The sequence below is a fragment of the Bubalus kerabau genome, chromosome 1 (genome assembly GCF_029407905.1).
Source record: "Bubalus kerabau isolate K-KA32 ecotype Philippines breed swamp buffalo chromosome 1, PCC_UOA_SB_1v2, whole genome shotgun sequence".
Lineage (NCBI taxonomy): Eukaryota > Metazoa > Chordata > Mammalia > Artiodactyla > Bovidae > Bubalus > Bubalus kerabau.
In genome coordinates, this window is record NC_073624.1 from 136,979,267 (window position 1) to 137,123,445 (window position 144,179).

At 44.4% G+C, this 144,179-nt stretch overlaps 2 protein-coding genes, 2 long non-coding RNA genes and 1 pseudogene across 13 annotated transcripts; 2 read left to right on the forward strand and 3 right to left on the reverse strand.

The window, feature by feature from the left end:
* Window positions 1-15,185: 15,185 nt before the first annotated feature.
* On the reverse strand, window positions 15,186-21,238 carry LOC129641814 (uncharacterized). The gene is made up of 3 exons (XR_008709462.1): window positions 21,189-21,238; window positions 17,300-17,449; window positions 15,186-15,560 (listed from the first exon to the last, which is right to left on the reverse strand). It is a non-coding gene; the product is annotated as an uncharacterized LOC129641814 (long non-coding RNA).
* A 20,671-nt stretch (window positions 21,239-41,909) lies between these two features.
* On the forward strand, window positions 41,910-47,437 carry FXYD4 (FXYD domain containing ion transport regulator 4). The gene is made up of 8 exons (XM_055589471.1): window positions 41,910-42,001; window positions 44,944-45,010; window positions 45,696-45,728; window positions 45,843-45,866; window positions 46,551-46,625; window positions 46,730-46,766; window positions 47,025-47,062; window positions 47,244-47,437. Exons 2-8 carry the CDS (start codon window positions 44,971-44,973, stop codon window positions 47,261-47,263), a joined length of 267 nt encoding a protein of 88 aa, XP_055445446.1. The 5' UTR covers window positions 41,910-42,001; window positions 44,944-44,970; the 3' UTR covers window positions 47,264-47,437.
* An 8,484-nt stretch (window positions 47,438-55,921) lies between these two features.
* HNRNPF (heterogeneous nuclear ribonucleoprotein F) lies at window positions 55,922-74,491 on the reverse strand. 10 transcript variants are annotated; one of them, XM_055589474.1, is made up of 5 exons: window positions 74,407-74,460; window positions 74,016-74,083; window positions 72,302-72,358; window positions 60,693-60,752; window positions 55,922-57,839 (listed from the first exon to the last, which is right to left on the reverse strand). In XM_055589474.1, the coding sequence occupies exon 5, from the start codon at window positions 57,786-57,788 to the stop codon at window positions 56,544-56,546; it is 1,245 nt and encodes a 414-aa protein (XP_055445449.1). In that variant the 5' UTR covers window positions 57,789-57,839; window positions 60,693-60,752; window positions 72,302-72,358; window positions 74,016-74,083; window positions 74,407-74,460; the 3' UTR covers window positions 55,922-56,543. The 10 variants fall into 10 exon arrangements, with proteins under 10 accessions (XP_055445449.1, XP_055445479.1, XP_055445456.1 ...); XM_055589504.1 differs by having other exon boundaries at window positions 55,922-57,857; XM_055589481.1 differs by lacking the exon at window positions 74,016-74,083 and having other exon boundaries at window positions 74,407-74,491.
* Window positions 74,492-96,395: 21,904 nt separating this feature from the next.
* Window positions 96,396-96,960, reverse strand: LOC129655128 (myelin protein zero-like protein 2; annotated as a pseudogene).
* Window positions 96,961-102,970: 6,010 nt separating this feature from the next.
* On the forward strand, window positions 102,971-127,293 carry LOC129658629 (uncharacterized). The gene is made up of 3 exons (XR_008717466.1): window positions 102,971-103,118; window positions 110,103-110,273; window positions 124,877-127,293. It is a non-coding gene; the product is annotated as an uncharacterized LOC129658629 (long non-coding RNA).
* Window positions 127,294-144,179: the final 16,886 nt, after the last annotated feature.

Below are 144,179 nucleotides of genomic sequence, written 5' to 3' on the forward strand. Positions count from 1 at the left end.
GTCTCCCTCCATAAGAAGGAACGAAAACGGGGACTTTTTTCAATGCTACATGCACAGTGCTTAGAATGGTAACTGACACATAGTAGGGCTTCAGAAATGTTAGTTGAATAGAAGCATGAATTGACAAAAATAAATAGAGTACAAATACTTGATCTGGGACTTCTGAAAATCATTTTGGTTCAAGTTCTGCAGAGACTGTTTTGAGGGACTCTGGACAGACCCTTCCTTCCTAGGAGCTAGAATTTACCTTCATCGATTACAACACTCCTCTACCAGAATGCTTTACCAGCTTGCTGTTCTTAAATCATTTAAAACAAGTTCATCTATGGTTACCCTGTAGTCATCTTCTATAGGATAATGATTTTTCCAGTTTTATTTTTGGCCTGATCAGAACTGCCATTCTGGGACTTCCCTGGTGGTCTAGTGGTTGGGAGTCCACTTTCTAATGCAGGGGACACAGGTTCAATCCCTGGTCAGGGATGATCCCACATGCCATAGAGCAACTGAGCCCATGCGCTCTGGAGCCCGTGTGCCACAACTAAGACCCAAAGCAGCCAAAAATAAATAGTAATTAAAAAAAAAAAAAAAAGAACTGCCTTCTTTTAGCTGCTCTGATACAGCAAGAAAAGCTCCAAGATATTTTGGTAATTCACTCACTTTCTGACATGATTCTGAACTGATTGTCATTCAGATCCAGGCCTGCAGGTTTACCTTCCCCTAATTAAAAATTCATTAATTGAATTAGGTTGGGATCAGGATAGGGAATAACAAATCTGACTCCGTATTAGATCTGTTTCTTTTACTTTAACCTTTGTTTTCTATTGCTTTTGCTACAAATTAATCACTAAAGGGATGTTGTCTATTTTAAAATTTACATGATAGCCCATCTCTGAGACGCCCCCCATGCCTGAAGGTTAAACTAAAATACCTTTGTTCAGCTCAAAGGAAACATCCTGATCTAGCCCACCTGTGAATGGCCGCAAGAAAGAAGAAATTAACACACCTCCTCCCCAGTCAGGCCAAAATTGGGACATCTTTGCAACAACTTTTAGGGGTCTTCTTACTTTATCTCTGCACCTCCCCCTCCATCCAGACCCCAGCAAGACGGTTCTCTAGGACCCTAGCCTGCCATCTTAGAGGACTTTTATTTACTAATAAGCAGTTCTCTGGGTTTCCCAGGTGTCTCAGCAGGTAAAGAATCCACCTGCAATGCAGGTGACACAGGTTCGATCCCTGGGTCGAGAAGATCCCTCGCAGGAGGACATGACAACCCACTCCAGTATTCTTGCCTGGAGAACCCCATGGACAGAGGAGCCTGGTGGTCTACAGTCCAGAGGGTCGCAAAGAGTTGGACACGACTGAAGTGACTGAGCACACACACTCAGAGAGGGTCCACTGAGCACTGGATGAGTTAGGATGTGTTTGGCTTCAAGTAACAGTAAATCCAAATGAAAGGTTTAAACAATACGAATAATGCAGGACCTCATGTCATATGAAACTCAAGAGGTGGGGAAATTCCCAAGTGCGTTGACAGAGAGACTCACTGATCCCATATTTTAAGTGCAAGAGAAAGCTACTGGAGGATTTTCAAAACATTTTCTAAAGTGTTTGCAATTTTGAAAGTTCTTTCTGGCTGCTGTGCAGACATTGTATGCAGTGGTGGTGTGGGGAGGGTGGCAACAGAGGAAACAATGGTGAGGTTTTTGCCATAATTCAGGGGCAAAGATGGCAGCTCAAGTTTGAGATGCTTATCGAAAATCTCCATGGATATGTGAAGTAGGTAATTGGATATGAGTGTTCAGAGCTCAGTGGGGAAGACAGGCTGGAGACACAGAGTTGGTTCTGATCAGTACATAGACTGTATCTAATGCTAGGTAACTGGGTGAGAGCACCTGCAAAGAGGTGGATAGATGGCAAAGGGTACAGGATAGATATCTGGGGCATTCAGACACTTCCAGCTGAAGCAGAGGAAGAGGCCAGCCACAGGGATGGAATAGGACAATGGTACAGACAGATGAAGACAGAAGAGTCATGGAGCCCCGGCAGAGAACACGTCATAATGAAGGTCTCGTCAGGACTTCCCTGGCCATTCAGTGATTAAGACTCTGTGCTCCCAATGCAGGGACACGGGTTCAAGTACTGGTCAGGGAACTAAATCCCACATGCTGCACAGCCAAAAATAAAAAATGAAGGTCTGATCAACTGGGCCAATAGCAATTAAGAAGTAAGATAAAAAAGGACAGAACAATGATCACCAGACTTGACAATGCATAACCATTGGTGGCCTTGAGAAAAGAAACCCTGGGAGAGAAGTGGGGAGAAAGTATAAGTAGAGTGGGTTGAGAGCAGAAAAGGATATGAAATGAGTCACAGCAGACCTGTGCTTTCCAATATGGTAGCACTAGCCACATGTGGCTAATTAACTTAAAAATTCACTCCTTGGGGACACTAGCCACATTTCAAATGCTTGACAGCCACATGAGACTAGTAGCCACCAAATTAGACAATGCAGAGACAGGGTATTCCCATCATCTCAGACAGTTCTGTTGGACAGCACTGCTCTGACAATAATGTTATGACGGATGTGGACGCACCTGTAGGGTAAATTCCACAGCACTGGCAGTGGGGTTGGGCAAAGACTCACAGGTCTTTGTCTTGAGCAAATGAGTGGAGAGAGTGCATTTCTTGCAATAGAGAAGCTGGGATAACAGGTTGTGGGGAAATCACATGTTCTATCTGGGATGTATTAAGTTTGAGATGGACTTCCCTGAGGGCTTAGCTGGTAAAGAATCCTCCTGCAATACAGGAGCCACAGGAGACTTGTGTCCTAGCAAATACAACCAGTGAAACCCATGGTGGACTTCGGACCTCTATAACTGTAAGATAATACTTCTTTTTTTTGGCTGCCCCGTGCCATATGTGGGATCTAAAATACCAATCTGATATATAACTCCCTTGCTTAAAATGGTGTTTTCCAATTCCTATAAGACAGCAAATAATTCCCTAACTTGGCCTACAAGGCATCCGTATTTGGGCCTGGCGTCCCACTCAAGCCTCTCCTTTAGGATTCCACACCCTCTGCCTCCTTTAGGCCTTTGCATATTCTATTTCCCTATCTGGAACATTCTTCTCACCTGCCACCCTTTGTCTTCCCTGGCTGACTCTTACTCCTCCTTCAGGCCCCATTTGGGATGCTATTTCCTCTGGTAAATTTCCCAGACCCCTAGACCAGTTAGACGCTTCTGCATAGAGGGGCTCCAGATACCCCCTCCTGTGGCACCATCTAATCGCCATCTCCACTTCCAGGCACCAAGGGCTCTAGAACACAACTCGCCTAGCACAGCACCTGACATGCAGGAATGTTTGAAAGACCTGGGTTAAAAATGAAATAGACACCATTCGAAATGGCTTAAGTGGTTCAATTAGGATATATGGGAGACTGGAGAGATCCTTAAGAAACTCTCCCAAGTCAGTTTTATTTTATCTTTTTATATTTATTTGGCAGCGTCAGCTTAGTCACAGCACGCGGGATCTTTGTTGTGTCATTGTGGGATCTTTCGTCGTGATGCAGGGAGTCTCTCGTTATGGTGCCAGAGCTACAGAGCCAGAGGGATTCAGTAGCTCCATGGCATGTGGGATCTTAGTTCCCTGACCAGGGATCAAACCCGAGTCCCTTGCATTGCAAAGTGGATTCTTAACCACTAAAGCACCAGGGAAGTTCCCCAAGTCAGTTTTAGTCCCTGGGAACATACTCATTCTCCCTGACACGCAGGCAGAGGGCAGGACCAGGTTGCAGTTCCATGCTCAGTTTTGCTGAGTTATTTGAAATAGACCGCCATCTAGTCTTGAACTGTTGTATTTCTATAAGCATCTGTCTTATTTTTCAGAGGTGATCACTTCAGTAAGGGCTTCCCTGGTGGCTCAGACTGTAAAGAATCTGCCTGCAATGCGGGAGATCCCAGTTTGATCCTTGGATTGGGAAGATCCCCTGGGGATGGGAATGGCTACCCATTCTAATTTTCTTGCCTGGAGAATTCCATGGACAGAGGAACCTGGGGAGCTATAGTCATGGGGTCGCAAAGAGTCGGACCCGACCAAGCAATTTTTACACACACATACACACACACATACCTCAGTAAATGTTCATGGGAAGTGCTGGGCTTCCTTTCTGTTCGTCTTGTAGCAGTGTTTTTCTGCGAGTTCTTGGTCAACTGTTTTTTCCTCTTCCTTCCCTTTCCCTTGTAATCTCTTTGTATAGATCTTTTTCTGGTTCATTTTTGATAACTCATCTCCCTTGAGGTGTTTTCTGAACCAGCACTTTGCAGAAGGTTCACGTGGAGGAGGGCCCAGGGCTAGTCAAGGCTTTAATGTGTAGTTATTTCTTTTGCATTTTGAAAAATTAAATTGAGAAAATATATGAAATATAAAATGTATATGTAAGATTAAAGAAAGAAAATAGAACAAAGATCAGTGTATCTGGAACTCAGGTAACAAAATCAGGTGCTATCTCCATCTCTGGGACCCTTGCAGGGTGCCCACCCTAAAGCAACATAATGCTAAATGTGTGCTTACTAATCCCTGTTATTCTTCATAGATTTTCAGTGTCCTGTTTTATGTCTACACATTATATTAAATAGTATCATATATACTTGGACTTTCAAAGACACAGTTTTATGCTTTATATCATCTTCTGTGATTTGTTTTTTTTTTTTTTTAATAACGTGTCTTTTTTTGAATGATGCCTTCTAACCATTGGAAGGGATAGATCCCATGCCCCCTGAAGGGCAGAATCTTAACCACTGGACCACCAGGCAAGTCCCTGATATGCTTTTCTTAGTCAACATCATACTTGAGAGATGGCTCCACATTGGAGGCAGTGGTGAGACTTGTTACACTCTCATCAGAATGGCATTCCACTCTACGGACTGTACAGAACTGATTTCTCCATTCCTCTGTTGAAGGACCTTTGTGTTGTCCCAGGCTCTGCCATGTTATCCATCTAGACTGCCTAGAACAAAATCATCTGGTCCCTGGGACTCCTTTCCAAGAGTCCCACAGGGCTGTGCTTCTTGGAGAGGAACTGCTGGGACTTGGGACAGGCCCCAAGTCTGCCCCACCCTGCACACCGGTTTCTGAAGTGACTGTGCAGACAATGGTCCAGCCCTCAGAGACGGCTCACTGTTCTACGTCCTTCGCATCTTTCATATTTTTGTCATTGTCACCAACAGGGAGTGGACAGTGGGAGACATGGGGGAAACTCTCCACACTCCTTTTCTCCACCAAACTATCTTCTATGTGACTTGAGCGTGTGGTTCCTTATTCGTACCCACTCATTTTTTTCCCTGCAGAGAAGGTGGCTGCATTTCATTCCTGATCTCACAAGTGAGGTGTCTGCATTTTGCACTGCAGGATGTCCACTCCTTCTGCAGCCCATTCCGTTCCCTCTCCTAGCCCTGTGGATGGCTCTTCTACTTGATTGGTTCAGCACTTCAGTTCTCCCTAGTTTAGTTGAAGACCATATTTGTTCTTATCTGGTTTTGGAAAGAAAAGGAAATGCCAACTTAGAGTCACTATTATTAAATGGAAAGACTCCAAGACACTGTTTTTTGGGTTTTTGCTTTTGTTTTGACTGTGCTGTGTCTTTGTTGCTGCGCACAGGCTTTCTCTAGTTGCAGTGAGTGAGGGCTACTCTTCACTGCAGTGCACGGGCTTCTCATCACGGTGGCTTCTCTTGTTATGGAGCCACAGGTTTCAGTAGTTGTGGCATGTGGAATCTTCCCAGACCAGGGATCTAACCTGTGTCCCCTGCATTGGCAGGTGGATTCGTAACCACTGCACCACCAGAGAAGTCCCTCCAAGACTCTTAAAAGCACCAGTTTCTCAGACCAGTCCTAGGTCCCCTGCACTAGGTATTTCCAGATGAAACCCTGAGTATCTGTATGTTTAAAACTCTCCAGGTGAGATTCCTTGGCAGTCTAGTGGTTACAACTCTGTGCTTTCTTTGCTGAGGGCATAGGTTCAATCCCTGATTGGGGAACTAAGATCCCACAAGCTGTGTGGCCAAATAATAATAATAAAGGATGCAAAAAAAAATCCCTCCAGGTGATTTAAGTAGAAAGTCATGTTCAACAGATTTGACACAGAAAAGATTTTCTACCTAAGTCTTATTCTTCCTATAATTTTTTACTTGAGAACCAATCTTTTACAAGAACTAATCTGTTATGACATTCCCAAATTTCTTTTTTCCTTTTATATGAAACTTGTCTCTTATTTAATAATTCTTCAACAATTGTGCTCCTTGATCTGTATTTGGCCTGAGAGATAAACATTCAATTTTATTTACTCAAATGATTAGGCTTCCATTATAAATTAGCTTGTTAATGACTTGGCTTCTTTGTCACATTCGTTTCCTGGCAACGGGGGAGTCTTCCACATGTTGGTTTGCTTACCCGGAGGATGGAATGAAAATTTTTTAAAATTTTATTTATTTATTTTTGGCTGTGCTGGATCTTTGCTGCCGCACGGGATTTTTTTCTAGTTGTGGTGATCTGGGGCTACTTTCTTGTGGTCCATGGGCTTCTCTTGTTGTGGAATCCAGGCTCTAGGGCACACGAGGGCTTCGGTAGTTGCAGCTCACGGGTTCTAGAGCGCAGGCAGGCTCAACAGTTGTGGCACACGGGCTTAAGTTGCTCTGAGACATGTGGGATCCTCCTGGATCAGGGATTGAACCCGTGTCCCCTGCGTTGGCAGGCCGATTCTTTATCACTGAGCCACCAGGAAAGCCTCTGAAATGAAATATTAAAGCCCAGTGGCTGCCTGGCACCATCTTGGTTTCCCATCCTTGTGTACTGGAGAGGCTGGTCCTGTGAACCCATGGCTGAACTATCTGAGTTTGTGAGAACTGAAATCTCAGCCTGTGTCAGGCATGACTAAGTGCTTAACTTTTGGTGTCCCATCAGTTTATCTCTAATTCCTCCTAGAAAGGCAAGAAGTGCCTATCAAAGGAAATACATTCCTAAAGATGTAAACATTTCTTTAAGTATCAATGCCTTCCCTTTCTCTGGGCTCAGTTCCTGGAAACAATCACCAGGATCTTTGAATTTCCAGTTACAACTAAACAAATCCTGAAAGTGACTCCAGAGGAGGTAAATTGGAGTTTCCTTTGACTGTTGTTGGCTTTTGGCTTTGTTTCTTATGAAAAACAGTAGTCTCCTGATATCCTCGATGGATCTATCCCCACAAATAACAAAACGTGTGGCGGCTCGAGTTCCTTTTATAAAATGGTGCAGTAAGCCAGCCAGTTGCATCCGAGAGCTCTGCCTCTGAGGATTCACCCAATTGATTACTACTGGTTGAATCTACTAATTCAGGACCCAAGGATATGGAGGGTCAACCATATATACACTTGATTTTTTCTTCTCTGGGATGGACACTCAACTATACACTTACCTATCTTTGCTTCGTGTATATATATATATATATTCTACTTTTAAATTAATTTTATTCCTCTGTTCATTCATTTTTGGCCGTGCTGGGTCTTGGTTGTGGTAAGCCAGCGCTACTGTTCATTGCGTGCATGAGTTTCTCGTTGTGGTGGCTTCTCTTGTTGCGGAACATGGCTTCAGTAACTGTGGTACATGGGCTTAGCTGCTCAGCGGCATACAGAACCTTCCTGGGTCAGGGATTGAACCTGTGTCACCTACACTGGAAGGTGGATTCTTAACCACTGGACCACCAGGAAAGTCCTACCTTTCTTTCTGATGTCAACCTAAGAGACAGTCAATGGCCCACAACATGCAATGTCACTTAGTAAATACTTTTCTGATTCCAGTTTACACTACTTTGGTCAAGGTGGGATGTATGTGTGTGTGGAGAGAGAGAGAGTGAGCACATATAATATTTTTGAACTGGTAGAAAGGGTATTGCTTGCGTGTTAAGTTGCTTCAGTCATGTCTGACTCTTTGCCACCCCATGGACTGTGACCCTACAGGTTCCTCTGGCCATGGAATTCTGCAGGGAAGAATACTGGAGTAGGTTGCCATGCCCTCCTCCAGGGGGTCTTCCCGACCCTGGGATCTCTTAAGTCTCCTGCATTGGCAAGTGGATTCTTTACCACTAGCAATGGTAAAAATAGTAAAATTTACTTTTGCAGCTAGGGTAAATCCCAAGTCTTTTCTCCTCTCATGCTACCCCTAGGATGCCAGAGGCAGAAACTGGCACTCCTACTGTGGGAACTACCATTGCCTGGCATTTTCTGCCTCCTTCCCTAAAGTCATGTCCACAGGGAGAAGACACCCAGATTAAGGAAGAGCCTCATGATGCTTGGGACAAAACATAGAAATAGTTGTTTGATTTGGTGGGTATTCTTAATAGATGGCCACATTGCCTGTGAATTATGTCAGTGTTATTACCTCTCTTTTTATTTTCTTTTTGTCTGCGCCTTGAAGCATGCAGTTTCTTAGTTCCTCAACAAGGGATCAACCCAACATTCACTGTGATGGGAATGTGGAGTCTTAACCACTGGACCACCAGGGAAGTTCCAATCTCTCTTTTTATTCTTTTCTCTCATTTCTATCTGTCTATCAGCTATCTCCCTCTCTCACTCTCTCTCTCATTTTTTTTTAAATACTTATTTGGCTGCACCAACTCTTAGTTGCAGCATGTGGGATCTAGTTCCCTGACCAGGGATCAAACCCAGGCCCCCAGCATTGGGAAAGCAGAGTCTTAGCCACTGGACCACCCTGGAAGTACCTCTCTCTTTTGTATTCTAGAGTTTTTAATCTGTTTCTGTGAGAACTGAAAAAGGGTAACAGAATTTTGGTTTTCACTTAATAACTCAAGAAGTTGACCTTGAAGGCTAAAAGTACATTTCTGGTTCTGTGAATTATCTGCCCTTGACCATTTTTGTTTCTATTTTCCTTTTTTAATCTCTATTATGTAATACTGTTGATTGTAGAAAATCAGTTAAAATGAAAAAGTTAAGCAGTAGAAAAAAGTGGAAGTTGCCTAAAATCACCCAATGCTGAAACTTTCTCCTCCTCCTCTGCCTCCTCCTCCTTCATCTCTGCCTTCTTTTTTTTTTCCTGCATCTTTTTAGTAATATTAATATTAAGGATACCAGACAGGTGCACAGGAATGTAAGCACTGCCTTTTCCTCCCAAACATCACATGGTCCCCTCGAGAGATCACTGGTATAGCTAAGGCCACTCTGTTTTGAACCATCCCCTGTCCAATTTTATGCAGAACTAGAGTAAGGTGAATGTGACAAACCAATGCAAAAAAAAAAAAAACCATGATGAGAAAAATATCAACCTTTTAAATAAAAAGAAAATCAGCATTACTGATTTTTTCTTTAGCTTCCTATTTGGCTTAGCATGGGACTGATCCTTCTTTATTTCAAACGTTGATGTTTTTATTCATTGTGAAATTTTTGCATTAATTTTTATTTTTAAAAAGGCTATATTAAAATATTATCTGGATTACAGGCATCTGGGGGCACTCCTTTAAATGTTATGTCCACACCTGCCTCACCCTCGTTCGCACCCAATTCAGAAACCTCTATAATGAGGTCTACAGCATTGGAGCGCTTGGTCTGAGTTGCCTGCTGGTCTCTGAGTCCCCCATTTTCTGGGACTGTTGTAAAGCATGAAATGAAGAAGACTGAGGAAAGAAGAAAGCAATCCAGAATTCCTCTTGGGTGTTTGGGGTTCCTGCTTGTAACTCGAGGCCCAGTTTTTTTCCCTACTTGAGTTATCTAATCTTTTTTCCTAGAGGAGAAACTGATGGACCAAAATGGGCACGAGCAAGGTCAGGAATAATCCTGGAAGCAAGCCACGTGTTCCCAACCAATTTGTGGGGATGAACAAGAGGGCTTTCGTGGGACTCCCCTGGTGGTCCAGTGGTTGAGACTCAGTACTTGCACTACCAAGTGCCCAGATCCAATCCTTGGTCAGGGAATTAAGATCTCACAAGACTTGAGGCACAGCAAAAAAAAAAAAAGGCTTCTGTGCCACAATCCAGTACCAGTCACTGGGAACCAATTGATGGTCCAGTCATTGGTAACCACTTGATGGTCTGCTTTTTTAACCAAAACATTCCTATGGAATAGTCAAATAGCACTGTAACATTTTGGCACCATTTGTCAAGAAAATAGGTGTCAAGCAAAGACGTTTACAGCATATAGGTCATTAGCGAGGTATAAAGCAAAAGAAGTGTGTTATGAGATTTGTGAAAGTGAGACAGTCTCCAAATAAGCACCATCTGCTCCCTGGCCCACTACCTGCCAGGTTCCTGCTCAGTGGAAGGCCAGCCACAAAGATTTTTCAGTTCAGTTCAGTTTAGTCACTCAATCATGTCCGACTCTTTGCAACCCCATGAACCACAGCACGCCAGGCCTCCCTGTCCATCACCAACTCCCAGAGTTTACCCAAACTCATGTCCATTGAGTCAGTGATGCCATCTAACCATCTCATCCTCTGTCATCCCCTTCTCCTCCTGCCTTCAATCTTTCCCAACATCAGGGTCTTTTCAAATGAGTCAGCTTTTCGCATCAGGTGGCCAAAGTATTGCAGTTTCAGCTTCAACATCAGTCCTTCCAATGAACACCCAGGACTGATTTCCTTTAGGATGGACTGGTTGGATCTCCTTGCAGTCCAAGGGACTCTCAAGAGTCTTCTCCAATACCACAGTTCAAAAGCATCAATTCTTTGGCGCTCAGCTTTCTTTATAGTCCAACTCTCACATCCATACATGACTACTGGAAAAACCATAGCCTTGACTAGACAGACCTGTGTCAGCAAAGTAATGTCTCTGCTTTTGAATATGCTATCTAGGTTGGTCATAACTTTCCTTCCAAGGAGTAAGTGTCTTTTAATTTCATGGCTGAAGTCACCATCTGCAGTGATTTTGGAGCCCCCAAAAAATAAAGTCAGCCACTGTTTCCACTGTTTCCCCATCTATTTGCCATGAAGTGATGGGACCAGATGCCATGATCTTAGTTTTCTGAAATGTTGAGCTTTAAGCTAAATTTTTCACTTTCCTCTTTCACGTTCATCAAGGGGCTCTTTTAGCTCCCCTGAGCTAAAGGGCCCCTTTGAGCACCCAAGAGTTCTCTGTGCGGCCACTAGGGAGAGGGAATGAGGTATTCTGGGGCTTTAGGATACCAAAGATGCCTGCCTGCATTCCAGATGGATCCATGGTTTTCTGTCATTTTTCCTGCAGTTCTTGACTCCTCTCCTTGTGTGATGTTGTTGTTTTTAAAGATTTTTTCGTTGTGGACCATTTGCAAAGTCTTTATTGAATTTGTTACAATATTGCTTCTGTTTCATGTTTTGGTTTTTTCCCCTGAGAGGCATATAAGATCTTAGCTCCCCATAGGGATCAAACCTGTACTGCCTGCATCGAAAAGTGAAGTCTTAACCACTGGACTGCCAGGGAAGTCCCTCCTTGTATGCTTTTATTTGCTCTGATGGGTTTTGCTTGTTCCTCTATCTGCATTTTCTTGTGTCTTGCATTTCTCTCTTCCTTTCTGCATATCTCAGGTCTTGGCGGCTGCACATCCCAGCATTGTGCTTCCTGGTGCCCCTACCCCAGGTGCCTCTGCAGGCTGTCAGCCCCTCCAGAGACCCAGTGAGTGCAGCCCTCTGCTTTCTTTATGTTCAGTTCAGTTCAGTTGCTCAGTTGTGTCGGACTCTTTGCAACTACATGGACTGCAGCATGCTAGGCTTCCCTGTCCATCACCAACTCCCAGAGCTTGCTCAAACTCAAGTCCACTGAGTCAGTGATGCCATCCAAACATCTCATCCTCTGTCATCCCCTTATCTTCCTGCTTTCAATCTTTGCCAGCGTTAGGGTATTTTCCAATGATTCAGTTCTTCACATCAAGTGCCCAAAGTATTGAAGTTTCAGCATCAGTCCCTCCAATAAATATTCAGGACAGATGTTCTTTAGGATGGACTGGTTTGATATCCTTCCAGTCCAAGGGACTCTCAAGAGTCTTCTCCAATACCACAGTTGAAAAGCATCAATTCTTCGGCACTCAGCTTTATTTATGGTCCAGTTCTCACATCCATACATGACTACTGGAAAAACCATAGCTTTGATTAGACAGACCTTTGTCAGCAAAGTAATGTCTCTGCTTTTTAATATGCTGTCTAGGTTTGTCATAGCTTTTCTTCCAAGGAGCGAGCATCTTTTAATTTCATGGCTGAAGTCACCATCTGCAGTGATTTTGGAGCCCAAAAAACAAAGTCTCTCACTGTTTCCACTGTTTCCCCATCTATTTGCCATGAAGTGATGGGACCAGATGCCATGATTTTCGTGTTCTGAATGTTGCGTTTTAAGCCAGCTTTTTTACTCTCTTTCATTTTCATCAAGAGGCTCTTTAGTTCTTCTCTGCTTTCTGCCATAAGGGTGGTGTCATCTACATATCTGAGGTTATTGATGTTTCTGCTAGCAATCTTGATTCCAGCTTGTGCTTCATCCAGCCTGGCATTTCACATGATGTACTCTGCATAGAAGTTAAATAAGCAGTGTGACAAGATACAGCCTTGATGTACTCCTTTCCCAATTTGGAACCAGTCTGTTGTTCCATGTCTGGTTCTAAATGTTGCTTCTTGACCTGCATACAGATTTCTAATGAGGCAAGTCAGGTGGTCTGGTATTCCCATCTCTTTCAGAATTTTCCACAGTTTATTGGGATCCATACAGTCAAAGGCTTTGGCATAGTCAATAAAGCAGAAATAGATGTTTTTCTGGAACTCTCTTGCTTTTTCGATGATCCAGCGTATGTTGGCAATTTGATCTCTGGTTCCTCTGCCTTTTCTAAATCCAGCTTGAACATCTGGAAGTTCACAGTTCACATACTGTTGAAGCCTGGCTTGGAGAATTTTGAGCATTACTTTGCTAACATGTCAGGTAAGTGCAATTGTGCGGTAGTTTGAACATCTTTGGCATTGCCTTTCTTTGGGACTGTAATGAAAACTGACCTTTTCCAGTCCTGTGGCCATTGCTGAGTTTTCCAAATTTACTGGAATATTGAGTGCAGCACTTTCACAGCATCACTTTTTAGGATTTGAAATAGCTCAGCTGGAATTCCATCACCTCCACTATCTTTGTTTGTAGTGATTCTTCCTAAGGCCCACTTGACTGTGGACTCCAGGATGTCTGGCTCTAGGTGAGTGATCACACCATTGTGGTTATCTGGGTCATTGAAGATCTTTTTTGTATAGTTTTTCTGTGTATTCTTTCCACCTCTTCTTAATATCTTCTGCTTCTGTTAGGTCCATATCATTTCTGTCCTTTATTGTGTCCATCTTTGCATTAAATGTTCCCTTGGTATCTCTAATTTTCTGGAAGAGATCTCTAGTCTTTCTCATTCTATTGTTTTCCTCTACTTCTTTGCATTGATCACTTAGGATGGCTTTCCTATCTCTCCTTGCTATTCTTTGGAACTCTGCATTCAGACGGGTATATCTTTCCTTTCCTCCTTTGCCTTTAGCGTCTCTTTTCTCAGCTATTTGTAAGGCCTCCTCAAACAACCATTTTGCCTTTTTGCATTTCTTTTTCTCGGGGATGGTCTTGATCACTGCCTCCTGTACAATGTCATGAACCTCTATCCATAGTTTTTCAGGCACTCTCTCAGTTCTGTGTGTGGCCTCCTGTATGTGACTTGACTGTTTGAGGACTTGTGGATGACTCCCTAGTTAAGGCTGAGGCTCATTCTCAGACACATTTAGAAACTAGAGAACCAGTTTGGGACCTCACCCAGTGGTTTGTGAAAGACTTCTCCAGTTTCAGGACACTGGCCAAAAGAGCCTTCTTGACTCAGATGTGACTTTTCTGGAAAGATTTTTATGAACATATCTTCTGGGAGTTGGCTCTTGGAGGCCAGCCACATGGTATTTTCAAGAGCACTCTCTTGCTCTGGCCCTCTGTTCACAATCTGGCCATTTTCCAAGCACTTGCTACATTTCTAGGCAGACATTTCTAAATTCTGGCTCAATTCATGCTGATTCACTCACTGTCTTAAAGAGAGCAGAGCGCCAAGAATAAAATGGTATTAGGCACTGGCTGCCAGTGCACAACAAGAAACTGGCCCGGGCCATGGATCCTCGAGCAGAACAGCATTTAAGTCACTCAGTCCTTCTTAATGTGTTATTTTATTAAAAGCCCTGCCCTCACTATAGCTTAAGGACTAAGCCAGAGTCAGAGGTGTTGAGTTCTTGGGTCATGGGAGTCTTCCAGTACGCCCAGCCCTCTTTTTGCATTTCTGCTCCAAGACTGGCTTCTCTACTCTCTGGTCTGCTGAGTAGTGACAGCCCTCACCCCACTTACTCACATCTGTAATCCCGAGGGTTTTCTGATGATCTCCTTTAGCTGGTGTTTGTGCTTCTTTGTCAGCTGTAGGTGTCCTGTGATGGGCTCCTTATCTGATACTTGTTCTGCGTCCCTCACACATTGAGACTGCAGAGGGCAGCCACTCAACCCAAGAGCTCCCCAGTTGCTCACTGAGGCCCAGGAATCTGATGCTTCCCAGGGACCCAACACTTTGGCAAGATTAGGAGCGAGTGAAGCTCAGTAAGAGAAACACTGTGGACTGGAGGAGACTGGTGCCTCTTCTGGTCTGTTTCTGGTCCCACCTCTCTGAAGCTGCACCCAGATCACAGAAGCAGGTGTTTCCATGGTGATGACATACAACCCTAAATTCTTGTTTCTGCGTCATGTCCAGGTCCTCACACCCCCATCCCTAATTCAGTGCTCAGATGTCTATGTGCAATGAGGCAGAATACAAATAAGTGGGGCTACAGAGGTCCTGGGGAAGGAGTGGCCAGGGTGCTTTTGCCAGGAGGCAGAGGGCCTCTGGGGTCAGGAACTATGAGCCTATGGTCCAAGGCTGTGTAGCATCTGAGAGGTCAAGGATTGGGGGTTTAAGGAGACTTGGGAACATGAGTGGGAGGCCCATGAGAGGGAGTCCAGAGGTTCATGGAGCCATAAAAAGCAGAGATCTAGGACCAGCTAGTGGGGAGGCAAGGTTGGGGAGAGAAAAGCTCATCCTAAGGAAGGCCTTCTCCATTGTAGAGCAGTCCTAGAACAGGCCTCCAGGCCCTGGAGATGTGTGGGCAGACTCCTGATCATTCCTGCAAGCAATCTGTCCAGAAGGCTCAGACACTGAGTCGGGTGAGGAAAGAGGTTCTTTTTAAATGTTTTAAATCTTAGTTACATATCACATAGTTGGAAAAGTCAAATATTTCTCTAAGGCTGTATCACAAAAGATAGTGACTCCCTCCTCCTTTTCCCACTGCCTGCTCTCAGAGGAAATCACTCCCGAGCTGGGCTTTTCCATCCCTGAGCTCTTCCAGGTCACGGTTCATCTCTGAGGTCCTGCCATCTCCCCCTCAGCTCTGTGTCTCCATATTTGTCTCCTGTTTGCAGAGGGGATCCTATCGGCCACTGTCACTCAACACAAGATGTGCCTCATGGCAGCGGTCCCTCCTCATCCATTTGTGTTGCCCGGACTTCTTTTTGGGGCTTCCTGGGTGACTCGGTGGTAAAGGATCCGCCTGCCAATGCAGGAGATGCAAGAGATATGAATTTGATCCGAGTCAGGAAGATTCCCTGAAGAAGGAAATGGCAACCCACTCCAGCATTCTTGCTTGGGGAACTCTCCTGTAGTGACCTCCAAAGTGATCCTCTGCTGGTTTCTTTTCCTTATCTCATCTTGGAATTGAGTTTCTCCTGGATCAGATCTGCACGGGACATTTGTGTCAGGGGGAATCAGGGCTGTGAGTGTCAGTGCTGTGTTCTAGGCTTGCACAGATTGTGTGGTGATTCAAGTTTTTATACGTAATCGTCTTTCTCATCTTGAAAGAATAAAGGTCACACTATGTAGATGAGAGGTTATAAAGGTAGGGCCTTAAGAGCACTAGGGGGGCTTCCCTGGTTGTCCAGGGTTAAAGACTTTGCCTTCCAATGAGGGAGATGTGGGTTCGATTGCTGGTAGGGGAGGTCAGATCCCACATGCCTCTAGCCAAAAAAAAAACCCAGAATATAAACAACAGAAGCAGCATTGTAACAAATTCAATAAAGACTTAAAAAAAAAAAGAATACTAGGAAGCAGGGCCAGTGTATTACTAAGGAAGTCTCAGTGGGCGAAGTAGACACACCATCATCTCAGGGGTCCTGAGCCTGAGCTGCAATTCAAGGAGGCAGACCATTGGCTCCAGATGTGGCCATATCCCTGAGACCCACACAGGGGTTCACTTTGATCCTCAATTTTAACAATTTCCTTGCTTTTCTTCATAGTCTTGCTCCCTTTGTGCCATATCCCGAAAGGGCTGGCTTCACATGCCCTGACAGTCTCTGTCCATGACCTTCTGCCTGTGTCTTCCTCCCAGAAAATTTAGGATTCTGCCTCAACCAAGAGGTCAGTCTGTCCAAACAAGCCTGTTTGGCGTTGACTTTCTTATGATCAGACACTAAACTCCGGGGGAAAAAAAACACCAGTGCTCTCAATGTGGTTTTACCCCCAATCTATCTTGATGCCTCCTGAATAAACAAAAGCCCCAGAAACTTCTGCTCCTTCACTTGCCACCTGTCACAGCAGTCACATGTAAGAGGCCCAGGATATAAGAGGCATAGCGTTATCCTTTACATTTAATTAGCTCCACATTTTTTATTAAAGCAACATTAAAGAACTGACCTGCTGACCCATTTATCCAGCCTGCAGGGTAGGAAAAGCTCTAAAATCTAAAAATGAAGTTCAACCTTTTGGAGGTTAATTTTGTATATGCAGAATGTACAGAGTATAAATAAAATGTTTTATTAAAAAAAAAAAAACTTTTAGCATCTGTATGCTTTACAGGGTGACTCAGAAGGTCTGGCTATGTCATGGTGCTGAGGCCTCTGGGAAAGGTCATGTGTGAAGTAGTTCTGTATCAAACCCCTCGAAAGGTTACTTTTCTTCATTCTGATATTGCTGGTTACTGTAATAATTTAACCAGGTCAAGCAGTCATGTCTTCAGCAGATGGCCTCTGCTTTCCTGCCAGGCTTGCCTGAAGACCCATTTTAAGCTAAGAGCCAGAAACTGCATGTCCAACAAAGGATCCTCTCAAAGCCAGGATGGGAAGGACTGGATTGTATACTCAGCAAAGGATACTACAAGAAAGACCCATGGGTACATGATTCTTAGCATCAGCTAACATCACCTGTAAAACTGTCCCAGGGAACCGAGTGAGAGCTTCTAGGACTCTGAGTTCAGAACAGAAGCAAGTGAATCGACTGTGTGGCTGGGGCACTGACCTGTCTGTGTTCCGGAATCCACGGAGATGGACACATCGTTGGGTCATGTGTTGGCACTGCCTTGTCTTCAGGGTGCAGGGGCACAGAACCACATCTTCTGGCAAGGGCCCTCACTCTGCCTGATGAACTCCATGAGTAGACATGCCAGTGCTATGGAGGGGAAGGAAACAAAGACAGGGATAGCCCAGAGTGCCCACCCCAGCCCCCACCCCACAAGATGACGGATGCCTGGCTCATGCCTGGGAGAGGTCGGCAGCCACCACTCCTCCAGGATCCTCCTCCGCTTCATTCCTGCCTAAAAGTGGGCCTTGGCATCAAGAAGAAACCATATAGAGACTTCCCTGGTGGTCCAGCAGCCAAGACTAAGCTAAGTTCTTCCAATATAGGGGATACAGGTTCAATCCCTGGTTGGAGACTTAAGGTCCTACGTGCTGGGTGTAGCCCCCCCCCCAAAATCTCTATCTCTGTGGTGATAGTTACACAACTCTATAAATATATCAGTCACAGAATTGTGCAAGTAAAACAAGAGAATTATAACTCAATTAAAAAAAAATATTAAAAAAGAAAAAGAGGAAACCATACATTTTGGCCCTAGTGTGGCCAGCCAGGACAATTCACTTACTTCCAGCCCTCAGCCTGCCCTTTGCCCAGGGCCAGGCAGCAAGGCAGAGAAGACATTTGAGAGTCGGGCTGAAAACCAGTGAGGCGGACCCAGGAGCCAGTTGGGATCTAGGCCAGAGGGGCCAAGTGTGTGGAACCCGAGTGACGACTCCTGAGTTCATGACCCAGCTCTGCCACAAGCTGGCTGTGGCCTTGCTGCCTTTCTATAGAATAATGGTGAGACAGCCTCTTTCCCTTGCCTTGTTATGACCCTTCAATGAATTAATATCTTCAAAAAACTTAGAATAGCCTCATGAGTGCCCATGGTGTTAGCTGTCATTTTCATCCAGAGACCTCAGGGAAGATTGTTCCTTGAGCTCTGGTGACCACTGTCCATCTCAGCCTCAACCTGAAGACCAAATGAGATTACGGGAAAGTGCTTCACCCAGGGCCACTTGACCATACAGGAGGGACTTGTGAAGTCACTATGGCACATTTCTGCAGCTTCCCTAAAACAATGGTGTGCCCTTCCTCTTGCAGTCCTGTGCTCCTGCCTCCTGCTGGAGCCCTCTGTGGGCCCCTCCCTGCTGAAGAACCTGACATTCCTATTTCAGTTTTTGTCTCCAGTTCTTTAGGGCAGGAGCAGGGTGGGCAAGCAAATGGCTGTGGGCAAGCTTCACTCCATATTGTTAGGCCTGAGAGTGAGGTCTGGGCCATAGGATGAAAGTGGGTCCCAGTCCTCACACAGAGAGCTATTAATATTTGCCTGGCATATTGATAAACATTCCCTATAACTGAGGCCTATGTCAGAAGTGCTCCAGTGCTTATCATTGGAGGGTTATAAAACAACAATTTCCCCTACTAACATTTACCTTTACTACCCTTTGACATGGGCTTCCCTGGTGGCTCAGACAGTAAGCCACCTGCAGTGCAAGAGACCCAGGTTCAATCCCTGGGTTGGGAAGATCTCCTGGGGAAGGGAATCCCCACTCCAGTATTCTTGCATGGAGAATTCCATGGACAGAGGAGCCTGGTGGGCTACAGTTCATGGGATTGCAAAGGGTTGGATAAGACTGAGCGACTAACACTTTCACTTATGGGCTTTCCAGGTAGCGCTGGTGGTAAAGAACCTGCCTCCTAATGAGAAGACATAAAAGATGGCAACCCACTGCAGTATTCTTGCCTGGGAAATTCCATGGACAGAGGAGCCTGTCAGGCTGTCAGGGGAATATTTATCAACCCTGTCCATAGGTCGCAAAGAGTTGTACACAACTGAAGTGATTAGTACACATGCACCATTTGAAATAACATTTTAGTGAATATCCTTGTCAATAATAATAATAATAATTCTCTGTGCATGTCCCCCCTTTTCTTGGCTGTACTGGGTCTTGGTTGTTGTGTGTGTGTTTGCTCTAGTTGCAGTGTGTGTGCTTCTCATTGCAGCAGCTTCTCTTGTTGCAGAGCACAGGCTCTATGGCACTTGGGCTTCAGTTGTGGCACACACAGTCTGTAGTTACAGCATGCAGGCCCTAGAGCGCAGGCTCAGCAGTCATGGTGCATGGGCTTAGTTGCCTTGAGGCATGTAGAATTTTCCCAGACCAGGGATTGAACCTAGGATTGAACCTATATCTCCTACATTAGCAGACTCTTAACCACTGGACTACCAGGAAGGCCCTTAAGTGTTTCTTAAAATAAGTTTTTACTAATAGAAGTAATGGGTTAGTGTAATAATTTTAACACATACGGCCACAAATTGGCATTCCTGTTTCCTGAGCCCTTACCAAAAACACATTTCATAATTTTGGGGTTTTTTTAATTTTATTTTTTGGCCACACCAAGAGGCATGTGGGATCTTAGTTCCCCAACCAGGGATTGAACGCACACCCCCTGAATTGGAAGCGCATGGAGTCTTAACCACTGGACTGCAAGGGAAGTCCCCAAACACATTACATAGTCTGTATCTCTATATATCACTGCCAGTTTCATAGATGAAAAATTCTCTCTGAAGTATAAAAGTTCCTGTAAAAGTATATTGGTTGGTTATTGCCAGAATACTGTGTACAAACAGCCACAAAGTTTCCATGGCATAAAAAACTTTGTTCCACATTTATGCACCCATGGGGTGGCTGGACTTCAGCCAACATGGTATGCTCAGGTCTGCTCCCTGGGTCTCTAATTCTCCTGGGACCAATGACAACCCACATACATTCTTCTGCTGCAGAAACAGCATACATTCTGTGTGCTGCAGAAACACAGGAGAAGAAGTCTCTGCTCATATCATAGCCACAAGAGTTTAAAACAAGTCCCTGTCAAGCCCAGTGTCAAGGGACAGGAAGTCCATGCCACTCACCATGATGTCATGGTGGCTGATGGTCCCTACTGCAGGAAAGTGAAACATCCAGACTAGTAATTCCACCAGAACTGTGAAGCTGAACACTACCTTACATGCTTATTACTGGTATTCCTTACTTTGTAGTATTACCTATTTGGGAGTGCCTTGGACCAGGGGGCAGGTTTAGATATAACGATCAGCGAAGGTGAGTCATGCAGAAGGAACAGTTTTCAAAGCCAGGAAAACTGCAAGGGGCCAGTGTGAGGAGGTCAGGGAAGTTCAGGAGCAGGGATGGGGTGGGGGGAAAGTTCAAGGTGACATGCTCCAATATGTGGGAAGAGTAGATCCAGAGCAGCAAAGGGGATCCCTTCTTAGGCTCCTGCAGTAAACCCTCAACTTTAAGGTTGTGAATAACTTTTTAGTGGACAAGGGCTTCAAAGAAGAGCGAAGGTAAGGTAAACTGGAAGAAAGCTTGGAGATGTGAGTGAGAAGCTGAAATGGGTATTACCGGTGCTGGGCTTCATTAGTTCAGCCTCTTACCCACCGTAACTAAGTCCACTTCCCCAAGAAGCTCTTCCTGCCCTTCTTGGTCACAGGCAGCACCACACTTCCATACACCATTTACCCAGAACAAAACTCGCCCAAACCACACACCCGCCCCGCCCTCCCCGCCTCCTGTCCCAAATCTCCGGATATGGTCAACACTGAGGCAGGCTGCCCCGTCCCTGACACAAGGACGGGTCTTCAGGAGGCTCCGCGCACTTTGCTCAGAGCACCCCACGAATGTTACTACAGCTTTGGTTTCGGAGACAAGAAGAGGCCAGAGTACCCGTGAGAAGATGAGGGAACCAGAAGACACGCTAGATGAATCCAAAATTTTCACTAACCAACAAGGAGGGCTGCGGGGGAGGTGAGGGGCCTTTTAAGAAACTTTTCCCCGCGGTCTCAGCCGCTCACCTGCTCCTAAGGTACCTGTGCGTGTCTCCCTGCCTGAGGTTGCTTGCTCTAAGGAAGTGAGCTTCTCTGTACACTCTGGCGGCCTACTGTCACCATGGGAACACCATGGGCGGGGCTGCGAAGCCGTCATTGTGACGCTCCCGGATAGGAGCCTCGGATTGGTCGGTAGGGTGCGGGGCGGGGCCGGCTGGGGATGGGCTGAGAGCCTGGAGGCGCCAGGTGGGTAGTGGCAGGGACGGGCCGTGGATTTAATAGGTAGAAACCTCATTTCTGGAGAAGGCAATGGCACCCCACTCCAGTACTCTTGCCTGGAAAAATCACATGGACGGAGGAGCCTGGTAGGCTGCAGTCCATGGGGTCGCTAAGAGTCGGACACGACTGAGCGACTTCACTTTCACTTTCACTTTCCTGCATTGGAGAAGGAAATGGCAACCCACTCCAGTGTTCTTGCCTGGAGAATCCCAGGGACGGGGGAGCCTGGTGGGCTGCTGTCTATGGGGTCACACAGAGTCGAACACGACTGAAGTGACTTAGCAGCAGCAGCAGCAGCAACCTCATTTCTGGGGCCTGGCAAAGTCATAGAGGGAGATGTTTGCCCCTTATCACTTTAAGGGACCTCCATAGGAACAAAAATATCCTCCTGCTGGCCGCTCCTGATGCCCCATCCCCGCAACTTTTTTCTGTAGGACACGTGAAACTCAGAAGCAGAGAGCCAAAAACAACCACGGATATTGTTAATCTTTCTCTCAGCCTTCCCCCAAAAGACTAAAAGCTGTTTGCCGGCGTCATTAAGGTGCAATGGGTAAAGATAATCATACTTTTCAGAAATTACTGCACATTGGTTCTGAAGTAATTTCTGAAGATCACCATTCAGACAGTAGGGGCTTATGAAGTTTTAGCTTAGGTCCATCTCACAGTGGATCCCTGAGACCACCCTATGGTTATTTGCCCAGTTGCAGAATTGGAATAGACAGACTTGGTAACTGACAGAATTCTCACATTGGTTCCCTGATCTATGGAACGAGGGTTGTTATTGTAGGAAAGGCCAGGTGGAAGCCACTAGAACAGCCTCTACCAGGAGAACAGTTAAAAAAAAAAAAAGAAAAGAAACACTATGCTCCTGGAGGGACTGCAGAGATTAGTGTCACCTTCAAGGATCTGAAGGATACTGGAGTGGCAGTGATTCCCACCCACAAACCCATTCAACTCACTCTTTTGGCATGTGTGAAAGACAGGTAGATCTTGGAGAATGACAGTGAACCTGTGTTTAGGGATATAACAAGGAACACAATTGCAATATTGGTGACTGAAGTTTGGGGAAGAAGTACGTGGATCTGCTTCTCTGAATAGGCAAAACAAAAACCAAACCATTTGTGTCTTGGGTGAATGCTCACCCAAGTGTGATTGCAGCAGAGGAGAATTTTAATAATCAAGGGGATAGGATGATCCCTTCTGTGGTTACTATTCAGCCTCTTTCCTCAGCCACCCGTCATCACCCAATGGGATCATGAACAAAGTGGCCACAGTGCCAAGTTGATTCTGCTGGACAGCTTACATCATGGAAGAAAAATCACTTTGATCTTACTGGAACAGACACTTAGTCTGAGTATGGACTCTCCTTTCTAAGACGGTTCTTGCTGTGCCATGATGGCAGTTCAAAGATGGCCATGAATTTTTTGGATCTTCTCCCTACTGAAGTGAGGTCTACGTCCTCTCACATTAAATCTGGCAGGCTCTTCAGCTGGTTTGACCAACAGAATATAGAAGAAGTGATGCTAGGCCAATTTGGGGCTCAGGATTTTAGAAGCTTCCACTTTATGTCTCTCAGAACACTCAGCCTTGGGGTTCTTAGCTGCAAGGTAAGAATTTCTGCTACCTTTCTAAAGATACCATATTGAGAGCCCATGAAACTGCATAGAGAGAGAACTTGCTGAGCCTAGCTTCCGGTCATAACAAAAGTACCAGGCACATGAATGAAGCCATCATGGGCCCCAGATCACCCCAGTCACTAGCTGAAAACTGAGTAACCCCAGTGCGCACACTCATGAAGCAAGAAAAGTGTCCACCTTTTCTTGGAATTCCCTGGTAGTCCAGTGGTTAGAACTCAGCATTTTTCACTGCCCAAACGTGAAAGTCACTCAGTCATGTTCAACTCTTTGTGACCCCATGGACTATACAGTCCATGAAATTCTCCAGGCCAGAAAACTTGAGTGGGTAGCCTTTCCCTTCTCCAGGGGATCTTCCCAACCCAGGGATCGAACCCAGATCTCCCACATTGCAGGCGGATTCTTTACCAGCTGAGCCACAAGGGAAGCCCAAGAATACTGGAGTAGGTAGCCTACCCCTTCTCCAGCAGGTCTTCCTGACCCAGGAATTGAACCAGGGTCTCCTGCATTGCAGGCAGATTCTTTACCAACTGAGCTATCAGAGAAGCCCAAGTACTTGGTGTTATTACCAGGTTAGAAGTAGGGGGATCCTGAGAGGGAGGGAAGGCACTTCTGCAGGTGCAGAGGGTTCCTGGAAATCTGACAGTACAACTGTCTGCTCAGATGTCCCCATGCTAAGCCTCAGGGAACTTCTGTCCCAACGCAGGAAGGGAAACTTGCTAAGGCTGAGAGTTCCTCATTTGCTCCAGGTCTAATTAAGCCCTGGGCCCAATTCTCAGCGTTTTCAGTGCTCTAGCAGCAGGAAAAAAGTGTCTCTTTAAACACAGCGTGGAAAGCCTCTGACTCTGACATTTCACTACCTGTTGGTGATGAGTCATACTTAGTTTCTCACTGTCTTTTCCTAGTCAGTGGTCTCAATAGCAGCCATCAAGTTCCAGACCTTATAATTAGTCCTGCCCTGTTACCTCTCAGAAGCCTGAGATACTGTGTTCCCAGTGCATTTTTTTTTTTCCCATTCCAATTTACCAGCAGCAAAAGTATTAACAATTTCACCTATTCTCAGCATGCCATGGGCATCAACACATACCCACCATCAGTGATCGGGGCAGGAGGTTTTCACTAGGCAACCACTCAGCAATGAAACTCCATAATCCCATTTAGGGTCCCACCTACCTTGACCCACCCTGGAACCTACTGCCTTAGGTCACGATCCCTGGCCAGAAGACTGAACTGGCCAGAAGACTGATCTGGCCATGTGCATGAAGGAAGTTTATTGGCAAGTGTCCTTGGGAACAATACCCATGAGACATGGCTTAAAGCAGGATGGGCAGAGGAGGAGTGACCCAGGACACCAGAGGCCTCATTCAAGCCCACAGAGACGCTCTGGAGCCTGGCTGGCTGGTCAGGGATGTCCTGCCTTGAGGCAGGGGAGCTTTTTTGCCTGTGCATTGCCTTGCCATGTCACTGGAGGTGGACTGCCCCCAGGGAGGGGATGTGACCTTGGGCCAAAGGCAGTTCCTGGAGCAGGACTCAGCTGGGAGTCAACAGCAGCCACTACTTGAATGGTAGCTAGCAGTGAGCAGCAACTTGAAGAGAGACCTTAGTTCCCTGACTAAGGATCAAATCCTGGTTGCAGGACTTCCCAGGCGGTGCAGTGGTTAGGAATCTACCTGCCAATGCAGGGGACAGTTTTGACTGCTAGTAGGGGAAGATCCCACATGCCCCAGAGCAACTAAGCGCATGTACCACCACTACTGAGTGTGTATTCTAGAGCTCGGGAGCCAGAGCTACTGAGTCCTGCACACTAGAGCCTATGCTCCACAACAAGGGAAGCCACCTCAATGAGAAACACACGCACCACAATGAGAGAGTAGCCCCTGCTCACTGCAACAGGAGAAAGGCCACGCACAGCAATGAAGATCCAGCATAGCCAAAAATAAATAGTTTAAAAAAAAAAAACCCTAGTTGTGGTGGTGAGAGTGTCAAATTCTAACCACTAGACCATGAGAGCCAGTTGCTAGAGTTTGGGTCCTGGTTCTTGTCTGCCTTGAAAAGAAAAAATTCTGACAAGGAGACGGAAGATAGAGAGGAAAGCGTGCCGCAGTGTGCAAGTTAAGTGTTTAGTAGAAAAGCAGAGTACATGCAGACGCACTGGTGAGTCAGCGTGAGAGTTGAGACGTTGGGAGGTTTAAATAAAAGGGGGCGATTTTCCAAATCTTTGCTTTCCTTCTGACCAGTTGTCTTGCTTTGACCCCATGGCTGATTTGCCTCAGGACCCTCTCCTATGTGAATGCACACCTTTCAGCCAAGATGGATTTTAGCCCAAGGGCTTGGGGAAGGAGGAGGTTGACATGACTCATTATGGTCTGTCGCCCTCTGCCTTTTGACACACCCCTGCAGGAGACTTTTCCGCACATGTGTAGTATATCTCTTGCCCCAGTGATGGGGAATATGTAACCTCCTGATCTTTTAGTCAAACAGGGTTTAGCCCCTCTCTGTCAGACATGGGTTCAATCCCTGGGTCAGGAAGATCCCTAGAGTAGGAAATGGCAACCCATTCCAGGATTCTCACCTGGAAAATACCATGGACAGAGAAGCCTGACAGGCTACAGTCCATGCGTTCCAAGAGTAGGACACGACTGAGTAACTGAGCACACAAGCACGTCCCTGCCTGTTAACTTAAAGAATCCACAGGAAACAAAATCCAGCTATTTACCCTGTTCTTGCTAGTTTTATCTCTAAGTGTAGGCAGAAGGCTGGTCATAAATATCTACCCTGGAGCCCGCTTGCCTCTTCTCCCTGGAAGTGTAACCAGGAGGCTAGTTGTAAATACCCAGCCTGGAGCCCATCTATCTCCTGCCTCAATCCTGCCCTGCAGTGCTCCATGGTCCAGCATACGAAATGCCTGTGAATGTCCCTTCCAGCACATTCCACCCTGGACTGCACAATTGGAGGTGGACACACCTCCAATTCCCAATGCCAGGAGGGCCAGGCCGACTGCCAGCACTGGAGATGTGGACGACAGAAGGGGACAGACAGTCGGCCTGAGCATACGGTGAGTCTGAAGAGGCATCTGACAGCCTGGAGCAAACGCTGGGGGTTGGGGAGAAGCTGGAGAGGGGGTGGAATAGGCAGGGAGTAATCAAGCCGGCAGGGAGATGCTGAAGCTGGAGCTGAGGAGCTGGGCGTGATTGGGGAGGAAGGAGGAAGCCCCGGGAGGTTTCCAGCAGGGACCAGGTGTGGTTAGAGCAACGCTTGAGAAAACTCCATCTGATGTGGAGGGGAGAGCGGCCAAGCAAGTCTGGGAAAGGATAAGGTGTGGGAGGAGGGTAAGTCCCCAGGGCAACGAGGGGACAGAGGGATCTGAGAGACAACTGGTGGCAGCCAGCCTGGAAACTGGACGGAGAGTGGGGGTGAGGCAGCAGTAGTTTTACACCCAGTTCAGCCAGAAAGACCAGAAGAGCAAGGGCAGGAGGCGGATCAGAGGTGGGTAGAAGCACGAATTTCCTGGGGCTGTGCAAGGTGCCCAAAGGACTGCTTTCACAACCTCCAGGAGCATCAGAATGAGGAAGCCAGAATGCACAAGGGAGAAAGGAATGTGAGAGGAGCAGCACCTGGGGAGGCCAAGGCAGGGCTGGTGGAGGGCACCCACAGGGCTTTGGACGAATGTGTCCTGAAGGCCCAGACCCAGGGGGCAGGGTGGAGCCCCGGCTATGTCTACACAGCTCCTAGATGCTAGATGAGGGCTGGAGAGAGGGCTGTGCACCTGGATTGAGTCTGAAGCAGAGCAGAGGAGCGGTGCCCTTGAATCAAGGGGTCAGTTTTTGATATAGGATCTACTGCTGTCAGCTTGAGGCAGGAGACAGGCTTCAGGTTAGACATTTACAACTGGCCTCCTGTTTGCATTTCCTGAGACAGGAGATAGGTGGATTCCAGGTAAGGCATTTACAATCAACCTTCTATTTGCCCTCTGAAATGGAAGTAACAGTAGAAACAGGGTAAATAGCCAAGCTTTGTCTCTTGCAAACACCTTAAGATAACAGTCATGGTGAGAATGAAGAACAAAACCCTGTTTGAGTAACGGATTAAGGGATCTCCCCTCCCTACCCCCTCAAGACAAGGGAGACACTACAAATTCGAAGAAAGGGTCCTTGAAGGTCAAGAGTCAGGGGACAATGTCAGGCCATAATGAGTCTTACTTTTCCCAGATGCCTTCACATCAAGATCCATCTTGGCTGAGGGGGTGCATGCACAGCTAAGGGGAGGGTCCTGAGATTAACTAGTCAGGGGGAGCAAAATGAAATGATTGGCCTGAAGGAAGACAAAGACCTGAAAAACTTCTCTCTTATAAAGAATTTAAACTTCCCAAAGGTGCAACTCTCTCTCTGAGCTTCCCTGTGCATTGTTGCATATATACTTTTCTTTTCTAATAAACTTACTTTTCTCTTTACTTTCTGCCTCCTTGCCTGAATTCTTTCTTGACAAGGCAGGCAAGAACTAGGGGTCTAGGCCCTCATCACTGGTCCTGTGGTCTAGTGGTTGTAAAAGCCTTTTAGTTCCCAGGCTGGGAACTAAGATCTTGCTCCCTGCTACTGCTCATGCTGCTTGCCACAAGCTGCCACCTACTGCTGTGTGTATCTGAAATCAAGCTGTGTGTCCCTGGCCATGGCCCTGGGCTCTCAGTGCCTCCACTGATCAGTGTATTAATGTTAATCACTTCAGTCATACACAACTCTTTGCAACCCCATGGACTGAAGCCCGCCAGGCTCCTCTGTTCCTGGAATTCTCCAGGCAAGAATAATGGAATGGGTTGCCATGCCCTCCACCAGGGGATCTTCCTTACCCACGGATCGAACCCGTGTGTCCTGCGGCTCCTGCATTGCAGGCGGTTTCTTTACTGTCTGAGCAAAGTTACAAAAATAGCTCCTACTAGGGGCTTCCCTGGTGGTCCAGTGGCTAAGACTCTGCATTCTAAATGCAGGGAACCCAGGTTCAATCCCTAGTCAAAGAACCTGAATATTCACTGGAAGGACTGATGCTGAAGCTGAAGCTGAAGCTCCAATACTTTGGCCACCTGATAGGAAAAGCAGACTCATTGTAAAGGCCCCTGATGCTGGGAAAGATTGAGGGCAGGAGGAGAAGGCGATAACACAGGATGAGATGGTTGGATGGCATCACCAACTGAATGGACATGAATTTGAGCAAACTCTGGGTGACAGTGAAAGACAGGGAAGCCTGGTGTACTGCAGTTCATGGGGTTGCAAAGAATCGGACACAACTTAGCGACTGAACAAGGAACTAAATCCCACACGCTGCAATTAAGAGTTTGCATGCCTCAACTAAGACCCAAGACAAATAAATACTTAAAAAAAAATAGATCCTGCTGTATTTTCTCAGAGAAGGAGCCACCAGAAATTCTGGGACTAAGCCAAAGTCAGGCCATCGGAGGCCCAGCAGTGAGGCTGTCAGGCAGGAGACAAAGTCCTCCAGTAAAACACTCACGTATTGAGTGCCAGCTGCCAGGCACCTCCACCTCAGCTCATCCTGAGGGGGGTGACGTGCCCTCATCTCCCTCTCTCAGGAAGGGAATCTCCTCCCAGGGGAAGTAACGGGCCCAAAACAATGAAGCTTAGAAGTGCTTGGGTCAGGACCTGAACCCAAGTTGGCACCTGAACCCATGACCCTAGATGCCAAGCTACTCTGCCCATTGTGAGGCTTCAGGAGGTCAAGAACGAAGAAGGCCAGGACTTCCCTGGTAGTACAGTGGTTAGGACTCCAACCTTCTACTACAGGGGCCCTAAGTTTGATCCCTGGTCAGGGAACTAATCCTGCAAACTTCCTTGTGCAGCCAAAAAAAAGAGAGATGAAAGGGCCAGGAACAGCCTTGACAAAGTGGCTCCCAGGAACGCTGGGGCTGGGGGCGGACAGAAAGGGAGTGGTGTGGTGGGAACAGACATGCCTAGGACATTTTTCAGAAAGGGAAGAAGAATCCCAGTCACAGCTTGAGGGCCTGGCAGTGTCTAATAGACTCTGTTACAGGAGCTGGGAGAGAGGCCATGCTGAAGAGGCCAGTGGAGGCTGGAGGGGAAGAGGGGGCAATGAGCTCCACAAAGAGCTGTGTGTGGGACTTCCCTGGTGGCCCACTGGATAAGAATCTGCCTGCCAATGCAGGGAACATGGATTTTATCCCTGGTCCAAGAAGAGAAATTTGGAATCATGATCTTTCAGTGAGGAAGGATAAGGACTCCCAGGCACTGGATGTTTTAGAGAAGAATTCCAAAGACTGATCCCTGGGCATTTCAACTTTAAAAGGTCAGGATGGTGAGCAGCAACCAGCAAAGGAGTTCGAGAAGGACCAGCCAGTCAGGTAAGAGAACCATGGGACAGTGGTGCTGGAGGCCAAGGAAAAAACTATGAATACTTGAAAGAGAAAGAAATTATCTTCCATGAAATATCTGCTAGGTCAAGAAAGACCAGTGGGGTCATGCTTTCCTACTGATGGGAATGTTTCAGTGGAGGAGGACAGAGGAAGTGCAGGAGTGGAGGAACATGTCCTTGAGCAAGGAGAGGCAATGAGGTCACTTGGAGGAGCAGAAGAGTTCACCCTGGAGGGCAGCCCAGAGGTTCCCTCCTGACTGCTTCTGTCAAGTTAGTCAAAATGAAACCAAGTTTTCACGGAGAGTCAGGGCAAGGAGGATGTCTTGGGAGAGTGAATTGGCCAACAGCAGAAATGGCAACCCACTCCAGTATTCTTGCCTGAAAAGTTCCATGGCCAGGGGAGTCTGGAGGGCTTGGCAGGCTACAGTCCATGGGGTCCAGAAGAGTTGGACACGACTGAACAACTAACACACATGGAGTAGGAGCGTGAAAGGCAGTGCCAAGGTCAGTTCCAAGCTCAGTCATGTGTAAATCATCAGGGTGGTTGTGGAGGTCCCTCTCCCTGGGCTATTAATCCATGGACAGGCATGGAATACTAGGGGGCAGAACGTAACGAACAAAGACCCAGAGAAGGAAGGAGGCCAAGGTGGATGCAGGCAGTGACATCAGTGAAGGACCAGGGTGTACTGATCTGAGCTCTAAACTCTGCTCTGGGACCCAGGACCCTCAAGGCCCCCTCCCCATATCCCTCCATTTCCATCTAGGCTCTTAGCCCCACCCTGTCCTCCCAGTGCCTGCTGCCCTGGGCACCAGACCTCATCTCACGTCCAATTCCATCTCCCTGGGTTATACTTGAGAGATGAAAAGGGTAGCCAGATGAAAGCTGGGGTTTGTTTACCACAGAGACCACGGTGGTCTGCTGTGTGTGGGTGGGGCTTAGGGGCTGAGGCCCCTGGGAGAGAGATGGGTTCTGGGGCTCCACTGACCACTACCCTCAAGGGCCTCTCCCCGCCCCTGCGTTGCAAGTCCTATAACTCCAAAGAACTGGATTCTGCCAATAACTCAACTGGGCTTAGAAATATTCCTGCTCAGAGCCTCCAGATAAGAAACCAGCTGGCCCACACCTTGACTTGGCCCCTGGGACCCTGCCAGAGAACGCTGCCTGGCACACACGGACTCCTGACCCCCATAACTGTGAGGTGAATACAGGCACGCAGGATCTTTAGTTGCAGCATGTGGGATCTAGTTCCATATGCAGGAATCTAACCCAGGCTCCCTGCATTGGGAGTGTGGAGTCTTAGCCACTGGACCGCCAGGGAAGTCCTGAGATGGTTATTGACCTATTCCCCATGAACTCTCATTTCTGTTGGTCTACCTCACCCTGAATCCCTGTTCATGCTAGAACAGGCTGAATGTGGACTGGGAAGGTGAAGGGCAGGGCCAAAGTTTCTTCCGGAGTCTTTCAGTCCTTGACTATTTTCAGCTGGAAATAATCCACATACCAGAGAGACGTTTTGGAGTGGTGAATTATGTTCTCCTACAGCCCCCGGATGATGTGTGACCTTTGTAACCTGCCTTGGGACACCGCTCCTCCTCCCACCATGAGAGAAAACCTTCCCAAAGAAAAGGATAGGGCAGGGAAAAGTGAGAAGTACAGGTAAGCTTTGGAAGGGGGTGTTATTCGAGTGCATGTGGTGTCCTTGGAGCTGCCATGAGCCATGCGGATGATACGCTGGCCTGCTGAGCTGCTGCCACCAAAGGCCACATCACCTAAGAGTCTATCCTGCATGAGAAGGGCAGAGAGGACAGGGACCTTTCGTAAGAACATGGAACACAATGGGGACATGCATACATAAGTGCTAAATAAAGACATGTGATATACGATGATAATTTAGGCTGCATTGGGAGTGCGCAGTCTTAGCCACTGGACTGCCAGGGCTTTGAAGGCCTCAAAGACTCAGGTTCATAATGATCAACAACAGCCTGGATGGAATAGGTTCTCATGAAGAGCACTGGAAATGCACACACATGTCAGCAATATGAAGCATGCAGTATATAAAACATTTCATAAAACAGAGAAAGAATCTGCCATCTATATAAGAAATGTATTACATCTATCTCCCTATGGACAGAAATGAAGACTACTGTAATAAAAATTATGTGGTTAGACAAATATATTGGTTACATAAATATTTTTTAAAATGAAGAAAAAGTGTAGAATAGTGCTTAAATTAATTCTAAATGGAGAAATGGTATACATATGCACAGTATGTGCATGCTCAGTCATTCAGTCATGTTCGACTCTTTGCAACCCCATGGACTGTAGCCCGCCAGGCTCCTCTGTCCGTGGGATTCCCTAGGCAAGTATACTGAAGTGGGTTGCTATTTCCTCCTCCAGGGGATCTTCCCAACCCAGGTATTGAACCCACATCCCTTATGTCTCCTGCATTGACAGGTGGATTCTTTACCACTGTGCCACCAGGGAAGCCCATGCATAGTAAATATACAGATTTATCTCTGTAGATTGGTAAAGATAGCCATTTGCATATCCAGTAGTTAGATAAGTATAATGTCTAAGTTGACACTATATACATAGGAAAATATATTTTTCACATTTCTTGATAAACAAGGTGTATAGAGTGATTCAATAAACATATAATCAGATACTTAATGGTTAGTTAAGTGTAGTTGTTAAGGCACCTGAATGTTATGAAGACAAGCTTTTCCCACTAAAAACTTCAGCCAGGTCAAGCCAAGGACAGTCCTGTCAAGTCCCGTATCAAGAGTACCAGTGGGAGCACTGACCCATAGGGGAAGAACCAATGCTGAAGCAGTCCTTGACTGCCACCTAGTGGCTATTGGGGGTGGACTCCTCCCTGTCTCCCCAAATGAAAACCACCTTGGGATCCCACACCCTTTCTTGCCTGACTCAGAGGCCAGGCCACAGAAAAGGCCCTGGGTAAGTGAAATGAGGACCTGACCACTGGCTTCATGCCTGGTGGGGCTGTGGCCTGAGGGGGCAGTTTCTGGGCCTGGCCTGGAGGGACAGTAATGTCACAGAGAAACTAAGGCAGGGAGGCATTGAGAGATACGTGGATATAGCAAAGATATAGAAATAAAGATGCCAACAACTTAAGAGACCCAGAGGGATGAGAGAGAGAGACAGAAAGAAAGTCTCAGACAAATTCAGAAAGCAACACCAAGCAACATTAGGAGACCAGACTCACAGAAGGCTGCCTGCAGGTGGGAGGACCTGCCAAACAGGAAAAGCCCTGTTGTTCCCATGGACTTCCAGGTAGTCCTCCAGCCCCATCCAAATACACCTTTCAGAAGGTCCTGGCACTCTAATTCCTAGTCCTTTCTGAGACTCATTGGTACAAATTAGCTTATTTCAGGGCTTTCCCTGGGACAGGCTGAGGCGCCACCTCTGCTGTGGCAGGTCCAGATTTACAGCTTCAGAAACCCAGCAGCCATTGTCTCTTTGCCCTTCTCTTTCTCCTGGTGAGTGTATTTCCCAGGTCTCCTTCATATACATAATGTATATTTTCTTATACATAAAAACCTCTGTAGGGACTTCCCTGATGGTCCAGTGGCTAAAACTCCATGCTCCCAGCACAGGGGGCCTGGGGACCAGGGAACTAAATCCCATATGCTACAACTGAAGGTCCCGCATGCCACAACCAAGACCCAGAACAGCCAAATAAATAAATAAATATTTTTAAAACGCCAGTAGGGACTTCCCTGGCAGTCCAGTGGTTAAGGATCTGTGCTTCCACTGCAGGGGGCACAGGTTCCATCCTCGGTCAGGAAACTAAGATTCCACAAGCTGTGTGGTTGGGCTGAAAAGTTAAAAAAAAAAAAAATTCTGTAGCACTTTGCCTGGAGAAAACAAAACTGACTATGGGTTTCCTCCCAACTGACTCTGTTTTGCTGAGGCATAAAGAGCTGTGAATTTGGAGGGTCCAGGGATCTCTCCTGGCTTGCTAAAGACCCCTGACTGGCTGATGGAAAACAGGATCTATTTTAACCCACCGTGGACACCTCGTGGTTTCATCTGCCCCATGCAGTCTGCTAATTTTTGTGTTGTGTTCCAGGACCACCTCCTTGCTGGCACTTAGCAAGCTCCTGGAGAACGTGGGGTGAGTTAACAGCGGAGGGACTTGGGAAGGTAGGAAATGTCAACTCCAACTTCAGTTCTCCTGCATTCTCCTCTCACCTTTCCCAACTAGTCTCACCCTGAGGCCACTGTCTGTGGCCTAGAGGCCTAGATTATGACCTTCTGGATTCTAATTCTTTTTAACTTTTTTGGCCACGCCACACAGCACACAGGATTTTAGTTTCTCAGTCAGGGGTGGAACTTGCACCCCCCTGCAATGAAAGCGCAGAGTCTTAACCACAGGACTGCCAGGGAAGTCCCCTGGATTCTAATTCTGATCCTACCACTTACCATCTGGCTCTCCTTGCTTCCACTTCCCCAAATAGAAGACAGAATACTAATAGGGTCCACTTCATAACATTGTCGTGAGGATTGGGTTAATACTGCAAAGTGTGGCACTGAACAGAGTTAAAACTTCGGACTTTGGAGTTAGTCTGGTCTTGGAGAATTCATTTAATCCTTCCAAACTTCCATTTCTAATCTGTAAAATGGGCACACACTTTGCAATATTAACCCTGGAAGTCCAGTGGTTAAGACTCAGTGCTTTCACTGCCCTGGGCCCAGGTTCAATCCCTAGTCCAAGAAATAAGATCCCACAGCCATGCAATAAAAAAGAAAAAAGAAAAAAAAAGCAATTGTTCTGTTATTCTAAATACATATGAACTTTCACACAAACATATTATGTTTATACTTTGTGTTCTTTTTCCTAGAACTTTCAGCACAGAGCCCGTTTCAGCTCCCACTTCCAAGATCTGCCCTTGCCTCTCTTCTGGGGCTGGTATGTTTGTGCTCTGAGGGCCTTACATGGGGCATTGCTGCTAGGCACCACGCTTGCACTATTCCAGTTTTCAGAAGCAATGACTCTTGTTTCCCAAGGCAGGTATGCCAATTTAGAAATCAAACTGAGATCCTGTGCACCCCACTCTGCCCAAGCCTAGGAGCTTTGAAGGTCTTAGTCACCATGGATGAAAAAGTAGAATACAGCAAACTCCACCCAGTTCTAGTGGCAAAACTGATTCTCCAAGTGCTGCGTGCAATGAAAGAGTGGAGCAGGGAGCAGGGATGGCTTCAGACCCTCACTATGGAAAATGCCACTGTTGATCATTAGAAGTTAATATATTAATATTTTACTAGTTTATTAAGAACTTAAAGACTTTATCCATGAAACTACAAGACTTTCTACAGGAGGGAAAAGTGCTACACAACTTTTAAAATATGATTTCCCATTGTTTACTAATCTTCAACTTCAGTAGTCATTTTAATTTGGTAAACATTTCTGGGAGGAACTTGTCATCCTGTTATGTCGTCTGATTGGAGTAGAACAGAACAGTAGCTCTCTTTGTTTATTGGTAACACTGCCTAACATATAACTGCAAAACATTAGGGGACTTTTAGATGAGCTACTGTAGTGGAGACAACAAAGACTTTGTCAAGCTTTGATTGCTTTTGAATCCATATTTCAGGTGGCCACAAATTCAATGCATTCTTTATCCTCCAGGCAAGGTTCTAGAAACTACTGACATTCATAGTCATATTCAATGCTAACAAACACAGAGTTAAGACCCCTTCCAAGCCTAGTGTCTTTGGTCTGTTGAGCTAATGTTTTCAGCTTTTCAACGGTAACATTCAACGCCAGTAAAAACATTCTTTTATTCTATTATTGCCAAATAAGTAAGTAATGCTCTTTATCAGACACTTAATCTTATTATAACTAACTTATACAAAGATGTGGATAAACAAGTTTGAAGGAGAGACATTTTTTGGAATGAGAGCAACTTGATCTAGATAAGAGGCCCTTTTCATAAATTATGCTCTAATCTGAAATCTGGGTATGTATTTGACCTCTTTGGCCCAGTTTAACAAGGGTGAAATGGGCCAAGGGAAATTTACGACTATGTCAACACAAATATTTTTAAACCTGTATTTCGAACACTGGCCAACTCTAACCTTCTAAGAAGGCAGTCTCTCTCCTCCATCACTATATAACTCAGCTGCTTTACGTGTCTTCACCACACTCATCAATGTCAATCAATACTTGAAATATTATACCAGCTTTTTCCTCTTTCCTACTCATCCTCATCATGTCAGCTGTTCAAGGCAGAAGCTTTGCGTTACCCAGTTGGAACCCTCAGTTCCTGGAAAAAGTGCCAGAACAGTAGTTAAATTCAAGACAGACATTGAATCAATGAATACATATCAAGTAATTATATTAGAATGAAAATACTTTGAAAGATGTAAGATCAAATTATAACATTAAATTTAAAAAACATCGTAGGGACTTCCCTGGTTATCCAGTGTGGTTAAGACTACCTTTCCAATGCAAGGAACACTGGATCAATCCTTGGTTGGGGGACTAAGATCCCACATGCTGTGTGGCGAGGCCAAAAATAAGTACATACTTCAATTTTTTAAAAAAGCACAATACACATAGTACATGTATATACATGCATGCTAAGTTGCTTCAGTCATGTCTGAAACTCTTTGCGACCCTATGGACTATAGCTCGGCAGACTACTCTGTCCACGGGATTCTCCAGGCAAGAATACTGGAGTGGTTGCCATGCCCTCCTCCGGGGGATTTTCCCAACCCAGGGATCTAACCCACATCTCCTGCATTGGCAGACGGATTCTTTACCACTAGTGACACCTGGGAAGCCCAGTACATATATAGTAATACCAACTTTCCCACAATTGGCATGTTAGTGAAAATACATATTTATGGACACAAAATATCTAAACAGATAGGCATCAGCCTAAAGTTCACATATGCATGCACACCAAAGAGAAATACACACACTCACACGCACATATATATATCTCCAATATACAATCTAAAAAACACTGAAATTGTACAAATGGGAGAATTGTTTGGTATGTGAAATCAAAGCTGTTTTTTAAATCACATTCAAAATAAAATCACATGTAGTTTAACGTGGAGAGTGGTGGTTAAAAGAACTGGTTCTGGAGCTGTCATTTCCAGTTGTGAGGTTGGATGCTTCTTTTTTATGTTTTTAAAATTTATTTTTAATTGGAAAATAATTGCTTTATAATATTGTGTTGGCTTCTGCCATAAACAACTTCAATCAGCCATAGGTATACATACGCCCCCTCCCCTGTGAACTTCTCTCCCACCCCTGACCCCAGCCCACCCCTCTAGGTTGTCAGAGCGCTGAGGTCTCTGTGTTATACAGCAACTTCCCAGCATGCTTCTCTTAATCTCTCTTCACCTAGTTTCCTCATCCTGAAACAAGGTGAGAGCCTTCTCTGGAAAGGTTGCGATGATGACATGAATTAACATGAGGAAAGTAGCCTGCCAGGTAGCAAGCACTCACCAAGGCTGCCACTGTGGATACACCCAGAGTGAGGGGTGCTAGTTCCCTTACCCTTACGAAGGTTATCATCTGAGGGGGGTGACACACATCAATAGATAATCCCCATTATGATGTGCTCAGTGGTGGCCTGTGTGACCAGGTGGATAAAGGAGTGACTTTTCAGGGAATTCTGAAATGAGACAGGGTTGGCTATGGGGGAGGTGACACAATGGAAAGGTTTATTTCAGAAGTGGTTGACTGGGCAGTGTGTCCAGGAGGTACTTCAATAATAAGGTCGAGGGCTGAGGAGTATGGTTGTGAGACATGAGCAGCAGTTGGACGAGAGACCCCTGGAAGAGCTCTAACAGAAGCGGAATGAAGGGTCGATGAAAAATGACATCTCCCGGTATCTGTTTTGGGAACCCTTGCGCTTCTCTCCTCTCGCACAGGTTTTCATCCTCACTCTTCGAAGGGCCTTCTCAAATGCAAATCTAACAATGTCTCTCCCCTGCTTGAAGCCCTCCCTCCCAAGGTCCACTGCCGGCTTTCTGGCCTCACTCCCTGCGGTCCGCCTCCACGGCTCGTCCCCCTCCTCCTAGGCCTCCTGAGCTCATCCGATGCTCTGTCTCTTCACCTCAGCTATCCCTCACAGGCTCTAAGGACCCAAGTCCGGAAGACTACGGCCATCTCGCGGCAGGAAGGGATAAACGGGTGAACAAAGGCCCCAGAAACAACCAGAACCCCGACCGTTACAGGCTGACGCAGAGGTGAAAGGAAAACTGCGCATGCGTAATAGGACGGCTGCTTGACAGCCACTCGCGAGAACCCACGTAGGGCCAATCTGCACCGGGATGAGCGGGACCGCTTCCACGCCAGAAAAGCCCCGCCCACACGGCCTGGGCCCGCGCCTGCGCCTCACAAGCGGCTTTGCCCAAGGCCCCGCCTCAACTCCCTTTCCTTGGTGCCGATTGGCTGGAAGTCATCATAGTCCCGCTCCGGATGGTTGTTTCTCGGCCCCCTGCACCAGGTGTAGTGGGTACGGATGGCTTCTTGGAAGGACATCCTAAAAGTCAATGACGTCTTTTTGGCCGAAGTTGCCCGAAGACAGCCAGGCAGTCACTGACTGTCGCAGAGACCTCCATATCCCCATTCTTGAGACACTCCCCCACATCGTCTCAGTATCCCCTCGTCTGGAACGCTCTTAGATCGCCCAACGTGACGGGCCCATCCTAACGCCTCCCAAATGCGCAGGAGTCAGCCTAGACCGAGATCCAGGGAAAAGCCCTCAAACTGCCGCTACCCTTCAAATGGCTTTCCCTGCACTCATTCACCTCCTTGTCTTACACCCATTCGCCTCCTGCTCTCGCACTGGTAGGCGGGCGAGCGAAGTCAGGCTTCCTCCCTCCACGCGGTCCTCAAAGAAAGTGAGACCCAGGTCTGTAGGCAAGGAGCCCAGCATCCTGAGCACACAGAAAGGGACCTGCTGAACATGTCAGCCAATGAAGTTAAATACATACCCAGATGCGAAAGAGACAGGAATAAGAACAGGGGGACTCCTGAGGGAGATAGCACAGAAGGGGTCCAGGTGGGAGTTCAGTATTTCTAACAACTAGGAGAAGCCTCAGAGATTTCCTTTGTCCTTGTTCTCTCATGAATGAGGTCTCTTCTCTCCTCTACCAGATTCATCAAAATAGACAATCTCAGCTTTCTACTGACGCCTGTGACATTCAGTCTATCTTCGAAGGCAGGAAAAAACACTTCCACTCTGCGCCAGGCATTAATACTAGCCACTTCCCTTTTATCTCTGGCCAACCTTAGCTAATTCCTGTTTTAGTATCTTTCTTCAGAAAAATTAATGACTTTGAGGATGCATCTATGTTCTCCACAGAGTAACTAACAGGTAATGCTTTGGGAAGGGGAAAAGTATAAGTTGGGAGTATGAAGAGCTTTGGCAGTGATTGACATGAGCAGAAGAGAGAGTCCTGGTGTGAGTGCTGATTTTCAGGTGGCCACCCTTGGCAACAGACTTCCTTTGTTTCACACAAGGTCCTTTGTATCATTTGCAGCACTGAAGTCCTGAAGGGGAAGTGAGAGTTCAGAGCTGGATCTTGCTGCATTCTCTCTTTTGACTTTTGATACCTCTAGGCTCTCATCTGCATCCATCTGACTGAGGCTGGCTCTCCATCACCTACTCCTTTGAACCTTTCATCATCAGAGGTTTGATTTCCCTGTAGGTCTCAGTTCCTCTCACCAAGCTCCCCATCTGGTAGATAAGAAATCAGGCCCAAATGGATGATTCCAGAAATTCTGATAAGGAATGCATGCCCAAGAAGCTGGGCAAGTGGCCAGATCTCCTTGAAAATGACTTCCTGAAAACAGCCTTCACTGCCAGTCCAGCCCCTCAGGAATCACATCTTGAGAGAGCAATTGTTCATCCTAAATACTCCAAACAAATGAGACACCTTTCTTTTTTTTTTCATGAGGTTTGGGAGAAATTTGGAAAAGATCTACCAAACCTCATGCAAAAAAAAAAAAAAAAAAAAAGGTGTCTCATTTGTTTGGACCTGGCCACAGGACTGGAAAAGGTCAGTTTTCATTCCAATCCCAAAGAAAGGCAATGCCAAAGAATGCTCAAACTACCGCACAATTGCACTCATCTCACACGCTAGTAAAGTAATGCTCAAAATTCTCCAAGCCAGGCTTCAGCAATACATGAACCGTGAACTTCCAGATGTTCAAGCTGGTTTTAGAAAAGGCAGAGGAACCAGAGATCAAATTGCCAACATACGGTGGATCATCAAAAAAGCAAGAGAGTTCCAGAAAAACATCTGTTTCTGCTTTATTGACTGTGCCAAAGCCTTTGACTGTGTGGATCACAATAAACTGTAGAAAATTCTGAAAGAGATGGGAATACCAGACCACCTGACCTGCCTCTTGAGAAACCTATAAGCAGGTCAGGAAGCAACAGTTAGAACTGGACACGGAACAACAGACTGGTTCCAAATAGGAAAAGGAGTACATCAAGGCTGTATATTGTCACCCTGCTTATTTAACTTATATCCAGAGTACATCATGAGAAACGCTGGGCTGGAAGAAGCACAAGCTGGAATCAAGATTGCCTGGAGAAATATCAATAACCTCAGATATGCAGATGACACCACCCTTATGGCAGAAAGTGAAGAGGAACTCAAAAGCCTCTTGATGAAAGTGAAAGTGGAGAGTAAAAAAGTTGGCTTAAAGCTCAACATTCAGAAAACGAAGATCATGGCATCTGGTCCCATCACTTCATGGGAAATAGATGGGGAAACAGTGTCAGACTTTGTTTTGGGGGGCTCCAAAATCACTGCAGATGGTGATTGCAGCCATGAAATTAAAAGATGTTTACTCCTTGGAAAGAAAGTTATGACCAACCTAGATAGCATATTCAAAAGCAGAGACATTACTTTGCCAACAAAGGTCCATCTAGTCAAGGCTATGGTTTTTCCAGTGGTCATGTATGGATGTGAGAGTTGGACTGTGAAGAAAGCTGAGTGCCAAAGAATTGATGCTTTTGAACTGTGATGCTGGAGAAGACTCTTGAGAGTCCCTTGGACTGCAAGGAGATCCAACCAGTCCATTCTAAAGGAGATTGGTCCTGGGTGTTCTTTGGAAGGAATGATGCTAAAGCTGAAACTCCAGTACTTTGGCCACCTCATGCAAAGAGTTGACTCATTGGAAAAGACTCTGATGCTGGGAGGGATTGGGGGCAGGAGGAGAAGGGGACGACAGAGGATGAGATGGCTGGATGGCATCACTGACTCGATGGATGTGAGTTTGAGTGAACTCCGGGAGTTGGTGATGGACAGGTAGGCCTGGCGTGCTGCAATTCATGGCGTTACAAAGAGTCGGACATGACTGAGTGACTGAACTGAACTGAACTGAACTGGGAGATCTTAGTTCCCCCAGGGATCGAACCTGGGCCCCTTGCATTGGGAGCTTGGAATCTTAGCCAGTGGACCACCAGGGAAGTGCCCCGAGACAATTCTTAAAAATATACAAAGCTTGTAAAGTTTTCTACATGCACCTTCGTGATAACTTATAAGCACTGAGTTTAATATATCTAAGAAGCTAAATTCATTAGCTTGGGAACTGATTTATGCTGCTTCCAGTGTGGAAAGCATTATTGCCCACTACTGAGTGTGTGGCCAGCCTTTGGGGCCTCTTGGAGGGGACAGAAGCAACACTCAGTCTTAATGCACCTACACTGAACTCTGGCAAAAGTGGGAGATGAGGTGGTAACTCACTGTGTGCTCACAGAAGTTACACACAGGTAGCTGGGCTCCCTCTCCCTGCGTCTGTCCTGGGCTCAACCTGTCCTCTACCTTCAACCAGTGGCAATAACACCTGATACAGGTGAAGTTTTCCTTCTACCCGTTAAAGGTGATAATATCTCATGGTGATAGGGATGGGAATGGAGGATCCTTCAAGTGGGCAGCAGCTTCAGGATGGAGTAAAAGTGCTAGAACCTTCTGGAGAAGTGGATCTGAGGTCTTTTTCATACTTCCTGGAGATCTTTCCAAGCATTTGGGACTTAAACAGTCCTCTTCCTACAAATGCTTGCTTTCTTGCTGTTTATTTCTCACATGTGGAGTGGGAAAACTTGAGCTGAGTTTCCCCTCTGCTACCATGGCATGCAGTGTGACCTTGAGCAAGACTTTTATCTTCTCTGGACCACAGTTTCTCTCATGCTGCAGGGCTCACTGTGTGTATACAAGGGCCATTCCCAGCTACACAAATAGCTCCTGTGAACTGAGCAGCATAATCAGATGTCATCATCACAGCACATACTCAGAGTCAGCTCAGTCATAGTTCCCACTTCATGGGTGAGCAAACAGGCTGGAAGAGGTGAGTTGTTCAAGTGCATATAGCAAGTAACTAACAGAGCCTGGGGTTGAATTCAAGGCATGCGCTATTAATGATTTTTCTGAATCTTTAGTTTCACTGATTCTCCTTACATGGGTCCTGGGAGGCATTCATTCCACAAATTGAGGACCAGCCATGGGTCAGCCCCTTGCCCCTGAAACACCTCCACCCCAAACCTCAGGTAAGTCCTGTTGTTTCTGCAGTTTAGAGGAGAGGGAACTGAGGCTTGGAATGAAGGAGCTGATTGAGATCACTCAGTGAGCTACTGGCAAGCTGGGGCCAGCTCTGGCCCCAGAGGCCCTAATTTAAACTCTGTACAAACTGAATCAAGAATAGGAAGCACCATGGAAGGTTTTCATGAGGAGGTGCCACATGTTTGCACTAGGAAGGTCCTCTCTGAATCCTTCCCACCCCTGTCTTTCAGGGCTCTGTCCTGCCCTCTGACCCTTAGCACTGTGATCCACTGATGGCTTCCTGTCCTCAATGACTCAACAATTCAATCAAAATCTATCAGTATCCATGACTGGGCATGGGAGGGAATAGGGAGGCAACAGTCCTGTTTCAGTTGGTCACCATGCATTGGAGAAGAGGGTGAAGAGAGAGGAATTAGGGAGGGGGGACAGGATAATAGACAGGCCTGGAGTCATCCAAGGTCAAGAGCACAGGTAGAAGGCACGTGGTGGGTGAGGGACAGGAAGAGAATTTGGCCAGGCATAGGGTCCACAGAGGGAGGTGGCCCACTCCTCATCTTGGGGCTGGTTGTCCTCCTCCTGCCCCCCACCTGGCCCCACCACCCTATCTTACACCCCTGCCCCCAGGCAGTAGGCAGGAACTGAGGACCTGCCCACCTCCACCCGCAGCTATGTGGTTCTCAGGGCTGGTCAGAGGGTGGGCCATCTTAAGGGGTGCCCATCAGCCCCATTTCTTCGCCTCGATGAAACCAGTCCAAGGAAAAGCAATGAGACCACTGAGCAAATGGAGCCTCAAGGCCAGACCCTGACTCTCGTTGACACCATGTTTCTGGGACACTCCCCTACAGAAGTCCTGGAACCCCTACTTTTGGTATAAGTACCCAGAAACATCCTGGTTCCCTCCAGCACCTTTCTGGACCTCTCTTTTAGGGTCCAGGTGAGCTAAAGAAGCAGAAAGCCCACCTTCTCCTCATGAGAAGGGTCTGGGCACCATTGCCTTAGACTCTGAGCGGGCCTGGGTCTCTCACTCCACTGTCTGCCGGGTGTGGCAGTCTCCTTTAAGAGCACACTGGGGAGAGGGAGCTGCAGGAATCCTTCCAGATTCTCAAGGAATCTGACCAGTTCCTTCTGCCTGATAGTATTGTTGCCCTGGGCAGGCGGGGCCACGGGCTTAAAAAACCGGAACCCACCTGGGCTGGACGCAGCCCTAGAAGCCTCCTCAAACCAGCTCTCTGCACCCAGCCGGCTCTTGGGTGAGCTCAGGAGAAGCCTCTCAGGTGAGCAGGTTTCTGCTAGGACTTCAGGACTCCTAGGCAGAGGGGTGGAGGTGGAGGGGTGGTCTGGGGTACCAGTCTGAGGAAGGGTATGGTACCTGCCTAAGTATTCCCAGTAACAGATGTGTTTGGGGGTTTGGAGGACTGGAAGCTGCCTGCCCTGTGAGCACCATCATGCGGAAGGTGGATTGGGGTCTGGAGGAAACAGGAAGCAGTCTTTGGCTAAAGAATAATGGGGAGTTGCGCCCCTCATGATCCAGGAGTTCCAGGGTGATAGAAGGGGCAGGGAGAAACAGAGGCCAATGGAGGGCCGGGTTTACAAATTGCTCAAAGCCAAAAGACCCCCATGTTCTGAAGGAGCAGCTTAATAGTTCTGACTTCCTACTGCAAGAGGATCCATGTACTTGTGTATTTACTTACTCTAACATGTTTCAGTACTTATTATGTGCTTGGCAGTATTCTTAGGCTCAACATATAGTAACTCATTCAATTCAAACACAAGCTTAGGAGGTTGTTCTTATAATTATCCTCATTTTTACAGGGCACTGAAGCACAGACAGGTTAAGTAACCTAGCTGAGTCACACAGCTATTAAGTGCTGAGAGAGGAATTCTCCGGCTAGCTGGGTCCAATACGTAATAACTGGGGTTGCAATTTGGAACACTGACAATCCCTATGCCTGCCTGAGGCTAATAATAGGCAGAAAGCTGGGAGCGTCTTATCTCAAGGACACAGCCACCCTAGGGACTAATAAATGAAGACAGAAATAGTTCCCAACCTAAGGAGAAAGAATGGGCCATGTCCCAGCCACCAGGCACTTTTCTGCTAACAGCAGTCTGTACTCTGAGAGTGGAATTCGAGGCTACCTGGAGCATGGTCCTTGGCCGGGGCTGGGGTGGGAGGCATTTGCCTGCACCCAGCATCTGGCCCCAACTCTTCCGCTTCCCCTGTCCCACTGCTCACTCAGAGGAGTTCTGGGCTTGCCCTGTGTGTGCGCACTCAGTCGTGTCTGACTCTTTGCGACCACATGGACTGTAGCTTCCCAGGTTCCTCTGTCCATGGGATTTCTCAGGCAAGAATACTGGAGTGGATTGCCATTGCCTTCTCCAGGAGATCTTCCCAACCAAGGGATCAAATCCACATCTTCTGCATTGGCAGGAGGGTTCTTTACCACTGCACTCCCTGGGAAGTCTGGGCATGCCCTAGCTGGAGGCTGTCTTGGACTTCAGCCTGGTAGTGCCCCAGGCCCAGATCTTTGGAAACAATACCTCAAGTCCTTTGAGCTGGGGGTCAGGAAGGCAGGCACTAAAGCCTGAGTTAGAGCAGTAGCCCTCCTCCTGAAGGTGTGTCAGGCATCTGATTACCAGATTTTAACAAAACCTCATATGGCGCTTACTATTGGGTTGGCCAGAAAGTTTGTTCGAGTTTTTCCATCAGATGATACAGAAAAACCTGAACAAATTTCTTGGGCAACCCAATATGTGCAGGCATTGCTGTAAGTATTAGAGGTACTACTATTATTAACTCTAGAAAAGACACAGAAATTAGTAACTTTCTCATGTCTACCCCACAAGCAGCCTTGAGATTTGTGCCACTGGCCTCTGTGAGCATGGAGCTGGTTGGGACTGTCTGACCCCAGCCTGCCCTCTTCTCCTGCAGACCTGCAGTCCTGCGTGCCGCTGTGTCATGGAGGGAGTGACCCGGGCCCTTCTCCTCCTGTTGGCCGGTGAGTCCTCCCAGAGGCGACCGTGCTGCCACTCACTCACCTACCAAGGCTGTGAAAACCAGGACAGCATCTCATAAAGGGCACCTGATGTTGAATAAATGGGTTTTCATTTAGACTGCTAACTTAAAGATAAACATAAAGGAAGTATTGAGTTGGCCAAAAGGTTTGTTCAGGTTTTCCGTAGATCTTAGAACCTGAACGAACCTTTTGGCCAACCTGATTACAGTAAGGTAGACGTTCCCAACATTATCCTGAATCATGGAACTTTGGGAAACTGTAATCACCTGTTAGCAAGAAGAGACCAGTGTTCCCAACTTCTTTAGGAAGCAGACCATTAGCCAGGATCTAGGTAGGAAGCTTTTCAGGAGAGGGTAAAGATACCAACACATCATCCCATTTTGAATATAAGAAAGAATAACAAGAAGCCTGAGAAATAGCAGGAAGGGCTGGGATGGGGAGCAGGGCACAAAAGCCAGAAAATAGGAGACAAAATCCTAGGTCTGTTTGGGTTGGGGAAGGTATGAGGAGGGGAACCAGTGACCTCAGGGTCCCCCTCCACCCCCCACTCTGGTGCCCCAAGCAAGGCTGGTTGATCTTTTGCCTCTGGGCTGGTGTCCTGCCTGCTGATTCATTTTGAGACCAGTATCATGAATTAACACACAGTCCCTCTGCTTCTCTCACCCAGGACTGCCTGTCTTGGAAGCCAATGACGTGATTGGTGAGTGAGGCCCTAAACTGCTCTGCTGGCCCTGCCCCCAAGTTCTCTCTCTAAGACCCCACATCTTGTCTCCTGGTTCTGGTTGTTAATTTTTTTTTTCTTCCTTTCCTGCAGATAAAGACAGTCCCTTCTACTATGGTAAGAGCTGATATCCCTTGCCCCTGACCCCTACCCTTGCCTATGCTAGACCCCTTTGCTCGAGTTGGTAAGGGGTGATGTGGAGCCCAGTGTAGACAGACGGGGGCTTGAGGGAGTGGGCAAGGAGGAGCAGAATGAGGATGAGACTGGGAATTAAAGAATCAGCATGGTGGATCAGAAGAACGACAGGCCAACATGTAACATCATCTTTGGGAGAACTTCCCTCCAGCAAGGAGGTAAGGGGCCTGCAGAATGTTTAGGAAGACTCCTGGGAAAGTGGCTGGAGGCAGCTGGCTGATCTCCTTTCTTCCATTCACTCTCTCTTCTCTTGCCTTCCACAGGACCAGCTCCTTGCTGCCCTACAACCCCTGCAAGGAGGTGTCCTCTCCTTCTGCCTGCCACTGTCCCCCACACACCCTCATCTTCCCTGGGTCTCAGCTCAAATGTCACCTTTCAGCAAAGCCTTCCTTGATCATTCTTCAAAGCCTCTTCTTTTTCTGTGCATTTCTGCTTGATTTTTCTTCCTAGTACTTGTTCCCATCAGATATGACATGATGTATTTATGAGTTTGTCCTGCTTGTTGCCTGGAATGTAAGTGCGTCTGTATAAGCAGGTGCGCATAACTATCTGTTGAATGAGTGGGGTGGAGCCAGGCTGATGCTAGCCCACTCTCCATTCCTTTAGACTGGGAAGGCCTGCAGCTGGGCGGGATGATCTGTGCGGGCCTCATGTGCATCGCTGGACTCTTGTTCGCCCTGAGTGAGCAGTGGGACTAGCAGGGTCGGGTGGAGGTGGGGAGCGGGTGGGAGGAGGGTGGCCCAGGCTTTCCGGGCTCTTTGCACTGGCTGTGTCTTCCTTCACAGGTGGCAAATGCAAATGCAAGAACAAGCAGAAGCACGGGTGAGACTCCTATTGTGTGTCCTTTGAGCTGAGCAGAGCAATTGGGGCATAATGTCCTACAATTTGGAAAAGGAGGACAGAGTCCTGGCTGTCCCTGGGTTTGCAGTAGAATTTGTTATTCACAGATAATCAACCCTGAGGGGGCCTCTGTCAGAGAAACCTCTGACCCTTTGTATTGTTTAAATTGGTACCAGGAATCTTGGTGGGGGAAAAGGACAGAAAGTTCGAGGATGCTAATCTGGTATGTTCCTTTCGCAGCTCCTTACCTGAGAAAGCTGTTCCACTGCTCACTCCAGGTGAGATGGACTTGAGAGCCTTCCTGGCACTCAGGCAGTAGAGCCGTATAATTTGAGGATTAATACATGTTGTGCTGTGTGTAAGGCAGGACTGTCCTGAACCAGTCAGCCTTGGGGATGCCTGAGGCTGAGGATGTGTATATGGAGTTTGTGAGGACCTGACCCCACATTCTCTCCACAGGCTCTGCCAGTACCTGCTGAGCACAGGATTGGTTTCATGACCCTCCCTGCACTGGCTCCCATGCTGTCCCCTTCCCCGTGGGGCCCTTACCCCCTCAGGATGGCTTTTCTCTCTGTTGGTGGGCCCTGAGGCTCTCTTCTGATCAAAAGGCTATCCAGAGATTATTTCTAAATTAAATTTATCTCCCCCTCTGATGGACTTATGACCTTCTGTGGGTCTGGTTGGGGATGGGTAGTTTGGGACGAGACGATAAAATCTTGCTCAGGAAAGTCCAGGCCCCTCAGCCGGGGTGGGGTGGGGGATGTCCCATGCATCCATGCATGGATGCATCCATGCTGATGCACCTTGTGGCTGCATGTTTGTCCTGAAGCCCATTTCCAGCACCCCCCTCCCTTTGAGGACCTCCTGATAATTGATAATTGATCTCCTGCCTCATCCATGCACCACACAAGACACCTCAACATTATATCAAAGAACATTACAATTTCCACACCTTTCCTGAAGACTTTAGAAGTCCCTGTGACCCAGATCCCCATGACTTCCTGTAAGCCAGAATGATCCCCAGTGGTTTGCCCTCTGCTAAGACCCCAGCTCACCCAGTGAGTGTTCACACAATCCAGGAGATGCAGTTCTTCCTTCACGGACTCAGCCCAGTAAAACTATTGTAACCCTTAGAGCAACCCATGAACCCTTCCTCTTACTCCAGGTAATGTCCTGTGAGACCCTACTATGAGCAACATCCCAAGAAGCCCTGCAGAGTGCATTTCAGAACCCAAAACCATACATGCCACTCTGGGTCTCAGGACGTCCTAAGTCCATTCCTGGAATACCTCATTGAGAGGCCCTAGCATGCATGGCATAGGTCTGTGGAAATGGCTCTTCCTCTTGGCAGCCTGTTTGTCTGGAGCCTCACCCCTCTTGCCGACCTCCATACCCTAAGGTGGAAGGAGCTGAGGCCTACCCTGCCCAGCCCCTGCTCCTGGCAGAGACCCTGGGGTGGAGACAGGTCAGGGCAGCAGTGGTCTGCCCTGTCCCTGCCAGGCAGTGGCTCACAACTTGGGTCTGAATCTGGGCTGATGGGGCAGCCACCTGCCTTAATGTTGCTTCAAGCCACCTCTACTGGCGGCGTGGAGCATATGCTATTGTGTCTGAAGTGGACTGTAGCCCGCCAGGCTCCTCTGTCCAAGGGATTTTTTGGGCAAGAATATCTGGAGTGGGTTACCATTTCCTCCTCCTGGGGATCTTGCCAACCCGGTGATCCAACCCAAGTCTCTTGTGGCTCTTGCTTTGGCAGGCACTGAACCACCTGGGAAGCCCCACCTCTACTGGTGTCCTGCTCCAAACCTTCCATCCATTTCCAGGGTGTTGGTACCAGATCTTCTGGAAAGTATACTGTGTCCAAGACCTGTGGGCTGGGGTTAGGAGGCCAGCACAAGAGATTCTAGAGGCTGAGGAGCCTGCCTTCTGGTCTTCAGCCCTCCCAGGTCGTGAGGTCTAAAAATGAGGGTCATAGATCTGTTTAGGGCCCTTGATCAGGATACATAAGCAGGGTGAGGGGATGGTTCGAAGGCTGGCCCAGAGCTACAGCCATTACTCAAAGAACCTGAGTGGAACTCGGAATACCTGGCTGAAATTGGAGCCATTCACTGTCCAAGGTGAGTAGGGGAGCCCTAGCAGAGTGCTATGGGCGTGGACGGCTATGCCAAGCTCATCACCCACCCAGACAAGATCCTCTTAGGTGTTAAGGCCCCAGCATTAGGAGTCGGATAGATATCATGAAAAAAGTAAAATGAGTGTGCTGCAGCGGCGCGAGTGCCTGGTTAGCGATGGGTGATATGGTCATGAAGTGACATGACATCTGAGATGTATCCTCAAAGGTCAAAGTGGAGAGGGGCCAGTCGCGCAAACATCTTTCCTGGTAGAAGGAACTTTGGCCTTTTGCTTTTCTGAGGACCAGAGGAAAGTCACCGTGACTGGTACATAGACGAGAACCCCCGCCAAATCCTGAGTAGGAATTATAAGAGACCGGCAGCTGCGCAGGGAGCGAGACCAGGAAGAAGGCAGGGAACAGGCGCGCCCAGGGGAGGGCGCAGCCCTGACGCAACACGCAGCATCATCTGCCCAAAGGCGGTTTCCGGCCCCGCCTTTCCGTCTTGGGGAGGGGGCTGCTCCCTGAACGCGGGAGGCTGCTGATGTGAATAACTGCATTGGAGAGTAAAATTAGCTCCGCCTAAAAATAAAAAAAAGCGAGTCTGTGGCCTCACATGGGGCTAGAGTGGCAGACGCGGACGCAGTATTGTCAGAACGCCCTCTTCTGGGTGACCGGCAACCGTTCTCTGAGAAAATTAGGTCTCTACCATCGCAAAGGGTGAGGTGTTCTTCTGTCTGAAATTCAGTCATTATGAAGGAAAGCCCATCGCTGCCAGGGGAACCTGAGTCACTCTGGCAAGAGATTCAACCTCGATTGCCACCGGGGCGCCCAGCTCCGGAAGAGGCGTTTCTGGACGCAGTGTTCCACTACCATCTTAACGTTTTGATTCCCCAGCTCCGATTCGCGGTGGAGGCCAGTTACACAGTTTTAATCTGCTTTCACCCAGCCAAACAGCCTAATTTCACCTAAACAAACTCCAGTTTTTCTCACGCCCCATAATCCACTGAAAGGCACTATATCCCCATACACCCTTGCTGTGCAGCTCCCTCATGGCCGAGTCAGTGAACCTGGCTTTGACCAATTACAGGGTCCCACCTGGTGGTTTAGGTTGATTCTACCTGTCCAAGGCTGAGGCACAGGGTTCATGGAGAACATCTGGGAGCCTGGGTTGATAGTGGGTGGTAAAAGTCACTGACTGCGATGGGAAGGTTGGGGGAGAGGGCCATGCAGGATAGAGTTGTTAGCCTGGTGTGGCTGGCGCCTGGTGCTGATTGCCAAGAGAAGCTAGCTCTCCTTTTTCCCTCCCAGTAGGAAGGAGGGAGTAGGAAGTGGCGAAGGTCAGTCAGTCATAGGACGAGAGGAGTCCCTCCCTGCCCAGGCTTCACTGTGTGGAATTACTCGCTGTGCCTTAGAGACCTCTCCCTCAAGCCCGTTCCACACAACCCCCCCAACCCCACCCCCCGCCCACCCACCCACCCACCAACCGAGGCAACAAGGGGTTGGGGATTGGGAGGAGGCTGGGTTTATGTCACCATTCCTGCCTTTTGTCATCTCCTAGATGAGGGCTGCCCAGGAAAGAACCAGAGAAAGCAAAGGGTAATTTCCACTTAACTGAACACTTGGGTCATTATGGGCACTGTTATAAACACTTCCTAACAACCTATGTGATGGGGATTTCATATTACGCCCTCTGTGCTTAAGAGGAGACCAAGGTTCTCACAGGTCATCTTACTCACTGAGCCGTTTCTGAAGGACTAGGTTACACTGCCTTTCTGGTATTCACTATCTGAAAGAGAATCCAGGTTCTGTACCTGCTGGGGGAATATATATATTATACATATACACACACACACTTTTTATTTAAACAATCTGATTTTCTGATTGCAAGCATTTTTCATGATTATCCAGAAAACTGAATAGTACAGAGATAGCTCAGAAGAGAAACCAATTTCTTACTCAGCACTCAGAAATAATAAAGGGTATGTTCTGATATATAATGACAGTATTCTATAATTCTCTGGAGCTCCAGGTTGTTGCATGAACCAGTAGGTCATTACTTCGTATTGCTGAGTAGTCCCAGGCAGTCCTCTTAAAATAAGGGAGGGCCTACTAACTTAAAGAGAATTAATATGGTTTATTCTAAGACTAGTCATTTGAAAACACTGGTATTTCTGTTCCACAGAAGGTAGCAGTCTTTTACCCTCAATTTCTGTGTGTGTTAGTCCTTCAATTGTGTCTGAATCTGCGACTCCATGGACTGTAGCCCAATAGGCTCCTCTGCCCATGGAATTTTCCAGGTACGAATACTGGAGTGGGTTGCTATTCCCTTCTCTAGGGGATCTTCCCAATCCAGGGATTGAACCTGTCTCTTCCATTGCAGGAAGATTCTTTACCATCTGAGCTACATGTAAATACTATAAAGCTCAGGGTAAGAAGTGAGGGCTAACAGCTAACATGAGGGAGCATGATCCCATTATCTTGGTTGGCCAATGGTTAGATCCTCTGCCAGATCCTATAAAGGGATTTATCACTCAAGTCTCAACCCAGCCATCAAAGGAGTATTATCTTACAGAAAACCCCTTCAGCTGAAGCTCCAATACTTTGGCCACCTGATGCAAAGAACTGAGTCACTGGAAAAGACTGATGCTGGGAAAGATTGAAGGCAGGAGATGGGAATGACAGAGGATGAGATAGTTAGATGGCATCATCGATGCGACAGACATGAGTTTGAGGAAAATTTGGACACGGAGAGAGGGAAGAACAAAGAAGCCAAGGAACACCAAGGACTGCCAGCAGTCACCTAGGCTGGAAGAGGCAAGGATACTTCCTTAGAGTGAGAAGGGCTTTGCCAACGCCTTAATTCCTACTTCTCACCACCGAAACTGTGAAAAAATTAATTTTTCTACATTATGTAAAAAAGTTACATGGAAACTTTACAACTCACAGTAACTGATGTTTAACAGCCAATTAGACTTAGCTGAAGAGAATGATTGGAAGATAGATAAAAGGAATAGACATATAAGGAAAGAGTATTAAATAAAATCCAATTTACCAGTGATTAAAGAATAAATTGATACTAAACCTGAAGTAACTGCAAATTCTAATAGAGTATCCAACAACAAAAATCAATCTTTTAATAGAGAAATATTATTGAAAGCTTTCTCTGAAATTGGGAGTAAGATGCCCCCTGACCCCAACTTTGTTCATCACCATGTTTTCTAATGATGAAAAATGAACATACCTAAGTAAGCAACAAGGCTAAGAAAAGAAAAAAAGTACCTAAGGATTAGAAAGAAATTAATCAAACTGCCATTATTTGTAAATGGCAGGACTTTGTACATAGAAAATTCAAACAATCAGGACCTCTGTAGTGATCCAGTGGCAAAGACTCCATACTAACAATGCAAGGGCCTGGGCTGGATTCCTGGTCAGAGAACTAGATCCCACATGCTGCAACTAAGACCCTTCACAACCAAATAAAGAAAAGGAGAATATCCAAAGAACCTACATTTAAATCAGCATTAAGTGATTTTAGCAAGACCACAAAAGTAAACATTAAAAATATATATATATATATATATATTTTTAATCCTGCTATTTCTAGTCCCAGGAACAAAACTTTCAGCAAAAGAAAAAGGCACCATTTAAAATATAATAAAATACCTAGAAATAAGTGTAACAAAATATGTCCAAGAATTTTTACACAAAGTCTAAAAACAAAACCAATGAAAGAGCCTCAGGATTTGATGCGTCTGCCAACACTCAGCAAGAGGGGGATATTAGTGCAGGGCGAGCACAGTAGCTCCAGTAGCTTTTTGAATGGTAAACGGCTCCCTGCTACAGAGGAAGTGTTCATTCCCATCACGCAGGTGGCTGAGCAGTCACCATGTAGTGAGACATCAGAGGTAGCACACAAAACCATCTAGAACAGTGACTCCTGGATGGTGACGCCTGCTCTGTCCTTTGCAGCAGGGCAAAGGCTGTCCCTGCAGCCTGCTAGTCACCTGGTAGTTGGGTAGCAGCATTGTTTTCAAGTAGGATTTCTTCAAAATCCAAAAGGTCCTGCCAAAAACTATGCTTCTTGGTGAGGCAGTGTCTTTACTTTTCCATTGGAGGAAATGTCCGTTTTGCCCAAGGCCTGGAGTCAGCAAATAATTTACTATAAAGGCTCAGAGTAAAATCTGCTAGGCTTTGTGGGCCACATGGTCTGATGAAACTACTCTCTTGGCAGAGTAACACAAGAGCAGCCTATACAAAATAAATGAATGCAGATGGCTGTGTACCAGTAAAACAACTATTTACAAAACAGGTCCAGATTTGGCCCATGGGCCCTAGTTTGCCAGTTGCTGCCCAGGACTATTATACTAGACCCTAAAAATGTCCTTGACACAGCAGAGCCCTGAACTCTTCCACCCGCTAGCACACAGGTGTCTTTCTAAGTCATTCCAAGTACTCACTCCTTCCTCCTCACCGAGACCAATGAGCATATCATCAATACAGTGGATTTGGCAAGGTGATCAGTCTCCAGAGGGCAGGAGTTACCAGCCAGAAGACGACAGAGAAGAATGTCCAGTTACGAGGTCATTAAAAAAAAATCTTTTGCTTGATGCTAACTCAGAATGTATTCACTAGGTCAGGGGCTTCCCAAGTTCCAGAGGCTTTACCTTTCCAGCAAACACATCACATTAAGCACTGAGCCGCAACTGGGGCAACCCTGTGGTTAAGTTCCTGGTTGTTTGCTAATGTATGGTTCAGTTCCTTGTTTGCTTTCATCTGCCAGAATCCATCTGCTTTCTGGGGACCAGACATGCAAATGAAAAGGGCTAGGCTTAACCTCTTTAAGCCTTGGAGTATGGCTCTAACCCCACATGTTGCAGACATCACAATCTCTGTTCACTGTCTTGGATGGGGAGTGCTTTCTGAGAGGTTCCTCTTGGCCTTACCTACCACCAAGACTTTCAAGGACCCAACCGTGTTTCCGGGTGGGGGAAAACCTATTAGTTGCCAAAGATACCCCTTCCTACTCACTCATGGAGATAACCTGAGGTGTCTTCACCTGTTTAATCCAGTGACATGAACTTGGGCCTGTGAATCCGTATCACCTGGCCTTCTTATGCTCCCACTCTAAGAGAAGTTGGCATTTTGGATGCCTGGGATCAGTATTAACTCAGACTATTAATGCAACATCATGTAAGAGATTTAATCTTTACTACACACACATTGTCGCAATGCTGCCAGGCCCTTCCCCCACTTCATTTGATGGTCTCTGGGCCTGAGACCTGGCTCTGTTCTGAAAATAGACTGATTTTTCAATCTGCTTTTTGCTCACATAATCAAAGAGAAGCAAATGCTGGGAGCAAAAGCTGACAGATACCTCAGGACTGCACCTGCAGGACCCTGACACACATAGGTGTTAGCCTCACCACAAATGTGGCAGGGTCCAGGCTCCTTAACTGCCTTTCAGGATTTGCTGCCCATTCATCCAATTGCTTCCACTTCCTCTCCTCTTCCGGAATTGCATATCCATCCTTCTGAACACTCAGGATCTCTCCCTCCTATAGGTCAGTCTCCAAGCTTCAATTCTGTATTAAAAGGGCTCCAAAAGTGCTTACAACTTATACACTCAGTCCTAATGCTTGTGTAGTTTCCTTCACGGGGTTGTGTAATAAAAATCTGAAGGCCAAGGCCCATTTGAAGTTTTCACAATTTTTGACAGAACTAGAAAACAAGTGCAGTCTTTTGTACTGCAGGTCTATTAGGAATAGATTTTGAGACATAACTTGGGTCCCCTGCCATCAAACCAATTCATCAAAATGGAAACCATTTTCAGGGCAGGCTGGATTTGGCTTACCAGCATTTTACCTCATTCCTGGAGCAGACTTTGATACACAGATTTTCTTCGTATCAACCACATACCTCAGGTGAGGTGACCAAGTCTAGGAAGAGGCAGGTAACCACTGCAGCTGCAGTGGGATTTAGTCATCCAGCACATTCCTGATTTCCTACCCCAGGTTCTGAGAGCCCACTCCATGGGAATTCTCCAGGTAAGGTGAGTTGCCATGCCCTCCTCTAGGGGGCCTTCCCAACCCAGAGATCAAACCCAGGCCTCCCACATTGCAGGTGGATTCTTTACCATCTGAGCCACCAGGGAAGCCCACTCCTTCCATATTTGAACTTTTAAATTTGCCAAGATCTACAGGGAATAGATATACTCCCTGAAACTTCACTGCTCTAATTAAACCTTAGCCTTTTCATTGCACCCTAGCTCTGGCATTCCTGGGTGATGTTGCTACTGTATCTTTGCCATCTGAGTCTGCAGACCACTGGTGGGAAGAATGACAGGGTGGGGCCATGAAGTCCAACAGTTAGGAAAGGCCCAAGACTCCCTCCAGTCTACCTATAAACTTGTTAGATCTGGGCTACACTGATTGGACTCTAAAGTGGGAAAATGAACAACCATGAAGTGAAATTCTCTCATGTTCAAGTCTTGATAGTGTTTAATGTGATTTTAATGCTGTTCCCACTGCTAGATCAACAATTTTCTACCAACAATTTGGATGTAGGTCTCAAACTTCAGAATATGCATATCCTGCAATAACCAATAACTGTAACCCGAGTGTGTCCTATCAAAATAATAAATATGGGAGACTGTTCCAAACAGCACATCTTATATAAAACCATAAATTGTGGGTAATGACTCAATGTATGTAGCACAAAAGACTAAAGACCTCTAACTATGAATAGGTGCCACCCTGGTATAAAGGGAACATCAGGATATTACAAATGGCTGATGAATAGAAAAAAAGTCACAGGAAAACTGGAACTCTATGTTTCTATTCTAGTTTCTAGTCACCATTTCCACTCGTGTGTTTAATGTTTTTAAATTTTTAATTTAGCCTTGTTATAAGAACACAAGGGAAATCATAGTGCTAAATTTAAAATTCACACTGTTTAACACAGCAGTATTAAATTCCACCACCCAAGTCATTTTGCTATTTGTTGGTGAGTATATAGTCTGTGCCAGTCATTGTGAAAAAGTCTTTTTATTTTAAGAAAAAAATTTAGTTAACAAAAAAATTTAACAAGTTTCACTTAGCAAAATACACCCGAAAGGAAATCACAGTACAAAGAAAGTTTTTAAGTCAAGGCCTCACCAATTCCTACAGTATTAGTAATGTGTCTCAATTTTCAAAACTAACTTTTAAAAAGCTTAAACTTAACCTAAGAGATTTTAAATGAAAATAAACTAGAATGAACAAACATGAGAAATGTCCTCTTTGAATTAGGGATCTAGCACCTTGAGTTTTCCAAAAAAGCACGCCTCCCCAATGTATTCACGATGATGTGGTGTAAAAGATCCACATTTAACATACTTAAAACTACTTTAAACTCAGATAACATCACTCCAGAAGTACACTACCAAAATGTTAATTGAGAAAAGCTGAAAATAGTTTTAGTTTACTCAATATCACATGCTAGAAGAAAGTTTGCATGAGAAAACACTGAAGAGGTAATTTTTTAATCCAGATTTCACAAACTCATGGTGCAAATTGGGTCCCATAGCTTCCTCTAGAGTAATAACTGCTTTTCACTGCTTGTTGGCTGCCTGTGAAAATTTGACTGAAATAACTCAAAAGCTACTAACAAAACTAGTCATATCCACCCATGCTGTTCTGGCCACCATAGCCAGCCCCGTAACAGCCGCTCACAGACTGGCTCTCAAGGCCACTGTAAGTGGACTGGGTTGACACCCCCATGCCTTGCATCATCTGGCTGCTATATGCCCCGTTGCTGGCCCCTGTTGTGGAATTCAAGAAAAGTTCTATGTATCGATGTTGCATATTGGCCCTGTCTTTGGACATGGCCGCCACGGCTTCTTCGTGAGTGGCAAACTCAACATCAGCTTCGCCGGTTACTCTTCCATCAGGGCCGATCTCAATGTGGACTCTCACAGGGTTGAGCGGGGAGAAGAAGTTGTAAATGTCGTTCTCTGTGGCTTTGTAGGGCAGACCTCTCATGTGGACGCAGTGTCCAGTGGTGCTCTGGACAGTGAACTCGCCATCTCCATACCTGTGGTCGTACATTCCAGAGAGACAGTAACTGAGGTCTCTCCCAAACAGGTCGGTGGTGAAGCCGTAGCCATCACTTAGGCCGCTGTACTCCTCATACCCCCCATAGCCTGCACTGTAGGCACCAGACCTCATCCTCTCCAGGCCTGCCTGCTTGACGATGCCAATATACCTCCTGGCTGTACCAGGGCGGTCATAGGGCCCTGGCCGCTGCACTGACATGAACTTCAGTGGAGGATCCGAGTATGACCTAACTTCTTCCTGACTGCTCTTGAACACCTCAATATACCTGTGCCCTATTCTCTCCTTGTGCTTCCCTAGAGCCTTCTCTGCTAACTCCTGTGAGGCAAACTGCACAAAGGCTTCCCCTGTAATCTTGCCCTCGGGGTCCACAGGCAATGTGATCCCGTTTGGCACGATTTCCAACCCTGAGAAAAACTGAATGATCTCTTCCTTGGTGCATCCAAACGGGAGTCCTCGAAGTCGCACGAAACCATCATTGGCAGTGTCAGCACTGTTTGGACCACTGTGCTTCAACACCCAATCCATCTCGGTTCTGTGGGACTTGAACACTTCAATGTACCGATGTCCCATGCTTTCCCTGTCTTTTTTAAGGGCCAATTTTACGTCATCTTCTGATTCAAGTTCGACAAAAGCCTCACCACTCTGCCTGCCTTCTCTAGTGTAGATAAAGTGAACACCTGCGACCCCGTCATGGATCGTGCAGTCGGAGAGGAAATTCTGCACATCCTCAACAGAGCAGGACCAGGGCAGGCCACGGAGCTTGACCACAAAGCCTTCACCTCCCTCAGGGCCCAACATCATGGACACTCGACAGAGCAGACGTCAAACAAGCTCAGGTGCAGCTTTGTGTGGCTGAAAAGAAAGCAAAAACTACTTTACATAAATTTTCATTTCATATGTATAACAAGAATATGAAACTAAAGGAAAACAGATTGTATTACTGCATCACTAAAACACAAGAATATAGGTGGGAAGTCCTACTGTCTATTCAAAACCCCAATCAAGTGCAAGGTCAAATTAAGACATATCTAAACAAACAGATAAGTACATCAGTAGAGTATCAGTTATATGAGATGCAAACATAGAAATCAAATTATATGCTTCTCAGTTTCACACTGCCATGGCTTGGGTTCAATCCCTAGTCCCGTAAGCAGCACAGCATGACCATCACCCCCCCCCCAAAACAAAATAAAACACATTATGTTGTTCAATGTAACACACACATCACTGTGTTTCACTGAGGGACTAGAAATGGAATAGACTCTTCATTGTACAAGAGGCATGACAGGTGCCCCTCCTGACAAAGTGCCATGAAGTGCAAGTGGCATCTGACACCCAGAGTCCAAGCTGAAAAAAGAGTAAAGGTTAAATCCATGTCGAAGGGCAGCATTCTGAAGAGCGGGAGCTGAGTCAGACACCAATACACGAATAACACGGACAATAAAAATACAGATAGGGCCAAAAATATATTCAGAACAGGCACAAGTATACAGAAGTTCTATGGAATTGACATTTGATAACAAGTGTTAACAGATGTAGCTATTAAGTCAGTGGTAAAAGATGCCTTTTCAAAAAAATTTAGGCACATTATCACACAGAAAAAGATAAAACAGAATCTTACCTCAGATGAATCCTAAAACTATCTAAAATGGCATGGCATATTTACACAATTAGAGCAAAACATGGACAGATTTCTAAAAACCCCACAATTAAAACTAGAAAGCATGAATGGTAAGAAAAGAAAAGTAAATCGGTTTAACAGAGACCTGGTGAAGCAAATCAGAACAAGTTTTACAACTTTATAAACAAGGGAGTTGCTTCTTCTGTAGCTGAGCTCTTATCTATGGCTCTGCCCTGGTCAACTCCACCCACCCCAAGGAATCTCCATCTTCACACAAACGTCACTGAACACTTTTCCTCATCAATTAAGGAGATTTTCTCATTTCTAATCATCCCCTAAGTCTTTTCTGATACCAACTTTGCCTCCAGCTACTTGGTTTTGTTTTCCCTTTCAGTGAAATCTCATCTTCAAAAAGACTTCTTACATGCCCTACCCTACCCCACCATTAAACTAGGGCACATCTCACTCTGCCAAGGATCTCTGTGGCAAGAAAAGAAACATTTTCTTATCTCCATCTCTTCTGTGCCCACAGGATTTAACCATTCTCTCTGGAAATCCTTTCTCCTCTTGGCTCTTGGTTTTCCTGTTAATTCCTTAGGTACTCTGCCTCTTTGAGTCCTTCCCCAAGGTTTAACCATAATCACTGGTCCCCTTTTTTCAGGCAACCTTACCTGATCCTTGTATGTCCAGGGCCAATTCTGGGTTCAGGACACACAGGTTCCTAGACTTAGACTCCCCGAGGGCAAGACTGGCCTAGACAAACTCCATTTCATAGGTTACACTGCTTTTTTCTGAAACTCTTCTACAGTACCCTGGGTGCAGCATAAATGGCCTTACCTGTCATCCAAAGGCTCTAGAATGAAACTGAAGCAATCTTTGAACAACTTATAAGCCCTTAAATCTAATGAGCTCATCATTTCTTTGGGGGGTGATCCCATTCTCCACCCTAATCCTATTCCTAATCCATGCCTAAATTCTATTCAGTAACTCTGGACTCCAACAAGTACAGAGGTTTCTCATACCTTACTTTGGTCCTTAGCACACTGCTTGACGTTATGATTTGAATATCAAATCATCATCATCTTTGTGCATCGCCTTCATCCCTTTCTACTTCCAGTACCAACAAGCCCTTTCCAAGACATTCACATCTACAACTTCTCCAATCCTTGCTACCAGCCCAACCTGTAGCTGCTTTAAGAGTAATTTTATGTCACTCTAACTGTTTCAACACCTCAGTGGCTCCCCACTGTCTGGAACACATATCATAGGGCCAAGGGGGTGCTCAGGCCTTGAAACTTTGACCTGAAACACACTTGCATTAGAAAGCAAACAAACCTTTATTCCCGTATTTCTCTGTGCCGAAATGTGGCAGGCTTTCTGTTCCACTGGAATTGACACACGTAGTAATTATCTGTCTGAAGATAGCCCACCCAATCTGTCTAGCTAAATCCCACTAATCCTTATGGTCTCAGCTTAAATTTACCAACTTTTCCACAAGACTTTCTCCCCCCCACAAATTAAATCTATAGTTCTATGATCCCAGAGCATTCTAGGGAAACAATTCATAATTTGTTTAAAACTCTTTGCAACTGCGTCGAGAGGCTAGTAGCAACAGACTTATCTGTTCTGTAGGTCACTGTAGTCCCACCCCCAGCACAGCAGGCCCAAGATTAGCAAGAGATTAACTGCCGACCATGTGGGGCCAACACCACCTTCTGGTTAGGTTAAAAAAGACAAGCAGAAGGGGGGTGGGGGGAAACAGGAAGCATAAAAACACAAATATGTCATGTAAGAATTATTTAAAGTGCCCAAAACAGAAATTATAAAGCGAAAAAAAGCACTTTCCCAAAACGCATATGTACTTCTAATACATAGAGCAATATCCTTACTGTTGACCTCAGAATCCTCTACATTTGGATTCTTTGCAGACTTTCAGTACATTAACTAAAACTTGTGAAAATAAGATGGCTTTCTGTTCAACGTTAGATTTACAGCTAGTGAAAAAAAAAATCTTCACTCAGAAAGTTATCTGCATCAAGAAATCAATTATAAACTGAGAAATTAATTTTCTTAAAATAGCTCACCTTAAAGAACACCGGGGGATGCCCACAGTCGAAGACACTCCACGTAGGTAACGAATCGTCCTAAAAAAGAGCGACAAGGAAATTTTACCTTAATGTCCCAGCACTCCCGGAGCGAGAGGAGGCAGCAATCCCCTGGCTGGGACCGGCTCTGAGCTCCTCTCCGAAAAAGTCAGAGCTGAGGCCGTGGCAAGCCGTTTTTAAGCACCGGGTTGCCTTAAAGAAAGTACACGCCCGCCCCACCCCAACTGCTTTGGAAAGGTTTACCTTTTTCATAGGGTAATACAGAAAATAACAGCCTGGAACCATCCCACTTGCCCTGAAAGATTTACTCAGAAGGCGCGTTCTGGAAAGAAAACCCTAACTGTGGTTAAGAAAATTTAAATGTCTAGAGTGGAGGCGCACCTTTTGGGCGGGGCTGGGGCGAGGAGCGGTTCCCGGAAGCAGAAGGCGGGCCGAACAGGGGGGAGAGCAGGCCTGTGCTCCAGGCAAAAGTAGTTTGCTATAAACTGTCGTAACAGTATTTACAATTTGCAAACATCCCTGGAGCTCTGGGTGGAGATATTAAAAAAGATTTTCCTTCCCTGTTTTTAATAATTTCATTTCTTGAGACTTGTATTTATATAACATTGCTCTTTTAACTGAGAATGAGGGGAGGTAGTGTTGAAATGTTTTAAAATAGGAAAAACATCAACCTACCATCAACCACAGCCACAGAATAAAGCTGTCGCATTAGACTTTGGTATGTCCAGCGACTTCGTTTGAGAACTAAAGCACATTCTTAGTTTTAGAACCACAGAATTGAGAAAAGTCAGTTTCTCTGAGCCTGTTGCCGTGGACACAGTACCTGTCTTGCCTTATTAGCACCCTCTATTACATGAAATACTACTTTGGGGAGGAAAACCTATATAAAGTACTACAATTTAAGAAGTTAACAGTTTCAAATTCTCTAGACGAGGGTTTTCAAGAAGCTTCATCAACTGTCCCTCTCCTCTACCCTCAGAAAAGAGTAGAATCTAAAGGGTAGAGAGCCCCGTCATCTTAGTGGTCCGAATTCTTTGCCTGGGTTTATCACCCTGCTACCTGCTCATTCCAGTGTGTTCCGCAGACCAAAAGCCCCTGCTCGGACACGCAAACCCAGGGGCGGTCAGACACGAGGAAACCGATTCCCACGTGGCTGAACTATGGCGCACACATGTTCAAGCGTTAGGGATATACACTGGTCTCCCACCCGGCTCCCTGACAGCCCGTCGACACCACTGGGGCCAAGTGTTACAAAACACTCCTCTTGGGTCCAGCACCTGGAGACTCATTTTGCACAACTCCACCCCTCTGCCCGCAACTGGTCTATGACGTAAGTGAGCACACGGACCACCCAAGAATCTTGTTAAAAGGCAGATTCTAAAACAATAGATCTGGGCCGGGGCCGAGATTCAACATATCTAACTGCTCCCAGGAGTGAGTTCGACCTCACTCTACTATACTGGTTAGGCAAGATTTAGTTCAGATCTAGGTAGACCCATCGAGATAAAAAGAGCGCACCTCCAGCGCCCGACTGATTAGGTTTATCTACGAAGTACACAGGGCGGCTCAAACTGCGCCCCCACCGTTTCTACTCAGGGACTGGAACTCAGCAGCTCCCTGGCTTCACCCTGCTTTATCCGCGTCCCAATGGGGCCTGAAAAGCATTTTCGCCCTTACTTGTAAATGAATTTTAACCTACAGCTGGCAGCACGCACAGACTGGTAGGTTGTCTTAATTAATCAGAAAGTTCTACCTCTTAAATCCCAGTCCACGGGAGACGCCGCCTCAGGATTACGCAGTTGACGCTGCCCTAAAACTTACCGCTGAAGAGAGCAGGACCGATTTCTATTTTCAACCAGCAAGCGCAGTTTACAGCCAAAGGACCCCCAACTCCACCCGAAGCTTAAAAACGCAGAAGATTCCGCGGAAAGGCCAGGTGCACCTCCTTTTGTTATCAACCTGAAATTGAAACTCAACTGGCTGGGGGCAAACGCTTCGTACCAGGCTTCAAAGTGCGCTCTCAAGCTCGCGGCCGCGGGCCGCCAGGGGCGCGTCTGAGCGATTTCGGCGGGAAGCGCGGTATCAGTCCCGGACGCTAGGCTCCTGGCGGGGGCACTGGGACGTGAAGGGGTTCGCTCGGCCTCCAACCGCCGATCCGACAGCCTTCGGTCGGCAAAGCCCTACAGGAAGGCCCGACGACAGGGGGCCCCATCCACGGGCCTGGGCGGGGTCAGCGGGAGCTTCCGGGGCGGGGCGAACTACGGGTGGGGGGAGGGAGAGGCTTCCCGGGCCGCGCGAGCTGGGGGGAGGGGAAAGTCACGAGACGTAGGCTCCCGGGGCCCGAGGTGGGGCGGGGGGGCTCCCAGGGCAGCGGGGACTCACTAGGGTGGCAGAGTTTTCAGGCCGCGGAGAGAGGCGAAAAGTGTTCGCGGCGAAGTGGGAAAGAGTTCTCAGGCCCGGGCTTCCCGGAGCCGCGGGGGAGGGAAGGCGGAGCTCCCGAATCCGAGGGGCTCCGTGGAGCCGCGAGGAAGAGTTCCCGGTACCCGAGGGGGGCGGGCGGCTCCCGAGGCTGGGGGCGGAGCTCTCGGGTCGGGTCGGGGGGACTTCCTGGGGACGCAGGGTAGGTGGGGGAGGGGGAGTTCCTGGGGCAGCGAGAGGGGCAGAAAGAGTTCCTGGGGGTAGGGGGCGGCTGCGCGGGAGGAGGTAGGGGAGTTCCCGGGACCCACGGGGGCTGAGGGAAGTGCGGGCGGGGGTCGTCCGCTCGCGGCGGCTCACCACGACGGGTCCGGGGCCTGGAGTGCGGAAGGCCGGCGCACGGGGCTGCGTCCCGGAGGCAGAGGCCGCGTGACTGGGAGGGCGGCGAGCCGGACGTGGGTCACGGGGTGTAAAGGAGGAAGTGCCACTGGCGGGCCCGCCAAGATGTCACCAATGGAAACGCGCCCTGCAGGTGCGGCCCGCGCGGTCGGCCAAGGCAGGAAGTGGGAGGAGGGAAGGAAAGCAACGAGGAAGATCGTTCTGAGTGAGCTCTCAGGAGAGGTGCCAGGGTAGAGAAAAGTCCAGAGTACGGAAGGAGAGGAGGAGAGGAGTTAGCCGTCACAACTCTTAAGGAAGGAGAAACCGTAAAATAAAAACAACAACAACAAACTCTTTAAGGCAGGAAAGAATTCCGAAAACTAATGTACAAAAGGTAGAATCCTCTTTGTATATACAGTACCTTGTTTTGTAGATTTGAGCAGTCATATAACTTTTTTCAGTTTAAAAAGATTAATTTTAAAACTCGCAATTCTTTAACTTTACAACCTAGCAAGCAATTACATTTTATGAACACCTGAATATTAATTCAAATGAACTGGAAAACAATTATAAGGCAATTGCAGTAATATTAGCAGTGACTTGAATTCATATGAAGAAACTATAAAATTTTAGTTGTAGCTTTGTTGCTGTGTTTTTTTTTAAGTCGTTAGAGATTCGTATGATTATCTAGAATCTGTTTCTAAATAATCTTGAGTGGTGGGAGTCAGTACATGGGCCATGATTTAGTAATTATTGAAGCTGAGGGATGTGTACATGGAGTTTTATACTGTTGTCTTTACTTTTGTGTATGTTTAATACTTTTAGTAATAAAGTTTTTATCTTGAAAAGTCTGTAAGAATCTACTTAATTACAGAATTTATAGGGAAAAGGAACTGTACTAAGTGAGAATGTAATAATGCAGTCTGCAAAGACCCTGGGAAACTGGACAAGCACAATAGCCGGTCCTTCAACAAAATAACTTCAAGGGAGCACTTAATGAATAAAAGAAACAAGAATTATCAGGGATTCATGATATATGGGAAATATATGGATCTTGATTCAAACAAATTGGTAAACATTTATAGGACAATTTAGGAAATACCTGAACATTGACTAGAAATTTGATATTAAAGTATTATATTTACTTAGGTAACGGAATTAGTTATGCAAAAACGAAAGGCATTTTTAGAGATACATTTTTAAATATTTGTGGGTGAAATGGTGTGATGGCTGGGATCTGCTTCAAAAAATGGGGGATGTAAAGAAAAACTGGCCACAACTGGTAGCTATTGAAGCTGGGTGATAGGATTTAAAATGCAGCTATCCCACGGAAATGACAAAGACACTAAAAACTCATACATTCAAGAAAGAATATTCTGAATAAAAATTAAGCCATGAAATTGGCTTGTTTTGGTAAAGAGTTATCTACAGAAATGAGTACCCTGACTGCTTCCTGAGCATTTATTTCACTTTTCTCACTTCCTAAAAACCTTGTCAAAACATATTCTTGGTAATTTACACGACTGACATCCATTTCCTCACTTTTTTCAATGTATTTGTTTCAGTTTAGTAACGTTATATATGCTTTCTTGGCTTAACTGGTTGATGACACTGGCTAGCTTAGTGTTAATAATTGATCAGTCACGATAGGGTTCCTGCCCAGTGAAGGAACAACATGTACAGAATACACAGGGGAAAGTATTGGGACAGAAAACACCCAAAAACACCTGCAGCCAGGACTGAGATCAATGAAGAAAGCAGAGCAAGATTCCCCCAAGGCCCTGAAGGCCTGATACCGTATTTTAGACTTTATTTATTCTAAGACCAATGGAAACGAGTTTTGCTTTCCAACAGAACAGTCTAGCTGCTCTCTGGAAAATGAATGATGGGAACAGATGCATGGAAACTAGATGGGAAGAAATAAGTCAAATTTTGGGAGAATTGATGATACTCTGCAACAAAAACATTGTGGTGCAAACTCAAGCGTGTCAAAGGATTTGAGTGATATGCAGCAGGATAAAATTTACTCAATCTCAAGTCATTCATTAACCCAGAAATATTGTGCACTAACAAGATGCAGGTACTGTGCTAAGTCCACAGAACAGTGGACTAGGAATCAATAAAGAATAAACACGTGATGACAAATTCTGAAATAACCCCAAATTAGAAAATTGGGGCTAACTCATATAGGGATTCTGAGGAAGTGACATAGGGATTCTGAGGAAGTGACATTTAAACCGATCAGAAGTATGAACGGGTGGAAATGTTAAAACATTTTTACCCTGGTATACAGGTAAGATTTTAAAATGTAGTCATTTGTTAGGATATGCTTTGTAAAAATATTTTTAATTTGTAGTGAATCCTTTTAATCACTATATTTAGTTCTTACTAAATTCAAAAATGAGAAGAAAAATGTTTAAGATACAAACTAATATGAAATAATAAGGTCCTACTGTACAGCACAAGGAAGTACACTCAATATTCTGTAATAAATTATAATGGGAAGGAATATGAAAAGGTATATATAGAGAGCTGAGTGACTTTTCTATACACCAGAAACTAACACAATATTGTAAATTAACTTCAATTAAAAAAGAGAAAAGCTATAGATGAAGGATTAAAATACATTGACACTTTAAATGTTTGCCATTATATTTTCATATGTCAAAGAAGATATGTCATAATTTGAAAGCAACAGGAAGGCCATTATCTTTAGACAATTAGGCTCTTTACCTTACTGTAGCTAAGCCTGGGGGAATAATACACTGTTTTCCCCAGTGTTCATTTCTCAAAAGCTGTGTTAACTAAAAAGCAAAAACAGTGTAATATACTGTTAGGTAAATCATATCTGTAAAGTTTGTGTTGAAATGATATCTATAATGTCTGTTTTGAAATGAACACAAGGAACAATTTTTTAGCCAACATAAACCAAGAAGTTGTTCCATGATATTGACTGCATTTTGTTGGTGACTCAAGAATCAATATCTAAAGTTAGAACAGAAAAAATATCAGGTGTGGCAGTTCATAAAAAAGAAACACTAGATCTCTAGTGCTAAAATCTGTTCTCAACAGAGGGAAGTATCTGTCACCTGTATTAACAAATGCCCAGTCCATTCAGGAGGCCTGGAACTTCCTCAATGGGACCAGGTGGAAAGCTGACACCTTGTCAGATCCCCTGCAGCTGCCATAGGAATGGAGGCAGTTATAGCTCCTGGTGCTCATTGTTCACTGCTCAGGACCACAAGCACACTATGCCAGGGGAGTGGAGAACAGAGCCAAGAGCAGCAAAGGAACAGGACTATGTACTTGAGAGGGGCTCTAGCAACAGTAATACAAGCCGGACAACAGCACAGAACAGTTTTCTAGGAAAAAGAAATACTGCACTAAACTTTAGTAAATATTTTAACAGACCTGATTACAGAATGAAACATTTTCCAGTGCTAAAAACTGAGTTTTGATTTATAGTTAATAATGAAAGAAAGGTTAGTGGCTTGGAAAACCAAGTAGAAGAAATAAGCTCAAAACAAAGGAGGAAAAAAAAAAAAACAAGGGGGAAGAGATGAAATTCAGAGGATTCATATAATAAGAGACAGGACAGGAGAAACATGTGAATGATAGGTATTCGAGAATAAAAAGACAAAATGGAGGCAGGAGAACAGATAAAGAATGGAAGGAAACCTTCCTGGCTTAAGATAAACACTGTTGTGTGTAGTTCCCCACAGATACTTTAAAAACACACAAATTAAACATATGTTGGTAAACTAAATTTAAAGTACAAAGGAAAACTGCTTTGAAAAAAAGAACAGGTTAGGTACAAAGGATAAAAATAGAGTAGCCCGTAGAGCTTGAAACGTGGCAAGAACAAATTGAGATGTGCCCCAAGTGATAAAATTTTGTACATATACAAAGAATTGCAGGGAATTCCCTGGTGGTCCAGTGGTTAGGATCCCACTTGCTTGCTCACTTGCTGAGGGTGAGGGTTCAATCACTAGTTGGAAAATTAAGATCTCAGAAGTCTTGCAGTGCAGCCAAAAAAGAAAAAAAAAAATTAAAATACTTATTACATATTTCTGCAATGTGAGAGACCCAGGTTTGATCCCTGAGTTGGGAAGATTCCCCTGGAGAAGCAAACGGCAATCCACTCCAGTATTCTTACCTGGAAAATCCCATGGACAGAGGAGCCTGGCAGGCTACAGTCCATGGGGTCACAATGAGTCGGACACGACTGAACTTCACTTTCAATTTTTTCATTATGTACTGAAGTGATATTTTGGATGTTTTGAACTAATCACAATATAGTAAAATAAACTATTAAAAAATTTCTCAATTCATTCTACAAGACCAGTATTAATTACGTCTGTTATGGGCTGAACATTATGCCCCCAAAATTCTTATGTTAAAGATACCCCCAGTACCTCAGCATGTGACCAGACTTGGATATATTTATAGAGATAGCTAAATTAAAAATGACATAATTAATGTCGTCTGTATTCCAAAATGAAGAAGGGGCAATTTGGACACAGAAAGCAGAGGGAAGACACCCACCTAAAAACCAGAGAGGTCTGGAACATATCCTTCATATATCCTTCAAGCTTCTCAAGAGGGAACCAAACCTGCTGATATCATAATGCAGGACTTCTAGCCTTCAGTATTATGGCACAATAAATTTCTGTTTAAGCCACCAAGTCTGTAGGACTTTCTTATGGCAGCCCTAGCAAATTAATACACTTGTAGATGGCAAAACCACACAGATATCACAAGATAACCCCTAAGAGCATAAATGCAAAATTCCATCAAAATACTAATAAAATGAATCTAGCAACCTATAAAATGGGTTATACACCATAATGAAGTGGAATTTATTCCAAGAATGTTTCAACATAATATGTACCGGGCCATTTGCTGCCACATAGATAGACCTAGAGACTATCATACTAAGTGAAACCAAAGACAAATATGATACTGCTTATAGATAGACACTAAAAACAAAACACACTTACAAAGCAGAAAGAAGGCTCACAGACAGAAAATAAACTTATAGCAAAAGGAGGGGGTGTAAATTAGGAGGTTGGAATTAACATACACATACATGAAATAGATAAACAACAAGGACCTAACTACATAGCACAGGGAACTATACTCAGTATTTTGTAATCACCTTGAAAGAAAAAGAATATACACATGAATAACTGAATCACTGTGCTTACACCTGAAATTAACATATTAGAAATCAACTATACTTTAACCAAACAAAAATATACTGGAATTAGTGGTGATGGCTTTTTACAACTTTGCAAATTAAAAAAACACCCTCTGAATTGTACTCTTTAAAAAGGTGAACTGTATGGTATGTGAATTATATAAAAATGGGAAAAAAAAAAGCATTTATATCATAATTCTATTGGACAGCACTATTCTAACCAAATATTTGTAGTAAAGCAGAAAAGACCTCAGTTAGGGTGAAGATGAAGACTGGAAGTGTGAATTGTGGATCATCCCTGCATGCAGATAAACTTAAAAGGAGAGAATGTGGTAGGAATTTCTAATATTTATATAGTCAGGACTTTTGAAAAGGCATACTGTAAGAGAAACATAATAGTTTAGAATTTTTTCATTCTTGTCATTTTTCTCTTAAATGAATATCGATTTTTGTGTTATTTCAGAGATCTTTCTCCTGGCCCAAGGCCATACGGACATTTTTTAAACTTAAAGGCTCTGTTGTTTTCATCTACATTTTTAAACATTTTAATCTACAATAAACTTGGAATTGATTTTTTCAAGAGTTTTAGAATTAGTTTATCCAGTTGCACAGGCTAATTTCACACCAGAACTCACATGAAAAATTCCTACATAAACATAAGACAACCAAATCCAACAATACACAAAGCTACTTAATATGTCATGATCAAGTTGGATTTATTCCAAGAATCCCACTGTAATTCATCATTTCCAAGTCAATCACTGATGATGTCACATTAGCGTCTTAATGAAGGTAAAATAGGAGTTAGCTAAAATTTTTCATATTTCTAAGAAATGCTAAGAAATATCCTAAATTACAAAATTCCTCTTCACACTGGAAGTAGAGAACATGCCTGATTATGAATCACATATAGGGTTACATATATACACACATCAAAAAACAAACAAACAACCCAACCTAAACATCTTATGCATGGCTAAAAATAGCATAAGCTATGCAAAAATACCACTGATGAAATGGGAAAGACATCTGCAATTTATTCCCCAAAGTGTTAATATCTTTAAACATATAGAGAGCTTCTAAAAAGAGAAACAAAGTCTAACGGTCCAAAAAAATTTTTTAAAGGCTAGAGATATTGACAATTGATAGAAAAAGAAATGCCCTTAAACATGAAAAGATGCTCATCACCATGTAAGATAAATTAGAATTGTAAATGAAGCATTGCAGCACTATTTCTAATAGGAAAAGACTAGAACAACCCAATTGCCCATCACTAGGCAATGGCACCCGACTCCAGTACTCTTGCCTGAAAATCCCATGGATGGAGGAGCCTGGTAGGCTGCAGTCCATGGGGTCGCTATGAGTCGGACACGACTGAGCGACTTCACTTTTACTTTTCGCTTTCATGCACTGGAGAAGGAAATGGCAACCCACTCCAGTATTCTTGCCTGGAGAATCCCAGGGACAGAGGAGCCTAGTGGGCTGCCGTCTATGGGGTTGTGCACAGAGTCTGACACGACTGAAGCGACTTAGCAGTAGCAGAGGTCCAGTTGAATGAACTTTGATGGATCCACTTAAGAAAGTATTATATCTTAAACTCAATAAGCCAAAGACCATGAAGTTGAGTCAAGAAAGTCAGGAACCAATCTTAAGTGCACTCCCATTAGCCAAAAACTGAATAACGTGAGCATCAGAGAATAAAAGCTACAATGGATTAAAACACATCATGATAAAATCCATGACTTCAAAATGATACCAGAAAAATTACTGATTTTGGCACATACTAAAGATTCAGTTCATTACACTAGTATTGATAAATATACAAGAAATCAAAACCTTAACCTTTTATAAAAGTACATCTTAGAGTAATCAAATAATAAAGAAAATTTCTTCCTTATAGGAGTACTCCTGCTAATAAATGAGGAATACTGAATTAAAATATCACAGATATGGAAATAATTAACAGAACAATGCATCTAGAGAACAATCAATAGCTGCTAACATCACAAGGGACACCAACCAATATGTGCCCCTGGCAGGAGTACAAAACACCTCCAATGCAATATTTTTAAACATCTCAAGGGAATCAGAACAGCATATAGAGGTTAACTAACATTTTAAAAGGAAATGCAGAGGACAGAGACTCAAACAACTCCCTCCATGGGAATGTAGTCAGAAAAACCCAGAGTGTGGGAAAAGAATTCTACATGAGACACAAAACCTGACTTCTACATAAGAAGAAACTTTAAGAATAGAAAACCTTTAGATCCTCACTAATAAGGGAGCCTCTTTGTCACAATTGAACTGTGGCTGGTGCAAATTGAGATGTGCTATAAAATAAGCACGCATTGGATTCTGAAAGTTTAGTTCAGGAAAAAAGCATGAAAATTTATTACATGATGAAGTGATATTTTGGATCTCTTATTTAAGGTACATATATATCACATTAAACTAAATTACTAAAGTGAACTGTATGTTTCTTTTCATCAGAAAATGTTAAATTATGTGACTTGCATTGTATTTCTATTGGACAGTGCTGTTCTAGCTTAAAATATAACTTAAGAGGGAACTTCCTTAGTGGTCCAGTGGCTAAGACGTGGTGCTACCAATGCAGGGGGACCAGGTTCCATTACTGGTAAGAAAACTAGATCCTGCATGCAGCACCCCAGCACAGCCAAACAATTAAAAAAAAAACATAAACTCAAAGGATAGTTATCTAACAAATATATAATGAACTTGTTTGGATCCCAAATCAAACCAACCAGCTATATAAAAATATTACACAATCAGGTACATGTGAACACTGAGTATTAGATGATATCAAGGAATTATTATTTTTTTAGGTGTGATAATGGTATTGCAGTTATATTTTAAAAGTCTTTAGAAATACAAAGTTATGAATAAAAATCTTACTAGGCCCGGGATTTGTTGTAAAATAAGCCAGGCTGGTCTTGGATGAGCCTGGCTCTCCTCTGCCCCGTTTTCTGTCCTCCTCAAGAACCTCTGTGGCAGCTAATTAGGGGCAGGGGCCCTGGTTAGAAGACTGAAGCCGTCAGGCGGACCTGCGTCCCAGTCCCACCTATATCCCTTAAGACACATCTCTATGATGACAACACAGTAATACTTTCCTGCAAACTGGTCATGAGCATGCGATTAGAAAATGTGGAAAAACATCTAGCTCTGTGTGTGGATCCAGTTAAGGGTCACTTAATGTGTTTCTACAAAGAATCTGAAAACCAGAACTCAGATTGGAGACGGCAGGTTGGTGGTAAAGTCAGCTCTGTGGAAGGTGGCCCCCTCCCGTTTCCGTAGTCTCTCCAGGCACCGTCTCCAAAGGGCACGCACCCCTTGTCTCCACACTCTCCCTCAGTTTCGGTCACAACAAGGACTAACTCTCCTCACATCAACTCACATTTTTCAGTTATTTTATGTTTAAAGGGAGCTCTGTAACAACAGTACTCAAGCGAAAACCAGTCACTTGCCAGTTAAAGAGAAAAGCAACAAAAAGCAAATAATACAAAAAGAACGTTACTAAAATAAACGATTAAAAAACAGAGACACCGTAAAACGGAAATAAAAAACCGAATCAACTTACAGAGAATGCACACAGGAAGATGAGATCCTCAAGGCAAAGGATGAATCTGCTTAACACCTGTAATAAAACATTCTCTCTCAATATTCATTAAGTGCAGAAATTAAAATGAAAAAAGAAAAATTGCCTAAAAATTAGCACTGAAAACATCACTTGTCACTGATAGCCCCTAACAGGTTTTTATCTGACCGGAGAACCCCAAATTATTTTCATTTTTACTAGAAATTCAGAAACAGTCAACTTTTAAAAACGTGACTGAAATACTGACAGTTATAGTAAAATCAATAGTTTCGAATTTGTTTTTAAAAGATTTGCCGCCTTCAACCCTTCGAGTTCCTTAAGGGTCGGACCACGCGAGGCCCGCCCCCAACCCCGACCGCCTGGGCCCCTCCCCCCGCCTCCCAGCCGGCGGTTTCCGGAAGCCGCCGCGGCCCACCGCCCCCCTCAGAGTATGGCCGCTCGCGGGCCGCTCTCCCTCCGAGCACCCTCCGCACTGACAGACAGGCCCGCTCCCCGCAACCTCGAAAACAGTTGTGAAACATGGTGGTTCGTCTTAGGACCTCCAGGGTTAGAAAACTGCCGAAGGCATCCCAAAGGACACGGGACTCGCTGGTGCCCGGCGATGTGGGGGGTAGGGCGGCTCTCCAGGGCCTGGGGTTATTTGTTGGGAGCCTCTGAGAGCCCCTTTAGAGTACATATTAAAGGGGAGAGGCCCACGGCCCCTCCAACCGTTCAGGTAAAAGACCGGGGTCCAAGGCCGGTCGGGTCCCCGCGACTCGCGGAGCCCCGCCCCGGGTCGCCCAGCGCCGCCTTCCGTGAGCCACGCGGGAACATGGAGGTGGAGGCGCAGCGCGAGCAGCGTCCAGAAGTTTCTCGGGCGCAGGCAAGAACGGGCACAAAGTACATTCAAAGATAAAAGTAGTACAGAACAAAAAAAAGAAACGGCCAAATTAAGATAGCTCAGCAGAAGTGTGGTCACCAGGCCAAGACAACGAGAACCAGAGTTTCAACCAAAATACAGGCAGGATACCTCAAGAGCAGGAGACGAATGCAGACGGGGCTTAGGGCACACACGCCGCACGGAGAGGAAGAAAAGGCCGCAACGCTCCAAAGCCGAGGCTCGGCGAGCGGGAACGTGGGAGGGGGGAGGAGTCAGGTCCCAACCTGTCTAGTTCAACTCGCGGACGCGTTCAGCCACGTGCGAGTACCGCTTTCATTTTAAAATGACCCTCCTCGAGCGGTTGCCTGGTCTTCCCACCCTACTCCTGCCAGGGGCGCTAGGGCTCTGCTCCCTCTGGAGTCCGCACGAGGCTCTCCTTCCCCCTCCCTACTTCCCCAAGTCCAAACCTCAGCCCCGCGGTCTAGTGCCGGGAATATAAGGCCCCTGACCTCAAATCCACCTCCCCCAAGCCCAAATCTCAGTCCCGCGGTCCCCGCCCTCAGTGGGCCGGGCCCCCTTTCAGTACCCTGTCAGTCCCCGAATACACAGCCCCTGACCTCAGATTCCATTTCCTCCGACTCCAAACCTCAGCCCCGCGGTCCCCAACTCCCCCCGTAGGCCCAGACCCCAGTCGGTCCCGGGTGTGAGGGCCTTCACCCCAGATCCCGCCTCCGCTGACCCCCAAATCTCAGTTCCTCGGCCCTCAATGCCAAGTGGCCCAGTCCCCAGCCGGTCCCTGGTGTGCGAGCCTCAGACGCTGCCTGTCCCACCCCTCACCTCGGGCTCCGAGTCTCCACGCCCCCGCTTTTCTTCACATCCGGCACCTTGGTCGTCCCTCTAAGCACCTAGAGGAGGGTGGAACGCTAGGGACTTGGCAGTTGTGGCTGAGGCAGTTGAGGCTTGTTTACCATCACCATGGAAACCCCTGGCAGCGCGCCCCGGGAGGGGGCCCCGAGGGGCGGGTTCAGGCACGCGGCAGGCCCGAGTCCACAACCCCCGCCCGTTGTGCGCACTCGGCGCTTCCGGAAGCCCTAAAGCTCTCGGAGTGCCCTACCCCTCCTCGGCCCCACGCCCAAGCACCCAGGAACAAAAGCCCCAGGAACTCACGCCCCCGCCCCGCTCCCGGCTCCCGGTGTAACCGCTGGCCGGCTTCCCCACAGAATCCCACCTGCTTCTCCCAACAAGACGCGGCGCAGTCTCACTTCCAAGACGGAGCCGGAAAGACGCAAAGACCGCGGAGGGGCGGGGTCTCCAAGGCGGGCGTCCGGGGGCGGAGCCGCGGGGGCGCCATTGTGACGCTCCCGGAGCGGAGCCGGGGATTGGCTAGCTAGTAGTAGGGCGGGGCAGGGGCGTACGGAGCGTGGGCGCGTAGAGCGGGGACGCTGCTGGGAGGGGAGCTACGAGCGGGGGGCGAGCGCTCTAGGATGGTTAGTGGGGCCCTTTTGAGCCGCAATAGATACTGACTGGGAGAGTCCCCCAGATATTGAGCCCAAAGGACGCCTGGATTGAAGGCCAGGGCAACAGAAGAAAACAGTTATTTCCTGCTGAGAATGAAGAAAGAGGGAACCGAGAACACCGGAAACCTATAAAGGCGGCTCCGAGGGCAGGGTTTAGAGAGGGATTAGCAAATTGACCTGGGGTTGCTCAACTGATTCTCTCTTAGGCTGAGAAGCCCCAAGATTGCTAAAGGTGGCCCTCAGGACCCTGAGGAAAATTAGTTTTCAGTCAGAGCCCCTGAGCAGACTGGCAAGACGGTAACTGAAATGGCTACCCTGCCTGAGGCAGTGGAGCAGATTCTTTAATGTGTTCTGGGGTTAATAATCATTACTGTTTTATTTTTGGAGCTTCCATAAAGAGGAAGATATAAAGGCACTCATCACTGCTTAAGTAGAAGATTATTTTAAAAACCACCACTTAATAAGGGGGTGCTTGGAATAGGGTCAGATTATGAGTGAAAGTGAAGTGTTAGTGGTTCAGTCGTGTCCAACTCTGCGACCCTGTGGACCATAGCCCGCCAGGATCTTCTGTCCCTGGAATTCTCCAGGCAAGAATACTGTAGTGGGTTGCCGTTATGAGTAGTTACTATAGAAAAGGAAGGAGCACAATTTGTCACCAGAAGTTGATTCTAAGGGGAAAAGAAAAGTAAAAACAAGAGGACTTGAAAATTAAGAGAAAACTGATGAGGCACAATTACAGAAAACAGGTTCTTCAAAAATCAAATAAGTTATTTGTAAGAAATCCAATGACTCCATCACAGGTCAGGCTATAGAAAAGTCTGACTCCGGAGAGAAAATCCAAGTACCTAACCTGAGGCAAATATTCAAATTACACACACACACACACAAAAGCTTCAGAATTTAGAGACTGAAATCAGGTCCAATAAGACATGTTCCTACAAAGCACTAAGCAGGCCCCTGAGCCATGGGGGCTTTTTGATCCCCTCATCAAGTTTGACGGTTCTCCAGCATTCATCCATGATGCAGTAATCTTTGAGGCCTTCTGTAAATGAAAGACTGGGGCCTTGGCCTGATGCTGAGCCTCCCCTGCTCCTCGGGAGTCATCGCAGGTGTCCACTACGATATCTTTTGCAGGTGAGCACCAGCACAGTCATGTGTGGATTTCCTTCCACAGAAAGCTCAGACTGGTGCCACAGATCCCAGACCTTTTCAACAGATGTACATCTCATCTCATTAACTGGAAGAGGCTTGCCCACGGCTAGTCTACATGGACTGCCTCCTCAGCTGTAGGGCCTTAGAGGTCTCCACCTTTTCTTTTCACGTTTGTGTCCACGAAAGTGTTTCACCCAGGCTCTGAAGTCAAAAGACATCTTTTTTGATTCTTGAGAGTGTCTGCACAAGTGCACCTCTACCATCTGATTTATAAACAGTTGAATTCACCACAAATGAAAATCACCCCAAGATGTATCCTCTTACAAACTGACCTGCCTGTTTACTTCCTGATGTTTATGTAAGTGGATTATTATCACAAATTTAATACTTTTTAATAAGTTTTATTTTGAATGTTTAAAATAAGCTCATGTCTGGAAACCACTAGCAAATAGTATAGAGTTTTGTCTAGAATTTTCCAGTTGGTACCCCTTGAAAGAACACTTTACCCATTAAGCTTTGACACCTTCTCGCCCCTTCTTTCCCAGGAGAGCATCTGTATAGGCAGGATCAAGGAGATTCGGAGAAGGTTCTTACTCACAGTCACATTATCTGTCAAATGGCAGTGGTGATAGCAACAGTGGACCTGTATTGCATCTTTGGGCTTCCCAGGTGGCGATACTGGTGAGGAACCCACCTGTCAATGGAGTTAGATGCCTGAGACAAGGGTTTGATCCCTGGATCAGGAAGATCACCTGGAGGAGGGCATGGCAACCCACTCCATTACTCTTGCCTGGAGAATCCCATGGACAGAGAAGCCTGGCTGGTAGGCTACAGTCCATAGGATCATAAACAGTCGGACATGACTGAAGAGTCTTTGCAGGCATGTATTGCAGCCTTACTGTGCTTTCCACTATTTTGAGTACTTAATCTCATTTAAGCATCATAGCAACTCACCAGGATGTTCCTATAACTGCTTAGTAGAAGGAAACTGAGGTATAGAATTGTTAGGTGACTTTCCTAAAATTACTTGGCTTGTAGATAGCAGGTCTGGGCATTGCACTAAGGCACTCTGGTTTCAGAGTGCAGCACTTAGACACTCTGGTTTCAGAGTCTCCACTCTTAAGTACTGCACTCTCAAGCCCAGTGAGAGATAGGTCTTTCTGGGTTAGTTCCCAAGTGCCTTCTCTGCCTCCCTTTCCCATGTGAAGGAAGGAAAGAATGAAATAAAGTACTGAACTGCCCAGCTACAGTATAGGTCCAGTCCAAATGGGATGTTTCTCATTGAGCCCAGCTGCTGTAGTAGTCAGAGAAGAAGGGTAAGATAACGCAGGTGGGACACCAGCAGGCTCAGCAGTCACAGCCTTGTCTGGTTAATCTTTTTGACCAGCATAGAAAAAAATGCATCTTTGAAGCAGCAGTACCACCACAGAAGACTGGATCCCTAGGTTATTTGCAGTTCTTTGGGGATAGTTTACAGTTATTTCAAACAGTACTTTGTGTGAAATAGTAAAATTGGGGTTATGGCACCCCATGAGCTTGAGGGTTACTTGCTTGAATTGATTTTTTTGTCTCACCAGAGACTGCAGTGGGGCTGTGTGGTCCTGGGCAGTGCTGTGTGGCTGCCCTTTGTTTCCACAGCAGGCCTGGCCATCAACAAAGCCTAACTTAAGCTGGCCCTAGTTCTGTCACCATTCTGTGTTGTCCCCCTTTAGCCTCATCATGGTCTTTTCCCCACCCTAAAATATGTACAGTTAGACTCTTTCACTTCTGTGGGGCCTCAGAAGTCAGAAAACTTCATCTGTGTCAAGATGTGCTATTATCTGCCAATTAGATCTCAATATAACTAGAAAAAAAATTTGCTGGATACAGGGCAGCTTGCAGCTTTTCTCTTTCTCTCTCAGTAACCTCCACTTTTTAGAAATTATGGAATATTTAAAACATACAGAAAATTATAGGTATTGTAAAAATCTAAGAGATTTTGACATACTACTTCCTTTCATTGTTTTTTACACCAAAAATTACAGATAAACCAGTGTCGGAGATGCTTTTCAAAAAGTAATTACTCTAAAAAGCAAATCAGATCAGATCAGTCGCTCAGTCATGTCCAACTCTTTGCGACCCCATGAATTGCAGCACGCCAGGCCTCCCTGTCCACCACCAACTCCCGGAGTTCGCTGAGACTCACGTCCATCGAGTCAGTGATGCCATCCGGCCATCTCATCCTCTGTCGTCCCCTTCTCCTCCTGCCCCCAATCCCTCCCAGCATCAGAGTCTTTTCCAATGAGTCAGCTCTTCGCATCAGGTGGCCAAAGTACTGGAGTTTCAGCCTTAGCATCATTCCCTCCAAAGAAATCCCAGGGCTGATCTCCTTCAAAATGGACTGGTTGGATCTCCTTGCAGTCCAAGGGACTCTTAAGAGTCTTCTCCAACACCACAGTTCAAAGCCATCAATTGTTTGGCACTCAGCCTTCTTCAGAGTCCAACTCTCACATCCATACATGACCACTGGAAAAACCATAGCCTTGACTAGACGGACCTTTGTTGGCAAAGTAATGTCTCTGCTTTTGAATATGCTATCTAGGTTGGTCATAACTTTCCTTCCAAGGAGTAAGCGTCTTTTAATTTTATGGCTGCAGTCACCATCTGTAGTGATTTTGGAGCCCAGAAAAATAAAGTCTGACACTGTTTCCACTGTTTCCCCATCTATTTCCCATAAAGTGGTGGGACCGGATGCCATGATCTTCGTTTTCTGAATGTTGAGCTTTAAGCCAACTTTTTCACTCTCCACTTGCACTTTCATCAAGAAGCTTTTGAGTTCCTCTTCACTTTCTGCCATAAGGGTGGTGTCATCTGCATATCTGAGGTTAATTGATATTTCTCCCGGCAATCTTGACTCCAGCTTGTGTTTCTTCCAGTCCAACGTGTGTTTCTTCCAGTCCAGCGTTTCTCATGATGTACTCTGCATATAAGTTAAATAAACAGGGTGACAATATACAGCCTTGACGAACTCCTTTTCCTATTTGGAACCACTAGAATACAATTTTTGGATGATGATATATTTCAAAATTTGAGAAAAAAATTGAAGATAATATGTACATAAAGTCAGTGGGGAATATTAAAGCTTTGAAAGCAGAAAGGTAACAAAATATGTATTCCATTTGCATAACAAAATTTTTTAAAGAATATTGCTTCCTATGGTATAGTTTATGTGGGTGTGCATGCTCAGACCTGTTCAACTCTTTGCGACTCTCTGGACTGTAGCCAGCCAGGCTCCTCTGTCCATTGGATTCTCCAGGCAAGAATACTGGAGTGAATTGCCATTTCCTTCTCCAGGGAATTTTCCCAACCCAGGGATCAAATCCGAGTCTCCTTTTGTCTCCTTCATTGGCAGGCACATTCTTTACCACTGAGCCACCTGGGAAGCCCAGTTTGAGTGGGTAGGTGTGTGCTATCTTGATCCAGTTTTGAGGTCCTAACTAGAAGCTGGTCAGTTTCTCTTCTTTAGATGATTAAGTCCATATCATCAAACACCACTCTTATCAGGCCCTCACACTCTGGAACCAACATATGCTCACCCTAATTGCCCTGGGCCAGATATCAAACAACGAGGGACAGTCCCTGTGCCGAAGAACCTGCTGAAATTATTCAAATTAGCCAACCCCACACCCGTTTGCTCTCTTTCACTCCAGCAAAACCACAATAAAAGTGCTTGCCCACACTTCCCTTTGCTCTTCAGTGTGACTGACCTAGTGCTTCCCCTAAGAAGCCCTGGGTGGCATGCTGTGTTCTCCCCCAAGAGGTGTGAGTACAAAACACTGTAAAATTCTTTCCGGTTTTTCTCTGTTGATCTGCATCAGACTTGGTGATACCCGAGCCGAGATAATATGGTTAAAACAATTCCTTCCCACTGCAGCTTCTAGTTCAAAACTATCATGACTGGATAGGTGGAAAAGAGTCTGGCAGTAAGTTCCGTGCATCCATACTAGCTCCATCTTGGGTGCAGACTCCTGTCTCTGGTTCTTCATAGCAGTTTGTGCTCCCCATGGGCCAGTGAGCTAGGAGGCCAGGATTGGCCAGCGATTTTTGAGCCTCAATTCATATGGCAAAGAAGTGACAAGACAGAAGTGTGGGCCCAGGCCATGTGGGTTGCATCTCCTTTTGAGAGCTCACTACATGCTAAAATTTTCTTTCTCTTAAAAAAAAAATAATTATTTACTTGGCTGCCCTTGATCTTAGCTGTGGCATGTGGAATCTAGTTCTCTGACCAGGGATGGAATCTGGGCCCCCTACATTGGGAGTGCAAAGCCTTAGCAACTGGACCACCAGGAATGTCCCTAAGCATTTTCATTATCCATGATTTTGTCAGAAGTTCTCTATCACTTGGGATTTATTAAGCAGCGATGTGTCCTAACATTTTCATTTTGACCACTTCATTTATAAAAAATAAGTCCCCAGTTTTATCCTGGAAAATTGGAATAAATTTGAGACCTTTATCCTCATAATAGGAGTGCTTAACAATGTTGACTTTGCAAGTTTCTGAACTACAACAGATGAAAAAGGGGGATTAGAGTTTATAAGTTAAGAATCAGTTGGAGTGGTTTAGTGTGTAAGTGGTAATGAGAGACAGGGGTGGGGGGGCGGTGAGTGGACACAGAAGGAAAGGATAGGACTTATGCCTCTTAAGTGTAAGGAGAAACCAAAACTTTTCTGCATCACAGACAGCCTCATATCAGGAGTCATTAAAGCTACCTAAACTCTTGCTCTTGTCAGAGCATCCCAAGAGGCAGGCCACGTGGGGTGCTATAAAGAAACCAGGGGGGTGGCTTCATGCTGTAGCGACCTTCTAAGCAAAACATTGCTCAGAATTCCCTTCCCTGAGTCTTTCTGAATGACTAAGGGACTATAAGATTCTTCTGTGAGATCTGGGGGTGGAACCTGCCATAGCTTATCTTCCTTAGTGGGTGGCAGTGGCTGGCCTTGCAGCTGCTCCATTTCCCCTGCATCCTCTTTTTCTCTCTCTCTCTTAATATTTATTTGACTGTTCCAGGTCTTAGTTGTGGACACAGGACCTTCAATCTTCATTGCAGCATGTGGGAATTTTTTTTTTTTTTTAGTTGTGGCTTGCAAGCTCTTAGTTGCAGCAGATAGGATTCAAACCCTGGGATTGAACTCAGGCCTGCTGCATTGGAAGTGAGGAGTCTTAGCCACTAGACCATCCCCCTACCAGATCTTCCTTAACTTCACTGACTCCTGGGCCAGGTATGAGTTTAGCATGGCAGTAAAGGGTCTCCTACTGAACACCCACACTTCCAAGGAAGGAAACATAAAGAGAACTGAAGTGAATTTCAACCCCAGCTTGGATATGTGACTTCCAGCTTGTTCCTGCTATCCCCCTCTTTACATCCATCTTCCCTTCCTGACAGAGGCTGCTTAACCAGCTCCCACAGTGGCATAACTGTCAAATCCCATATATAACAAATTATATATGCACGTTTCCTGATGGTTCTGTTCTTCTCTTTGAACCTTGACAGATAAAGGAATTTTTAGTTGTACTTGGAGAAGGCAATGGCACCCCACTCCAGTACTCTTGCCTGGAGAGTCCCAGGGACAGAGGAGCCTGGTAGGCTGCAGTCCATGGGGTCGCTAAGAGTCGGACACGACTGAGCGACTTCACTTTCACTTTTCACTTTCATGCATTGGAGGAGGAAATGGCACCCCACTCCAGTCTTCTTGCCTGGAGAATCCCAGGGACGGGGGAGCCTGGTAGGCTGCCGTCTATGGGGTCGCACAGAGTCGGACACGACTGAAGCGACTTAGCAGCAGCAGCAGCATACAATATATTGGTACTTAGTGACGTGGCTGAGTTCTTAGTATTCCTTCTTATCATACATGGGAAATATAAATCACCTGATCTGACAGGCAGTTAACTATTCTGTCTTTCTGACATGTGATACCTTGGATTCTTTTTTTTTTTTTAAAGGAGTCCAGTATATACTTTCCTTAAATGGTATATTCTGGTGTTGTGATTAAAATATATTTATATACATTAAGAAGTTCTATGAGACTTCCTTGGTGGTCCAGTGGTTAAGAATCCACTTTCCAAGGCATGCTTGTTCCCTGGTTGGGAAACTAAGATCCCACATTCCCCAGTGCACCCAAGCAGCTAGAGAAGCCCTTGTGCCACAATGAAGAACCAGTGCAGCCAAAAAAAAAAAATGTTCCAGAAGGATGTAGCTAAATGTGTTAACAGTGGTTTCCTCCACTCTCCCTCTCTTCTGAATATTGGGACAGCTGCCTATTTCTATTATTCTACCCCTTCATCCTTTCTCTAATGTTTCTCCAAGCTTATGGTGCCTCACTATAGCAAATTCACTTGCAGGTATCTGGCTGCACTCCTGAAACAAGTTATCTCTCTTTGCTCTTACAGGTCTCAACTGTAATTTCATTGACTAAAAACAGAATCTGAGGAGCAATCTCATCAAAGGAAATGTTACATTTCCTTTCTGAAAAACCATTTCATAGGAGAGGGTGTGGGGGGGAATGCTTATAAAGACTATAAGTTTACATCTACCTTGTAATCTTTAATGCGTATGACTTACCAATATATCTATACTGACATATATACACTGTGAAAATATTTTAAGGAAACATCTGTAGTTGGGAAGCCACAAAGAGAGAGCTCTCACACACATTACTCATCTCAGTGTGTATAATAGAGCAAGAAGAAGGACGACTTCCTCTCAGCCTTGCAATAGCGAGCTGCAGGTACCTAGCAACAGTAAGCTGCCCTCACCTGTAGCCAGTGCTACCACACTGATTGCCTGCAGCCAATGAGAAGCCACCACCACTTTGAACTCTCATTTTCCTCCAATGAACTTGTATTTAAAATAACCCCAACTTCTCCCAGCTCCCTCCTTTCTTCTATAAAAAAACACTCTCCTCTTTTGTTCTCCAGACTTGCCTTTGGTTCCCCATAGTTTGATTGTCCTGAATTGTAATTCCTTTGCTATTTCTGACTTAACTTGATTTTGCTGGCTAAACTGCTTACCTTTTTCTTTGAAAAAAATTGACATACCATGGTGTCAGAAGTGGGATCAAAGGTAATGAAACACCCCCAGATCTGTATGTGGTACTCACTTAAGCCCCCTGTGCCCTTCAATTTAATAAGTTATTATCTCCCTTTTGGTTCAGTAAGTCTCCTCTGAGATCCAAGTTCCCTTCTTTTGGTTGAGCTTTCTAACTTTACTTGGGATCTGTTCTCTTAAAGATATCTTCCTTTTGGTGAGCACAAATTGGTTTCCGAGCCTCTGATTTTGATGTATGTATGATGTAATCCCCTAAATTCTCTCAGGAGGGTACTCCTGGGGCCCCTGGCCTGTTTTATGTTAAAAAAACAAACAAACAAAAAAAACAAAAAACTACGGTCCCTACTTCTGCACAATATTAACTTAATAGATCAAAGATAATTTAGAACTCCAGTGGCCATTAAGAGAAATTTCTGACCTCCCCAAACAGATTTTTCTCAGAACCAAATTAAAAGACTGCGGCTCTAAAATTAAAAAGAGTGGGACTTCCTTGGTGGTCCAGTGCTTAAGACTCTGCACTTTCAATGCAGGGAGCATGGGTTCAATCCCTGGGTAGGGACTTTCTGCATGCTGAGTGCTGTGGCTAAAAAAACTAATTGATTAAAATTAAACAGATTGATGGAATAACTATTTTAATTGGTACATGGAGACTTCCAAATGTATCCAAGATTCAAAATTGCCTCTTTAGAAAATACCATTTCTAAATTAACCAAGGTGAAAAAAAAAAGAAGACCATAAAAAGCTTCTGGGACTTCTTTTCCCTCTTCCCCACTCTGTCTCTGCAGCCAGCTTCCTCTTTCTCTTCTGCACTGTCCCCATCTCCTCTATTCCCTCAACTTCCTGATTCTCATCCTTTCACTGAATTTTCCTTTTTCTCTGAACCTCTCCATTTCTGCTTCTCTCCTGAATTTATTAAAACCTGTCCCCCTAAGGTTTGTGACATTGTACAGGAGACAGGAAGCAAGACCATCCCCAAGAAAAAGAAATGCAAAAAAGCAAAATGGCTGTCTGAGGAGGCCTTACAAATAGCTGAGAAAAGAAGACAAGCAAAAAGCAAAGGAGAAAAAGAAAGATATACCCATTTGAATGCATAGTTCCAAAGAATAGCAAGGAGAGATATAAAAGCCTTCCTCAGTGATCAATGCAAAGAAAATAAAGAAAAACAATAGAATGGGAAAGATTAGAGATCTCGTCAAGAAAATTAGAGATACCAAGGGAACATTTCATGGAAAGATGGGCACAGTATAGGACAGAAATGGTATGGACCTAACAGAAGCAGAAGAGATTAAGAAGAGGTGGCAAGAATACACAGAAGAAATGTACAAAAAAGATCTTCATGACCCAGATAATCATGATTGTATGATCTCTCACCTAGAGCCAGACATCCTGAAATGCGAAGTCAAGTGGGCCTTAGGAAACATCACTATGAACAAAGTTAGTGGAGGTGATGGAATTCCAGTGGAGCTATTTCAAATCCTGAAAGATGATGCTGTGAAAGTGCTGCACTCAATATGCCAACAAATTTGGAAAACTCAGCAGTGGCCACAGAACTGGAAAAGGTCAGTTTTCATTCCAATCCCAAAGAAAGACAAGGCCAAAGAATGCTCAAACTACCACACAATTGCACTTATCTCACACGCTAATAAAGTAATGCTCAAAATTCTCCAAGCCAAGCTTCAACAATACATGAACTGTGAACGTCCAGATGTTCAAGCTGGTTTTAGAAAAGGCAGAGGAACCAGAAATCAAATTGCCAACATCCGCTGGATCATTGAAAAAGCAAGCGAGTTCCAGAAAAACATTTATTTCTGCGTTATTGACTATGCCAAAACCTTTGACAGTGTGGATCACAATAAACTGTGGAAAATTCTTCAAGAGATGGGAATACAAGACCACCTGACCTGCCTTTTGAGAAATCTGTATGCAGGTCAGGAAGCAACAGTTAGAACTGGACATGGAACAACAGACTGGTTCCAAATAGGAAAATGAGTACATCAGGGCTGTATATTGTCACCCTGCTTATTTAACTTATATGCAGAGTACATCATGAGAAACACTGGGCTGGATGAAGCACAAGCTTGAATCAAGATTGCCGGGAGAAATATCAATAACCTCAGATATGCAGATGACACCACCCTTATGGCAGAAAGCGAAGAACTAAAGAGCCTCTTGATGAAAGTGAAAGTGGAGAGTAAAAAAGTTGTCTTAAAGCTCAACATTCAGAAAACAAAGATCATGGCATCTGGTCCCACCACTTCATGGCAAATAGATGGAGAAACAGTAGCAGACTTTATTTTGAGGGGCTCCAAAATCTCTGCAGATGGTGACTGCAGCCATGAAATTAAAAGACGCTTACTGCTCAGAAGAAAAGTTATGACCAACCTAGCTGCTGCTGCTGCTGCTGCTAAGTTGCTTCAGTCGTGTCCGAGTCTGTGTGACCCCATAGACGGCAGCCCACCAGGCTCCCCCATCCCTGGGATTCTCCAGGCAAGAACACTGGAGTGGGTTGCCATTTCCTCCTCCAATGCATGAAAGTGAAAAGTGAAAGTGAAGTCGCTCAGTCGTGTCCGACTCTTAGCGACCCCATGGACTGCAGCCTACCAGGCTCCTCCGTCCATGGGATTTTCCAGGCAAGAATACTGGAGTGGGTTGCCATTGCCTTCTCTGACAGCATATTAAAAAGCAGAGACATTACTTTGTCAACAAAGGTCCATCTAGTCAAGGCTATGGTTTCTCCAGTAGTCATGTATGGATGTGAGAATTGGACTATAAAGAAAGCTGAGCGCTGAAGAGTTGATGCTTTTGAACTGTGGTGTTGGAGAAGACTCTTGAGAGTCCCCTGGACAGCAAGGAGATCCAACCAGTCCATCCTAAAGGAGATCAGTCCTGGGTGTTCATTGGAAGGACTGATGTTGAAGCTGAAACTGCAATACTTGGGCTCCCTGATGCGAAGAACTGACTCATTTGAAAAGACCCTGATTCTGGGAAAGATTGAAGGCGGGAGGAGAGGGGATGACAGAGGATGAGATGGTTGGATGGCATCACTGACTCAATGGATATGAGTTTGGGTAAACTCTGGGAGTTGGTGATGGCAGAGAGGCCTGGCATGATGCAATCCATGGGGTCACAAAGATTTGGACATGACTGAGCGACTGAACTGAATCTTGTTAATTTAAGATTTGTGTTGTGGAAGTGGGTCTGGTAAAAGTATATAAGGCCTTGATAAGACTAGCAAGTGGGCCATTCTCCGTCCCGCTTCTGATGTCTATGTCAGAAGCTTTCTCAGTCCGTTTTCACTGTAATAAAATTTCTGCCACACAAAAGCTCTGATCAAGTCTGGTGTCTGGTCCTAAATCATCTTCTTCAGAGATCACGCATCCAAAATGGTTCACCGTAAGCTATCAATACAAGTCTTTGGAATTACATCCTGGGGACGAAGAAACCCTTGCTGTCTTATTATACACTCAGAGTAATGGAATCACCAAGTAACCCATTTGGCAAACCTAAGGGTTTCTAAAGTCAGTTGATTGGAATAGGATTCATGCCTGTATCCAGAAAACTGATTAGCTCATGCAAGTAAAGACAGCTCCAAATTGTCTTTACTTGTTTTCTTTTTTTTTAGTATGGCATGAGACTTGCAGAATCTTTCTTCCCTGACCAGGGATTGAACCTGGGCCCTTGAAATGAAAGTGCTGAGTCTTAACACTGGACCACCAGGGAATTCCCCCAAATTGTCCTTAAGGAAAATTTTGGTCTTCCTTTGAATGCTGAATCCACTCAAGTTGCCTTTGAGCTATGTACATTAACAGGCTGAACTGAGATCTCTCTTCTAGTTAAAAGAATATAATGGAAAATTATGTCCATCTCAACCATACCCTCGATGATGCAACTAAAATGAAGACCACTAAAATTCTTAATTTTCAACTCCAAAAAAGGAAGCCTTTAAACAAACCTTCCTAGTCTCCATCAAAATTTCTAAAAGCTAGAACACTGGAAGAAAAATTTCTATAAGCTTAAGTACTCCAAGCACCTTTAGTCCTCTAACTAGCCTTACTAATGTCCTCCTAATGTCCAGGACTCTGAGGAATTACAGAGAATTTCCCCAATCCTTTCTCTTAATAAACTTGAAGAAACTACTCATTAGACTGGAAACAAATCTGTTTTTGTCCTTTTTGTAAGAGCTACACTCTTGGTGCTCAGCCCCACTACCATTAAAAAGCTCTTGCATCAGACTACTAAAATGATTCAAGTGGTGGGGATCTCTAGTAAACCTCAACAGGTTATCACTAAACCTGTCCCCTTTTGCTTAGGCTCTCTAAGACATACTTATCCTTTTCTCCTTACTTCCTCCACTTCTATTTATTTATTGAGCTAAAATACATTAGAAAAATAACCACTGGAATTTCTTTCTCCCAAAAGGGGGAAATAATTCTGGAACCTGACAGTAGCAACCAAAATAACCAATTAGGTAAATCAAATGGCCCTTCAGCATCTTCTAATTTCTCCATCTCTAATGGCACAAGCGCTAATTCTGAGAACACTGATCATTTGTCTCCATTGGATTAGCTACCACTCTTCCCTGTGGCTCAGATGGTAAAGAATCTGCCTGCAATGCAGGAGACCCGGGGTCAGTCCCTGGGTCGGGAAGATCCCCTGGAGAAGGGAATGGCAACCCACTCCAGTAATCTTGCCTGGAGAGTCCCATGCGCAGAGAAGCCTGACAGGCTACAGTCCAGGGAGTCGCAAAGAGTCAGACATGAATGAGCGACGGACACTTTCACTTTCTCCTTATGGGCAAAATCCTCAACTGATACCTGAAGTACCCATGTGCACCCCTTATTAAGATCCAAGTATGACCCTCAAAACTTCCCTCAGGATTAATCAATACCCTACAAATAATGCCTTCAAGGCATTAAGCCAATAACAAAGGCCCAGGGCCTCATTATCCTCTGCACCAGTTAGTGCAGCACTCCTATTTTACCTGTGAAGAAACCAAATGGTTGTGGATGGAGACTTGTCCAGGACCTTCGAGCCATAAACAATATTGTCACCTGTTACCCCAGCCCCTACACTTCATTAGCCTCCATCCCAACTGAAAGCAAGTTTTTTGATGTGAATTAATTTATGTAGTGTGTGTTTTAGAAGTTCCCAGAATATAAAGCAAGACAATATAGTATCTTTTTGTCTTTACTGGGGAAGGTCAGCAATATTCCTTTATAGTAATGCCCCAGTGAAAGCTCTTCTTTTGTTGCTCAGTTCTCAGTCATGTCTGACCCCACAGATTGCAGCATGCCAGGCTACTCTGTCCTCTACTATCTCTCAGATTCATGTCCATTAGGTTGGTGGTGCTATCTAAATATCTCATCCTCTGCCACCCACTTCTCCTTTTGTTTTCAGTCTTTCCCAGCATCAGGGTCTTTCCCAGTGTGTCAGCTCTTCATATCAGGTGGCCAAAGTTTTGGAGCTTTAGCTTCAGCATCAGTCCTTCCAATGAGTATTCTTCCTTTAGGATTGGTTGGTTTGGTCTCCTTGCAGTCCAAGAGACTCTCAAGAATCTTCTCCAGCATCACAATTCAAAGTGTCGATTCTTCAGTGCTCAGCCTTTTTTATGGACCAGCACTCACATCTGTATATGACTACTAGAAAAACCATAGCTTTGACTATACAGACCTTTGTCAGCAAAGTGATGTATTTTAATACGCTGTGGCTCAGAGGTTAAAGCGTCTACCTCCAATGCAGGAGACCTGGGTTTGATCCCTGGGTTGGGAAGATCCCCTGGAGAAGGAAATGGTAACCCACTCTAGTATTCTTGCCTGAAGAATCCCATGGACGGAGAAGCCTGGTAGGCTACAGTCCATGGGGTCGCAAAGAGTTGGACATGACTGAGCAACTTCACTACACTATAATATACTATACTATAGATTTGTCATAGCTTTTCTTCCAAGGAGCAAGCATCTTTTAATTGAATGACTGCAGTCACCTCTGCCCTTCTTATTTCTCACAAACTTTATTTATGGCCTCTCGTCTTGTGGCACTTTAGCTCCCTGACCAGGGATTGAACCCATACCTGCTGTAGTGGAAGCACAGGGTTCTAATTACTGGGAAACTAGAAAATTCCCCTCATAAACTTTGAAGGCTGATCTAGAAGACATCCAGTTCTCTGGAAGCTCCACCTTGAAAAAGTCATTTATTTGACTGCACCGAGTCTTAGTTGTGGCTTGTGGGATTTAGTTCCCCGATCAAGGATCAAACCCAGGCCCCCTACATGGGGAGTGCAGTCTTAGCCAGTGGACCACCAGGGAAATCCCTGGAGGCTCCACTTTAATAGAATGTGTGGATGACTTACTTCTCTGCTCCGCTTCCTAAGCCTCCTCACAAGAAGAGAGTCTCCATTTACTCAAACTCCTAGCCAAAAAGGAGCATAAAGTCTTTAAGGAAAAATTGCAATTTGTTCAAACTCAAGTTTGTTTAGCACATCTGTTCTCAGAACAAGGATGCACCTAGATCAGACAGACTTCACGGCATCTTGAACTTCCCAAAGCCCCAAACCAAATGCAAGCTGCAAAGTTTTCTTAGATTGGCAGGCTATTTTCTCAACCAGATCCCTTAAACTTCCCCAATGGCCCAACCCTTACATTCTTGTTAAAAACTAATAAATCTCTTATCACTTTGGAATATTCAGGTGACATGACTTTTACAATCTTAAAGGAAAGTTTTATAATCACTCCTGCCCTTGAACACCCCAATTATCAATTCCTTTTCTTTTTGTACATGAAAAAGAAGGGAATTCCCTTGGGGTACTCACCCAAGAGTATGTGGATCACGACTGACCCATAGGGTTTTATAGTCAACGAGAACCTGGAGCCTGGGATACATCTTAACCCCAGCTCAAAGCTGTACCTGAAACTGCCCTTCTTGTAAAAATCACTGAAGAATAGTCATGGGATCTTCTTTAACCATTTTGTGCCACATGCTGATGAGGCTCTTAACCCTTATCATACTCAACATCTTGCAGTAAGCCACCTCACTTTCTATGAAATTCTCCTTAATGAACTGCCCCATAAATCACTCTTGCCCAGTGTAATAACTTTAACCCTGCTACTCTTCTCTCACAGTTGAACTGTGCCCCTCATGCACCACCCCCCCGACACCGCCATGACTGCTTATAGGAAATGCCCTTAGATAATTCACCTTTTATGGTTCACTGATGGTTTTTCTTTGAAAGATGAACATGGTAACTATTGTGCTGGACATGCAATGTCCATTCTTCTTTAAGAAAGTGAAGTGAAAAAAAAAAAAGAAACTGAAGTGACAATTTTGCCTTGGGCTACTTTGGCCCAATAAGCCAAATATATGTACTCATGTGGGCCTATAGCCTAGTCAAGGGCAAAATGGACAACATTTACACTGACAGTAGCTTTGTCTTTGGCATGGCTCACGATTTTGGAATGTGATGGAAACAACATGGCTTCCTTACTTCCAGGAGAGATCAAATTAAAAACAGCCTTTTTGTTCAAGAATTATTAAATGCCATATTCTTACTTGCTACTTTGCTATTAAAGTTCTGGGGCATACTAAGCTCGACTCTTTAGAAGCTAAAAGAAGTTACCTTGTTGATATTTCTACAAAAAAATGCTACCCTTTTGGGACTTCCCTGGCACTCCCGTGGTTAAGACTTTGCATTCCCAATGCAGGGAGCAAAGGTTTGATCCTTGTTCGAAGAACTAAAATCCCACATGCCACACAACACAGGCCCGTTTCCCACTTCCCCCTCCCCTCCACAAACAAAATGCTGCCCTCAAAGGATCATAGTCTAGAGGAACTTGGATACTTCTGATTGTTGGATCTGTCATTAGAAAACCTAATCTGTCTATGACAGCCATGACCCTTTAGCCATCTCTGTTGTGACAGCTCGGAGAAGGCAGTGGCACCCCACTCCAGTGTTCTTGCTTGGAAAATCCCATGGATGGAGGAGCCTAATGGCCTGCAGTCCATGGGGTCAGGTCGCTGAGGGTCGGACAATCTTGCTCAGGAAAGTCCAGGCCCCTCAGCCGGGGTGGGGTTGGGGATTCAACCATGGATGGCTGAATCATCTTATAGCCGCATGTTTGTCCTGAAGCCCATTCCCAGCAGCCCCCCTCCCTTTGAGGACCTCCTGATAATTGATAATTGATCTCCTGCCTCATCCATGCACCACACAAGACACCTCAACATTATATCAAAGAACATTACAATTTCCACACCATGCCTGAAAACCTTAGAAGTCCCTGTGACCCAGATCCCCATGACTATCTGTAACCCAGAATGATCCCCAGTGGTTTGACCTCTGCTAAGCCTGGAGAATCCCATGGACAGAGCAGCCTGGAGGGCTGCAGTCCATGGGATCACTAAGAGTCAGACACGACTGAGCGACTTCACTCTCACTTTTCACTTTCATGCATTGGAGAAGGAAATGGCAACCCACTCCAGTGTTCTTGCCTGGAGAATCCCAGGGACGGGGGAGCCTGGTGGGCTGCCGTCTATGGGGTTGCACAGAGTCGGACACGACTGAAGCGACTTAGCAGCAGCAGCAGCATTGTTACAGCTAGTTGTAGCTGCACCCCTTTGGATATTTATCGAGTCAAACTTCTGCAACCAGATTTTCCTGTACCTTGCTTTGACCTCTCCTGTGTTGTAACTCTTAATCCAGCTAATCATACCTATTCTGCCTATATATACTAGTTCTTACCAGTAGATTAGGTCTGCTTGTCATGGCAAAACAACTCCCTTCTGTATGGCCTTTGAGAACAAAGTCCATATAACAGGATGGTTTCTCCCTAATTGTTCACCAGACACCACTGACCCTTGGCTTGAAAGGGCCAATAGAATAATTCCAATTAATGGCACTAATAATAATCAAACCCAGCAGGTATCTTATGTATACCACCTGTTCTTATATCTGTAATGAATGGGCCTCTTGATGAGTTTATGAATGTTTGTACAGCTGGTGGATTGAAGGCCAGTGCTTACTAGGATTTCTAACTGTCCCCATGGACGTTCACAATAAATCTGAATTCTCCCATTGGTCTTGTTATTTGTCTTCTCCATTAAACCACATTGCCACTTTAAATGGGAATTCCCAGGAGGTAATATACATGACTAGATTTGCTTCCATTGGAAGAGCACTTATTCATGGCAAACTTGCCAATCCTACCATTAAGACAACAGCAGCCCAAGAACAACTACTTGACTCACTGGCCAAAGTAATTTTGGATAATTGAGTAGCTCTCGATTACCTAGCATTTGTACGAATGCAAATGCCACCTACTGTGCATGGATAAATTCCTCTAGAGAAGTAGAGACTCCACTGGTATACCTTAGATATATTTTGGGTTGGTTCTCAACAACCACAATAAAATAAATATTACGGTAAAACAAGTTTCATAAATTTTGATTTCCCAGTGCATGTAAAAGTTATGTTTATACCATGCTGTAGTATATTAGCTATACACTGACTGAAAAACCAATGTACATACCTTGATTGAAAAACATTTTATTGTAAAAGAATGCCAACCATCATCTGAGCCTTTGGCAAGTCATAATCCTTTTGCTGGTGGAGAGTTTGAAATATTGTGAGAATTACCAGAATGTGATATAGAGACACAGAGGGAGCAAATGCTGTTAGAAAAATGGTGCCAGCAGACTTGCTCAATTCAGAGTTGCCATAAACCTTCATTTTGTAAAAGTGAAAACAAAAAGTACCCCCCCCAAACCTCAATATCTACAAAGCATAATAAAATGAAGTGCAATAAAATGAGGTATGCCTATACATAAAATTAGGGAACAAGCATATTGGCTACAACAAATTTCACTGACGAGCCATAATCCTTTGATCTGCTTTTGGCTTAAACTTTCAACTTTTAGTGGTCTTTTATTGAGATAGTAACATTTAATAATTTGTACAATACTCTAAAAATTATTTTTATCAGTTTCTGATGCTGTGAAAGTGCTGCACTCAATATGCCAGCAAATTTGGAAAACTCAGCAGTGGCCACAGGACTGGAAAAGGTCAGTCTTCATTCCTATCCCAAAGAAAGGCAATGCCAAAGAATGCTCAAACTACCGCACAATTACACTCATCTCATGCTAGTAAAGTAATGCTCAAAATTCTCCAAGCCAGGCTTCAGCTATATGTGAACTGTAAACTTCCTGATGTTCAAGCTGGTTTTAGAAAAGGCAGAGGAACCAGAGATCAAATTGCCAACATCCGCTGGATCATGGAAAAAGCAAGAGAGTTCCAGAAAAACATCTATTTCTGCTTTATTGACTATGCCAAAGCCCTTGTGTGGATCACAATAAACTGTGGAAAATTCTGAAAGAGATGGGAATACCAGACCACCTGATCTGCCTCTTGAGAAATCTGTATGCAGGTCAGGAAGCAACAGTTAGAACTGGACATGGAACAACAGACTGGTTCCAAATAGGAAAAGGAGTTCGTCAAGGCTGTATATTGTCACCCTGCGTATTTAACTTATATGCAGAGTATATCATGAGAAACGCTGGACTGGAAGAAACACAAGCTGGAATCAAGATTGCCGGGAGAAATATCAATAACCTCAGATATGCAGATGACACCACCCTTATGGCAGAGTGAAGAGGAACTCAAAAGCCTCTTGATGAAGGTGAAAGTGGAGAGTGAAAAAGTTGGCTTAAAGCTCAACATTCAGAAAACTAAGATCATGGCATTCGGTCCCATCACTTCATGGGAAATAGATGGGGAAACAGTGCAAACAGTGTCAGACTTTATTTTTTGGGGCTCCAAAATCTCTGCAGATGGTGACTGCAGCCATGAAATTAAAAGATGCTTACTCCTTGGAAGGAAAGTTATGACCAACCTAGATAGCATATTCAAAAGCAGAGACATTACTTTGCCAACAAAGGTTTGTCTAGTCAAGGCTATGGTTTTTCCAGTGGTCATGTATGGATGTGAGAGTTGGACTGTGAAGAAGGCTGAACACCAAAGAATTGATGCTTTTGAACAAGTCCCTTGGACTGCAAGGAGATCCAACCAGTCCATTCTAAAGGAGATCAGCCCTGGGATTTCTTTGGAAGGAATGATGCTAAAGCTGAAACTCCAGTACTTTGGCCACCTCATGCGAAGAGCTGACTCATTGGAAAAGACTCTGATGCTGGGAGGGATTGGGGGCAAGAGGAGAAGGGGACGACAGAGGATGAGATGGCTGGACGGCATCACTGACTCGATGGACATGAGTCTGAGTGAACTCTGGGAGTTGGTGATGGACAGGGAGGCCTGGCGTGCTGCGATTCATGGGGTTGTAAAGAGTTGGACATGACTGAGCGACTGATCTCTGATCTGATCTGAAGTAACTGTTGCAAGGTTTTACTTAATTTACCAGTTACTGGTCTATCAGAAAATTATAGTCTTCTGCTTGCAACTCTTCATTTAAAAAATGAGATTTTTTTTCATGTTTTATAATACAATATCAAAACAACATCTTTATTTTAAAAAATTTCTAAATTTTATTATGGAAATTTTCAAAAATACAGAAAAAGAAAGAATAGTTTAACTAAAAAAAAAAAAAAAAGAACTGACCAACAAAGATGAAAGTGTAACACATAAGTGAAAATGCTAGGAGTGAAACTGGAATTGAGTATGAATAGAGTTTATAGAAGAACTTGCTGAATGGGAGAATGTTGATACTGTTGCTGTTCAGGAGACTAGATCTGCAGGCAGAAGTAGCAAAAAACTTCACATGAAGGGATTCTTGGAGATATTTCATGACATTAAAAGTGGAAAGGATACACATCATTGTAAATCAAATGTACTTGAATAAAATAAAAATTTTTATAAAGTGGAAATGGACTTTCCTCATGGTCCAGTGGTTAGGATTCTGAGCTTACACTGCAGGGAGCATGATTTGATCCCTGGTCAGGCAACTAAGAGTCCACAAGCTGCTCAGCCAAAAAAAAAATCCCCAACACTTTAATGCTGAATGTTTCTAATAAGTTATGGAATACAAAATAAATATTAGTTTTTGTATTAACTTCCCAATACACTCCATTTTTGAGAATTAGCTCACCTTTTAATTGAGAGTGTGAGAAGGAAAGAGTAAACATGTTAACTTAGTAGCAGGAATGCTGCTCTAAGGAAACTATCAAAGTTGGCTTTTATCTCAGTTTAGTTCAGTTCAGTTCAGTCGCTCAGTCATGTCCAACTCTTTGAGACCCCACGAATCACAGCGCACCAGGCCTCCCTGTCCATCACCAACTCCTAGTGTTTACCCAAACTCATGTCCATTGAGTCGGTGATGCCATCCAACCATCTCATCTTCTGTCGTCCCCTTGTCCTCCTGCCCTCAATCTTTCCCAGCATCAGTCTTTTCCAATGAGTCAGCTCTTCGCATCAGGTGGCCAAAGTATTGCGGTTTTAGCTTCAACATCAGTCCTTCCAAAGAATATTCAGGACTGATCTCCTTCAGGATGGACTGGTTGGATCTCCTTCCTGTCCAAGGGACTCTCAAGAGTCTTCTCCAACACCACAGTTCAAAAGCATCAATTCTTCAGTGCTCAGCTTTCTTTATAGTCCAACTCTCACATCCATACATGACTACTGGAAAAACCATAGCCTTGACTAGATGGACCTTTGTTGACAAAGTAATGTCTCTGCTTTTTAATATGCTGTCTAGGTTGGTCATGACTTTGCTTCCAAGGTGTAAGTGTCTTTTAATTTCATGGCTGCAATCACCATCTGCAGTGATTTTGGAGCCCCCCAAAATAAAGTCAGCCACTGTTTCCACTGTTTCCCCATCTATTTGCCATGAAGTGATGGGATCAGATGCCATGATCTTACTTTTCTGAATGTTGGGTTTTAAGCCAACAATTTAACTCTCCACTTTCACTTTCATCAAGAGGCTCTTTAGTTTTTCTTCACTTTCTGCCATAAGGGTGGTGTCATCTGCGTATCTGAGGTTATTGATATTTCTCCTGGCAATCTTGATTTCAGCTTGTGCTTCATCCAGCCCAGCGTTTCTCATGATGTACTCTGCATATAAGTTAAATAAGCAGGGTGACAATATACAGCGTTGACATACTCCTTTTCCTATTTGGAACCAGTCTGGCTTTTATCTCATTTGATGCAAATATATGTACACACAAGTCATAAGCCACAGTTGGTGTTTAAGGACAAAAACATAGCTTCTTAGAATGCAAAAGCTAGTGAGCATTTGAAAACTACTTGCACTCTGAAATTAAAATAAAAAATAAAACCTTAATAATCGACTGAGTGTGTGTGAGCATCTGCTGGTATCTGCTCATGAAGGGCCCTATGCTAGCTCTAGAGAAGTTTGCTTGTCTAGGTGGTTGTATACTGCAGAGATGATTAGAAGACAGATCACAGCTGGAAAAGCCAAAGGGAAGCTTTCATTAACTTTAACTTATCTTAGGGTTCTTGTTCTAAGAAATCTTCAGTTTTCATCTAAGAATGTTCGTCTGTTTTTTCTCAATAGAGACCTTTTTTCTCGGTTGAGCTTTCTTTCTTTTGATTTTAACTACATCACTTTATGACTCCATCACTTTTTCTGGAAATGCTGGAAGAGAATCACCACAATTATCATTATGACCATTGCTGCACAGGCAAAGCCAATGGCCAGAGCTAGGAAGTGCAGGTCAGAGAGGTGTACGGTGTGCACAACAGTGAGCCAGAGCTCCCCTGTTCCCTGTTGCCAAATCAACATCAGGTGGGTCCTTCACCTGGCAGGTGTATGTCCCATTATCATCAATCTGCAGCTTCCAAAGGATGGAGACATCACACTGATCAGCGCTCCCATCCCATACCACCCACCCAGTCCTTGAAACTCCCACTCATGGGTTTGAAGGGATCCACATGGTAGTAGAAAATAAATAGATCCCTCCATCTCAAGGCCAAAAATTCCAGGTCACTGTTAGAGCATAACCCATAGGGACGAAGTTAGAGAAAGTATACAGATGATAAAGAGAATTAAATTGTTTGTGCTTGCCTTTAGAGAGCATACCACAAAGCTCAGGGATTTTTATTCTTAAGAATAAAAGTTTAAAAAATTAATAAAAGTTAATTAAATTAAAAAATTAAAAAAAGTTAAAATTAAAAAATATAAAAACGTTAAAAAGTTAATAAAAGTTTTAAAAATTCTTGGAAATTCCTTGACAGTCCAGTGGTTAGGACTCTGAACTTTCACTACCGAGGGCCTGTGTTCAATCCCTCATTGGGGAACTAAGATCCCACAAGCCTCATGGCAAGACCAAGATAAAAAGAATAAAAATTCTCAGGAATCACATGTAACTAAAAAGACTATGAGAACTGAAACTTTGAATAAATAACATCATAATAAAATACAAAGATTACTACAAAAACAATACAACTCCAATCAATCCTTGTCTAAAATATATTATCAAGCACCTGTGAGCAACCCTAAATTGTATCAAAATCTGTAAATAAAAGCCAATCACACTTAATCCCAAGAGGGAGAGGTAAGAGCAAACCTTGATGCTGCCCGTCCCTCTTTCACCCTGAGATTTTGAATATTTGTGCTTTTCACAAATGAGACAACTTCATAAAAGCTGCTCTTAAATTTTAGACGCTGGCTTAGAGTAAGTCCAGTGTGAAAGAATCCACTGTGGGATAAAAGTTCACGGGGTGACAAACGGAGTTAGAAGTCTCTGGTGACTTCCTTCTGAGAGACACCACATCCACAGAGTTACAGTGAATGACTAGCACCCCAGAAAGCTGCCTTTCCTTCTGCATACAAGGGAAACTTCCTCAAGGAAACAGAAGCTTTTTTTCTGAGGTAATTAGTACTTTCCTGGTGGCTCAAATGGTAAAGGATCTGCCTGAAATGTGGGAGACTCGGGTTCGATCCCTGGGTTGGGTAGATATCCTGGAGAAGGAAATGGCAACCCACTCCAGTATTCTTGCCTGGAGAATCCCATGGACAAAGGAACCTGGAGGGCTACAGTCCATGGGGTTGCAGAGTCAGACACGACTAAGCATTTAACACTAATCACTTTAATTAGTCTGAGTACCATACCTAGGGGCTTCCCTGATATCTCAATTGGTAAAGAATCTGCCTGCAATGAGGGAGACCCAGGTTCAGTCCCTGGGTTGGGAAGATCCCCTGGAGAAGGGAAAGGCTACCCACTCCAGTATTCTGGCCTGGAGAATTCCACGGACGTATAGTCCGTAGGGTCGTAGAGAGGCGGATGCAACTGTGCAACTTTCACTTTCACCACACTTAAGGTTTCCCTGGTGGCTCAGATGGCAAAGAATCTGCCTGCCTTGCAGGAGACCTGGGTTTAATCCCTGGGTTAGGAAGATCTCCTGGAGGCAGGAATGGCCACCCACCCCAGTATCCTTGCCTGGGAAATGCCATGGACAGAGAAACCTGGAGGGCTATGGTCCATAGCGTCATAAAGAGCAGGACACAACTGAAACAACTTAGCACCCTTGCACAGCACACACACCACACCTAAGACTTACATAACAGTTTATAATCCTCCAGTCCATCCTAAAGGAAATCAGTCCTGGGTGTTCATTGGAAGGACTGATGTTGAAGCTGAAACTGCAATACTTTCGCCACCTGATGCGAAGAACTGACTCATTTGAAAAGACCCTGATGCTGGGAAAGATTGAGGGCAGGAGGAGAAAGGGATGACAGAGGATGAGGTAGTTGGATGGCATCACCGACTCAATGGACACGCGTTTGGGTGGACTCCGGGAGTTGGTGATGGACAGGGAGGCCTGGTGTGCTGTGGTTCATGGGGTCGCAAAGAGTCGGACACAACTGAGCGACTGAACTGAATCCTCTAGGCTGAGTGAAGAAAGGCAGTGACATAGAGCAGAGACTGAGCTGCCAAGCAGGGGGCCAGAAAGGGTCGTGTTTGGGGAGAATACCTTTTTTAGGGCAGAGATTTAGGGGAGTCGTTGACTGGTCCAAATCCTAGGACCTAAGGGTACAAGAGGTCTGCGCTAGCCTGTAGGGATCAGGTGTGTAGACGTGGTTGGGAAAAAGCTCTTGTTACTTTATTTTATATCTTAGCAGCACTTTCAGAGTGGCACCTGAAGATAGGGATTTCTAGTCCTCTTTATCCTTTGTCTCAAGCTGCTCTGTGTGATAAGGGGGCCATTTAGCCACACAGGCTTGTTGAGCACTTGAAATGTGGTGAATATGACTGAGAACCTTAACTTTGTCAGGTACACAACATAAAGTTTATCATCTTAACCATTTCTAAGTTAGGTAGCGTTAAGTACATTCAGTTTTGTGCAACCAATCTTCACAGCTCATTTTTATCTTGAAAACTTGAAACTCTCTATGTATTAACAACTCCCCATTTTCTGCCTCCTCCCAGTCTCTGGAAACATCACCATTCTAATTTCTGGCTCTGTGAACCTACTTTTGATACTTAATGTAAGTGGAATCATACAATATTTGTCTTTTTGTGACTGGCTTATTTCACACTGCTTAATGTCAATGGCACCCCACTCCAGTACTCTTGCCTGGAAAAATCCCATGGACAGAGGAGCCTGGAAGGCTGCAGTCCATGGGGTCGCTGAGGGTCGGACACGACTGAATGACTTCACTTTCACTTTTCACTTTCATGCATTGGAGAAGGAAATGGCAACCCACTCCAGTGTTCTTGCCTGGAGAATCCCAGGGACGGGGGAGCCTGGTGGGCTGCCGTCTATGGGGTAGCACAGAGTCATACACGACTGAATCAACTTTGCAGCAGCAGCAGCAGCAGCAAGCATATTAAAAAGCAGAGACATTACTTTGCCAACAAAGTCCGTCTAGTCAAGGCTATGGTTTTTCCAGTAGTCATGTATGGATGTCAGAGTTGGACTATAAAGAGAGCTGAGTGCCAAAGAATTGATGCTTTTGAACTGTGGTGTTGGAGAAGACTCTTGAGAGTCCCTTGGACAGGAAGGAGATCCAACCAGTCCATCCTAAAGGAAATCAGTCCTGGGTGTTCATTGGAAGGACTGATGTTGAAGCTGAAACTGCAATACTTTAGCCACCTAATGCGAAGAGCTGACTCATTTGAAAAGACCCTGGTGCTGGGAAAGATTGAGGGCAGGAGAAGGGGACGACAGAGGATGAGATGGTTGGATGGCATCACTGACAGTGGACATGAGTTTGAGTAAACACTGGGAGTTGGTGATGAACAGGGAGGCCTGGCATGCTGCAGTCCATGGGGTCGCAAAGAGTCGGACACAACTGAGCAACTGAGCTGAACTGAACTGGATAACTAAAGACTTCCCAGGTGACTCCGTGGTAAAGAATCTGCCTGTCAATGCCAGACACAGGAGACATGGGTTCAGTTCCTGGCTCAGGAAGATTTTCTGCAGGAGGAAATGGTAACCCACTCCAGTATACCTGCTGGGATAACCCTATGGACAGAGGAGCCTGGCAGGCTACAGTCCATGGGGTTACAAAAAGTCAGACATAACTGAGGGACTGAGCACATGGAGAACTAAGATTCCCACATACCACAGAATAGCTGAGCTTACGTACCACAACCAGAGACACCTCTTGCTGGAACTAAGACGAATCCTAGCCAAATAAATACTAAAAAAAAAAAAACAAGTTGCAAAAGTTAGTATAGGGAGTTCCTGTATACCCTGCATTATGTCTCCTGTATTTAATGTCTATATAACCATGGCATATTTGTCAAAACTAAGAAATTCACACTGATATGATACTCTTAATTAAACTACAGACTTTAATCTGATTTTACCATTTATGTCCTTCCACTGTTTCAGAATCGAAACTACAATCCCATATTGCATTTAGCATACAAGTTTTTTATATACCAAGTTCAGTTCAGTTCAGCCGCTCAGTCCTGTCAGACTCTTTGCGACCCCATGAACTGCAGCACGCCAGGCCTCCCTGTCCATCACCAACTCCCGGAGTCCACCCAATCCCATGTCCATTGAGTTGGTGATGACATCCAACCATCTCATCCTCTGTTGTCCCCTTCTCCTCCTGCCCTCAATCTTTCCCAGCATCAGGGTCTTTTCAAATGAGTCAGCTCTTCCCATCAGGTGGCCAGAGTATTGGAGTTTCAGCTTCAACATCAGTATATACCAAGATCTTGCCTCATTTTACTATTCACAATGTTTTTTTTTCCCTTTCTCTTCAGAATAAAGGCTCTAAGGTTTTGTATGGTTATATGTAATTCATAAATGTAATTATCTATATCCATAAATGTATGGTTATGCATACATAACCATATGTGTCTGACTCTTTGCGACTCCATGGACTGTAGCCTTCCAAGCTTCTCGGTCCATGGGGTTTTCCAGGCAAGAATACTGGAGTGGGGTGCCATTTCCTTCTCCAGGGGATCTTCCCCACCCAGGGATCGACCCCAGGTCTCCGGCATTGCAGGCAGATGCTTTACCCTCTGAGCCACCTGAGAAGCCCGTATATATAATTCATAAATCTAATTATCTATACCCATAAATGTATGGTTATGTATAATTCATAAATGTGATGCCCACAACTACCAAAACACAGTTATGGTCAAACAATATAGGACCAACTGCTGTAGCCAGGGAGATCTGACACTATGGGGAACCCTTGGGTATCTTAGGAAGTGAATGTTAAAAGGGGCTTACTGGGACTTACTGAAAGGCCCGTGGTTAGGACTTCACCTTCCAAAGCATGGGGGTGCCAGTTGGATCCTCCCTCGGGGAGCTAAGAATCCTACACGCTTCTTAGCCCAAAACTGAAAGCATGCAACAGTAACAGTAGAGATTTTTTAAATGGTCCACATAAAAAAAAATTTTTTTTTAAATAAAAAGGGCTTATTGTAGTGTTTGGGTGTATGTAGGTGATTTGGGGGAGGGCCCAAGGACATGGTGATTTAATTGTTATCTGAAAAGCAGGAGGAATGGAGCAGGACTAGAGCTGTCACTGGGAAAGCAGTAGTCACTCATGTTAGCTAGAGAAGGGGTGTTTGGTCTTTTTGTGTTTGCATGTCTGTTTACTGTTCATGCACAGTTAGTCTTAAATTTCTTCACCTTCCGTCTCGTTAGATACCTCATTTGACATCAAAATTCCATGATGTCGCTTATGTTCATCCGGGCATTCAGGCCAGCTACCAACGATGGTTGTCGGGGCTCCTTTACTTTTTAACGCTAAATCTGAGCATAATTAAGATGAAAAACAAAAGATCACCCAGCTGCTTTTGTAACAGAATATGACAACTCTTGGTCCCTGACACTACAAATTCTGACTTTGTACAGGTGCTTAACAAATAACTCGTTACCAAGGGCTGGAAAGGTCAATGTGTCTTGTTTAGAGCAGAAACAGCTGGCCTGGATGTAGCACGAAACCAAACGACCCTGGCCTAGGCCGCGTTTCCTCCAGAAGTGAAGGGCTCCGCGGTGACTTCCTCTGCCCCAGGACTTTTATTTCTCAGGACAGGCTTGAGGAAAAAGCCCTGCCCTCTGAAGGAACCAGTTAAGAGAGCTAGCCGATGTCACGTGACAGTGCAGAGTAGAGCCCCTAGAGAGCACACCTTGCGGCTGCGGTCGCTCGATCCGCCTTCATCGGTCTCCGAAGTTCCTGGTTCCCCCCTTCTTTCTCGCCAGGAAATGACTCTCATTTCCTTCTACCACGCTAGTCTTCTGTCTCGACATTCTTTGAGCTCACTGGGAGACCCTCCCAGTCAGTACCACTAAAGCCTCAAACTTGCCACAAAAGGCCTCTTCTCTCCCAAGGGCTCGCCCACGTCCCGCACCACCCCTCCCTGCAGCGGGTCGCTAGGCATGCCCCGGCCCTGCCCTGCGCCTGGATGGCCAATCCGTGTGCGTCACAACGGCGCCCTGGTGGCCCCGCCCCCGGACGCCAGTCTCGGAGACCCCGCCCCCGTGTTGTCCTTCCGGCTCGCTTTTAGAAGTAGGATTGCGCCGTCTTCCGGGAGAAGAAGGTGGGGTTCGACAATAATCCGGAAGCGGGGTGGGGGCGCGGGCTTGTGGGCTGTTGTTCCCGGATGCTCGGGCACATGACCGACAGGGGGCAGGGCACACCGAGAGCCGAAGGGCTCGTGAAGGTACCGCGTGTGCCAAGGGCGGCGGGAGTTGTTTGACTCCCGCCCACAGCGCTTCTGACCACGCCCCTCCGTAGCCCGCCCCAGGGATTTTCATGGCGATGGTAAACAAGCCTCCCTTGAGTTAACTAGAACTTCACAGTCCCCGGCGTTTCGTTCTGGCAACCCACTCCAGTACTCTTGCCTGGAAAATCCCATGGGCGGAGGAGCCTGGTAGTCTGCAGTCCATGGGGTCTCGAAGAGTGGGACATGACTGAGCGACTTCACTTTCACTTTTCATTTTCATGCATTGGAGAAGGAAATGGCAACCCACTCCAGTGTTCTTGCCTGGAGAATCCCAGGGACGGGGGAGCCTGGTGGGCTTCCGACTATGGGGTCGCACAGAGTCGGACACGACTGAAGCGACTTAGCAGCAGCAGCAGGGTGTTCAGGGAACAAGGACGGCCGAGGTGTGGGATGTGAAGAAGAGCGGCAACAGGGAGACTCGGAGCCTTAAGCGAAGGGTGGGGCGGGTGGCCTGTTCGAGACCTGCACACTCGGAACAGACTGGGACCTGGAACCCCTGGTCAGAGACTGTGGAGTATCCTTGGTTCCAATGGAGGAGTCGCCAGCCCATCTAGGGAGATGGAGTCAAGGGGGCCAGAAATGGGTCGTGTTTGGGGAGAATACCTTTTTTAGGGTAGAGATTTAGGGGAGTCGTTGACTGGTCCAAATCCTAGGACCCAAGGGTACGAGAGGTCTGCGTTAGCCTGTAGGGATCAGGTGTGTAGACGTGGTTGGGAAAAAGCTCTTGTTACTTGATTTTATATCTTGCTGCTGCTGCTAAGTCGCTTCAGTCGTGTCCGACTCTGTGCGACCCCATAGTCGGAAGCCCACCAGGCTCCCCCGTCCCTGGGATTCTCCAGGCAAGAACACTGGAGTGGGTTGCCATTTCCTTCTCCAATGCATGAGAGTGAAAAGTGAAAGTGAAGTTGCTCAGTCGTGTCCGACTCCTAGCGACCCCATGGACTGCAGGCTTTGCTACTCAACTTTTCTCCTACCCATTTCCTGTTCCCTGAGGAAATAATTTCAAACTTTTGAATTTTCTTCCCCATTAGTTTTATTCCTTTTGTATCTGCATCTCTTTGTGTACTTGGTTCATCAGCTTCGCTAAATTTGAATACTTAAGTCTGAAATATTTCCTGATTGATTTCCTTTGCCTCCTGGTCACACTTGTCTGCAGCATGTGTATAGGCAGCTGTTTGCTCTTCTTTCTTTTTCTACACGTATCCTTGACTATATTTTGCACTGGTTCCATTTTTGACGGCTCATCTTGGAGTGAGTTTGAATTCAGCAGATTGTGGGAGTGGGTCCAAGGCTCTCATACTTTTATTTATTATCAAGATTTGCGTGTAGTTTATTTTTTCTCCCACTTTAAAAATATGACATGTAAGAGATCTTTTGTAAAACATACCTCAATGGTGTAAAGAATACTACTCAATCCAAATCTTAAGAAATAGAACTCAGCGTGGTTCTCTTTCTCATCAGATCTGAGCACTGGTCTTGGCGGTCATAAAGGTCATAAAGTAGTAGTAATGAGACTCTCCTCACAGTGCTTGGAGTCTGCTGTATGGCCTGTGGGCTTCTTTCAAACAAGGTTAAATTCTTTTAGAACTTGTTTCCTCCTCCCCTGTACAATGGCATAATCTCAGGCTTAAAAGTGAAATTGCCCAGTTATGCCCTACTCTTTGCTATCCCAAGGGGTGTAGCTTACCAGGCCCCTCCGTCCAAGGGATTTTCCAGGCAAGAGTACTGGAGTGGGTTGCCATTTTCTTCTCCAGGGGATCTTTCTAACCCAGGGATGGAACCTGGGTCTCCTTTGTTGCAGTCAGGCAGATGCTTTACTGTCTGGGCCACCAGGGAAGCCCAACAGTAGGTGAAGCTTTGTTGTTCAGTTGCTCAGTCGTGTTGTTCTCTTTGCGATCCCATGGACTGCAGCATTCCAGGCTTCTCTGTCCATTGCCATCTCCCATCTCATTTCCATTGAGTCGGTGATGCCATCCAACCATCTCATCTACTGCTGTCCCCTTCTCCTCCTGCCTTCTATCTTTCACAGTATCAGAATCTTTTCTAACGAGTCAGCTCTTCCCATTAGGTGGCCAAAGTACTGGAGCTTCAGTTTCAACATCAGTCCTTTTAATGAACATTTAGGATTGATTTCCTTTTAAGATTGACTGGTTGGATCTCCTTGCAGTCCAAGGGACTCTCAAGAGTCTTCTCCAACACCACAGTTCAAAAGCACCAATTCTTTGGCGCTTAGCCTTCTTTATAGTCTACCTCTCACATCCAAACGTGTCTACTGGAAAAACCGTAGCTTTGATTATATACAGCTTTGTTGGCAAAGTAATATCTCTGCTTTTTAATATGCTCTCTAGATTTGCCATAGCTTTTATTCCAAGGAGCAAGCGTCTTAATTTTGTGGCTGCAATTACCATCTGCAGTAATTTTTTTAGCCCAAGAAAATAAAGTCTCTCCCTGTTTCCATTGTTTCCCCATCTGTTTGCCATGAAGTGATGGGACCAGATGCCATTATCTTAGTTTTCTGACTGTTGAGTTTTAAGCCAGCTTTTTCACTCTCTTTCACTTTGATCAAGAGACTCTTTCGTTCCTCTTAGCTTTCTGCCATAAGGGTGGTGTCATCTGCATAATTATTGCTATTTCTCCCCGCAGTCTAGATTCCAGCTTGTTGATACAGTGATTGCTGACTAATATTTCTGTATTTGGGAGAGATTTCTCATAAGTTCTCTTGCCTCTTGATTGAGAGTGATCCTTTATTCTAAATTATGTTACCAGTAAAAATGTATTTGTCCGTTATTGTGGATCTACAGAGGATCTTCTATAGGAAGAGAACTAAGAGATAATAGATTCTTTTATTTTGTTTTGTTTGCTAATGTTGGTACCTAGCATATCAGTAACCAGTAGAAGATGCCTGGATGTAAAAAAAAAAGAACGAGAACGCCACATTTATCTTAAGACACTTTGTGTGATCCCAGTCTTCCCAGCTCCCCCATCACTATCTTGAATTTTGTGTTTGTTAATTGCTTGCTTTTCTTTATAATTTGACTAAAATTGTATCCCATAGAAAAATGTATTTAATAGTTTTGCATGTCTTTGGATTCTATATCTGTTGTTTTCATACTCCATTTTCTTCCATGCCTTTCTTTGGTTAATTGGCCTTGTCTGTTGTCTTCACAGGATTATGAAGACCAAGCATAAAGCTATAGTATTTTTTGCTGTTTTATAGCATTCCATTTAGTAAGTGGGCAACAACTTATTTCCCCACTATTCTTTTAAAGGAGTTATAGATTGTTTTCAGTTTTCTGTATTATAAACAGTGATGCTTTGAATTAGTACCTATTTTCTGGTCTGGGGCAATGTTTCCTCCTCTTCCATTTTCTGAGAGAGATTGTTTAAACTTGGTTTTAATTCTTCTCTAAATATCTGATATAGCTTTTCCAGGGAAACCATCTGGTCTGGAGATTTGGGGGAAAGTTTTAAACTTATGAATTCAATTTTTTGATAGTTACAGAACTGTTCAAATTATTTCATACTAGAGGAGCTGTGGTAATAACTTTTTGAGGAATTTGATCTAAGTTGACAAATTTACGTGAGTAGAGTTCTTTATAGTGTTCTCATAAAACAACCTTTGAGGTTATTTTGCCAAAATTGAAATATTTTCAGTCATTATTTCTTCTAATACTTTCCAGTCTCACATTCTTTCTCTTTTCCTTCTGAGACTCCCATGATGTGATCATTAGATCTTTTGTTATATTCCCACAGGTTCTGGAGGCATTTTTCATTTTTTGATGCTCTGTTTTCATTCCTGTTCAGATTGGATAACTTATATTGTTCTTTATTCAAGTTTTCTGACTTTCCCCCATCTACTGGGTCCATTCTGGTTTTGAGCCCATCTAGTGAGTTTTTAATTTTGGTAGTTATATTTTTCAGTTCTAGAATTTCTCCTTGGTTCTTTAAATCTTCTGTTTCTTTGCTAAGTTGTACTTTTCCACTTACTTAAAACATGTTCATAATTGCTCACTGAAGCATTTTTGTGATGGCTGCTCTAAATTCCTTGTCAGATATTCCAAATATTGTTCCAAATATTGGTGTTTCTGTCTTTTAGTTTTTTTTTTTTTCCTGGCCACACCATGGGGCTTTTGGGATCTTAGTTTCCTGAGCAGGAATCAGACCAGAGCCCTTCGCAGTGAAAATGTGGAGTCCTAAGCATTGGACCACCAGGGAATTTCTTCTGGTTTTCTTTTCTCATTTAAGTGGGAATTTTCCTGGTATTGGTATGATGCTTATTTTTTTTTAATCCTGGATATTTTCATCATTTTCTTGAGACTGTGGCTCTTATCCAAATCTCTTTTTAGCAGGTGTTCTCTGACACCATACTGGCTAAGGAAAGGGAGATGCTACCTCCTTACTGCCAGGTAGGGTGGAAGTCTAGGTTGCCCACTAGGCTTCTGTTGACTAACTGGGGCTGGGGAATGGGAGAGGTACCTCATTCTAGTGGACTGGGGTGGCTGTCCGGTTCCCTACCGGACCTTCAGTGACAGTGGCTTGGCTGCGAGAATGAGATGTGTGTGTTTCAGCCTGGTGAGGGGAAGTCTGAGCTTCCTGTTTGGCCTTGACTGATATGGGTGGCAGGGGTGGCACACTTATTTTCTGTGGAGTTTGGTTGAAGTAGGGTGGTTATTGCCTGCAAGTTTTGTCTTGCAAGGCTGCCCCTTTCTTTATCCTTTGGCTCAGAAGAGCAAGCTTCTCTTAGTACCCACTGACATTTTCAGATGGCTGGCTTCTCAGACACCCAATGTAGAATATATGAGGCAAAAAGAAAACTCAGGAACCCTATGTCATGTCATTTCTTGAGTCCCAAGATAATTTCTTGGTCTGGTTTCTCTTCACCTTTCAGTTTTGTTAAGTTTATCTCTATAATTTCAGTATGTTTAGCCATATTTAATGGGAGGAATATGAAGATATCTTCTTTATCTTATCCTGAACTGGAAGCTTTGCCTTTATTTTTGAAAGGTATTTTTGCTCTCTTTGAAATTATTTGACATTTTTTTCTTTTAGGACTTTAAAGATGTCATTCCACAGTGTTCTCTTTTGTATTGTCTCCTGTGAGAAATCTGATGTTATCCTTTATATGTTCTTTCTTTAACATGTCTTTTTCTGGCTGATTTAAGACTAAATACACTTGATCTGAGCCAAAAGGCCGAGAAATGATTAAGATTTTTTAAAAAATCACTTGTTTTGAGCAATTTGATTCTGATGTTATTTGGTGTCATTTCCTTTATGTTTCTTTAGTGTAGGATTCATTGAGTTTTTTGGAACTTTAGGTTTATAGTTTTTTTTTAAGTGTGGAAAGTTTTAGGCCATCATTTTGTTACTGAACAAAGTTTGTGTGTCTTATGGACAGTGAGGCCAAACAAACCAAAATGGTGGAGTTTGGAGTAGAGAAGGGTTTATTGCAGGGCAAAGCAAAGAGAACTTGTCGCTCATGCTCAAAATCCCCTTCCTCCATTGTTTTGGTGGAGAAGTTTTTCTTAAATTTGTTTATTTATTAAAATTTTTCACTGCACTGGGTGTCTGTTGCTGCTCAGGCTCTCGCTAGTTGTGGTGAGCGGTGGCTACTCTTCGTTGTGTGGCTTCTTATTGTAGTGGCCTCTCTTGTTGTGGAGCACAGGCTGTAGTTGTGTGTGCTTCAGTAGTTGTGGTGTGTGGGCTCAGTAGTTGTGGCTTGAGGGCTCTAGAGCTCTGGCTCAGTAGTTGCAGTACACAGGCTTAGTTGCTCCATGGCATGTTGCTTCCCAGACCTGGGGTCGAACCCATGTCCCCTCATTGGCAGGTGGAGTCTTAACCATTAGACCATCAGGGAAGCCTGAGAAGTTTTTATAAGCTAAATTTGAGATGAAGGCTTCGGGTGTATGACTTCCTTTTGATAGGTTGATGGTGAGCTAGTGTAACCAAAATTCAGCCCCTGTACACTGGTACCAAATTGCACCTTGGAGGTGGAGTTTTGGGTGAAGTATGAATAGCTATGGGGTTCCCAGGTGGCCCTAGTGGTAAAGAATCCACCTGCCAGTGCAGGAGCCACAGGAGATGCAGTTTCAGTCCCTGGGTTAAGAAGATCCCCTGGAGGAGGGCATGGCAACCCACTCCAGTATTCTTGTTTGAAAAATCCCATGTACAGAGGAGCCTGGCAGGCTGTAGTCCAGTGGATCACAAAAAGTTAGACATGACTGAGCACACATACATGCAGCCATGAATAGCTATGTTGTTTTGCCAGGCAAAGGGGGCCACAGTAGGCAAATGCCCTTCAAACTATGTCCCAACCTAGAGGAGGTAGAGAGGAGTTTTTATACTAATGATCAGCATGTGGCCATTCTTCTGACTGTTTATTGGTGAGGTAAGTGGGAGTCAGCAACATCAATCTTCTGGTTCCAACCAGTCTGGGATCTGCATGCTTGAGTTCAGCATATGGACTCAAACTCAAAAACCCGGCCAAAACCCTGCTTGGGAGTCGAACCCAGGCAAAACCCATAGTCTTCCAACTGAGATCACAGACTTGGTTTCAGGACGTAATGAAGTTACGGTTCTTGCTGTCTCATCACAGAAAAAATTCAGTGAGAGACATAGTGATAGGTAAGAAGTGGATTTATTCAGAGAAACACACTCCACAGAGTGTGGGTCATTGCAGAGGATGAGTGCAGTGGCCTTGAAATGTGTGGTTAGCTTTTATGGCCTGGGTAATTTCATAAGCTAGTGAGTGGGAGGATTGTTCCAACTATTTTTGGGACGGGGTGAAGATTTCCAGGAATTGGGCCGCTGCGCACTTTTTGGTCTTTTGACAGCTGACCTTGGAACTGTCAGGGTGCCTCTGGGTGTGTCATTTAGCTTGCTGATTGAGGATCAAGGTCTAGTCATCAAAGTTGACTTGTCTGCCATCTTGAACTCATTTGATTCTAATCAGTTTATGTTGTATCCTCTAGGCTATGTCATTCTTTCAAAGGTTGTGCCCTGCCCCCTTCCCTCCTGTTTCACAGCTACTGAGCCCACTTGCTGCAACTGCTGAAGCCCATGTGCCTAGAGCCTGTGCTCTGCAACAAGGGAAGCCATCACGCATTGCAACTAGAGAATAGCCCCCACTTGCTGCAACTACAGAAAGCCCACATGCAGCAACGAAGACTCACCACAGCCAAAAAACAAATAAATGAGTAAGTTAAAAAAAAAGCAATTTAATGAAGCATCAGCAGGCTCGTAGAAGACATATTCTATTTTTAGGTTTAAGACGCTTCTTAATACATGAATGGAGATTGGGATTATCTACCAGGAGTAGAGCCAATACCAGGTAGATCTGTAGCCAGTCATGACTAAATAAGTGATTTTTGACAGATTTATCCTTTAGACCATTTGGCCTTTGTAGATATTTTGATTGTCATGACTAGGGGCAGTACTACTGGTATTCAGTGGACGGAGGACAAGAATCCTGCTAAACGTACATTTTGTAGGATAGTTACCAAACCAAAAAAATTATCTGGTCCCAAATGTCAATTATGCTGCTGTTGAGAAGCTTAAATCCTGTGTTACCTGAAAACTGGGTTTGCCTCTTGAGGGGTGTCGAGCCAAAAGACACATCCAAGCCAAAGATCAGGAGAAGGAGGGATTTATTACTTGCAGCAGGTGTAGAGAACACAGGGAACCTTTCTCAAAGCAGTGTCTCCCTGAACAGCAAAATTGGGGAAGTTTTAAGCTAAGGATACATGAATATTCATGAAGTGATTTGAACAAGTAAATTCAGCATAGAATAGGGGCAGAGGTTGATAGAGTCCAAACTTTGAACTTGTGAGGGTTAGAAAAGGTCAATATCATCATTCCTTTGGTTCCAGTTGATCTAGTGGTTGAGACCTTGAGGAGGGCTTAAATTATGTAAAACAGTTAAAGAAAGTGCCTCAGGCTAATCTTTGTCTTTGAAAGAGAACTGGGAGTCTTTACAACTGACTTCCCTGGGTGGCTCAGACTGTAAGTAGTCTCCCTGCAATGCAGGAGACCTGGGTTTGATCTCTGTGTCAGGAAGGTCCCTTGGAGAAGGAAATGGTAAACCACTCCAATAGTCTTGCCTGAAGAATCCCCATGGACAGAGGAGTCTGGCAGGCTAGTCTATGGGGTCACAAAGAGTCGGACTGAGTGACTAAGAATTTCACTTTACAACTGATTTACTGTCTTTGCTATTGTTATCTCTCTGGCCTGATAACGGTTTATTCTTTTGTTCCCTTAGGATTATTATTACTGAGACCTGATGAAGGGCAAGCATTGTGACCAGGCTTAGATTCCAAAATGGCTTCGGCCAAAAAATTGCTTGTCTTATGTTAATTAAGTCCTGCCTAGTTCTCTTTCTCCTGAGACTACCTACCCAATTTGCTTACAACTGGACTAACAAAAGATCTTGGAATAAAGAGAAGAGTAATTGCTGGCAAGGCTTAAGAGAGAGTCAAAGTAGTTCTGGGCTTCCCTGGTGGCTCAGTCGGTAAAGAATCCTCCTGCCATGCGGGAGTCCTGGGTTCAGTCCCTGGGTTGGGAAGATCCCCTGGAGAAGGGAATGGCTACCCACTCTAGTATTCTGGCCTGGAGAATTCCATGGACTGTATAGTCCTTTGGGGTCGCAAAGAGTGGGATATGACTGAGTGACTTTAACTCCCTAGATCAGATCAGATCAGATCAGTCGCTCAGTTGTGTCCGACTCTTTGCGACCCTATGAATCGCAGCACGCCAGGCCTCCCTGTCCATCACCAACTCCAGGAGTTCACTCAAACTCACGTCCAGTGAGTCGGTGATGCCATCCAGCCATCTCATCCTCTGTCGTCCCCTTCTCCTCTTGCCCCCAATCCCTCCCAGCATCAGAGTCTTTTCCAATGAGTCAGCTCTTCGCACAAGGTGGCCAAAGTACTGGAGTTTCAGCTTTAGCATCATTCCTTCCAAAGAAATCCCAGGGCTGATCTCCTTCAGAATGGACTGGTTGGATCTCCTTGCAGTCCAAGGGACTCTCAAGAGTCTTCTCCAACACCACAGTTCAAAGCCATCAATTCTTCAGTGCTCAGCCTTCTTCACAGTCCAACTCTCACATCCATACATGACCACAGGAATAACCATAGCCTTGACTAGACGAACCTTTGTTGGCAAAGTAATGTCTCTGCTTTTCAGTATGCTATCTAGGTTGGTCATAACTTTCCTTCCAAGGAGTAAGCGTCTTTTAATTTCATGGCTGCAGTCACCATCTGCAGTGATTTTGGAGCCCAGAAAAATAAAGTCTGACACTGTTTCCACTGTTTCCCCATCTATTTCCCATGAAGTGATGGGACCGGATGCCATGATCTTCATTTTCTGAATGTTGAGCTTTAAGCCAACTTTTTCACTCTCCACTTTCACTTTCATCAAGAGGCTTTTTAGTTCCTCTTCACTTTCTGCCATAAGGGTGGTGTCATCTGCGTATCTGAGGTTATTGATATTTCTCCCGGCAATCTTGATTCCAGCTTGTGTTTCTTCCAGTCCAGCATTTCTCATGATGTACTCTGCATATAAGTTAAATAAGCAGGGTGACAATATACGGCCTTGACGAACTCCTTTTCCTATTTGGAACCAGTCTTTTGTTCCATGTCCAGTTCTAACTGTTGCTTCCTGACCTGCATACAAATTTCTCAAGAGGCAGATCAGGTGGTCTGGTATTCCCATCTCTTTCAGAATTTTCCACAGTTTATTGTGATCCGCACAGTCAAAGGCTTTGGCATAGTCAATAAAGCAGAAATAGATGTTTTTCTGGAACTCTCTTGCTTTTTCCATGATCCAGCGGATGTTGGCAATTTGATCTCTGGTTCCTCTGCCTTTTCTAAAACCAGCTTGAACATCAGGAAGTTCACGGTTCACATATTGCTGAAGCCTGGCTTGGAGAATTTTGAGCATTACTTTACTAGTGTGTGAGATGAGTGCAATTGTGCGGTAGTTTGAGCATTCTTTGGCATTGCCTTTCTTTGGGATTGGAATGAAAACTGACCTTTTCCAGTCCTGTGGCCACTGCTGAGTTTTCTAAATTTGCTGGCATATTGAGTGCAGCACTTTCACAGCATCATCTTTCAGGATTTGAAATAGCTCAACTGGAATTCCATCACCTCCACTAGCTTTGTTGGTAGTGATGCTTTCTAAGGCCCACTTGACTTCACATTCCAGGATGTCTGGCTCTAGGTCAGTGATCACACTATCGTGATTATCTGGGTCGTGAAGATCTTTTTTGTACAGTTCTTCTGTGTATTCTTGCCATCTCTTCTTAATATCTTGTGCTTCTGTTAGGTCCATACCATTTCTGTCGTTTATCGAGCCAATCTTTGCATGAAATGTTCCTTTGGTATCTCTGATTTTCTTGAAGAGATCTCTAGTCTTTCCCATTCTGTTATTTTCCTCTATTTCTTTGCATTGATCGCTGAAGAAGGCTTTCTTATCTCTTCTTGCTATTCTTTGGAACTCTGCATTCTAAATCATTTTGCAGGGGGAGTTGCTACCATTAGCAATACCCACACCAACACCAAAAGAAATACTAAGCTGTTGTGTCAAGAGAAGGATTAAGGTGGTGCTAGTGGTAAAGGGTCCACCTGCCAATGCAGGAGGCACAAGAGATTTGGGTTCAATCTCTGGGTCAGGAAGATCCCCTCGAGGAAGAAACAGCAACACACCCTAGTATTCTTCCCTGGAGAATTCTATGGACAGAGGAACCTGGCGGACTACAGTTCATAGGGTCTCAAAGAATCAGGCACAGCTGAAGTGGCTTAGCGTGCATGCACACGCCTTCCACGGCTAAGGAATGTACAAGTGCTTCATAAGCATTATACACAAGCTGTGTATATTAGTGCTAAACATTAGTGCTATATTCAGTGCACTACACAGGGCACCAGCGACCTCCAGTTTAAATTACTGTCACGTGTTTAATTAATTGTGGAATTTGGCTTTGAGCCCAAATCCTAGTCCCATTTTTTATCACTATACTATAAATCGTAACAAGAGACAAGAGTGAGAGAAATAATAGCGAAGGCACAAAAAGAGAATAGAAGAGTAATAGAGAAGTAGAAAACAAAATTAGTTTTTAGCAGACTTGAGATTTGGGACAGTAAGCTAAAAGAAATACTACTGTGAAAAAAGGCAGATGAGCCCAGGGGCAATTGTTGTTAATAAATAACTATTCCCCTGTTTTTTTCTTTTTTGTCACCACACTTGTGGGTTAGTATTCTAGGCCTGGAACTATCTATGGTGGAGATAATACCATTTACTTAAAACAGTTGGCTCAGTGCCTTGCAAATAATAGCACTTCTCCATTGGAAGGCGTCATAGGTACTGGCCATGGTTATCAGTTAATGTATTTGTGCTTAAGTTCTATGAGGACTGCTGATGGGATATTTTTATAAACCTTGCAGATAGTTACTTATCAGATGACTAATACTCTCAGTTCAACAGTAAACTCTGTAGCTTTCATTTTTTATATTCCTTGTCTACTGAGAGAGAATGCTGTTTTCAGAGAAATGTTGGGTGTACTTTAGAATCACCTAGGAAACTTTTTTTTTTTAATATTTATTATTTACTTAATTAGTTTTTTGGTCACACCAGATCTTAGTTGTAGCTTTCGGGGTGCTGTATCTTTAGTTGTATGTGGGATCTAGTTCCTTGACTAGGAATTGAACCCAGGCCCCCTGCGTTAGGAGTGCACTGGCTTAGCCACTCAGAGAAGGCAATGGCACCCCACTCCAGTACTCTTGCCTGGAAAATCCCATGGACGCAGGAGCCTGGTAGGCTGCAGTCCATGGGGTCGCTAAGAGTTGGACATGACTGAGCGACTTCACTTTCACTCTTCACTTTCATGCATTGGAGAATCCCAATTTCTTGCCTGGAGAATCCCAGGGATGGGGGAGCCTGGTGGGCTGCTGTCTGTGGGGTCTCACAGAGTTGGACATGACTGAAGCAACTTAGCAGCAGCAGCAGGCTTAGCCACTGGGCCACCAAGGAAGTCCCCACCTGGGGAACTTTAAAAACGATGATGTTTCTGCTCATCCCAAACCAATTAAAGAGCAGCCTTTACAAACAGGACCGAAAGAAGGGGTACTCCAGATTTTTTACTTCTGTTTTTTAATTTTGACATTCATATTTTAAAATTGATATCTAAAATTTTATAAATTTAAAGAATTTTGAAGTATTCAATTTCTGGTATTTGTAAATATTGACTTAAAAGATAAAAGTCACCTCACTTCTTTAAATGTGAATAATAAGTTGTAATAACCTTAGTGTAATATGTGATAAACTTCTTATCATTGGGACGTTTCTCATCATTCTTTTCTGTTCTACTCTCTCCATAGAATTTTATCCCACTAATATACATTCATGCTTTAATGTCTTTATCACCCTTTGAGAAGGAAATGGCAGCCCACTCCAGTAGTTTTGCTTGGGAAATTCCATGGACAGAGGAGCCTAGTAGGCTAGAGTCCATGGGATTGCAGAGTTGGACATGACTGAGCAACTTCATTTTGTACTTTGTACTTTATAATTCTTTGGAGCAAAGATATGTATATAAATTTGGATTAAACTTTTAAGATTTCCTCTGTCCACAGGCTTTAAGTACTTAAAATTTCTGGATTGTGGGATCTTTATAGTACTTGTTAAAACACAGTTAATACAAGCAGTATACATATATTAAAGCTTTAAGCCCACAAAACCTAAATTTCCATCAATAGGTGAGACAATAAACTAAATATGGTATGTTTATACAATGGAATGCACATCAGTAAAAAAGAAGTACTTATATTAATATATACATTAGTATGAATGAACTTCAAAAGCATCATCCTGATTGAAAGAAGCCAGACATAAAAGAGTATGTACTCCATGATTATGTTTATTTAAAAATCCTAGAAAATGCAAACCAACTCTATGGTGACAAAAAGCAGGCTGATAGTTGCTTGGGACTAGCAGTGGAGGGAGGCATGGACTGCAAAGGAATGGGAAATAGACTTCCCTGGTGTTCCAATGGTTAAGACTCCCAAGTTTCCAATGCAGGGGGCATGGGTTCAATTCCTGGTTGGAGAACTAAAATCCCACATGCTGTACAGTGTGGCCAAAAAAAAGAGGGTGGGTGCTTACAGGATGATGGAAATGTTCTGGAACTTGAGTATAGTAGTGAGGTCACAGGTGTCATCATTTATCAAAATTCATTGAATTGTACAGTTTAAATTATACATCAATAAGGTGGACAAGAATATATTCCAAGTTTTTATAAGTAGTGAAATGTACAGCTTTATTGGCAATATGCAGAAGAATAAGTTCAGTTGCTCAGTTGTGTCTGACTCTTTGTGACCCCATGGACTGCATTACGCCAGGCTTCCCTGTCCATCACCAACTCCTGGAGCTTGCTCAAACTCATGTCTATCAAGTTGGTGATGCCATCCAATTGTCTCATCCTCTGTTGTCCCCTTCTCCTCCTGCCTTCAATCTTTCCCAGCATCAGGGTCTTTTCCAGTGAGTCAGTTCTTCATATCAGATGGCCAAAGTATTGCAGTTTCAGCTTCAGCATCAGTCCTTCCAATGAATATTCAGGACTGATTTCCTTTAGGATTGATCGGTTGGATCTCCTTGCAATCCATGGGACTCTCAAGAGTCTTCTCCAACATCACAGTTCAAAAGCATCAATTCTTCAGTGCTCAGCTTTCTTTATAGTCCAACTCTCACATCCATACATGACTACTGGAAAAACCGTGGCTTTGACTAGATGGACTTCTGTTGGCAAAGTAATGTCTCTCTGCTTTTTAATATACTGTCTAGGTTGGACTTCCCTGGTGGCTTAGACGGTAAAGCGTCTGCCTACAACTTGGGAGACCCAGGTTCAATCCCTGGGTTGGGAAGATCCCCTGGAAAAGAAAATGGCAACCTACTCCAATGTTCTTGCCTGAAGAATCCCATGGATGGAGGAGCCTGGTGGGCTACAGTCCATGGGGTCACAGAGTCAGACACGACTGAGCGACTTCACTCACTCACTAGGTTGGTCATAGCTTTTCTTCCAAAGAGCAAGTATCTTTTAATTTCATGGCTGCAGTCACCATCTGCAGTGATTTTTGGAGCCCCCAAAAATAAAGTCAGCCACTGTTTCCCCATCTATTTGCCATGAAGTGATGGGACTGGATGCCATGATCTTAGTTTTTTGAATGTTGAGTTTTAAGCCAGCTTTTTCACTCTCCTCTTTCACTTTCATCAAGAGGCTCTTTAGAGTCTCTTCACTTTTTGCCATTAGGGTGGTGTTATCTGCGTATCTGAGGTTATTGATATTTCTCTGGGAATTCTTGATTCCAGCTTGCACTTCATCTAGGCTAGCATTTTACATGATGTACTCTGAATGTATGTTAAATAAGCAGGGTGACAATATACAGCCTTGACGTACTCCTTTCCCAATTTGGAACCAGTTTGTTGTTCCATGTCCAGTTCTACTGTTGCTTCTTGACCTGCATACAGATTTCTCAGGAGGCAGGTCCGGTGGTCTGGTATTCCCATCTCTTGAAGAATTTTCCACAGTTTGTTGTAATCTACACAGTCAAAGGTTTTGGCATAGTCAATAAAGCAGAAGTAGATGTTTCTCTGGAATTCTCTTGCTTTTTCTATAATCCAACATATGTTGGCAATTTGATCTCTGGTTCCTCTGCCTTTTCTAAATCCAGCTTGAACATCTGGAAGTTCATGGTTCACATACTGTTGAAGCCTTGCTTGGAGAATTTTGAGCATTACTTTGCTAGTGTGTGAGATGAGTACAATTGTGCGGTAGTTTGAACATTCTTTGGCATTGCCCTTCTTTGGGATTGGAATGAAAACTGACCTTTTCCAGTCCTGTGGCCACTGCTGAGTTTTCCAAATTTGCTGGCATAATGACGGCAGCACTTTCACAGCATCATCTTTCAGGATTTGGAATAGCTCAACTGGAATTCCATCACCTCCACTAGCTTTGTTTGTAGTGATGCTTCCTAAGGCCCACTTGACTTCACATTCCAGGATGTCTGGCTCTAGGTGAGTGATCACACCATCGTGGTTATCTGGGTCCTGAAGATCTTTTTTGTATAGTTCCTCTGTGTTTTCTTGCCCCCTCTTAATATCTTCTGCTTCTGTTAGGTCTATACCATTTCTGTCTTTTATTGAGCCCATCTTTGCATGAAATCTTCCCTTGATATCTTTGATTTTCTTAAAGAGATCTCTAGTCTTTTCCATTCTGTTATTTTCCTCTATTTCTTTGCATTGATCACTGAAGGCTTTTATATCTCTCCTTGCTGTTCTTTGGAACTCTGCGTTCAAATGGGTATATGGTTTCCAGAGGAATAAGTCCCTTTTCAAAGTAGTAAAAGTCTCTTATTTTTTGAACCAAAGTTAATAGGCTACTTTTAATAGGTAGATTCACCTCTTCTCCTCCCCCATTTCATTTTCTGATCTCATTTCCTGTTGTACGCCAACTCTTCTCATTTTACTCATGTTGCACCCACCAGGCAATATGTCTACTTCTAGAGCATGCTTCCCTTCTCTGAGTCTTTTCTCAAATGTCATCTCTTCAATGATACCCATCCTGAACACCTTCTAAACTGGCAATTTCCATCCCCACATTCCCATCTTTTTTATGGCTTTTTATTTTTCTTTATTCTGTAGACATTAACTCCGTTGAAAAACTATATAATTTACTCATTATGTTTAGTATTTATTGCCATATAAACTCCAGGAAGGCAGCAGTCTTTATTTTGTTCTCTGTTGTACCTAGAGTGTGCCTGGCTCTTGCGCAGTCCCCCAAAAGTGTTGAATAAAAGAATGAATTAAAGTAGACTTAAAACTGAAGACTGGGGACTTGTCTGGTAGTCCAGTGGTTAAGACTCCGTGCTTGTAATGCAGGGGGCACTGGTTCGATCTCTGGTTGGGAAACTAGGATCCTATATGCCATGAGGCCAAAAAAAGCACCTCTGTGCTTGTGGTGATAGGCAACTCTGCCAGTATACCAAAAATCATTGAACTGCACAAGAATAGTAAGTGAATTATATGCTATCTAAATTAGAACACAATTAAAAAGAAAAAAGGTTAAGAACTAGAAATTATGAAACTGAAGGCTTTCAAATTAGTATATATTTGGGTCAATAGAATCCCTGCTTATAAACATTTTAAACCCTTATTGGGATTTCTATGAGGGTACTATGTCTGAAACAAACAAACAAAAAACCCAAACAACCTTCAGTTCAAAGAGGTCAGCTCGGTGCTTTTGAGATAAAACAAGCAGGTTATAAATACCATGGAATTCAGGAGTACTCAGTGTATTTTTTTTATATATTTTTGTTTTGTTTTGTTTTTTAGGAGTACTCAGTATAAACATCTGATGAACCAATACAGGGTCTTGGATATGAAGCGGAATTCCCTAAAACTCAGCACTGACCCTTCTTCCTCACAATGAGAGTACCAGACTTAGGAGGAAAAGTAAATTTGAGGGAAAATAAGTTTAGGATGGTTGAATAGATATGTTGAGTTGCCCAGCCTGAAGTAAAATACCATTATCTGGGGGAACAAAATTCCCAGAAGCTCTAAATAGATGGTTCTTCATATAAACCGAAAGAGCAGGGACTTCCCTGGGGGTCCAGTGATGAAGAATCCAGGCTTCTAATGCAAGGGGCATGGGTCTGATCCCTGATCAGAGAACTAAGATCCTACATGCTGTGCCAAAAAAATGAAAAAAAACAAAAACAAAAAACACAAAACACTGAAAGAGCAGACCAGGTGTGAAGCAGGATAGGGGACATCTCTGAAGTAGAGGGGGTGGGGCCAAGGATATTGAACTTCCTGTGGGGCTTCTGTTACATTCCAGCTCCTTCCTTGTATAACACAAGAGCTTTGTGCTTTCAGTCAAGATACTGAAACCTACTTTCTCAGAGCTTTTATTAATTTCCCAAACCAAAGGAACCTCCACCTTTGACACAAAAGAGTCATAGCTTAGGTAGATTTCTAGACTACATATGCTAAGCACTGAAGCCCTATAAATGGACATGATGTCAATAATGGGTCAGGAGAAACTGTCCCAGCTGTGGGGTTATTGTCAGCTTTAAAGGGCCTAGTGAACTCTGGAATAGATCAAGTAGACAATAGTCTCTAGGAAGTCAAACCCAATAGCCCAATTAAGGGTGGGGTGCAGGTGAAATATACAGTATTCAGAGGCAATGGAGATAGCAGGCAATACTCAGAGACAGGTAGATGCAACAGCAATGCCACGGGAAGCCATTTCCTAGATATTGAGGGCAAAGACTGGGCAGTGTGTCAAGAAGGGTGGAGTGATAGCAAGGACTCCCAGTTCCAGCAGCAGCTATCAAGACACTCTGATGGAATATTACTCAGCCATAAAAAGGAATGAAATTGGGTCATTGTGGAGATGTGGGTGGACCTAGAATCTGTCATACAGAGTGAAGTAAGTCAGAAAGAGAAACAGACATTGCATATTAACACATAAATATGGACTCTAGAAAAATGGTACAGAGAAGCCCATTTCAAGGGCAGGAATAGAGACCAAGATGTAGAGAAGAGAGTTGTGTACACCATCAGGGGAGGCAGGAAGGGGACAGTGGGACAAACTGAAAGAGTGCTAATTGCTAAGTCGCTTCAGTCGTGTCCGACCCTGTGTGACCCCATAGACGGCAGCCCACCAGGCTCCCCCGTCCCTGGGATTCTCCAGGCGAGAACACTGGAGGGGGTTGCCATTTCCTTCTCCAATGCATGAAAGTGAAAAGTGAAAGTGAAGTCGCTCAGTCGTGTCTGACCCTCAGCAACCCCATGGACTGCAGCCTTGTAGGCTCCTCCATCTATGGGATTTTCCAGGCAAGAGTACTGGAGTGGGGTGCCATTGCCTTCTCCGAAACTGGAAGAGTAGGGTTGACATAACTACACTACCATGTGTAGAACAGATAGCTAGTGGGAACCTGATGTATAGCACAGGGGGCTCAGCTTGGTGCTCTTTGATGACCTAGAGGAGTGGGATGGGCAGTGGGGAGAGGTGGGAGAGAGGTCCAAGAAGGAGGGGATATATATACAGATACAGCTGATTTACTTCATTGTATAGCAGAAACAACACAATACTATAAAGCTCCATGTCCTCCCCTTCCCCCCAAAAAAAGACACTGTGTAGTTGCAGGCGCTGTCTTGGAGCCCTCTAATATGTAGGGAAAATTCTGAGAGCGCTGGGGTGGCCACTGAGTGTTCCTATTTTCAGATCATTTACTCTTGAAATTAGATAGTATGGGGAGATTTGAATTCACGATGGATTTCATTTAGGGTCAGAAGTCTAACTTTTACAACAATATTGAGAGTCAGCATGGCATTGTGAGACTAGCACTTACCTTATAGTCTTGTTTGAAGATTAAATTAGTTATAAAGCATTTAGAATAGTACTTTACATCGTGAGTGCTACTTATCAGGCATAGTGTCTTATAATAGAATTTTTGAAAATGCAATGCCTATGTTCTCATTTAGTATTTAATATTATATTTTCCTGAATAAAATATAAATTTAGCAAGTTCAGATGGTGAATAATCTGCCTGCAATTCAGGAGACACAGGTTTGATTCATGGGTCAGGAAGATCCCCTGGAGAAGGGAATGGCTACCCACTCCAGTATTCTTGCCTGAAGAATTCCATGAACAGAGGAGCCTGGCGGGCTATAGTCCATGGGGTCAAAAAGAGTCGGACACAACTGAGCACTAACTTTTTAATTGTGGTTGAGTCCAGGAATATTGATGGTTTTGAAAAATATTACAAGAAATTTCCTGGCAGTCCAGTGGTTAGGACTGTACACTTTCCTTACTGCTGAGGGCAAAGGTTTGATCCCTGGTCAAGGAACTAAGATCTTGAAAGCCACAAGGCATGGCCAAACATAAATAAATAAATTGAAAAATATTATAGAGCTGATGAAAAGAATGATGAATAGTGGTATAAGAAAAATGTATATATGTTACGTATGTATTTACACTTCTGTTTTATGTGAATCACATCTAAGGATAGTGAAAGAAATTGTTTGTATCTAAAGATAACAAAAGGCTTTTTTTAAGTCAAAAACAAATGGCAAAAGACAACTAATGATGAAAAAGACTTCAAGAAAAGATAATTGACAATAATGAAGCTACAATACTCGTGTTATATACATGAACTACAGTATATATAATACATAGAAGTGTATAAATGATCATTTAAGGGAGTATTTATCTCATAGGTTCACTGAGAAAAAAACTGTCACCATCTAAATTATTGTTTAGTCATTAAGTTGTGTTCGACTCTTGTGACCCTGTGGACTGTAGGCCGCCAGGCTCCTCTCCATGGGATTTTCCAGGCAAGAATACTGGATTGAGTTGCTATTTCCTTCTGCAGGGGATCTTTCCAATCCAGGGATCAAATCATCATTTTCCTGCATAGCAGATGGTCTCCTGCGTTGCAGGCAGACTCTACCACTGAGTCACCAGGGAAGCCCCACCATCTAAATAGAAGTAGGCGAAACATCCTTTAGCCATAAACTGGGCAACCAATTGTTTTGTGCTCATAGATCCAACTTTCCATCTGTGAATAACTCTGGATGACCAGCAATTACCTCTGTTGCATTTCCATTACACTTACTATAAAATGATATAGATAACCTCAAGCTCAAAAGAACGAAAATATGAACAGTTGTGGAAGGGCTTGCTTCCATGAGCAAGTTTTTCAGTGAACAGTAGCCACATTTTAGGGCTCTTTTGAGCTTGAACTTGAGACCAGATGATGTGTCTGGATTGCCCTCTCATAGATCCTCATGGATTCAACTCTGAAGCCTTTAGTTCATCCCAGATGCTACTTCTGCATTGCAGGAAGATTCTTTACCACTGAGTTACCAGGGAAGCCCAGAGCAGGAAGTAAATTCCCCTACCTGCCTCTCGAATTTGCAATGAGCCTGCTGCTGCTGCTAAGTCGCTTCAGTCGTGTACAACTCTGTGCGACCCCATAGACGGCAGCCCACCAGGCTCCCCCGTCCCTGGGATTCTCTAGGCATGAATACTGGAGTGGGTTGCCATTTCCTTCTCCAATGCATGAAAGTGAAAAGTCAAAGTGAAGTCGCTCAGTCGTGTCCGACTCTTAGCGACCTCATGGACTGCAGCCTACCAGGGTCCTCCATCCATGGGATTTTCCAGGCAAGAGTACTGGAGTGGGGTGCCATTGCCTTCTCCGGCAATGAACCTAAAACTGTTCTAAAATAGAAAGTCTATTTAAAAAACAAAAATCTCTACTAATTCCAGGTTCAACTCCATATCTACTGAGTCACAATCTCTAAGGGAAGATCCCTTAAATTTTCATTTTCAGCAAGTAACTGATGACTCCTATTCCCACTTAATATGTAATCTGCTTCACTAGAGGACACTGATGTGCAGCTTCCTCCACTGAGGCTGCCCAGTTCAGGAAAGCTCAGTCCCCAGCTGGCCAAGAGGCCAAAGGCATCAGACGTGGACAACAAATCCTTCCTTCTAGCAAATGCTCTTCCTCTCTCCCTTACATTAGCCTTGAAGGTGGTGTAATACACATGTTGTTCTGCAGCTTGATTTTTTGTTGTTGTTATTGTTTTGCATTTAGCAATATATCCAGACATAGAGAACTTTTTTTTTGAAGACTTCCCTGGTGGTCCAGTGGTTAAGAATCCACCTGCTGTTGCAGGGGGCACAGATCTGATCCCTGGTCCAGGAAGAACCCACATGCTGTAGGGCAACTAAGCCTGTCTGCACAACTACTGAGCCCACGCTGTAAAGCTTGTGCTCCACAAGAGAAGCCACTGCAATGTGCCATGAGCAGCATGGAGACTGCAACAAAGAGTAGCTCCTGCTTGCCAAAACTAGAGAAAGCCCTCACCTGGCAACAAATACCCAGCGCAGCCAAATGTAAAAATTAAAAGACCATACTGTATTTCACTATATGGCTGTACCATAACTTTTAAAATATGTTCCCTAACTTTGGTTCCTAAACATTTGCCATTACAAAAAGTGCTTCCATAAGTAATCTTGAACAGGCACGTATGTACATATATCATTTTGCACCTCTGAATATGTCTAGAGGATGAACTCATCCAAGTGGAATATGCTGGATTAGATAGAGGTTTATGCATTTGCGTTTTCCATCTGTGGCCCCAAGTTGCCCTCTTGAGGGCAGTACCCATTACATACCCATGAGTAATATGTGTTTTCCTACTTTGTTTTTTTTTAAACATTTTATTTTGTATTGGGGTATAGCCGATTAACAACCTTGTGACAGTTTCAGGTGAACAGCGAGTGTCCTACGTTATTTTTTAATGGCTGCATGTTATTCTGTAGGAGGAATTACCATCATTTGTTTAATCTGTCTGCTGTTTGTGAACACTGAAATTGTTTCTCTACCCCACATTTCTTTTGCTCTCAAAGCCACACTGTTCGACTGTCCTATGACTTAACTACCCAGCATGAGGGATTTGGCCATCTTGGGAGGATCCTTGTGGTTGACTTATTATTGTTTTGATTATCATAACAACAGGCCTACACATTCTCTTTTTCTAAGTGTGTCTCCATCTATGAGCTCACTTCTGTGGCTAGACCTCACCTCTAGCCTCTGGGAATTTTCTTCTGTGAACCCAGCAGGATGAGATCCCGTAAGTCAAATTCCAAAGCTTTGAAGCAGATCAGCAGAGCAGGGCCCCCTAATGACTGATTACACACAGCTCTGACCCCACACAGCCTTGATCTTGTTGTTTTCTACAGCCTTTCATCCCTGCAACCTGAAGATGAGTCCATCTCCTGCCCAGTGGGAGAGCAAAAATAGTGGAGTGGGAAGAGCGATGATGCATGTCCCCTGGGCTATGCCTAGGGGAACACTCTGATCTCTGCAGTGACTTATTTGCAAATGCCTTTCTCTTCATCCCAGAGGACCCAAGAGACAAGTGAGAATGGGGACAGCTCTGGCACCTGAAAACTGATGATTTGATTGCATGAAGCAATACACGAAGTGGTTTCTGCTGAGCATCTCCAGCTTGTAGTGTTTTGGTACTGCTCTAGCCTCAAACTTGGATGGTTTCATACTGTTTGTGAAAGAGTTCCCAAATATTTAGCGGTTCTCAGAGATGGTGGTCTTGGGGTGGAGACAGTTCTTAGAAAAGAGTGCTACAGTTCCAACCATGATGGCCTTTTCTCATTAATCTCCTTGTTTTCTCTATCCTATATTTGGTTAGAAATCAGAGTGAAATCAAAATGCTATTAGAAATTATTTTGGCCAGACACACACGATTTAGCAGATGATACCACTCTAATGGCAGAAAGCAAAGAGTATCTAAAGAGCTTCTTGATGAGGGTGAAAGAGAAGAGTGAAAAAGCTGGCTTAAAAACAGCATTAAAAAAACTTAATGGCATCCAGTTCCATCACTTCATAGCAAATAGATGGGGGAAACGTGGAAACAGTGACAAATTTTATTTTCATGGGCTCCAAAATCACTGTGGATGACTGTAGCCATGAAATTAAAAGAAGCTTGATCCTTGGAAGGAAAGCTATGACAAACCTAGACAGCATATTAAAAAGCAGAGACATCACTTTGCTGACAAAGGTCTATCTAGTCAAAGCTATGGTTTATCCAGTAGTCATGTACAGATTTGAGAGCTGGACCATAGAAAAGGCTGAACACTGAAGAAATGATGCTTTTGAACTGTGGTTTTGGAGAAAACTCTTGAGAGTCCCTTGGACATTAAGGATATCAAACCAGTCAACCCTAAAGGAAATCGGTCCTGAAAATTAATTGGAAGAACCGATGCTGAAACTGAAGCTCAAATACTTTGGCCACCTGATGCAAAGAGCCAACTTATTGGAAATGACCCTGATGCTGGGAATATTTGAGGGCAGGAGGAAAAGGGGACAACGAGTATGAGATGGTTGGATGTCCAACTTAATGGACATGAGTTTGAGCAAACTCAGGGAGATAATGAAGGACAGGGAAGCCTGGTGTGCTGCAGTCCATGCAGTTGCAGAGTCAGACACCACTTAGCGACTGAATAACAACAGCTAAAGAATAACCAAGAAAGTCATATACTCAAGCAAGGTTAGCAAAGGAAAACAGAGTAACACTTGGTTAATGAATTTGCTTTTGATCCCTAATCCCAATGCAGACAACTCACATGAAGTTGACTATAAAGAGGAGGCTTGCTCCCACCAATAAACCCATCCAAAGATCCCAAGCCATAGTTTTGGTGTACCTCGAAATGACCATAGGAAAGAAGAGGGAAAGAAAGGAAATGACTACAGGTTACTTTCTGGTGAACATGGACCCTGCACCTTACCACTTTAGCAGCTTGGAAGGAAGACAAAAGAGACCTCCCTGGTGGTCCAGTGGTTAAGACTCTGCACTCCCAGTGCAGGGGAATGGCTTCCATCCCAACTGGGTAACTAAGAGCCCACTTTTTTTTAAAGAGCCATACTTCTATATAGGGATGCACTACTGGGGAAAAGCCTGTTCCAAGCAGGGAGAAGGTAAGGGCACCGAGGCACAAATATCCTTGATATGACCAAGGGACAGCCTCTAATCCTTGGATTTTATTATTTAATCCATGATTCTGGCAGGTGTTTTGGGTTGATAGCTGTGGCTTTAATAATTTTAAACATAGTAGCTTTCACTTTTTGGTTGTACTGAGCAAGAGTTTCATATAAGAACTTTGTTTTGCTGATACACTTATTTCTCCTTGGCATACGAAATTCTGAACATCAGTGATGTCATTTTTCTCCTAACCAACTGTGGTGGTGGTATGTTTGGGGCAGACCTTGCAAAGATAGATAACCAAGAAAATCAAATTAACAATAATGGCAATAAATTAATGCTTTATTGGAAGTCGTCTCTTGGATCCATAATTTATGTAAATGATTTAGTTTTTTGCTTTCTTTTTTGTGAATGTGTGAGATTTATATTAGTTTTCTTTATTATTTTTTTTTTGGCCATGCTGGTGTGGGATCTTAGTTCCCTGACCAGTGATCGAACCCACGTCTCTGCATTAGAAGCCTGGAGTCCTAACCACTAAACTGCCAGGGAAGTCCCAGTGTAAATGATTTATAATTTAATTGATCATCTGCTTTCCTGATCATTACATGAACCACAAAGAATACTTACCCTCACTCTGTTACGGAGGGAACAATAACCCATATCCAGAGGTCTGAGTAGTATCTTGGCAAAACTTGATCTGCATGTCAATTGGCCTAATCATTTGTAAGTAGTCTTAGCGTCCAGTTCAGTGAATTTTCCCCAGGTTCCATAAAGTTCGGATCGCCATAGCTGTTCACGCTGGCTAGATGCATTGTTTGAAGTTCTGTTTCAGCGTTTCTTAAACGTAGTTTATTTCACAAACACTAGAGGGCAGCATTTGATAGGGATTTCAGAAAGACCCAACGCTCCACGTCAAACCCGCCTCAATGCTCCGTTGGGCTAGGTTTTTCTCCCTTCTTTTCTGGTTCCACTTCTGTTTTCAAGCCAGGAAATGCCTTTCCCTGTGGCTTTCACTGCCCACCGCCCTCTTCGTCAAGGAACACAGCTAGCTGGCTGGGGTTTATAGTGGATTAGTGCTCAGTATCCCCTTCCCCCTCCTTTGGGGACGTTGGTCTGTACCACACAGCCTGGAATGCCAAAACCCTTATCTTCCAATTCCCTTAGAGTTAAGATTCCAAATGTCATTTAAGTTTGTCCAGTCAGATGCTCCTGTGGGACATTTGGGAGACAGGTGTGTATGTAGAGAGGCACTGTTGTTGCCTCTTACCTGCAGGCAATCGGTGCGGAGAGGCTGGGCTTCCTGGGGTAGCATCACCATGTCTAGTTACTAGCTTCATGGGGGTTGCCTTGTGAGGTCTGAACATGCAGTGTGCTGCTGATGCCAGTCTAGCAGTGTGACTGAAGGCGACAGCAGCAGCCGTGGGCCGTTGTGATACCCAGACTGCTGTTTAGGCTCGAAGTTTCTACAGCTAACAGTTCCAGGGTACTTTCTAATTGTAGCTTCTTGATTTTATGTGGTTCCTTGGCAGGACCGTTCTGTCATCTGGGAGCCATTTCTGGAGGCCCTGCCTCAAATATGCTTCTCCAGATCTTCCAGCATTTTCTCTTTCATCCATTTTTTATTTAACACCTGTATACATGTAGTAGTTTCAGAATTGTCTATCCATACATGGTTTATGTACACCTGGCTTTAGACTTGCAGTTTCTACTCACTGCCAAAGTTACTTAGGTCAGCTTTCTTTTGCCCTGTACTCTTCAGTGAGCTTTATCATTCATTTTATTTATTTGAAATTGAAGTATAGTTGGTTTATGATGTTGTGTGAGTTTCTGGTGTACGGTATAGTGATTCAGCCATATGTGTTATATATATATGTGTGTGTGTGTGCGTGTGTGTGTGTGTGTATTCTTTTTCAGATTCTTTTCCATTACAGGTTACTGAATATAGTTTCCTGTGTTACACAGTAGGTCCTTGCTGTTTATCTAATTTCTGTATAGTAGTGTGTATCTGTTAATCCCAAACTCCCAATTTATTCCTCTCAGCCTTTCCCCTTTGGTAACCATAAGTTTAGTTTTGCTGTCTGTGAGTCTGTTTCTGTTTTCTAAATAAGTTCATTCATATCATTTTTTACGTTCCGCATATAAGTGAAATCATATGGTATTTGTCTTTCTCTGTTTGACTGCACTTAGTATGATAATCTCTAGGTCCATCCATGTTGCTGCAAATGGCATTATTTCATTCATTTTTTAAATGATGGAGTAATATTACATATATATACACATATATAATATTATATATATTATACACACACGCACATATATAATACATATGGCTGCATCACTTTGCCGTACACCAGAAACTAGCACAACATTGTAAACCAACTATACTTCAATTTTAAATAAATAGAATGAATGATAAAGCTCACTGAAGAGTACAGGGGGAACAAAAGCGGACCTAAGCAACTTTGGCCGTGAGTAGAAACTGCAAGTCTAAAGATAGGTCTACATAAACAGTGTATGGAGAGATATATATATATGCATACACACACACACACGTATAATGTGTGCCACATCATATTTATCCATTCATCTGTTGATTTAGGTTGTTTACATGTCTTGGCTATTGTCCATAAATGCTGTTGTGAACATTGGGTTCCATATATCTTTTAGAATTCGAGTTTTCCAGTGTTTTCTATTTACCCTGCTGCTGCTGCTAAGTCGCTTCAGTCGTGTCTGACTCTGTGCGACCCCAGAGACGGAAGCCCACCAGGCTCCCCCGTCCCTGGGATTCTCCAGGGAAGAACACTGGAGTGGGTTGCCATTTCCTTCTCCAATGCATGAAAGTGGAAAGTGAAAGTGAAGTGGCTCAGTCGTGTCCGGCTCCTAGCAACCCCACGGACTGCAGCCTACCAGGCTCCTCCGTCCATGGGATTTTCCAGGCAAGAGTACTGGAGTGGGGTGCCATTGCCTTCTCCAATCCTTTGCATTTCTTAAATCCCTTCCTGCTTAAAATAGCTCAAGTGGTTTCTGTTTTTCTAAAACTGACCCATGAATGATACATTAGCTGAAGGTAAACAGAAACTGCAGCTCAAGTATACCTCTGGATCTTTGTAGTCTTCAGGTTAACTGATGAAATACCACCGTGAAATCTTGGGTGTAACGAGTTACTTCTTCCTGTGTACCTTGCCCCACTTCCAGAGTACATAATAATGATCACACCACTGCTACTATTATAATGGACATGAGGTGGTAATCTCTTGGATTGCATGCTGGTGATCAAGCTCACAGCCATAATTCACTCAAAAAGCATTTACCCGGTAGATGACAGTGAGAGAGTCTAGAAAGGCTTATTAGCAAGTAACCACTCTTAACAGTGTAGTGTGGCTTCCCTGACCCCACAGACATCCTGGGTGATGGATTCTGGTATCATTGGCGTGAAGAATCTGTAGATCTGAGGATGCCTGCCAACTTCCTCAGCTACTCTACGTACTCGCCTCATAAATGAGGCACAGCTGAGATGGCTTCCCCGACACTATCTATACCCGTATGAGAAATATCTAAGCCCATTCGACCTCATGGGGTTGGTCCTAAACAAGACACATTCTACTGTTTTTTGGACGCATTATGTCACTTGTGGGGTCTTAGTTCCCTGATCAGGGATCAAACTGGTGCCCTCTGTAGTGAAAGCACAGAGTCCTAACCACTGGACCACCAGGGAGTTCCCCACATTTTACTTATTTATACTTTTCAACATCTGCTTTTGGAGGTATTTGAAGTCCAGGGGCACTTTACATGAATTCCCAGTATACCAGGAACTCTTAGAATGACGTTTCTCCAGATGGTTTATCAAATAAAGAGTTTCTGGTAAGTGAATTCTCTACTGAGAATATCCAGAGTTTTGTATAAGATACTTGAAAAGACTTCAAATTCAACCTGAAAGTGAAACTCCCTCAGTTGTGTCCGACTCTTTGCGACCCCATGGACTATACAGTCCATGGGATTTTCCAGGTTAGAATACTGGAGTGGTTAGCTGTTCCCTTCTCCAGGGGATCTTCCCAACCCAAGGATCGAACCCAAGTCTCCTAAATTGCAGGCAGATTCTTTACCAGCTGAGTCAGCTTCCCTCAGGGAAGGGAAGCCCTCAAATTCAACCTACAATTTAGAAAATCAGCCTCAGAATTTGATTTTCAGGGAGTCACAAACTGAAATTCCTCAGTTTTCTATGACTGGTATGCGACAAGAATCCCTAACTTTTATAGCTTCAAGGCTGAGATTGTGATAAGAATTGAACAGGAATCATAGATTTCCAACTTTTCAGTTTCTCTTAAAAACCCATGTGTGTGAAGTCGCTTCAGTCGTGTCCTACTCTTTGTGACCCCATGGATTGCAGCCCACCAGACTCCTCTGTCCATGGGATTCTCTGGGCAAGAATACTGGAGTGGATTGCCATTTCCTTTTCCAGGGGATCTTCCTGACCAAGGGATCAAACCCAAGTCTTTTATGTCTCCTGCATTAGCAGGTGAGTTCTTTACCACTAGTGCTGCTTGGGAAGCCCCACCATTGAAATTTCACTGCATAAGGAAGCAGTTCCACCTTCCTTGTCTGTAGCAACTTTTTTTTTTTGCCATCCAGAGAGCCCTCTTCCAGGAGGAAGCCGATATTCCCCCCTAGGCTACAGCTACTGTCAGTGGCCAGGGACTGGGACCAGGTCGCTTTTTTCCCTGGTGGTGGTGTGTGATGCTCAGTCGTGTCTGTTTGTGACCCCATGGACTATAGCCCATGGGATTCTCCAGGCAAGAATACTGGAGTGGGTAGCCATTTCCTTCTCCAGGGCATCTTCCCAATCCAGGAATTGAACCCAGGTCTCCTGCATTGCTGGCACATTCTGTACCATCTGAGCCACTAGGGAAGCCCATTTTTCCCTGGGGTCTTATGCAAAACCAGACATTTTAAAAGAAAGTTTATGTTCTGAAAACATTGCAGGAATTGGTTAATTTTTTATCAGCAAAACAAACAAACAAACAAAAAAACCCTTTTTACTAATAGATGTTGAGGCTACTTGGCTCAGAAACAGCTGATACTTTCAGATGGTGCTAATCTGTTTCTCTGGGTGACAATTCCCTAAATGGTCTGTATCCTACATCTTGCTCCCTGGAACCAATTTTCACTATCTGTTAGGATTCTTCAGTTGTAAACAACATAAATCAATGCTATATAACTGGAATGGTGTAGTGGTTAATAGCTTAGGCTTTCCTGGGCACAAATTCTGATACTTTAACTTATTAATTATGTCACTTGGTAATCAAACTAATCTCCATTTGCCCTCTACCAGAGGGAACGCTTAAAAATACTACACCCTTCATAAGGCATTGCGAGCAACAAGTGGAGAATTGCATTTGAAGATTTGGTACATGGTAACGATGCCATAGATTGTAACTACAATTTGGTTTCTAGCTGGCCTTCCTTTCATTTCTCGAAAGAAACATAATGCTCATTAAATAAATCCATGCTGCCATTCACCCTGGAGCCCACTGTGTAAAGTCGTTGAAGTAATAATTTTTTTTCGAATGAGCCCTTGTAGTTTGCAATGTTGGGCTTTGTGGTGTTAAAACTCAGAGCTTATGCCTCAAATCATTTGTATTAGTTGGGGTCCTGGAGTAAGCAGACCCTGAGACAAAGTTGGGAATGCAAGAAGTTTATTGGGAGGTAATATCTGTGAAAAACAAAAGGGAAGAAAAGTGGTATTTGGCACAGAGAGTCTTCAGACTGTGATGATGCCTGGGAAGGGAGATGGGGATGGAGAGGAAGTAGGATGGGGAATGGAGAGCCTCAGACTGAGGGGCAGAGGTGCCAAAACCTCAACCAACCTGATGTGGAGCTCCAGAGCAAAGATTGCTCTTAGAACAGAAATGACCAGGCCCTGATGTCCCTGCTGTGCTGTCATTGGCTGGGGGATCCTTGGAAAGAGTGGCTTCAGCTTGAAAGTTAAGGCAGATTCCCAAGCATGAATAGACAGGCTACCAGAAGTTCTTTTTGAAGGGAGTTCTGAGTGGTCAGCCTCTGTGACTTCCACGTCCACCCCTTGTGCTGCAGAGCAGCAGCTTCTCCAGGGTTTCAGTGAACCTCTCTTCCTACTGGTGAAGTTATGGGCTCCTACTATTATTCAAACCAGTCAATCCTAAAAGGAAATCAACACTGAATATTCATTGGAAGAACTGATGCTGAAGCTGAAGCTCTAATACTTTGGCCACCTGATGCGAAGAACTGATTCACTGGAAAAGACCCTGATGCTGGGAAAGACTGAGGGCAGGAGGAGAAGGGGGCGACAGAGGGTGAGATGGTTGGATGGCATCACTGACTCACTGGATCTGAGTTTGAGCAAACTCAGGGAGATAGTGATGGACAGAGAAGCCTGGCATGCTGCAGTTCATGGGGTCGCAGAGAGTCAGACACCCCTTAGCAACTGAACAACGAACAGCAAATAAAAAGTGTCTGAATAACAGACACTATTTTTCAGTGTCTATTCCCTTCCAGTGTCCATTCTGAATTCCCCTCTCCCTCCTTTACCTGCTGTCTGTTCTTAGTGGCTTCATCTGTTGGTTCAACCCGTGTGCTAATTCTGAGAATACTGAATCCTTGGGAACCATACTCTTCTCATCCAGCAGCACTTGTCCATTTACAGTTATGATTGGACAAGGAAGTAACTGGAGTACCCAGGGGGTCACCTGAGTTCCACGAGTTTCCTCCCTGTCCCAATTGTGTCACAGCGCCTCCCCTCCTACTGCTCATGCTCAACGACCCCTGTAAAGGCAGGAACTCCTGTTCTTGCCTCCTGGTCCTAAGTATAAAGAGACCAGAATGCCCACATGGCAGTTGTGAGATCAGCGGAAACCTTGCTGTGTCCCACTGCAAGGATATGTTCCCTTTTGGAATCAGGATCTAGAATCCTGCAGAGCCCAGAGTTGTTAGAAAACACAAAGTCTCCTGATGGATCTTGCTAGTAATGCTAAGTCGGGTCATCCCGCTTGATCCCTGGATCCATGGATTCTTCCTACTGAGAACACGGAACCAATGGGTGTCTGATTCAGTGTGTGCACTGCATCCTGGAGGATGGTACCCGGTCCTTGCAGAGTACTGCCTAGGAGTACTCTGAACCTGAACTAACAGATGACTTCTGAGTCTTCTTCATCCTAAGAGTCTGTAAGCCCAATAATGAGTCATATTTGGAGGGTATGGCTAGGGAGCACCTAATCCATAGTCTTAGAGTCCTACATAATATAGCATCCAATCAGGTAGGGATGGCAGGGGCCAAGACCATGAGATCCATGGTCATCTCACATACTGCTCCATCCAGAAGTGGCCAACCTGTTAAGAGTACAGGCTTAACTGCCCCAAGGCATGTGGGATCTTAGTTCCTAGACCAGGGATCTAACTCATATCCCCTGCATTGGAAGGTGGATTTTTAACCACTGGACCACCAGGGAAATCCCACACCAGTATTTTTTTTTTTTAAATGACGTTTCTGTCTCTGCTGAGTCCAGATGGGGCCTCGGAATCATCTTCAACAATTCAACAAACTCTGGAAGCAGCTAACATTAAACCATCTGATCACATTGGGTTGAAATCTATGTGCTGGTCTGATCTAGCCTCTACCTGACAGCTAGCCAAAGACTGGAAATTTCATTGCTATCATTGCATGATTCAAAAAACTAAGATCATGGTATCTGATCCCATCACTTCATGGCAAATAGGAGGGAAAAAAACTGAAAGCAGCAACAGATTTTATTTTCTTGGGCTCCAAAATCACTATGAATGGTGACTGCAGCCATGAAATTAAAAGATGCTTGCTCCTTGGAAAGAAAGCTGTAACAAACTCAGTGTATTAAAAAAGCAGAGACGTCACTTTGCTGACAAAGGTTGGTATAGTCAAAGCTGTGGTTTTTCCAGTAGTCATGCACGGGTGTGAGAGTTGGACCATAAAGAAGGCTGAGTGCTGAATAATCAATGCTTTCAAATTGTGGCACTGGAGGAGATTCTTAAAAGTCTCTTGGACTGCAAGGAGATCAAACCAGTCTGTCCTAAAGGAAATCAATCCTGAATATTCATTGGAAGGACTGATGCTGACGTGGAAACTCCAATACTTTGGCCACCTGATGAGAAGATCTGACTCACTGGAAAAGACCTGATGCAGGGAAAGATTGAAGGCAAAAAGAGAAGCGGGTGGCAGAGGATACGACAGATAGCATCACCAACTCAATGCACATGAATCTGAGTAAACTCTGGGAGATAGTGAAGGACAGGGAAGCCTGGAAGGCTGCAGACCATGGGGTCACAAAGAGTTGGACACAACTTAGTGACTGAACAACAATAATATATATATATATACACACACATATAAAATATATGGTATATAATGTGAATATGTAATATGAACCTATATACAGTTTTCCCTTGCTATCTGAAAGCAGAGCATTCTTATGAAATATTTCATAAGCTAAAATGAAGGACCAATTACCTTAGGACACATCTTGCTAATGGGTGCACAGGACAAATGGAAATAAAGCACAGTCAATTAGTTCAATCTCTCAGTTGTGTCCACTCTTTGTGACCCCCAAGGACTGCACCACACCAGGCTTCCCTGTTCACCAACTCCTGGACCTTGCTCAAACTCATGTCCATTGAGTCGGTGATGCCATCCAACATCTCATCCTCTGTCACCCCCTTCTCCTCCTGCCTTCAATCTTTCCCAGCATCAGGATCTTTTCTAATGTTCTTCACATCAGGTAGCCAAAGCCATCAGATCTTTTCTGATGTTCTTCACATCAGGTAGCCAAAGTATTGGAGCTTCAGCATCAGCATCAGTCCTTCCAATGAATATTCAGGACTGATTTCCTTTAGGGTTGACTGGTTTGATCTTGCAATCCACGGGACTTTCAAGAGTCTTCTTTAATGCCACAGTTCAAAAGCATCAATTCTTGGGTGCTCAGCTTTCCAACTCTCACATCCTTACATGACTATTGGAAAAACCATAGCTTTGAGTATACGAACCTTTGTTGGCAAAATAATGTCTCTGCTTTTTAATACACTGTCTAGGTTTGTCATAGCTTTTCTTCCAAGGAGCAAGCGTTTTTTAATTTCATGGCTACAGTCACCCTCTGCAGTGATTTTGGAGCCTAAGAAAGTAGTCTGTCAGTGTTTCCACTGTTTCCCCATCTATTTTCCATGAAGTGATGGGACGGCATGCCATGATCTTACTTTTTTGAATGTTGAGTTTTAAGCCAGCTTTTTCAGTCTCCTTTTTCACTTTCATCAAGGGGCTCTTGATGAAATAAAGCACAGATGCCCACACACATAGTTCAGAGCTCTGGCAGCTTAATGCTGAGATGCAGGGTGTAGTTGCCAGGGAAGGAGCTTGGTGGTGCCCATCTGGCTGCTCAGGTGAGCCCTGCCTCTAGAATGGATCCCTGTAAAGCCAACACTGAACATTGTTTTTGCTTTTCTTCTTTTTTTCAAAAGCAAAACTCCTTTTTAGATTTTTTTTCAGTTAGCAAACACAGGTGCTAATGTAAGCCTTTCATTAAACTGAAGGAGTATAAAGCAAACTTTCTAAAAGCTTGGCGTATCTATATATGCATGTGCAGTTAAGTTCCCTACATTTGAACCTTTAAGTTGGGAACTTTCAAAGGTGTGAACCTTTGTTCGCATGTCCAATCATACGTTAGTTCTTGTATCTGGCATACATTGTCATATGCGTACATCCTCTATAAGTGGTTGTGCTTTTGTGTATTTTGCTATACAGTGCTGTGTAGACTACAGTATCTTTATTTCAAGCCTAGGATGTCTGGAAGCAAACACAAAAGCCGTGGTAATATAGCTGGTACTACTGTACTCTTCAAAGTAGTGTACTATAAGATTAAAAATGCATTATTTTGGTTTTTTTATGTATTATTTGTGTAAAAAATATTATAAACCTATTACAGTATAGTATTATATAGCTGATTGTGTTAGTTGTGTACCTAGGCTAACTTTGTTGGACTTAGAACAAATTAGACTTATGAACGTGTAAGAGGACTTACTGTACATACATATTCAGTGGAAATGCTGGGCCACAGAGGATAGCAATGAGACAAGAAAGCCTTCTTAAGTGAACAATGAAAAGAAATAGAGGAAAACGATAGAATGGGAAAAACCAGAGATCTCTTCAAGAAAATTAAGAGATATCAAGGAAACATTTTATGCAAAGATGGCACACTAAAGGACAGAAACAGCAAGGACCTAACAGAAACAGAAGAGGTTAAGAAGAGGTGGCAAGAATACACAGAAGAACTGTACAAAAAGATCTTAATGACCCAAAGGACCACGTTGGTGTGGTCACTCACCTAGAGCCAGACATCCTGGAAATGTGAAGTCAAGTGGAGCTTAAGAAGCATTAGTTTAAACAAGGCTAGTGGAGGTGATGGAGTTCCAGCTGAGCTATTTAAAATCCTAAAAGATGATGCTGTTAAAATGCTGCACTCAATATGCCAGCAAATTTGGAAAACTCAGTAGTGGCCACAGGTCTGAAAAAGGTCAGTTTTCATTCCAGTTCCAAAGAAGGGCAATGTCAAAGAATGTTCAAACTATCATACAGTTTCTCTCATTCCACCTGCTAGTTAGGTTATGCTCAAAATCCTTCAAGCAAAGTTTTAATAGTACATGAACCAAAAATTTGCAAGTGTACAAGGTGGATTTAGAAAAGGCAGAGGAACCAGAAATCAACTTGCCAACATTCTCTGGATCATAGAAAAAGCAAGGGAATTCCAAAAAAACATCTGTTTCATTGATTACGTTAAAGCCTTTAACTGTGTGGATCACAACAAACTGAGGAAAATTCTTAAAGAGATGGAAATACCAGACCACCTTACCTGTCTCCTGAGAAACCTGTATGCAGGATAAGAAGCAACAGTTAGACATGAAACAACAGACTGGTTCAAAACTGAGAAAGGAAAACATCAAGGCTGTATATTGTCACCCTGCTGATTTAACTTGTATGCAGAGTAAATCATGTGAAATGCCGAACTGGATGAGTTACAAGCTGGCATCAAGATTGCCTTGAGAACTATCAACAACCTCACATATGCATATGACATATGCACTCTAACAGCACAAATCGAAAAGGAACTAAACAGCCTCTTGATAAGGGTGAAAGAGGAGAGTGAAAAAGCAGGCTTAAAACTCAACATCAAAAAACTAAGATCATGGCATCCGGCTCCATCACTTCTTGAGAAATAGATGGGGGAAAAGTAGAAACAGTGACAGATTTTATTTTCCTGTGCTCCTAAATCACTGCGGATGGTGACTGCAGCCATGAAATTAAAAAATGCTTGCTCCTTGGAAGAAAAGCTATGACAAACCTAGATAGCATATTAAAAAGCAGAGACATCAGTTTGGGAACAAAGCTTTGTATAGTCAAAGCTATGGTTTTTCCAGTGGTCATGTACCGATATGAGAGTTGGACCGTAAAGAAGGCTGAGCACCAAAGAATTGATCCTTTTGAACTGTGATGTTGGAGAAGACTCTTGAGAGTCCCTTGGACAGTGAGGAGATCAAACCAGTCAATCCTAAAGGAAATCAATCCTGAATATTGATTGGAAGGACTGATGCTGAAGCTGAAGCTCCAATACTTTGGCCGCCTGATGCTAAGATCTGACTCATTGAAAAAGACCCTGATACTGGGAAAGATTGAAGGCAGGAGAAGAAGAGGGTGACAGAAGATGAGATGGTTGGATAGCATCCCTGACTTGATGGACTTGAGTTTGAGCAAGCCCTGTGAGTTGGTGATGGACAGGGAAGCCTGGCTGCTGCAGACCATGGGGTTGCAAAGAGTCGGACATGACTTACTGACTGAGCAACAACAACAGAGTATATATTCGTTCAACTTTGGTAGCTTTTCAAAGTGATTTACCCATTTAGAAAGGACCATAATGGGGAACTTCCCTGGTGGTCCAGTGATAAAGAATCTGCCTGCCAATGCATTCGACCCCTGGTCTGGGAAGATTTCACATGCTGAGGGGCAGCTGAGCCCAGTGCCACAACTACTGAGCAAGCACATGTGCTGCCACTACTGAGGCCCGCTGCCCAGAGCCTATGCTCCACAGGAGAAGCCGCCGAAATGAGGAGCACTGGCACTGAAACTAGAGAGGAGCTCCTGCTCGCTGCAACTAGAGAAAGCCTGCTAGCAGCAATGAAGGCCGGCACAGCCAATAAATAAATACAAGTTAAAAAAGAAAGAAAGGACCACATTGGGACTTCCCTGGCAGTCCAGTGGTTAAAACTCCATGCTTCCACTGCAGGAAGCGTGGGTTCCATCCCTGGTTGGGGACGTAAGACCCTGTGTGCCACATGGTGCAGTTAAAAAAGTTAATTAAAAAAAATTAGGACCACATTTAAGCAGAGGCCCGAAGGACAAAGGGACATGGAAGCTGCAGTGAGATTTCTCTTCTAACATCTCCACACTGTTTTGCCAAAAATATGTCCTTAAAGTGGTTAGAGTCAAACGGGAGAAGCCCCCTGCCTCCTGTTGTCTGTGGTCTCTCAGTGACACTCCGGTGAGAGGAGCCTCTGTCATTTTGGTCAGACCCCAGGCGACAGGGGATGATGACTGATGACTCAGCCTTCCTGACTCCACTGCCCGGGGCTCCGCTCACCACATCAGTAAGCCTGGCACTGGGGGGAGATGCAAACACAACACGTGTTGCCATCGATTCTAGCAGAGATGTCAAGAGCCAGTGCCTGAGAAGAGGAGGACAGAATTGGGGTAAATGTGTCAGTGGGAAAAAAGCCAAGCAAGGGACCTGAGAGTCATGTCTAAAGAATTAAGTAACTCTGGCAAATGGAAACAAAAGATCTGACTGCTAAAATAATCTGTGGTACCTGTCTCAGATTCCCAGGCGTCTCTATGTTTTGAGGAGGTCTTGGGACCCAGGGTTTGGCCAAATGTGTGGCCTTGGAGGAAAGCCATCAGTAGAGGTTGGAATTCTCAACAGAAATGAAAGGAGGCAAAAAACAAAAACAAAACGAAACAACAACAACAAAAAACTGGCCGCAGTAAAGCCTATAAATGGTGTGTGGGTGTGACGGCCTGCCTCTTTGTCCTGGTTCAGGAGGTATAAACAAAAATAGTAGAAATGGGTCATTTTGGGAAAAAGTTTCCAGTGGGAAAGAGAAGAGTGTAGTGTTTGCCCTTCAGTGTTTTAGAATTTCTTCCAGGTACAGAGAGATGCCAATGTGCTGCTTTCAGATGCTGCTCATTAAAGTTCCATTTTTTTTTTTTAAATTTTAATTTTTTTTGGCCATCCACACAGCTTGTGGGATCTTAGTTTGCCCACCAGGGACTGAACCCAGGTGGGTCCTCGGCAGTGAAAGTGCTGAGTCCTAAGCAGTAGTGTGAATGTGTGTGTGCTCAGTTGTGTCCAACTCTGTGTGACCCCATGGAGTGTAGCCCGCCAGGCTCCTCTGTCCATGGAATCCTCCAGGCAAGAATACTGGAGTGGGTTGCCATTTCCTCCTCCAGGGGATCTTCCCAACCCAGGAATCAAACTCGCATCTCCTGCATTGGCAGGCAGATTCTTTACCATTATCACCACCTGGGAACTGCCAGGGAAGTCCTAAGTCCCATCCTTTAAAGAAACAAGACAGCAATCCTGATTGGTGCATTGAAGTGAGGTTTCCTTTCACACACATGTGACTGATCCCTTTTTGAACCACATGCAGTGTCTTTAAGGTGTGAGCCCGATGTGTTGTAGACTACACAGTGTCTAGGGCTATAAAGGACTGAGTCTTGTGCCAAGATCTCTCTCTCTCTTTTTTTTTCCTTTCTTTAGTTGGTACAAAAAGTTAGACATTTAAAAGTATCTCAGGCTCATCATTCTGAACTTTAGCTGAGCGTTCATGTTTATAGAGTTGTAAAGATTGGAATGTATATACTCTGTCATAGTTGTGTATATGCATGTTCTGAGAGAATTTCTCATACAAGATAATTCTTTCATTTATTTGTTTTTCCTTTGAGTTTTCTGGGAAAATAAAAGTTAAATTAGCTAAGGAAATGCTGATTAGCTGGGTTCCACATATATAGGTTTCCTTCTATAGGCATAAAGGAAAGATGAAAGGGATGAGCAGCCCATTTAAACATGGGGCCCCATGTGGTCCAGTTTGTATGACACATCACATTCCATTAAACAGAAGTTTGACAACCGAGAAGTTAATTCAAATATTTACTGAGATTCTCAAAGAATGTCAAAAGAATATCTAGAGTCCTTAATTATTTCCTCATCTCTTGGTACATTTTCTGCCCACGCTCAAGTTCTTTGCAAAGACTTTCTCAGTTCACCAAACCTCTTTCTCATCCCTGCATGACTCAGAGTTCTTGTCTTTCCCCCTTTTTTCCACCCCCCCTTTCTAAGATTAAAATTATATGCATCCTAAGTTTGTCTATTATCTTCTGATATTCAGATCTTTATTTTTTAAAATTTTATTGAAGTAAAGTTGTTTACAATGTGTTGATTTCTGCTGTAAGCAAAGTGATTCAGTTGTACATTCTTTTTCATGTTCTTTTCCATTATAGTTTATCTCAGGATATTGAATATAGTTTCCTGTGCTGTTTAGTAGGACCCTGTTGTTTATCCATCCTATATATAATAGTTTGTATCTGCTAATCCCAAACTCCCAATCCTTCTCTCCCTTCCTTGACAACCACTAGACAACCACTGTTCTCTATGTCTGTGAGTCTGTTTCTGTTTCATAGGTTTGTTCATTTCTCCTTCTGTTGTATTTTATTATTATTTTTAAGTTTTCTTATTCCTTGGGTTCTTTACTTCCTGTAGATTAGTTACTAGCTTTTATTTATTTATTTGAAGGATAATTGCTTTACAGTGTTGTGGTAGTTTCTGTTGTACAACAAGTGAATCCCTCCCTCTTGAGCCTCTCTGCCATCCACCACCTCCCATTCCACCATCTCACCCCTCTAGGACGTCACAGAGCACCAGGCTGTGTTATACGCTAGCTATCTACCTTACACATGGTAATGTACATATGTCAGTGCTATTCTTTCAATTCATCCTACCCTCTTCTGTCCCACTGTGTCCTCAAGTCTCTTCTGTACATATGCATCTCTATTCCTGCCCTGTGGATAGGGTCATTAGTACCATTTTTCTAGATTCCATATATATGCATTAATATACATACTTGTTTTCCTCTTTCTGACTTACTTCACTCTGTGTGACAGACTCCAGGTTCATCCGCACCACTACAAATTCATTTCTCTATTATAGTCAAACAGGATCTGATGTCTGCTTATCCAAGAGGTAGGATGGGCCAATGCCAGCATCTGAATCTCAGACCTGAGCCAGAGCAGACAAAGAGGGAGTTGAAGAGCACCCATGATAAAGACATACATGATTTGATAAGATAGAAGCATAATAAAAAGTTAGAGTTGAAAAGAGAGATGGTTAGATACCATCACCGACTCAATGGACATGAACTTGAGCAAAGTCTGGGAAATAGTGGAGGACAGAGGAGCATGGAGTGCTGCAGTCCATGGGATCACAAAGAGTTAGACATGACTTAGTGACTGAACAACAACACCACCACCACCATATTAAATGTAAACATGCTGAGGAGATTGCCACATAAGAGTGTTTTTATAGTGTGGCAGGACAAATAAATACTTCCTTAATGAATAGTGTATTTAGAAAATTTCCATGTCATTTGTACTTGTCTGGAAAGAACTATTTCAAAAGCATCTAGATGTCTTGAGATTAAACTTCTCAGCCCTCAGGGAAAGAAGCAACTGCCTGTTCACTCATACTTTAATTCAAAATGTGTTTAAATGGAACTTACCATGCATCCAGCACAGTCTTATATGGGGCTTCCCAGGTAGTGTTAGTGGTAGAGAACCCACCTGTCAATGCAGGAGACATAAGAGACATGACTTTGATCCCCAAGTCAAGATCCCCTGGAGGAGGGCATGGCAACCCACTCCAGTATCCTTGCTTGAAGAATCCCTTGGACAGAGGAGCCTGGAGGGCTACAGTCCCTGGGGTCACAAAGAGTCGGACATGATTGAGTGACTAAGCATAAGACTGCATAGTATTAGGTACTAGGAGTAGGACAGAGAATAAACCCAGCAAGGTCCTTACCTTCAAGTAGCCTACAATATAACAGGGAAGGCAGACACTGAGTAGGTTATTTCTCATTCAGACATTAAATGTGTGCATTGAGAGTGTGATGAAGAAGTGTATGGTGCTATTGAAACTAGTCAGTCAAGGAAGCCTTTATGGAAGAATATAATTTTTTAAAAAGCAGACAATTGCCTTCCTTTCTGTGGTGTATAAGACCAAGTGAAGATCTGTTGAGCAGTCCAGGTGCTACTGTTCTCACCTCTGGGCATGTCTTTCTCCTTTACTTGGGAAGACTACTTTAACATCAGATTTAGCAAAGAGATTATAAAATGCTTGATAGCACACTGACCAATCAAAACATACCAAGCATTCTTTTCCAGAGGATTGGGAAAGAGATTCATTTTGAAATAATTATCTGGCAATATGTTAAACTTGAAAAAAATAAACATTAAGCCATAATTATTTTTCAACAGAACTAGAGACTTATTCATCCTGCTTTTTGAAATTGTATATCTATTTCAGAGCACTGGAAGCTCAATACTATGTTTTATGTTCTAAGGGTAAAAACATGATGTCTGTTTTATTTCACAACATGAATTGAAAGCATTTGTGGGACAGGATGTTGTTTTGGTTCAATAGGTTGTTCAAGGTTCCTTAGGAGTTTTATCCAGTAACTGCTTTCAGCTTTAAGACATTAATGTTTCCATTTGGTTTTCAGATCCAAAGACTGTGTAAGCAGATTTTTCTGTTTTTGATGCCTTATTCTACTGCGAGTGTGGTTTAAGGTCATCAATCATATAACTGAGAGTAATAAAGGACTCTGGCTAAGAGTTTTTACACAAATAAAACTCGCGTTGGTTTGAGTGAAGATGGCGATTATTCAAGGATTGCAGGAATAGCTTGGAGTCAAACCTCAAAAATGTTCCAGATTTGCAGCTCATGCGCTGGTTGGGAAAGCTGCCTTTCAACGTTAATTCAGGTAAGATGCTGGCCAGGCTGAAGCTAGGAAAATGAGAGGACCTGATGGGAACTATAAAGGAACTGATTCCCTTGGGCTATTAAGCAAGTCTCAGGAATCTTTCTGCCAGGAAAACCTGCTCTCTCCTTTCTCTGGGGATCAAAGTCCAGGGTTTGTATTTCGGAATACAATGAACTAAGTTGAATTTGTCATAGACTCTTTTCTCTCAGATCCCCTTTCCCCTTCCAGGATCTGTTATTTCCATCTTCCCATGCTCAGAACTTTCCTAGCGCCCTCTAGAGGCCAGAGTTCACCACTTTGGAGTTCTTGGTCTGCCCTAGTAGGAAAGTTATGTCCAACCTAGATAGCGTATTCAAAAGCAGAGATATTACTTTGCCAACAAAGGTCCATCTGGTCAAGGCTATGGTTTTTCC

Coding starts and splice junctions, on each gene's coding strand:
- FXYD4 (XM_055589471.1), top strand. CDS start 44,971: ATGGAGGGAGTGACCCGGGCCCTTCTCCTCCTGTTGGCCG. Junction 45,011..45,695: donor CCTTCTCCTCCTGTTGGCCG/GTGAGTCCTCCC, acceptor TCTCTCACCCAG/GACTGCCTGTCTTGGAAGCC. Junction 46,767..47,024: donor AAGAACAAGCAGAAGCACGG/GTGAGACTCCTA, acceptor TTCCTTTCGCAG/CTCCTTACCTGAGAAAGCTG.
- HNRNPF (XM_055589481.1), bottom strand. CDS start 57,788: ATGATGTTGGGCCCTGAGGGAGGTGAAGGCTTTGTGGTCAAGCTCCGT.